The sequence below is a fragment of the Podarcis vaucheri genome (genome assembly GCF_965113315.1).
Source record: "Podarcis vaucheri genome assembly, chromosome: 3".
NCBI classification, from domain to species: domain Eukaryota; kingdom Metazoa; phylum Chordata; class Lepidosauria; order Squamata; family Lacertidae; genus Podarcis; species Podarcis vaucheri.
The window spans coordinates 119,278,703-119,422,881 of NC_138761.1; the positions used below are offsets into that span (position 1 = coordinate 119,278,703).

General features: G+C 46.4%; 3 long non-coding RNA genes and 1 pseudogene across 4 annotated transcripts; 1 reads left to right on the forward strand and 3 right to left on the reverse strand.

Moving 5' to 3' along the window:
• Positions 1-4,819: 4,819 nt before the first annotated feature.
• Positions 4,820-115,981, reverse strand: LOC309528870. Its single transcript, XR_014217943.1, has 3 exons — positions 115,900-115,981; positions 114,240-114,549; positions 4,820-5,273 (listed from the first exon to the last, which is right to left on the reverse strand). It is a non-coding gene; the product is annotated as an uncharacterized lncRNA (long non-coding RNA).
• LOC309528885 lies at positions 6,333-8,905 on the forward strand. Its single transcript, XR_014217958.1, has 3 exons — positions 6,333-6,617; positions 7,049-7,449; positions 8,736-8,905. It is a non-coding gene; the product is annotated as an uncharacterized lncRNA (long non-coding RNA).
• On the reverse strand, positions 81,584-85,615 carry LOC309528882. The gene is made up of 3 exons (XR_014217955.1): positions 85,523-85,615; positions 84,835-85,007; positions 81,584-81,851 (listed from the first exon to the last, which is right to left on the reverse strand). It is a non-coding gene; the product is annotated as an uncharacterized lncRNA (long non-coding RNA).
• LOC309528691 (signal transducer CD24 pseudogene) lies at positions 94,301-95,628 on the reverse strand (annotated as a pseudogene). Its single transcript has 2 exons — positions 95,499-95,628; positions 94,301-94,873 (listed from the first exon to the last, which is right to left on the reverse strand). The product of its transcript is annotated as a signal transducer CD24 pseudogene (transcript).
• Positions 115,982-144,179: the final 28,198 nt, after the last annotated feature.

Sequence of the window (144,179 nt, forward strand, 5' to 3'; positions counted from 1 at the left end):
CACAGTTCAAGAAGGACACTGACAAACTGGAACGTGTCCAGAGGAGGGCAACCAAAATGGTCAAAGGCCTGGAAACGATGCCTTATGAGGAACGGCTAAGAGAGCTGGGCATGTTTAGCCTGGAGAAGAGGAGGTTAAGGGGTGATATGATAAACATGTTCAAATATATAAAAGGATGTCACATAGAGGAGGGAGAAAGGTTGTTTTCTGCTGCTCCAGAGAAGCGGACACGGAGCAATGGATCCAAACTACAAGAAAGAAGATTCCACCTAAACATTAGGAAGAACTTCCTGACAGTAAGAGCTGTTCGACAGTGGAATTTGCTGCCAAGGAGTGTGGTGGAGTCTCCTACTTTGGAGGTCTTTAAGCAGAGGCTTGACAACCATATGTTAGGAGTGCTCTGATGGTGTTTCCTGCTTGGCAGGGGGTTGGACTCGATGGCCCTTGTGGTCTCTTCCAACTCTATGATTTTATGATTCTATGATTCTCAGAACAGGTGGTCTTTGATTCTATCTCCAACGGAAGCTAGTTGACATCTAATGTTGGTATCCATCAAGCTCTCTGTCATTTCTGTTGTTGTAGTTGGAACAGATGGCATGAAAGTACAGTGATACCTTGGTTCTCAAAATTAATGCGTTCCAGAAGTCTGTTCCAAAACCAAAGCATTCCAAAACCAAAGTTCGCTTTCCCATAGAAAGTAATGCAAAACGGATTAATCCGGTCCAGACTTTTAAAAACAACCCCTAAAACAGCAATTTTACTATCTAACAAAACCATTGACCCATAAAATGAAAGCAATTATTAATGTACTGTACTGTGAAATAAATAAAACAGTATTGTAGATGATAAAAATTAAAATTATTATTTTTTCTTACCTGCACTTATGATAGTCATTATTTGGATGGGGGGCTTTTATCCATTTCCACAGTCAATCAATCAATCAATCAATCAATCAATCAATCAATCAGTAGCTGAACTGGGATCCACACAGTCACAAAAACAAATTAACTGAAAAAGCCTCAAAATAAATAGCAAAAACAAAAGCACCAAATATAAGCTCCAAATACCATCTGAGAACACTGCAATCGGAAGGCTTGAATTACAATGTGGGGTGTGTGTGATGCAAATTAGCAGCGCAACAGGAAACACAGGGGGATTCAAAACAGAGCACGTTTGGCTTCCAAAAAAAAGTTTGAAAACCAGAATACCTACTTCCGGTTTTGCAGCTTTTGGGTTCTGGAAGGGGAAAAAAAATAACTTCCAAGGACTGATTTACGAAGACTGTCTATACAAATTTGACTAGCACTGTGCTTGTTTACTTGGACACCCCAAGGTATTCGATGGAGCTTACTCTGGTGTAAATTTGCGCAACATTGCAGCCTTAGCAGATTCTCTGGCATGCAGCCTGCACCCTTGAACACATTAAGGGCAGTGTAACCTCAGATTAGATTATTGCAATGCCTCTGAAGACAGTCTGGAAACTTCAACTAGTGCAGAATTCAGTGGTCAGGTTGCTCACTGGAGCAAGACAGTTTGAGCAAATAGCACCTATCCTGGTCCGACTGAACTGGCTATGAATTAGTTTCTGGGCTCAATTCAAGTGCTGGTTTTGACCTATAAAGCCTTAAATGGCTCAGGACCGCAATACTCAAGGATCACCTCTTTCCATATGAACCTACCTGGACCCTGAGATCATCTTCTGAGGTCCTTCTTCATGTGCCTCCTCTACTTGAGGTCCGAAGGGTGGCAACACGAGAAAGCCACTTCCGCCGTCAGAGGAGGTGGGATTGCGGGCTGCACACCCCCACCACGCATGCTGTGATGGCCTGGGAATCCGATTCAGAGGCCGAACCGGAGGAACTCCAGCCTGCACAGGAATCCCCGCCTCCAGGGCCAGCTGAGCTGGGGCAGGGCCTTGAATCCTCAGGAGCAGGCACCAGGTGTATCCACTCTGGCTCCGGAGGGGATTGAGGACACATTGCCTACAGGTGCGCCTCTCCCAGCCCTGTCAGGGGAAGGTGAGTCTCCCCCTGGGTCCAGTAACCCTCCAGCCTCTCCTGAGCTGCGGAGGCTCAGGGCAGAGAGGTGGAGGGAACTGGTTTTCCCCAGGAGGAGTGCTTGCCTTAAGGCCAGGAGAGGCGGGTCTCCTGGGGGCCGGGACAGCCCCTGGCCTCAGAGAAGATAAAGGCCAGTCAGCCCGGTCCCAGGTTGCGGGAGCAACGTCATTGGATACCTGCTTCTGCCCGGACCCAGACCTGTCCTTCCAGAGTTTCCCGTCCCCGCCCGGCTTCCTGCTTCGGACCCCGCTTCGCTCTTTGTGAACTGTTTCCAGACTCTTGACCCAGGACCGGACTTTGACCACGCCAACGGGAACCTTCCCCCCGGAACCAGCACTCCCGCGGTGGCTGGCTCTCAGCCTCCGCGCGATTGAGGGGATCCTTGGCTGCATCATCCCCTGGACAGCCAATCGGCTGGCTCGGGGTGTGTGGCCTGCCCAATTTAACGCAGGGGCGGCTGGGGATCTCCCTCTTTTGCCGCCTCCAGCTGCTCTGGTTTCCCACCCACCCATTCTTTAAGGTTTCGTCTTTGACCTTGCTATGGACCTCGGTTGGTCGCCGTTAAGGGTCCTAGTAGGAATTTTTTTCACTTGGCAAACTCGCACCAGCCACTTGGTTTTTCACCTACCTCGTAGCAAATCGTCACAACTTCCTTGGTGTTGGCGGTTAGGCATTGGTATTGGTATTGTTATGTAGATGGAAGAGGGGAGGTAGCGCCATCACCTGCCCTGCATATTGAAGGGTAGTCCAATAAAGGATTCCGGGGGGGGGGGTGGCCCTGTCCGAAGCCTAGGGAGGTGAGGGCCTAAGGCACGCCCCCGAGCAGTGACCCCGGGGGAGATCCTGGTTGTTGTGCATCAGCAGGACTCCCCCTACTGGCGGTTAACCCTTCCCGGACTTCACGCAGAAAGGCTGAAGCTGGCTAGTCGGTTAGGACCAATGCCTAAGCCAATACCGCTCATCACCTGTAACCCAAAAAAGCTGTGGCCATATTTAGCCCATTCACCTTAAATAATTGTGTCACGTGTCTTTATTTCCACTGGGGGCGGGGCGGGAACTCACCACGCAACTGGCCTCCTCCGCAGTGACTCCCTGTCTGAGAAATACTCTCCCCAGGGAAGTTCACCTGGTACCTTCATTACACACCTTTAGGCGCCAGGCAAAAGCTGTAGGAGCAGGTGTTGTTGCTAGAGAGGGAAGGGGGAGGAGCTCAGTGTGAGCAGCTCCATCATGGAGGAATGACCGGAATTCTTTGTCATTTACCGTGATGACTGAATAAATCATACGTATGAACTTTCTTGTTTCCTCCCTGCTTCTTGGTGCCATTGGGGGCTGGGAGAGGATTCCTCAAGCCAGACACCAGTTTTGTGAAAAAAATAAAGAACTGTGTGCACACTCTTTTGATGACAAAATACTTCTCTCAGAGTGGTGAGAAGTTCCAGGAGTCTTGGCATATACCATAGGTTTCGTTACCTTGGAATTAAGGTTACTGGAGGCTAATAGCATTTATGTGATATAAGGTTTATTTGCGATTACACTTGTCTATCTTTTTTTAAAAAAATGCTTTTTATTGAGATTTAAGAACACCAACACCAACCAACAAAAACATCAAGTCTTATTACATACATCCTACTTTATGCTCCATAGAGCCGTTGACTTCCATCCTTCCCTTCCACAAGTTTTCTTATTCCAATCTATAATTCACAGTTTCATTGGTTAAAAATTACACCGTGACATAAGATTTAATTCAATCCTGCCAACGCTTTCATATTTCTACAGTTCTCACTTATATAAACCATAAATTTACTCCATTCTTTTTGGTACTTCATCTCCTCCTGATTGCGAATTCTGTGTGTCAATTTTGCCATTCCAGCGTATTCGACCAGCTTTATCTGCCATTCCCTTACAGTTGGAATCTCCTGTAACTTCCACTTTTGGGCTATCAGAACTCTAGCTGCTGCTGTTACATACAGATATACTCTTTAGTCTGTCTTCTTAATATCTTCTCCCACCAAACCTAGCAAAAATTCTTCCAGCTTTTTTGGAAAAGTATATTTAAACATCTTTTTTAACTCATTATAGATCAATTCCCAAAACTCTTTTATTTTGTTACATGATCACCAAATGTGGTAAAAATCGCCATCCTTTTCCTTGCATTTCCAGCAAGTTTTGCTACTTGTCCTATGTCAGGGGATGATTAGCTGCTTGTGCTTAAAATAGTGCCCCTTCAGAGTTTGTGCGACCCCACAAACCTCTGTGTGTGACAGAGCTCCTCAGACATGTCTGCTCTAGTCACTTGTAGAGTCCGACAGTGGCTGTCTGCGGAAGCGCTTCCAGCAAAGAAGTTCCTTAACGGAAACGCGTCTCCTGGACTCACGACGTGACAGCTTCCGGCGAAGCATAGGTCTCCCTGCAGTTGCTTCTGACACCTCCCCGCTATTTTCGCTCGAAGTGTCTCTCACCCCTTTCTCTCCCCTTCTGCTTCCTGCCTGGGCTGCTGCGTCTCTCTCAGCATTGCTGAGATCCTCCTCCAGAGACCCCGCGCTCCCCCTGCTGGTCCCTGCTTTGGCTGTTGACTCTCTCCCAGTCTCTGGGAGCCCTACCACTTCCCTTTCCTCCGATGTCAGTTCCCTGACATCCTATATGTTTTTGCCAGTTTGGTGGGAGTGAGATACCAGCGATAGACCATTTTCATAACATTCTCTTTTAAAGCGGAGCATGCAGTGAATTTTAGACTCTCGTTCCAAACGATTACACTTGTCTATCAATCCATACATCCCATGCTTATTTAAAGGGCAGACGGTGGGAGGAAACAGTCCTTCTGGGGTCTAGCTGTGTGGGAAATATTCCGGCAAAGCAGAGACTACCTGCCTCTCCTTCCCACCTGGGATCAGGCATGGAGAAGAAGAGAAAAATAAGGCAAACCATAAGGAATTTTAAGAGCACATACAATGAACACCCATGATAGAATTGAGGCACTTTAGAATATTTTGGCTGATAGGAGTTAACAGTCAGAGACTGGCCATTGTGACTTCATGCTGATGCTGCTCACCTAAAGGAGAGGGACTGGCCCCTGTGACCACATGCTGATGTCACCTGCTTGAAGGAGATTGGCCATTGTGACCACATGCTGGTGCCAGGATACTGACTAATCCATGTGCCCCTATTTGGCTGTCCTTCCCAGGAAGAGAGAAACTGGCCAAGGTACCAACCCACCTGAAGGAGAGAGAGAGAGAGGCCATCCTTTTCAATACATTGTATATCATTTCCCAGTAAGCTTTAACCTTATACAAGACCACCACATATGATAAAAAGAACTTTCTTTCTCTTTACATTTCCAACACTTGTTTAGTTTAGAGTTATACATTTTTGCCAGTTCACTCGCTGTTAGTTACCAACAATATATCATTTTCATATCATTTTCTCTTAAACCATAACATGATATAAATTTTATGTCCATATGGATATAAAATTTACAGCAGCCATACAGTCCTGCTTCTACTTGCCTTCATGAGTAGCTCCATGTGTCCACTATTACCTGCTCCGATGAAGGTTGACCAATGTACTCCCCACATGATGATACCACTGGCCTCAAAGACAGAAACTGGCCAATGAGACCTCATGTTGATGCTGCTTGCTTGAAAAAGGCCCCACCCATTGTGACTTCATGCTGATGTTGCTCACCTGAAGGAGAGGGACTGGCCACTGTGACCACATGCTGATGTCACCTGCTTGAAGGAGATTGGCCATTGTGACCACATGCTGGTGCCAGGATATTGACTAATCCATGTGTCCCCATTCAGATGTCCTTCTCAGGAAGAGAGAAACTGGCCAATGTACCAACCCACCTGAAGGAGAGAGAGGCTAGGATGATACTGCCTGCCTGAGGGAGAGACACTGGCGTCTGTGACCGCATGATAATGCCCATTCCGAACTTAAGGAGGAGGGGGGTTGCGGGCTCACGACCCCGCCCACACTCACTCCCGCGAGGCTGGCGCCAGCCTCGCAGGAAGCAGGGATTCCCTTAATTTGCATCCCCTGCAGCGCCAGCCAATTGGCTGGCGGCAGGGGCGGGCCTTCCAGAGGCCACATAAGGTCGGGGCAGCCCTCAGCTCGCCCCTTTTCTTCCTAGCAGCTGACGCGGTTTGTGACCGCATGATAATGATGCTCACTTGAAGGAGAGAGAGGGACCAGCCTCTGTGCCCATGCAACAACTTTCACGATAAAGGCCCAAAGCCTTTGCACCACATAAAAATAGAAGTTGAGGTTTCTCAACTTCCTTTCTTACTCTGCCATTCTCTCAAAGGCAAGAGTCATCTTCTTTACAGCTGTCATCCAAGAGGTTGGGGGACTGTCCTTCTATCTTTTGTTGGCTGCCTGTGAGAGCATCTTCTGTTCTGAATCCGCCGGAGGCCTAGAACCGCTTCAGGGTTGTGCTGAGGATTATGGCCTTCAAAAGACGTTAATCTACTGAGGTGGACATTCTAAAGCCACTGCAGGAAGCCCTTTGGCCCATCTGCCTCATGTGTCAGGAGTCCAGGTTCCCGGCTTGATAACACAGTAGGCGTAGGTAATTAAAAGGAGGATTTATTGCAAAAACAAACAGATAGCTCCGGATGGCTCTAAGAAGAAGAAGAAGAGTTTGGATTTGATATCCCGCTTTATCACTACCCAAAGGAGTCTCAAAGCGGCTAACATTCTCCTTTCCCTTCCTCCCCCACAACAAGCACTCTGTGAGGTGAGTGAGGCTGAGAGACTTCAGAGAAGTGTGACTAGCCCAAGGTCACCCAGCAGCTGCATGTGGAGGAGCGGAGACGCAAATCCGGTTCACCAGATTACAAGTCCACCGCTCTTAACCACTGCACCACACTGGCTTTCTAACATAGCCACTGGCATTATCACTCAAGATGACCCTTCTAAAACTCCTTCCAGTGTCTACAGAATATATTGAACCAACGCCCCTTACATTTCTTGTTTTGCTTCCTGTCTAGCAGCCCTCCCATTCGCCGACTCCTTGGCCTTATTAGATCATCTCCAGCCTCTTCCTTTCCTGAGTGTCTCTCTCTGTGTCTGAGCTGCCTGAGAGCTTTGGCTGTGTTCCCGCCTGCTCTCAGCTGTTCCCTTGGCAACCAACATTCCAAGGGGCAGGGAAGCCGCCTGTGACCACTGTTCAGCCTGCATCAGATCTAACCCTCTCTGTTCTGCAGCTGACTGTAAAGTTCCACTAGGAGCTGGCTTATTCCTGACACTATGTTGGCTTCTGGACAGGGACATCCGTTGAGACCCCTTTAATGTCACACGCACACCTCCCATACCATGCGTTCATGTTGTGTGCGATGCTATGGGGTGTGCGCAAGTAACACGGGCATGCCACATGGGCTGCATGATTAAGGTGAGCATGTCATGCAGTGTGTGCACACGGTTGCTGAATTTTTGTGTGTGTGGCCTACCCCCCTGCTTGAAAATTTGGTGGGGAGCCTTGGTCACCCCGACTCCCCTAGATAGAACAATAAATAATGACAGTGCATTTTTCTGGGGGTGCGCAGGGGTACGAATACCCCTAAATATTTTGTGAATGTAACGTGAGACATAACTATTATTATTATTATTATTAAAAAATAGTTTCTTCTCTATCATGGTGAATCATTATTTCCATTGCTAACCTGATGGCGGCCTCATTTCCTGTCACAGTGTCTCCTGAGTCTCAGACGGAAGCGAGCGTTTAATGTGTGAAGTAGGAATTGGAATCTAGCACGCTGATTGGTCTGTTTTATTGTATTTACTGTATTTGTTTCCCCGGATTTGAACAATAAAATGTTGATTTTCATGCGTCATAATGAGAGTACCCCTAAACGATTTTTTAGAAAGAAAAAACACACACTGTATAATGATGTCCACCAACTTGGGGGGCTGTAAAAGACATATTGAGACAAATTTGTGGATGCTAAGGCTGTCGGCAGCCACAACCCACAATGAATGAGTTCTAACTCCCCTGGACGGAGGCAGTATGTCTCTGAATGCAAGTTTCTGGGAATCACAAGAGGGCAGAGGGACCTGTTTCGCTCAGCTTCTACTTGTGGGAGTACCATAGGCACCTGCTTCGCCACTGTGAGAACAGGATTCTGGCCTACATTGGCCTGTTTCTGTGGGCTCCTCCTAAGGCAAAGTGAGGTGGAACGGAGCCGACTGCTCCTCCAAACAGCCCCTCAGGTGGGGGGCAGGCAGAGACTGTGCAACCCTGCGGTGGAGGAGGCAATAAAGCGGATCAACTTCAGCAGAGCAATTCCACAGAGACTGGAGCTCCTCCTCCTACCCCGATGTCCCCCTTTCTCCTTCCATTATCACTATATTTCATTCTTGATGCTTTGCATCTCGCATCCTTGAGATGGTTTTATTCATGGTCTCATTAGTGTTGAGTTTCTCTTCAAAGAGAGCCGTGTTTATCATTTCATTCCCCCCCCCCGCGATTATTTCCTGCGTTATGACTTTCACCACAGGGTTTGATGCCCATTTACCTCTGACAACTGACAACCGCTTGCTTTTGCTGGAGGCATCTTATTATTCTATTTGCTCTTTTCCTCCTCTGCGTTTGCTTCCGTGTGGATTTCTAATGATCTGTTTTGCTGTATTCTTCCTGGCAACAATTCTTGGGGGATTTTTTTTTTTTTGTTCTCATAGGTTTGAATGGAACCGTGCTGGAATCGGTGCTGACACCTCTGGATTCTCGTCCCCATCTTGCCTGAGTTTGTGTGTTTTAAATATTTTCGGTGACATGCCTTGGCTCATTCAGCGAAGTCGCTCTTAGCCTTTGGAACGTGTCATTAAGGGATGAATGGATTTAACTTGCAGTCCTGTGCACACGTACCTGGAATCAAGTCCCATTGAAGCTTACTTCTGAGTAAACCTGCACAGGATTGCACTGTGATGGAGACATTAGCATTTTCACATCCAGTGCCAGTTCATTGGTTATTCAGTCAATCATAGTCTGCTCTTCTGTTCACATAGCACAACATAAAATTGCAAAAAAGTACACATCAGCGGGGGTCGAGGGGGGGGAGAGCAGGAATTTTAAAAGACAGATTGTCAGTCAGCAATAGCGTTAAGCATCAAATGCCTCTCAAAATGTATTAAATGTTTTTGTTGAAAGTTTTCAACATAGAATACAATAAAAGCCAAACTAATCTAAAGAAAAGAAAAATAAAGAAAAACAATTTTTTAAAAAATAGAGAGGCAGGAGAAAATGAGAAAAGTGAAAAATGAATTAAAAAAGCCCTCTATCAGAATGATGTCAAATCACCTTTTCTATATGCAGAAAAGTAGACCTTCCCAGCTCTCACCTGGGCCCCAGCCTCCTCCTACCCTGGGAGATGCTTTCTGCCCTGCCTCTCAGATAGATCCCTTCATCTTCGATCGCGCTGTGGGTTAAACCACAGAGCCTAGGACTTGCCGATCAGAAGGTTGGCGGTTCGAATCCCCACGATGGGGTGAGCTCCCGTTGCTCAGTCCCTGCTCCTGCCAACCTAGCAGTTCGAAAGCACGTCAAAGTGCAAGTAGATAAATAGGTACCGCTCCAGCAGGAAGGTAAACGGCGTTTCCGTGCGCTGCTCTGGTTCGCCAGAAGCGGCTTAATCATGCTGGCCACATGACCCAGAAGCTGAATGCCAGCTCCCTTGGCCAATAAAGTGAGATGAGCGCTGCAACCCCAGAGTCGTCTGCAACTGGACCTAATGGTCAGGGGTCCCTTTACCTATACCTTTAAGAGCTACAAAATAAAAGCAGCTAGACTAAATAAGAGAGACAGGAAAAGGAAAGAAAGAAAGAAACAAACAAACAGGGGCTTCTGATTCTCTGTCAATTGCATATGTATAACAATCTTTCAAAATATTCAAAGCATGCACTACAGCATAACATAAATCAGTTGCCTTATCCTTATAGTCACCATTCACTTCTCACTATGTTATTTACTGAGCTGAATCCTGCAACAATTCTAGAATTCTACAATAGGATCCAGAATGCAGCAGTCTAATTGTTCTGCAGGAGCCACCCAATCCAGCTCCAGGTGGAAGTGAATCAGTGACCTGATTGGCCTGCAGGAGCAGCCAATCAGGCTCCTGGATGAAGTGAATCAGCAACCTGATTGGCCTACAGGAGCAGCCTGGAATTAGCCAGTCACGCAGGGCCCATTGTTTAAATAATGTATATACAGTGGTACCTCGGGTTACGGACCCTTCATGTTAAAAACGCTTCAGGTTACAGACTCCGCTAACCCAGAAATAGTACCTTGGGTTAAGAACTTTGCTTCAGGCTGAGAACAGAAATCGTGCTCCGGCAGCACGGCAGCAGCAGGAGGCTCCATTAGCTAAAGTGGTGCTTCAGGTTGAGAACAGTTTCAGGTTAAGAACGGGCCTCCAGAACGAATTAAGTACGTAACCAGAGGTACCACTGTATAGCTAGACATTTTGGGGAAAGATTCATTCATTGCTACTATGAGCTGAATAAAGAGCATGAAATTCACACTCGACTCTGAGTATATTTCACACTATATTTCACAGAGCCCACCCCAGTGCCCCAACCCTCACCCACCATGGTTCTCACACAAAGAAGGGTTACCCTTGCTCTTGACCGAATCCAAAAGGGTACCCACAAAAAAACCACTGTTCCTGGATTTTTGTGTTCTCTCAGGTGGGCCTTGACATAGGAGCCAACTCCTAGGGGCGATGGGGGCTTCAGCCCCCACCATAAAACATTTGAGGGGGCCTGGCCCCCACAAAGTTGATGGGCATTCAAATGGTTTGTGCTCACTGCGTCACGTGATGCAGGGCAGGGCTTACCTAGGCCTCCACAATATTTCGTGTGATGGCCTGGGATTCGGACTCGGATGCTCAACCTGAGGGATTCCCCGCCTCCAGAACCAGCTGAGCCGGGACTGGGGCATGAGCCTGAAGGGTCCTCACCTGTGCTGGATCCTCAGGTGCAGGCATCAGCTCTGGCTCCTGAGGTGATGGAGGACCCATTACCTGCAGGTGCTCCTTTCCCAGCCCTGTCAGGGGAAGCTGAGGTTGCCTCTGGGTCCAGTAACCCTCCAGCCTCTCCTGAGCTGCAGAGGCTCAGGGCAGAGAGTCGGAGGGAACTAAGTTCCTGCAGGAGGAGTGCTCGCCTCCAGGCCAGGAGAGGTGAGACATCAGAGGATCGGGGCTGCCCTATGCCTCGGGGCAGATAAAAGCCAGTCAGCCCCAGTCCCAAGTTGTGGGAGCAACATTGTTGGTTGTTAGTTCCTGCCTGAACCCTGTCCTGCTTTCCTGCCTGAGCTCCTGACCCGCCCTGGCTCTCTGCTTGCAAGCCTGTTCCTGACTTCACCCGGCTCCCTGCCCAGCACCCAGCTTCAGCTACTACGGACTGCCTCCACGTTGCACCTTTGACCACGGACCGGACTTGGACCTTGCCTGTCGGGTAACCCACGGGACCAGCACATTTTGTTCAAGTTGGCACCCCTGGGCCTTTGGTGTTCTTGGGGTTCCTGATTTTCCCCCCACTTGCTCTTGCCGGTCCTCCACAGCAACACACTGACCTGAGGCTTATTGACGAAAAATACCACCCCCAGGCAACTGGTCCATGACTCATAATATAAATTTTCTGCTCTTCTGTTCTCTTGGCTGTTGCATCTCTGGAGTGGAAGTATTTACTAGCTGAGTAATCTGGGGGCAGCAGGTCAGAGCGTCCCTTCCTCTTTGTTCTCTAGTGCATCAGCCTTCATAAATAAATCCATGCACATGTGTGCATAATGCATCTACCGTATGTGCTTTTGCTTAGGCGTCTGTTAATGCAGGCATTCCCTCAATCACCCAACCAGCTCTCCTGTTTTAATGGTTGTGGTGCTTTAACGGTATTGTTTTATTGCACATTTTAGTGGTGGATATTTATATTATAATGTTTGTGTAACTGGTATCTATTACGGCTCCGCACAGCTCCCCTGGTTGAAGGATGGGGCTAAGGTTTAATCAGTGTTTTTAAAATCCTATTTGAACGTGTGGTCAGGAGGGGGAGGGAGAAGGAGACACTGCCTCTCCACTCACCCTGACTGCATTGCAAGAGCAGTCGGGTCAATCCTGCTGGGTGCTGTTACCTGGTGAAGCAGACCCCTGCAGCCAGCAGGATTGAAGCTTCCGCTTACCAGCTTATCATGCTGGGGTCTGCTTCCACATCCCCCTTTGAATCAAGCCAAATTTTGGTTCGGGATCTGAGCGTGGGCTAAATCCAGTTCACAACACTAGCTTTTATATTTGTAAACCACTTAGAACCCTACATTGGTATTAAGCGGCATATAAATTAATAATTATAGAAACACACATTGGCTAGTTCTGAACAAAAAAAGGATGGTCTTGCCTGTGGGCCTCCCACTGTGTAAGGCTTCAAGGAAGCGGATCCCTCCCCCGGTGGCAGTGATTAAATCAGGCATAGGCAAACTCCAGCCCTCCAGATGTTTGGGACTACAATTCCCATCATCCCTAACCACTGGTCTTGTTCGCTAGGTATGATGGGAATTGTAGTCCCAAACATCTGGAGGGCTGGAGTTTGCCTATACCTGGATTAATAAGATCAAACAAAAGTAGCGTTCTTACCAGAGGTTCTTTAATAATCACAGTGAGAGACAAAGGAATGCACAACCTTCTAAAAGTGATGTTGCTCCCAGTTAAGGTTCACCCCCTCCGTCCCCCTTAATCTACGTCACTCCTACATTGGGTAATCTGAGCTTGTTGCCTATGTGCTTTCTGTTCTATCACTCTCAGAACTCATCCAGTCCTAGGCAAGGAGGAGTCAGGAATGCTGTCCAAGGACACTGAATCTGCCAGCTGTCTCTCTCCTGGTATGCCCTCTTCTAGTTGTTCCTCACCCAGTATTTCCCAGCTCCTTCCCTCTGGACAAAGCCCCTCTGCAAACCACTGTTCTAAATCAAACCACTGCCCTTGGGAAGGTGCAGGAGAATAGGGGTGGCGGCTCCCACCATTCCTCCTCAGTCCAGCCTCTGGCACATTGGCAGGTGGATGGTGAGAACTGGTTGCCAGATTAGATGGGTTTATGTCAGATCCAGAAGGAGCCTTCTGACATTCTTCACTATCATTATTATTTATTATTTCATCTCCATTGTCACCCTTTCTTAACAAGGAGCTCATTTATGGTTCCTCCATCACAACCACCACATGAGGGAATTTACACTGAGAGATGGTGACCATGACTGAGTGGGAACTTCAGTTCAGGCGTCCCAGATTCTAGTCTGGTGCCTTAACCACTTACACCACAATATCACCTTCTTCTAGGAACTTCTTCCTCCTGAAGTAGCTCTGGCCAGCTCCATCCTGACTGGGCCACCAGTTCATTCTTGATGTGTTGGGGGTACCCCGAGTAACACGGTCCAGGTCCGGTCCCAAATCCAAGGGTTCCGCAAGGAGTCAGTCTGACAGGGCCAAGGCAGGACACGAGGCAGGAAACCAGGCAAGGTCAGACACAGGGTCTCAGGCAGGTTCTAGCAAACAGCAGTGTTGCTCCCACAACCTGGGGCAGGGTCCGACAGCCTTTTATCTCTGTCGGGGTAACCGGCCAGTCCAGATACCCTGGTGACTCACCTCCCTGTCTTGCCCGAAGGCTAGCACTCAGGTCTCTCCTTCTCTCAGACCTCAGTCTCTGCAGCTCAGGAGATGTCAGTGGATTACTAGACCCAGAGGCCTCCTCAGCCTCTCCTGACCCAACTGCTAGTGGAGCAGCTGTAAGTGATGGCCCAGCTGGAGGCAACGAGGTGATCCCCACATCTGGAGCCAGGTCAGGCCCAGGCCCCTGACCTGGCCCAGCTGGTGCTTGTTGCAGGGGAACCTGTGCAGACTGCTGCTGTGATGGCCTGGGATTCCGATTCGGAGGATGAAACAGAGGAATCCCAGCCTGCACAGGAGTCCCCGCCTCCAGGGCCGGCTGAACTGGGGCAAGGCCTAGAGGCTGAGGAGCCTGCACCTGTGGCAGTGCATCAGGAGCTGGCCCCAGGTGAAGCCCTTCTGGCCCCAGAGGGGCTTGATGACTCAGTGGCCACAGGTGAGCCTCCTCCAGGGCCCAGTAACCCTTCGGCCTCTCCTGATCTGCAGAGGCTTAGGGCAGAGAGGCGAAGGGAACTGGCTTCTCCCAGGAGGAGTGCTCGCCTTAAGGCCAGAGGAGGCGGGGCTCCTGGGGGTCGGGACCGCCCCTGACCTTAGAAGAGGATAAAAGCCCAGTCAGGCCGGCCCCAGGTTGCGGGAGCAATGTCGTTGTTGGCTACGGACCTTCCTGTGTTCTTGATCCCTGCTCGGCTTCCTGTTCCTGACTATCCAGTACTCCTGTTCCCTGCTCGGCCTCCTGTTCCCGACCATCCGGCGTTCCTGTTACCTGCTCAGCCTTCTGTTCCAGCGTTACTGTTCCCCGCCCGGCTCTCTGCATCGGACCTCGCCCCTCTTCTACACTTCTGGACTCTGCTACACTCACGGTACCTTACCCCCGGGACCAGCACAGTTTGCTCCCGCCCCACCCGCACTCCCCCTTCGTAGGGGTGCGTTCGGGAAGAGCCAGAGGCCATGGCTGACCAGGCGGCTGCACTGGTGACTTTGACCCAGGAGAACCAGGCCTTGACTCACACCGTGCAGCAGCTCAGTGACGCGGTTGTGGCACTTCAGCAATGCTTGGAAGCCCTACCGGCTCCTGGGGCCGACGCCCCAGCGCCTGGCAAGTACCCAGTGGCTTTACCTGAGAAATTTGATGGAGCCCCGGCCAGCTTTCCCATGTTCCTGGCCCACGCCAAGCTGTATATTCAGGGGCGAGCCCGGAACTTTCCTGACGACCGCACCAAGGTGCACTTTTTGATTAGTTTGTTAAAGGACCAGGCGGCCAAGTGGGTGTTGCCGCTACTCAGGCAAGACTCCCCCTTGCTGGCAGACTATACGGGGTTTTGCAATCGTTTGGAGGCCGCGTTCGGCAACCCCCAGAAAGGGAGTCAAGCCAACCGGGCGATTCGGCGTTTGAAACAGGGCAAGTCCACGGTGGCCGCATATACCACGGAGTTTCGGCTGTTGGCACAGGACTTGACCTGGAATGATTCGGCACTGCGGGACCAGTATCTCGAAGGGCTTTCGGACGAGGTACTGGATCAGTTGGCCACAATGGAACGCCCCACCACGCTAGACACTCTCATTCAACGGAGTCTACAAATAGACGACCGGTTGGAGGAACGTCGTCAGGCCCGGGGTCGCCGACACTTCCAGTTCACGGCACCAGCGTTTTCCGGCAGCCCCACGGTCACAACTGATTTAACGGAGGAGCCTATGCAGCTCGGGGCAGTGCGGCCACGCCTTTCCCCCACAGAGAAGGCGCGGCGTCGGGAGGGAAATCTCTGTCTTTACTGTGGCGGAAGTGGACACTTCGCTCGGTCTTGCCCTGAGAAACGCCAGCCGCAGGGAAACCGCCAACCCCAGTAGCTGATGGCCCTAGCTACCGGGGGTCCCAAACCGCGCAGAATGGGCCTGCACCAATGGACTTGCAACATCTTATGGTTTCGGTACGTTTATACCCTCCAGGTGGGCCCTGGATCCACACCCATGCTTTGGTAGATTCAGGGGCAACCCGCTCCTATATGGACGCTGCTTTTGCCGCCCATCATCAGGTGCCACTTCGGAACAAGCCAGTACCGGTCCAGGTGGAAGCGACTGACGGACGACTTCTGTGTTCAGGTGCCGTTACTCAGGAGACCCAGCCCCTGGTCCTGTGTTTCCAGCAGCACCGGGAGTTGCGAACTTTGGACATTGCCTCTATGCCCCGCTTCCCCCTGGTGCTCGGGATGGACTGGCTGGAAGCCCACAACGTTCAGATCGACTGGGTCAAACGGACCGTGCACTTCCCAGACCCATGTTCCCATGCTCAATCCGGGACGCTGGTGGCCGCGCCCTCAGAGGAGGCAGCACCCTCGCTCCCAGCCGTGTATCAGGACTACCAGGACGTGTTCGAGGAACGGGGGGCAGACCAGCTGCCGCCGCATCGGCCTTTTGACTGCGGCATAGACCTCCAACCCAGAGCGCCTTTACCAGTGAGTCGCTTATATTCTCTAACAGAGCCAGAGCGCGAGGCTTTGCAGGACTTCTTGCGCAAGAACCTGGAGCGTGGGTTCATTAGGCCTTCCACCTCGCCTACCGCGGCACCAGTGCTTTTCGTTAAGAAGAAATGTGGGGAACTCCGCCCTTGCCATGACTACCGAGCCCTGAACAAAATTACCGTCCCAGATCGGTACCCCTTGCCCCTTATCTCGGAGCTGCTGGAGCGGGTGCAAGGGGCACAGGTGTTCACCAAGCTGGACCTCCGGGGGGCCTACAACTTGATTCGGATCTGAGCCGGGGATGAGTGGAAGACAGCGTTTGGGACCCGGTACGGGCAGTTCGAATATTTGGTTATGCCGTTCGGTTTGTGCAACGCGCCTGCTGTGTTCCAACGCTACATCAACCACGTGTTTCAGGACTTGTTAGACAAGTACGTGGTGGTGTATTTGGATGACATACTGATTTACTCCCGTGACCCGGCTCGCCATGAGGGACATGTCTGGACCGTGCTGCAACGCTTGCGTGAGCACCGTTTGTACGCAAAGCTCAGCAAGTGCGAGTTCCATCAGCGGACTGTGGACTTCCTTGGTCACCGGCTCTCCCCGGATGGGGTGCAAATGGACCCGGGGAAGGTGACAGCGGTTCAAGAATGGGCGGCACCCCGGAACCGCAAGGACCTACAACGTTTCCTGGGGTTCGCCAATTACTACCGGACCTTCATGGCTGATTATGCTCATCGCACCACCCCGTTGACCCGGCTACTGCGCCCAAAGACGCCGTTTTCCTGGGACAAGGAGGCAGAGGAGGCGTTTCAGGGGTTGAAGGCCTGTTTCCAGAGGGCACCAATCTTACAACATCCTGACCCCTCTTGACCCTTTGTGGTGGAGACCGACGCCTCCAGTACGGCTCTCGGTGCCGTCTTGTCTCAACAGATTGGTCCTGAAGCGCCACTCTTACCCTGTGCCTTCTATTCCCGCCAGCTCCTACCAGCGGAGCGTAACTATACTGTGTGGGAGCGGGAACTACTGGCCATCAAGGTAGCCTTTGAGGTCTGGCGCCATCATCTTGAGGGGGCACGACATCCGGTGGAGGTGAGAACCGACCACCGGAACCTGGAGTACCTCCAGACCACCCGCAAGCTGAACCAAAGACAGATCCGGTGGGCATTGTTCTTTTCCCGGTTCCAGTTTCGGATCCGCTACATCCCTAGCTCTCAGAATCAGAAGGCGGATGCCCTGTCCCGGAAACCTGAAGACAACGCAGACACGGTACAGCAAGCAGCACCCACCACGATCCTACCTCCGGCTGCATTCCTGGCCACCCAGGAGGCGCAGCCACTGCAGGTTCGGGTGCGGGAACAGCAGCGGGTCGACGCTTGGGCCCAGGATCGTCTCCGGGAGCTGGCTGAAGGGTCCAGCCCACAGTATCCGGGGCTGGTCCTGCATCAGGGCCTTCTGCTGCACCACGGTCGGCTGTACGTCCCACCAGGGCCACTATGGCTGGAGGTTCTCCGGATGGCCCATGATGCCCCAGCAGCGGGGCACTTTGGACAGTATCGGACCACCCATCTGGTCAGTCGGGAATTTTGGTGGCCCCGCCTGAAGGCTGACGTGGCTCGCTACGTTGCTGGTTGTGATGTCTGTCGTCGCGCCAAGGGTCCTACCGGGCGACCTACTTCAGCCATTGCCAGTTCCACCGCGCCCTTGGCACACGGTTTCGTTGGACTTTGTAGTGGACTTACCCTCGTCTCGTGGCTGTACCTGCCTTCTGGTTTTCTCCGACCATTTCACCAAGATGGTACACTGCGCTCCCTGTCCATCTGTACCCACAGCCAAGGAAACTGCTCAGCTGTACCTTCAGCATGTCTTCCGCCTGCATGGACTACCTGAGCGCGTGGTGTCCGACCGGGGAGTTCAGTTCACATCCCGGTTCTGGCGAGCATTACACCAGACCCTCGGGACAGAGGTCTGCCTCTCGTCAGCCTACCACCCACAGACCGATGGCCAGACGGAACGGGCGAACGCGGTGCTGGAGCAGTACCTCCGGTGTTACTGCAGCTACCAGCAGGATGACTGGGTCGACCACCTGGCATTGGCGGAGTTCGCCTATAACAACGCGGTGAATGCGTCCACCCAGCAGACCCCGTTCCAGGCCAGTTATGGTTATCATCCACGGCTGTTTCCAGAGGTGCTGCCGGCATCTGCGGTCCCGGCAGTGACGGAGTGGCTTCAAGAGCTCCAGTCCCAGCAACAGCTTTTGGTGGAGCAACTGCACCAGGCCAAGGAAGCGTACAAAGCCCAGGCCGACCGTCACCGCCAGGTGGGGCCGGAACTTCGCGTCGGTGACCTGGTTTGGCTCTCCACTTGCCATCTCCACCCCTCTCAACCTTCGCGGAAGTTGGACGCCCGCTTCATCGGCCCGTTCCCTATCGTAGACCAAGTCTCTCCTGTGGCATTCCGTCTCCGGTTACCCGCAACCCTGAAGGTTCACCCGGTCTTCCACAGGTCCCTTTTGAGTCCGGTGGCCCCACCCGACGAGTTCCACCCGAACAGTCCCCGACCGCAGCCAGTGTTGGTTCGGGGAGAGCCTGAGTACGAGGTGGAACGCATCCTGGACTCCCGATACCGCAGGGGAAAGCTGCAGTATCTCATTGACTGGAAGGGGTACGGACCGGAGGACCGTTCCTGGGAACCAGCGGCCAACGTCCACGCACCTGCCTGCCTCCGAGAGTTCCATGCGACGTACCCCGGCAAGCCGGGTCCGGACCCTCGGTTGAGGGGGGGGCCTGGGAGGGGGGATGGTGTGATGGCCTGGGATTCCGATTCGGAGGATGAAACAGAGGAATCCCAGCCTGCACAGGAGTCCCCGCCTCCAGGGCCGGCTGAACTGGGGCAAGGCCTAGAGGCTGAGGAGCCTGCACCTGTGGCAGTGCATCAGGAGCTGGCCCCAGGTGAAGCCCTTCTGGCCCCAGAGGGGCTTGATGACTCAGTGGCCACAGGTGAGCCTCCTCCAGGGCCCAGTAACCCTTCGGCCTCTCCTGATCTGCAGAGGCTTAGGGCAGAGAGGCGAAGGGAACTGGTTGCCCCCAGGAGGAGTGCTCGCCTTAAGGCCAGAGGAGGCGGGGCTCCTGGGGGTCGGGACCGCCCCTGACCTTAGAAGAGGATAAAAGCCCAGTCAGGCCGGCCCCAGGTTGCGGGAACAACGTCGTTGTTGGCTACGGACCTTCCTGTGTTCTTGATCCCTGCTCGGCTTCCTGTTCCTGACTATCCAGTACTCCTGTTCCCTGCTCGGCCTCCTGTTCCCGACCATCCGGCGTTCCTGTTACCTGCTCAGCCTTCTGTTCCAGCGTTACTGTTCCCCGCCCGGCTCTCTGCATTGGACCTCGCCCCTCTTCGTTTGGACTCTGCTACACTCACGGTACCTTACCCCCGGGACCAGCACAGGTGCCCTTCAGAATCAGGCCCCAAATTTGGTTCAGATGCCGCCTGCGGCAAAGGATCCAGTGCGGACTGAGACTCCTCTGGCTCCGAGTCCAAGCCCAAGTCCCAGGCCATCAGACTCTTTCCATATGGGGCCCATCTGCCTTTGTAAGCAGCATGCCCTCTGCTCCTGTGGATCTGGGCAGTTCCAGGTGCATCCATCCTCAGATGATCCATAGCATCAGGAAATGAGCCTTCAAATAACCAAGGTAAGGCCACGATTGTTGAGAAATTTGTTTTTCAAGCTGCCAAGACACATTGTTTGCAACCAGCTCCATCACTCTGGACTGGGCTGTTCAGCACTTGCAGTCGTATCACTCAAGCTCCATACCCGCCTGCATTTCACTGATGAATATCCCATATAATCCCCCAATTCTTATACCAAGGATTACTGTCCAAGCCTCCCACCCGCCCATCTCTTGATGCGGACAGATGTGTTCTCTCTGCTCTCTGCTTCAGCAGTGTTTCATATACAGTGGTATCTCGGGTTACATACGCTTCAGGTTACAGACTCTGCTAACCCAGAAATATTACCTCAGGTTAAGAACTTTGCTTCAGGATGAGAACAGAAATCGTGCTCTGGCGGCATGGTGGCAGCAGGAGGCCCCATTAGCTAAAGTGGTGCTTCAGGTTAAGAACAGTTTCAGGTTAAGAACGGACCTCCGGAACGAATTAAGTACTTAACCCGAGGTACCACTGTACTGGCAAGAGGTGCTTGTTCTTTACATTAAATAAATGCATATTAGAAAAAATACAATTGTCCTCCAAGCTGTCATCAGCAGTTCAGAATGAGTCTCAGAAGCATACGAAGTGGCAAGTTGAGTATAGGATAGCATAATTCATCTGTTGCTAACACTTTATTGTATGTTTTTTTCTCTCTATCAATTTTTTTGTGCATTAATGTTTTAATTAGTTTTACAATTCAAATTTACATTCAAACATAAAATAAAATCATAAATTGTAGAATTCTCCGAATTCACGGCCTTCCATCCTCCCCTAACTCTGCCTTAATGTGAGAGTTATCAGGAAAACAAGCCACAAGGAAATAATTTTAAAGGTGACCTGGCAAAAGTATGAGTGTGTGAGCTCATGTCAAGCGTTTCAAAAATCCCTCTTTACCTTGAGCTCTTTCATCAGGTTCAGGGTACTGATGCCATCCATTTTGTGAAGCAAATTTTCATGTTGTGTGGAGAAGTGCATTTGTCTTGGCACTCCGAGGTTGGCTTTCCTACCCGCTACTGGCTATGGAGATTGGACCATTAGACACCATGGGTACCATGATACTAGAGGAGGAAAAGGAGATTGCAAAGAAACTGAATGAAATCCGTGTGGCTGCCCTCACTGTGGGTAGAGCTGATAGCTATGCCTGAACTGAATATCACAGGAAGGGAGTCTGAAAACTGAGCATGCTCAGTAGCCACAGAATGCTAGCTGGCTATTGGAGGAGGTGATGGTAATGGAAAGCCAAGAAGGTGGCAGGATGGGAGAGAATATCCTGAAAGATGATATGGTTCACTAGCTGGAATCCTGAGCAGTAACACTCCATACTGCAATGTTTGTTGCAGATCCCTCTTGTACACATATATTTTAAAGAAATGTAGAAAGAGAACAAATGGGAAAGAAGCAAGCAGAAATAGATATGAATGTCTCAGTCCATTACTGGTTTGTATTTTGCATGTGTTGAGTTTGTTCCATCCCATTTCATAATCTTTATTTTTTTTTAAACTGGCATGAAAATTCATATCTAAATTCACATTTAAATATGTATTTTGAAATACTTTTGAGTGGGGCACACATTTCTCATTTAAAAATGCATTTTACCTGGAAATCCACATTTGTGAGCACATTTTGGTATTTAATTTTTTTAAAAAGCCGATTACTCCATTGCAAAATTCAAAGAAAGGCAAAATCCTCTAGCGCAGGCGTAGGCAAACTCGGCCCTCCAGATGTTTTGGAACTACAACTCCCATCATCCCTAGGTAACAGGACCAGTGGTCAGGGATGATGGGAATTGTAGTCCCAAAACTTCCGGAGGGCCGAGTTTGCCTGTGCCTGCTCTAGACAGCCCTGGAGCTGTGGATCAGGTCAGTTCTTCTTGGAATTCGCAAAGAACAAATGCCTTGTTGTTGATGTTTAGTTGTTTAGTAGTGCCCGACTCTTTGTGACCCCATGGACCAGAGCACGCCAGGCACTCCTGTCTTCCACTGCCTCCCGCAGTTTGGTCAAACGCATGCCGGTAGCTTCGAGAACACTGTCCAACCATCTCGTCCTCTGTCGTCCCCTTCTCCTTGTGCCCTCCATCTTTCCCAACATCAGGGTCTTTTCCAGGGAGTCTTCTCTTCTCATGAGGTGGCCAAAGTACTGGAGCCTCAGCTTCACGATCTGTCCTTCCAGTGAGCACTCAGGGCTGATTTCCTTCAGAATGGAGAGGTTTGATCTTCTTGCAGTCCATGGGACTCTCAAGAGTCTCCTCCAGCACCATAATTGAAAAGCATCAATTCTTCAGCGATCAGTATTCTTTATGGTCCAGCTCTTACTTCCATACATCACAAATGCCTTAAGCAGCTCTAAATAAAATGCACCCCTTCCAGTGTAAATGACTAGTAACAGCGCTGTGCATTAGCCTTCCCAAAGCTTTGAAGAAGCCTCTTTGCCTGCAGAAACTCCCCTGGCTTTGCATGAAGCAGCTTGACCAAATGCTTTCCACATTTCCGAGCAAACACAAGACAGTGCACCTTGAGCTTCCTGCTAAGATGGCCAGGTCTGTTAAATCAACACATTAAAATTCCACCAGTGCCTGCCACTATAGGAGGGACTCTTAAAAAAAAAAAGAACACGGCTTTTATTTCATCTCTCGCCTGGATTGATTTCCCCATTACAGGCACCGACTCTTCCCGAAGGACTATAAAGAACACGGGGATTTTGGAGGGGCTGGCAGGAGTGACAATGAGGGAAGCATTTTTTGACACCCAAAGCAATTAATTGATCTCCGAGTGTCGATGTGTCCACGGAGCGTGTTGCCTGCCAGAGAGCTGAGGATTGTGTGTGTGCTGAGCAATGGGCTTGACATGCTTTTGATTCAAGGAACTGAAGGGAGATGACAGAGGGAATCTAAGGGCTTTGTGTTGACAATAGCTGGTGGAGCTCATTGGCAGCGTAGGCTGATGCTTTGGTACAGGACAATTCCCATATGGTCTGTGCTGTGTCAAGCGATACAAGGTTGCAGCTCCTTGTGAGAGCCAGTGTGGTGTAGTGGTTAAGAGCGGTGGACTCGTAATCTGGGGAACCGGGTTTGCGTCTCCGCTCCTCCACATGCAGCTGCTGGGTGACCTTGGGCCAGTAACACTTCTCTGAAGTCTCTCAGCCCCACTCACCTCACAGGGTGTTTGTTGTGGGGGAGGAAGGGAAAGGAGATTGTTAGCCGCTTTGAGACTCCTTAGGGTAGTGATAAAGCGGGATATCAAGTCCAAACTCTTCTTCTTCTTCTTCTTGTAGCAACATGCAGCACACCCGGATATGTGAGTGTCAAGAAGCTCCTCACACATAAACCCACCCCTGATAAGGAAACATGCCTGCCTGTCAATGCCCCTCAGCCTGAATTGGAATCTAGATCATAGAATCATAGACTTGCAAAGTTGGAAGGGACCATTATGGTCTTCTAATAGTCCAACCATCTGCAATGCAGGAATCTTTTGCCCAATGTGGATCTTGAACCCACAACCCTGAGATTAAGCATCTCATGCTCTACTGACTCAGCTATGATAACGATAACGATAACGATAACGATAACGATAACGATAACGATAACGATAACGATAACGATAACGATAACGATAACGATAATGATAATGATAATAATCTATTATTTATACCCCGCCCATCTGACTGGGTTTCCCCAGCCACTCTGGGCGGCTCCCAACAGAATATTAAAAATGCAATTAAACATCAAACATTAAAAACTTTTCTAAACAGGGCTGCCTTCAGATGTCTTCTAAAAGTCAGATAGTTGTTTATTTCCTTGACATCTGATGGGAGGGCGTTCCATAGGGCAGGCGCCACTACCAGGAAGGCCCTCTGCCTGGTTCCTCAGTAACCTCACTTCTTGCAGTGAGGAAACCGCTGTTATGCAAGTCAATTGAAAAATCATATTTTTGGGGGTGTCTTAGTAAAAACAAAAACAAAAAAACACAACTTTGGAGTGTCCATCAGAATAGCCATACTCACCAGCTCAATTAGCATCTGTTAAATATGTTCGACTTGCAGTCTGTTTATTCTTAAACACGTTGATAGAGAAATAGAAATATATACTGTCTGTAAATACAAATTTAAAAATATTAGAATATTTAACACACTACCAAATGCCATCTTGTTAAAAACACAATTCTAAGATACATTGCAGAACATAGATCTCGTGAGGGGGAAACCACATGGGATGTTTATACATAAAGGCGCTATACTAAATAAAAAGCTCTTTTCTTAGATTTGAAAGAAGGTTCTGCTGGTAAGTTCTCACATGCCACGCTCTGCTAACAGGCAGCTCCTTTCTTCATCACCAGCCCCTTGAAAGTCTACTCAGGAGGGTCAGGGCAGAAAGACAAGCAGTGCAAAGAGATGGGGCAACTGGTCAAAAATGCTGTTGGCCACAAATGGAAGCTCTTCCATTTGCAGAGGTTGCTAATTAGAACTCAAGCCATTAAATATTGTAGTTCCCAGAAGTTCAACTTGGTATTCACCTTTCCAAAGGTCGTATGAATTGAATTTGTCTTGAAGTCACTGGATTTGGTCTTTAAAAGATCTTTCTCCTTTCACACATCTTTCAGATATTTCAGGTAGCATCATGGGTTAGCTGACGAATTCAGCAATGGCTATGATTTACAGGATCCCTTCAAGTCCACCTGTCACAAGCAGTGCAATATTAATAATGACATTCTGCTCACAGGATGTAAATTTGCCCCACAAGGAAGTGGACGGACAGGATTATGCTGCCTGCAGTGGTCACAAGTCTGAGCCTCTTCTTCAGTTAGATTCCCTTTTGTACCAAGGTCTAGCCTGATTGCTTCTAGAACTACCATAATAAAAAGCAATATGAGATCAAGAGCGAAGAAATCATCTAGATAAGTGAAAACTTGAGTTTTGTAAACAATCATCAGCAGGGTTGCAAAAAAGCAAAATATACCGTATTTTTGGCTCTATATGACTCACTTTTTCCCACCTAAAAAGTAAGGGGAAATGTGTGTGCATCTTATGGAGTGAATGCACTCTGTGCAGCTATCCCAGAAGCCAGAACAGCAAGAGGGATTGCTGCTTTCGCTGCGCAGCGATCCCTCTTGCTGTTCTAGCTTCTGGAATTCAGAATATATTTTTTCTTGTTTTCCTCCTCCAAAAACTAGGTGTGTCTTATGGTCTGGTGCGAAAAATATAGAGCGAAAAATATGGTATAACAATTTCCATTTAAACAGAAAAGAATCTGTTGGAAGACAGAACAGACGATGGTCTTCCTGGCCTGATGGCCACCATTTTTTCACTCCAACCCATGCTGTGCAGCACACACAACACTGTCTTCCAGCAGAGGGGAATGGCCTGTGGTCCTTTAGAGCAACAGCCAGAGTGCTTCTGCCACCTCTGCCCAGTATCTGCCACCTGAGGCACTTGCTTCGGCTTACCTAATGGTAGGTCCAGCCTTGTTTCTGTCTACACTGAACAACTGGAAATGAAGGAGAAGGGGTCAGTGCTGCAAAACCTGCCAGCTACTTTCAGAGAACAAAGAACTTTGCTGCAGATGATTTACTAGATTGGCCTTGGACCGGGAAAGGAAAATGAACTCCGTTCTCCTGCAGCCCCCATTTGGCAGGCTGAATTTGAAAAGGACGGATGTTTTGCGGCCAAGGGAGAACAGGCCCGGGTGTTGTTGTTCGCCCGCAAGTTGCTACAGATGGATTCCTGCGTAACGAAGCATGTCATCCGAAGTTGGCTCTGTTTGCAAACAGGAGGATCTTCTGGCAAGAGCGACGCCATCCCTCTATGTCGTACAGTTTGTTCCCCTCTCGCATAGCCTAGGTGCTTCCATTTGTTGGCACCTAGGCGATGTTCGAAGCTGGCGTTGTACCCCAGTGGGCATGGTGCCACCTGAACAGATGGGCACAAGGACAGGCATATTCAAGAGAAGCTGTACACATCAGTTGCATGCCTGCCTCTTTTGTTCTGTTTTTAATGAGATGTGGATGTCGGCACAGGAGGCATGGTGTAACAGCAGCTCGGGTGATGCTTCAGCAAACGTCGCAGAGAATCGTTGATTCAAAATATATGGAACCAAAGTCCCTTGCGATTTGAAGGGGAAAAAAATTAGAATGTCACTACTATGGAAGGAAGACGTGGGTGGCGCTGTGGGTTAAACCACAGAGCCTAGGGCTTGCTGATCAGAAGGTCGGCGGTTCGAATCCCCGCAACGGGGTGAGCTCCCGTTGCTCGGTCCCTGCTCCTGCCAACCTAGCAGTTCGAAAGCACGTCAAAATGCAAGTAGATAAATAGGTACCACTCCAGTGGGAAGGTAAACAGTGTTTCCATGAGCAGCTCTGGTTAGGCAGAAGTGGCTTAGTCATGCTGACCACATGACCTGGAAGCTGTACACCGGCTCCCTTGGCCAATAAAGCAAGATGAGAGCCTCAACCCCGGAGTCGTCTGTGACTGGCCCTAATTGTCAGGGGTCCCTTTACCTTTACTATGGAAGGAAACCATTTCCTGTTTGAAGAAAGGAGAGGGGCATATCTCTTTGGCGTCAAATTAAAGGAAGGGGGCTATTGACACCCAGTTCTGTCTTCTCTGAAGCTCCATCACTGACCATGAAGAGCCACCAGATTCCTCTCTTCTGGGCCTCCACCTTTCCCTCCAGCCATGATCAATTCCTGCCTTCTTTGCCTTACTCACAACTAGGACCTCACTCCAGATGAAAGGTGATGTCTTGGGCTAGTCCAGCAGGGCTTCGCACTAGGAGGCTTGCTGCTTCCGCTAGGACCCACCCCTTCCCTTCCGAGAGCTGGCTGGTATCCATTAGAGCTGATGGGATGTAAAGCAGGCGGCCAACAGTAGATGGAGCCAGAGCCGATAACAGGCAGAGACAACTAATTCCAGCTTTGTCCCCCATTCACCTCCCTGCTAAGTTCTAAAAGGGGCAAGACTAAGGAGGAGGAAGGTGACGGCCGAGGCTGCTTCCTGGACTTGTTGTAAGGACGAAATCGGGCGGGCGGGGCCTGGCAGAGAGCAAAATGAGATTGGTGGGGCAGGGTCCCATTTGCCCTAATGGAAAGGAACGAGAGTCTTTTCCATTTTTCATGGACCCTCCTCCTGCATCTGGGGCACAGGAGTCAACTCCTAGGGGCCAAGGTCCCTTTGGCCTCCCCAATAAAATATTCGAGGAGACCCACCCCCAAGTTGATGAGGATTGGCATTCAAATGGCGTGTTTGTGCCATGTCATGTGATTGATTATGTGGGGCAGGGCTTTCCTGCCCCTCCCGCCAATATTTTATTCAAGTTGGCACCCCTAATCCTGGGGCTTTGGCATGGATGCCCACACACTGCATGAAGATCACCGCTGTCCTCTCTCATGAGCACAGAGTGAGTTGTACCTACATCCAGAATGCAAAGGTTGCCCCCCCACCAAAAGCATCAGAACCCATTTTTCATAATGTGCGAAGGCACTTGCAGACGGTCAACGCCAAGCACATAATTGATCTGTGAACTTGGAGCCAAGGTGGATATTTGTTTGGAAACATTTCAATCTCATTTTTTCCCCTGAGGCTCAAGGCAGCTAGCATAAAACACACTGAGGATGCCACCCTACCTTCTCACAGTCACTGCTGTATCTGTAGCCCAGACACAGGTGGTGAGGTAGGGGACCGGGCAGATTGGACCCAGTGCTGGCCAGTGCCACCTGTGAGATGGGGCTTAGGATCCAGCAGATGCTGCTCAGCTCTGCCCCCTCATCACCCTTGGAAGGTTCTATTTGGGGGCTTTCGGCTGGTGGTGATGAGCAGCCCTCCTACCTACCTGCAAGCTTGGCTTCTGTTTGACTTAACTGGCAGGAGAGAGCAGAGGGATGCCCCTATTCAGTCCACCAACATAAAGGGTGGTGAAGGAGTGAAGTCCAAGCCTGGATCCATTTACCTGGGAGTAAGGCCAACTGAAAGGGATGCGGGTGGTTCTGTGGTCTAAACCACAGAGCCTAGGGCTTGCCGATCAGAAGGTCGGCAGTTCGAATCCCTGCAATGGGGTGAGCGCCCATTGCTCGGTCCCTGCTCCTGCCCACCTAGCAGTTTGAAAGCACGTCACAGTGCAAGTAGATAAATAGGTACCACTCTGGTGGGAAGGTAAACGGCGTTTCTGTGCGCTGCTCTGGTTCGCCAGAAGCGGCTTAGTCATGCTGGCCAGATGACCTGGAAGCTGTACGCCGGCTCCCTTGGGCAATAAAGTGAGATGAGCGCCGCAACCCCAGAGTCGTCTGCGACTGGACCTAATAGTCAGGGGTACCTTTAACCTTTACCAAGGCCAACTGAACTCAGTGGGACTTAGGACTCAGCTACATTAGTAAAAAAAAACCCAGCGTTTTGAGTGCATTATAAACATGCAACTCTAGATGGCACTGGAGAGCATTTTTTGTTGTTGCAATTTTCCACAGTGTTTTTTCCTTTTGTTATAACGATTTAATGTCAGACTTATCTATAGCGTCGTCCCCCTGCCCTGTGTGTAGATCCACTCTTAGTTTCCAGTAGACAAGAACAGAACTTCATAGTAAGCAACATTAATAGAACAGTTTAAAAAAACCACAAACTTGTTCAGCTATAATAGAAACAACCAGCCATTGTTAAGTTAGTATCAACTCAAAAAGCCAAACCACATTGTTTTGGGCTAATATAATGACTTCAAGGAGCGGGAATCCACATTTCCGTGTTTTTCTGACTGTCTACTGGTTTGCTGTACTGTAGACTGAATTATGCCATCGCATGAGCACAGATCAATGATCACCTGATCCCACCTGGCTGTCCAGGCTTCAGCTCACACCTAGTTGTCTTTGGCATCTATCCGTCTTGGGAGATAATGGTGTACCATTGGGGGTAAAGTCAAACCATCAGAGAGCTACAGCGCCTGCTGTGGTTGTAGAGACTGATATGGAAGAGACATGTTTCATTGCAGCTGGGGCAGATGAAAGCTACTGGTGCACCCCAGCATTTCTTGTCTCCCCACTCCTCCCAGTGGCCATTCCTCCTCTGTTGAGTGTTATGGATACACAACCTACCTGTATCTCCAGGCACTGTGATTGCCTGCAATTATCCAGACATTGTGATTATCTGTTGTTATTTATACTTAATCCATTCCACAAAGGCTGGTTTCTACTGCACATCCAATGGTAGAGCAATAAAACTGCTGCTGTCATGTTGTCAGGCTTCAGGGAACCCCATCCTTCCCCCGTTGGCAGCCAAGGAACAGATAAACACGAGGAGTTTTTACCAAGTAATTAATTCCATAATTCACAGAGACACACAAGGGAATGCAGTCTAAGATAATGGTGTTGCTCTAAGTCCAACCCCCTCCGTCTCTCCTATTGTACATCACCCTTGCACCAGCTAATCTGAGCTTTCTGCCCCTGAGCCTTCTGTTCTTCTACCCTCTGGTCCTGGGAGAGGGGAGGTCAGGAATGCTTTCCAAGGACACTGAGTCTGTCAGCTGTCTCTCCCCTGGTGTTTCTTCTTCCTGCTGTTTCTCTCCCAATATCTCCTAGCTTCTCCCCTCTGCAGCCTCTGAACTATGCCCTTCTGCAAACCACTGTTCTAAATCTATACTGTCCTCATGTTCCCAGGAAGATTCAGGAGAAGGGGAGGGGGCACCATTCCTCCTCAGTCCAGCCACTGACACATGTTTGCTGTGCTGGTCCCGTGGGTTACCCAAGAGGCGAGGTCCAAGTCCGGTCCGTGGTCAAAGGTGCAACATGGAGGCAGTCCCTAGTAGCTGAAGCTGGGTGCAGGGCAGGGAGTCGGGTGAAGTCAGGAACAGGCTTGCAAGCAGGGAGCCATGGTGGGTCAGGAGCTCAGGCAGGAAAGCAGGACAGGGTTCAGGCAGGAACTAGCAACCAACAATGATGCTCCCGCAACTTGGGACTGGGGCTGGCCGGCTTTTATCTGCCCCGAGGCATAGGGCGGCCCCAATCCTCTGGTGACTCGCCTCTCCTGGCCTGGAGGCAAGCACTCCTCCTGGGGGAACTCAGTTCCCTCCGACTCTCTGCCCTGAGCCTCTGCAGCTCAGGAGAGGCTGGAGGGTCACCGGACCCAGAGGCAACCTCAGCTTCCTCTGACGGGGCTGAGAGTGGAGCACCTGCAGGGAAAGGGTCCTCAATCACCTCAGGAGCCAGAGCAGACTCAGCTGGTGCCTGCACCTGAGGATCCAGCGCAGGTGAGGACCCTTCAGGCTCATGCCCCAGCCCCGGCTCAGCTGGTTCTGGAGGCAGGGACTCCTGTGCAGGCTGGGATCCCTCAGGTTCAGCCTCCGAGTCCGAATCCCAGGCCATCACATTTGCAAAGCTAAGCAGGGTCCAGTATGGTTTCAAATTGGATGGGGGAAAGTGTGTTGAGATCCATGCATGCTGGGGGTTGGACTAGATGACCCTCGGGGTCCCTTCCAACTCTGTGATTCCCAGGATGCCCCCATTGCCCAGCTGTGCTTAGTTGCTGCTTCTGAAGGGGAAACTATTAACAGCAGACTAGAAGGTATTTGCAGAGGAGACTCAGCTGGTGTAAGAAGCCTTAAATACTACCGCACCTCCCTGCCAATTCTCCCCTACAACTGCATTTGCCCTACAAAGAAAACACATGTTATCCTGCTCACCTTTAACAAAGACTGGCCGGCTAGCTCCATAGAGAAAGCAGCCCCGGTCCGATCTCCTCCCCCCGTTTCTCCTCCCATCCATGGACATGGGTTTTGCAAAAAGCAGGTTTGACAGGCCTTACCCCGAGGGGCTCGCAATCTAAAACAGACAAGCAAATGTTTCTTGTTTAAATGCACTTGTTTCTCCAGAAACTTTGGTTTTCAAAATGCATGCCAGCATCACTTACGAACCCCTGTCTCTTTTGCTGAAGAGCTGTGTGTTCAGTCAACTGGCTGAGATGCACAAAATCCTTTGGTTGATCTTGTAGAGGAGAGCATTTCTATAAAATGAAACTGGAAACAGTTTTTAATTGGAAAGGCAGTGTTTTTAGAGAGCGGGGGAGAGAGAACAAAGAATGAGCAAACATGTCATAGCACTATTACTTTTTTGCTAGAGGTAGCAGAATACTCTGCTTTTAAGAAAAGTTGAAACAATCTGATATGCACTCTGGTGGAATGGATAGTAAAGGAGTTCTTTATTCCAGAGGTTATGTTAGAAAAGGATGCAAAAAAAAAAGTTTATTGTGGTAAATGTGAAGCTGTAGAGGGACCAGACAAATGTGCAAATAATGATTGCCTTTGCTTTGTGCATTAGCCAAATTGAATACAAATTATTTTAAAAATTGACTAGATGTAAAATGGTGAGGGGGAAAAAAACTTTAACCACTGTTACCTGGACTGCATTCAGACAGCAATTTACTGATGTGTCCCTAGCTGTTAATTTGCATATTATATTTTAGCACCAATTTCCATATAATTTGCATGCAGAAAAAAAAGCTGTTTGCAAGCCTGGAATCTGCTTGCAAGCCTATAAGTTTTGTATTGTTTTAGTGGGCATCTGCCTGACTCAAGAGACAATGGAGTGTGCCTCTAGGGGAAAAGCCAAACCTCTGTGTGAGCAGCACTAAAGCGACCTCCCTGGCGTACAAGCCTGGGAAGTATGTATGGAGGCCCTGGGCTGCCCAGATAACAAGACCCACCCCCTCTGTTACGATATTGAAGCAATGCAGCCGTGAGCTACTGCTAGCTTGAAAGCAAAACATAATGGGAATGTTGGGACTGTTCCGTGGGAAACAGAGGGACAGTCAATTCACAGTGCAGAGGGCACCGGAATTAGCTCAGAGTGTAATATGAGCTGTACAGGAAGTACAGGAGGAGTTACTCTCTTGGCTGTTGGAGTTTGAAGAGAGCAGTCATGTTTTCTGTAACGCTGCAAAGACAGAAATAAAGGCATGTAAATACGTTTCTGTATATCTCTTTCCCCTGCCTGGGGGGGGGCAGGAAAGAGTGGTGTGTTCTTCTCACGCTGAGAAGGATCGCCTATCGCGACCTCTGCCTGGATCTTGCCGGGAAAGCAGACAGGGAGGTCAACAGGAGACCAAGCCGGGTGACTGGGAGAGTTGCCAGTTTCTCCTGATAAAGGCTTGATTTCCGACACTCACTGATGTGGTTCAAAGGAAAGCAGGCTGTCAGATGCTGGTGGTGGTTGCTTGTGAGTAACCAGGCAGGACTCCGACCTGTCTTTTACAGGTTTTATTAGGGACGCGGGTGGTGCTGTGGGTTAAACCACAGAGCCTAGGACTTGCCGATCAGATTCCTGTAACCTGCCACACTTTATTATGGAGCATGTTCAGTTTATCATTAAGCAGTATGGCATCTCCCAGGGCAACAACTAATGGCCAGGATGATCATTTTTAAAACACGTACATGCACACTTCTAACATTGAATTCTAGGCATCTTTCCCAGAGTATCCGAATGCTTTTGGCTGATGCGCACAGACCGTTTGCAGCCATTTTGCATCAGTGGACTCCTCACCCCCAACCTTTCCCTTTTGTGGCTTTTTGGATTTCAGATGCAGCAGCAGCACCTGTGACCATTATGGAGTCATCCATTACCTGTATTTGCCTGGTGAAGGCTGTTGACACTGGTTCTGATATTTGTGCGTAAAGGCCCCATGACCCGCAGTTCCCTGGGGAGGAGGGCTCCCTGGCCCTCTGCGGTTAAAATTCCCGACAGCCACAACTCCCGCCGGTGCTGATTGGACAGTGGGGCCACCTCTGGGCAGGGCCCCACTCAGTGCCGGTAACATGGACCGGATGGCAATGAGGGGGGCATTAATTTTCACCCCCTGCTGAATCACTGCAGGGACCTGGATGCCTGGCTGAAACACTGCCGGCCAGAAAAAGTGAGCATATTTATATTTAGCATAGGATACGTCCCATAAAAAGGGATGTGGGTGGCACAGAGCCTAGGGCTTGCCGATCAGAAGGTCAGCAGTTCGAATCTCCACAACGGGGTGAGCTCCCGTTGCTCGGTCCCTGCTCCTGCCAACCTAGCAGTTCGAAAGCACGTCACAGTGCAAGTAGATAAATAGGTAGGTAGACAGCATTTCCGTGCGCTGCTCTGGTTCGCCAGAAGTGGCTTAGTCATGTTGGCCACATGACCCAGAAACTGTACGCCAGCTCCCTCGGCCAATAAAGCGAGATGAGCACCGCAACCCCAGAGTCGGTCACGACTGGACCTAATGTCCAGGGGTCCTTTACCTTATGTCCCATAAAAAGTTCAATTTCCAACTCCAGCACCCTTTCCGCAAGGTTGTCCGCCAATGAGACAATTCATCTCAGGGTCTTGTGTCACCATGGCAGAGAGATCCCAACGCTTCAGCTCTGCTGTGTTGTCCTCCTCCATGACTATTTTTATGATGAAAACAATGAAGAAGACATTGAAGCAAAACTCCCAAGCCGAAAATTCAGAGGTAATTTGAGGGCCTTTATATTCAACTTCCTGCCCAGAAAACCTACTGCCCAACCCAAGTCTCAGGGACAAAGACGCTGGTAATCCTACTCAAGAAGGTGTAAGAGTGAACCGTTAAAATAGATACTCAACAAGAAGCAATAGTGCTTCAGGGCCAACACAACTATCATTTTGAACAGCAGTCAACATATCTGTTGACTACCTCAGAATCAATCTTCCCTATACACTGTACTCATAGAAATATGGTCGTTCGGAGCCTGTTCTTGTATCCAACCACACTTGAGGGTTTTCACAAGTGGTCATGGGTGCTTCATTTACAGTAGCTTTCCTTCAGATCAGGAATGGGGAAGCAATGGCCCTCCAAATATTTTTGGACCCCAACTCCCATCAGCCCCAACTACTACGGCCAATTTTCAGGGCTGACGAAAGCTGTAGTTCAGCAACATTTTGGCCTCCTTATTTATGTTCTTCAAACCGGTGACCACGAGTGCTTGGGAATCTAAGTCAACTACATTGATTTATGAGGAGCAGGTGGGAGAATCTGACCCAGTGGTTGGGCCACACAAGTTATATCACTGGGTACAAAGTACCAGCAAATGATTTTCTTTCTTTTTCATTTTACTGCATCAGATTTGAATGACAAAGCACGTTATCATTTCTTAGGCCAGGTGCAGAATTATTATAAGGGTTATAAATAGGCGAGTCTTGGAGCATGGACTCAGAACAGCAGGAGTGTATACGCATGATAAGAGTGAAGCCTGAGAGCTTGTCAGTGAGTAAAATGTTATGAATAAGCAGATATTCTCCCCCCCTCTTTTTTTTGCTTTTTAATAAGTTGGATTATAATAATGTAGAGTGAATGTTTTCACCGGAGCTTGCATATTGCTGCATTGCAGAATAAATTATATTATTCCTTTCAAACTTCGGAACCTGCAACAGCCCTATATGATACAAGTTTTTATTGAGGTTTTATTAAAGTATAATTGGAATTCTGGAGATTCATGTTTTACGTTATTAAAAAGTATCTCCCCTCCCACACATTTTTGAAGCACTGACTATTTTAGTCCATGCACAGGGGGAAGCCGTTGAAATAGAGACTACCGATGAAGACTTCTCAAAGTTGAAATGCGTTTGGCAAGCTATTTAGGATGCAGCTTTTGTAACCATTGCTCTCACCTTAGATTTCCAGGCTATGGGCCACAACATCTTTACATTCTATTGCTGTGCAGTAACTAAGAGCTTAATGACATATTAAGCCAGCACAGCTAGAGCTCAGAACCAATTTATGTGAAATCACACGCTGTGTACTAAAATGCTGCAAAGCCGCATAAGACCGTTTAGCCATTGTGGTATATTCTATTGGCTGTAAGCAATAGATCTAATTTTGGTACAGTCTAAATGGTACAGCGTAGGTACATTAAAGAAATGCACTGTGCTCATCTAGACATTGGCTTCCTTCGTTTACCAGTCGCAGGTTATGAGTCAGGAAATAAATCCTCTCGTTTTGGTTCCTTTCCAATCTAAGACAGCTCATGCGTTGGCTGGGGGGCATGACTGGCAAGCATGTCATTGCTGAGTGGGTTGAGTCAACCCAGCACATTCTAGACAGCACAAACCTGAACGCTTGAATTATGGGATGTGAAACACAAGAGCAGTCAAGTACAACATTCCTAGAGTGAACATGTTTACACATGGGGAGGAATGTTTGTCCAGCCAGTGGGTAAACTTCCTGTTTCCTTTTGGGCTGGGACAGACTTCCTCTGCATGTGACTAGAAGTGGGTGTGGGCTCACCTGTGCAGGTAACGACAATGGCACAGGGCAGGGCAGTCATCTCTCTCTTTTGACTACATGCATTGAAGAAGCAACATCTGCTTAGCCAAAGATGCTCTCTTGGCTCCAGCCAAGAGAGGACAAAGGGACTGTCTTCTTATGAGATGGTTTCTAGGTGTATGTTACTTTTCTAAGCTAAGTCTGCCTTCTGGGATCCTATTGTGAACAGAATGATGTGTGAGAAAACCTTTTAATACTTTTATAGAAGACTGCCTCGTGTCTTATCTTTTATAAGGGAATAAGGGGAAAATACCAGAACAGTTATTAAAGAGGCTTTAGCGAGCCTGAGCAAACGCATCCGCTGCAAGTTTAAAAAGGGGAATGTTACTCTGCTAAATTGTGAACTTGTTAACACAAGTTGGAAAGGCTATTATCAGACAATATATCCTCTCCTACATCCCTGAACATTCCCACATGAATAGGACCACCACATTCACAGCATGCATTTAAAGCACTACTTTAAACAGTCATGACTTCCCTGCAAGGGAAAATCTATCCCTCTTCCCAAGGAACTCTGGGAATTGTAGTTCTGTGAGAATCCATGCTTCCCAACAACTCTCAGCACCCTTAAGAACTCGCGGCTCCCAGAATTCTTTGGGGAAAGCCATGACTGTTTAATGTGGCATCATAGCACTTCAAACACATGGGGCAAATGTGGCCTAGGAGTTCTGTTTTCCACTCACCCTTCTGTTCCTTTTCTTCTCAGAGTGAGAAACTCTTCCTCAACATTTTCTCCCCCAGGATTACTTCTGCATCTCAGTTGAACTGAATATGTGTTGTGCTTTGGTGAGGTTTAGCTCTTGCTCAGTTCTGAGGCAACTGAGCACCACACATTGCATCCCCCTGAAAGGTACACCTACAATGTTGTTATACTTAATGGTGAATCCAACATATGCTTTCCAACAAAATTCAACTATTTTTGGACTACAACATCCATCTTCCCTGGCCACTGGTTCTGCTAGCTAGGGCTGATGGGAGTTGTAGTCCAAAAGCGGCTGGAGACTCAAGTTTGGGAAACCCTGCTTTAGGGGGGGACAGCCATTCTAGCCTTTTGGGTGTTCTCTCCCACAATAGATGTTCAGTTTATAGGGAACTTGTTCTGTGTCAGACTATTGTTGCAAGTGGCTTTATTTTATATACAGCCAAACCTTGGTTGTCGAACGTAATCCGTTCCGAAAGCCCGTTTAGCTTCCGAAATGTTCGACAACCAAGGCACGGCTTCCGACTGGTTGCAGAAGCTTCTTGCACTCAAGCGGAAGCTGGACGTTTGAAAACCAGAGCATTTACTTCCAAGTTTTCGACGTTCGGGAGCCGAAATGTTCCGAAACGGAGGCGTTCGGGATCCGAGGTTTGACAGTACATATAACTTTGCTGTGCCAAAACTGGTCCTCCAATTCTCAAAAGATTTATTCCCTTGCAAAAGAGGCATTTGCTTCCCCCCTCATGATATAATTTTCTTCTAACCATAAGCTACTCACCACAGCAAAGCAAACCTACTAAAATTGTGTGGGGAAGAGGCCGGGTGGGGCAGGGGAATTGAAAAAGGAATGACGACAATTCCAGGCCATGATCTGTCGCTTTTCTAGGAGTGGCCGTTTCCAAGGAACAATTGCGAGGCTTTGAAATAAAGCCAAATAATATTAGTTGTTCCTCTACCAGCTTCACAATCAAAGCACCGACAACAGTACTTACGTATTGACAAGCTAAGTATTATGATCTGATTGCTACAATTGTCATCCTGTGTTCGGCATTTTTCTTCAGGTAATTGTATCAGGTTCACTATTGGCGGGGAAGGCAATATGAGGTAGGGCGGGCTAGGCCAGGGAAAGTAGAAAGAAAGAAAGAAAGAAAGAAAGAAAGAAAGAAAGAAAGAAAGAAAGAAAGAAAGAAGAATGCCTCACTTGGTCTAGTTGTTTCGCCAGCTCTTCAGGGCTCATCTTTGACATTCAAAGGATGGCGAAACAAGGCTAATATTCTGGAAATCCTTGTCTTAGAGTCTGTGAAAGGATTCTGTGGAACTGTAACAACCCATAATGTGGGTTATTGGACTCTATGAACAGACAGGCAGAATAGATACTGATGTCGGAAATCAAGCCTTTATCAGGAGAAACTGGCAACTCTCCCAGTCACCCGGCTTGGTCTCCTGTTGACCTCCCTGTCTGCTTTCCCGGCAAGATCCAGGCAGAGGTCGCGATAGGCGATCCTTCTCAGCGTGAGAAGAACACACCACTCTTTCCTGCCCCCCCCCCAGGCAGGGGAAAGAGATATACAGAAACGTATTTACATGCCTTTATTTCTGTCTTTGCAGCGTTACAGAAAACATGACTGCTCTCTTCAAACTCCAACAGCCAAGAGAGTAACTCCTCCTGTACTTCCTGTACAGCTCATATTACACTCTGAGCTAATTCCGGTGCCCTCTGCACTGTGAATTGACTGTCCCTCTGTTTCCCACGGAACAGTCCCAACATTCCCATTATGTTTTGCTTTCAAGCTACCAGCACGCGGCTGCATTGCTTCAATATCGTAACAACTTATACATGGATGGACCTTATGCATGAACTGACTAGAGAATGAACTGATACACTGGGTCTTCTGCTTTTATCGTTGAACTTCCGTTGAAATCTACAATTTGACACAATGAATATTATACCTTATTTATTCAAAAGTACAGCCGGTTACGTCTTGTGTGTTTATGGAGTATGCTTCACGTAACCATAGGTTTGTTGCTGTTGTTGTTTGGCTCTTCAGGGCTGGCAAAGAAGCTGCTCATCATTGACATTCAAAATGTCCCTCCCGTTTCCTGCGAGTAAGTCGTTTCTCAAGCACTCCCCCATAAAGATTGACTCCTGCCTGCTCTTTACGCTGACACCAAAAGCAAAAGATGGAGAGAGAGAGAGAGAGAGAGAGAGAGAGAGAGAGAGAGAGAGACTGGGAGGGTCATGTTACTAGGAAAGCTTCTAGCTTAGGCTTTTCCTGCACTAATTTGAGCAAATGAAGGCACCCTCAACAACACATGAGCGAATATGCCAGTTTCGAGACCACATAACACCGGTCTTGAAAGATCTACAATGGCTCCCAGTACGTTTCCGAGCACGATTCAAAGTGTTGGTGCTGACCTTTAAAGCCCTAAATGGCCTCGGTCCAGTATAACTGAAGGAGCATTTCCATCCCCATTGTTCTGCCCGGACACTGAGGTCCAGCACCGAGGGCCTTTTGGCGAAGTTACGGGGAACCAGGCAGAGGGCCTTCTTGGTAGTGGCACCCGCCCTGTGGAACTAAGAGAGTTTGTGTACTGGTCCAGTAAACGCTTCCGCTGCGCCACCAGCAACAGCTCTCTTTGCAGAGCATTAATTAAGTCCAGTGCAGAGATTCTTGTTGCAGTACAAGCTTCAAAGTCTTAGAAGGTGAAATACCTAGGGGTTTATTTGACATCTAAAAATTTGAACTTGTATAAGGACAACTATGAAAAATGCTGGTTAGAAATTAAAAAAGATCTAGAAATATGGTCAAATTTGAAACTGTCAATGTTAGGCCGAATTGCAGTGATCAAGATGAATGTATTGCCTAGAATGTTATTCTTGTTTCAAACTTTGCAGATTCTTGACAAGATGGACTGTTTCAAGAGGTGGCAGAAAGATATTTCGAAATTTGTCTGGCAGGGCAAAAAGCCCAGAATTAAATTTAAAATACTGACAGATGCTAAAGAAAGAGGGGGATTTGCCCTGCCAGACTTAAAATTGTACTATGAAGCAGCAGCATTTTGCTGGCTGAAAGAGTGGATGCTCCTCGAGAACACAGACATTTTGGACTTGGAAGATTTTAATAATGCATTTTGTTGGCATGCATATCTATGGTATGATAAAATCAAGGTGCATAGGGCCTTTAAAAACCATATTGTTAGAAAAGCATTGTTTAATGTCTGGATAAGATATAAGGATCTGTTGGAAAACAAAACCCCTAGATGGTTGTCACCCTTGGAGGCCAAGGCATTGAAGAAACTCAATATGGAGGCCGGATGGCCGAAGTATTGGGAAATCTTGGAACAGGAGGGAGATAAATTGAAATTACAAAGTCATGAGAAATTGAAACCTAAAGTACAAGACTGGCTTCAATATTACCAAATAATGGAGATTTATAAACAGGACAGGAAAATTGGCTTTCAGGTGGAAAAATCAAAATTAGAGACTGAATTGTTAGAACCCAATACTAAGAACTTGTCAAGAATGTATAATTTGTTGCTGAAATGGAATACACAAGATGAAACAGTTAAATCGGCTATGATTAAGTGGGCACAGGACATTGGTCATAACATTATGTTTGCTGACTGGGAATGGTTGTGGAACACCAGTATTAAATTCACGGCATGTAATGCCTTAAAGGAAAACATTATGAAAATGATTTACAGGTGGTACATGACCCCAGTCAAGCTAGCAAAAATCTACCATTTGCCTGATAATAAGTGTTGGAAATGTAAAGAAACTGAAGGTACTTTCTATCACCTTTGGTGGACATGCCCGAAGATTAAGGCTTTCTGGGAAATGATATATAATGAAATGAAAAAGATACTTAAATGTACTTTCCCTAAAAAACCAGAGGCCTTTCTCTTGGGCATTGTTAGCCAATTGGTGTCAAAGAAGGATAGAACTTTCTTTATGTATGCTACAACAGCAGCAAGAATACTCATCGCAAAGTATTGGAAGACACAAGATTTACCCACCCTGGAAGAATGGCAGATGAAAGTGATGGACTATATGACATTAGCCGAGATGACTGGCAGAATCCGCGATCAGGGAAAGGAGACGGCGGAAGAAGAATGGAAGAAATTTAAAATCTATCTTAAGGACTATTATAAACTTGCTGAATGTTAGAATGTCGAGGTTTGAGTAAGAAAGGGTTACAGCGATATAAGACTAGATTGAAGGAAAGATCAAGAGGACAGAGGTCTGACAGATTTATTTAGAGTTGCTAAAAACTTTTGGACATTGGGATGCAGAAAGGGGAGGTATGGGGAAGTCTGAGATACATGGTCTATGAAAAAAAGGTTATGAAATTATACATGTTTGTATGTCTTTTTATATGTCTGTATTGTCTTAAAATTTTTTGTAAAACCAATAAAAAATGTATTAAAAAAAACAAAAACAAAGTCTCAGCAGCAAAGAAATAACGACACAGGGAAGTCTGTCTTTCCAAAGACAGGTTTATTGCAGAAAGATAACAGAAACACCTCCGGAGCTTTCGGACATTTTTGCTTCACGCCCCACAGACTCAGCCACCGCAGAGAAAACAAACACTCTTTATATACTGAGCAACTTAACAACTTAACGAGCTTGACTACTTAAAGTTACATGACATTGCTAACTTGCCAGCGTCTTAGGTTTCACACCCTAACAGGAACGCCCTACCACCAGATGTCAAAGAGAAAAACAACTACCAGACTTTTAGAAGACATCTGAAGGCAGCCCTGTTTAGGGAAGCTTTTAATGTTTAACAGACTATTGTATTTTAATATTTTGTTGGTAGCCGCCCAGAGTGGCTGGAAAAACCCAGCCAGATGGGCGGGGTATAAATAAATTATTATTATTATTATTATTATTATTATTACTACTACTACTACTACTACTACTACTACTATTCACTTCCTCTGTTTTTCATTTTTCTCAAGATCACTTCTCAATGTTTCCACATCAGTTTGTGAATTTTGTTTTAAAGTCATCATGAAAACTCTTCAGCACTTAAGTGCCAACTTCTCCCCTCTATTCACATTTGTGCACAATTTTGTCTGATATGCATGATTTTGCAAGAAAACCCCCTAAAATAATGCAGTTTCATGTGTCGTTCTCAGCAATACCTGCATTGTATGCACATTTCCTCTAAGATGTGCATTCTTGTTGAAATTACTTGGGTGGAGAATTGCATTGCAAAATCTGGAGACACACACATTTTGAAGGGGGGCCATGTGTTGGTCTGCAAATTGTTTCAGAAAGTGCAAATTAAGTAGGTTTGCCTTGAAACACAAATGGAACCAAAGTTCTCTCTCATCCCTAGGACCTCCCAGACATGAAGAGGAAGGATTCTTTTGTGGGTGTGCTGAGTTCCAGCTTTGCCACCATTAACACTAGCTCACACATATAATTCAGAGACATTGTTGTTGTTGTTTAGTCGTTTAGTTGTGTCCGACTCTTCGTGACCCCATGGCCCAGAGCACGCCAGGCACTCCTGTCTCCCACTGCCTCCCGCAGTTTGGTCAAACTCATGCTGGTAGCTTCGAGAATACTGTCCAACCATCTCGTCCTCTGTCGTCCCCTTCTCCTTGTGCCCTCCATCTTTCCCAACATCAGGGTCTTTTCCAGGGATTCTTCTCTTCTCATGAGGTGGCCAAAGTATTGGAGCCTCAGCTTCACGATCTGTCCTTCCAGTGAGCACTCAGGGCTGATTTCCTTAAGAGTGGAGAGGTTTGATCTTCTTGCAGTCCATGGGACTCTCAAGAGTCTCCTCCAGCACCAGAATTCAAAAGCATCAATTCTTCGGCGATCAGCCTTTTTTATGGTCCAGCTTTCACTTCCATACATCACTACTGGGAAAACCATAGCTTTAACTATACGGACCTTTGCTGGCAAGGTGATGTCTCTACTTTTTAAGATGCTGTCCTGGTTTGTCATTCAGATACATAGGCTGCATAATTGCATAAATAAAAGCTTCTCCCCTTGAACTGGCATGGTGCACTGCAAGAAAGTATAGCGAGACCATCAGGTTTCCAGCTCTCTGCCATCTCCTGATTATGTTGTGGTTTTCATCCAAAATGCATTAGGGCGATTGGGATTCTCGGTACAAACGTTCTGTCTGGCCAAACTATTGAAGAGCATTCCCTGTGGGAGCGGGAAGCTCTGAGAGGGCGCAGCCATGGCAGACATGGTGACCTCTTTCAGAATGATTAACATCAGAACCATGTCCTGCCCTGGCCCCTGATTTTATAAAATGCCTCTGCTGCATTTCCAATCCATGTGTGCCTCATGATCTCATTTAGGTTTTCTTTTACAGAGGAAAAGCATTGAAAATAAAGGGAAAGAGCAACTTCACTTTAACAAGCCTTGGTGACTGGTGTCTGTTAGGACTTGTGGGGGTAGAAGCTAGGGAGTTCAGCAGCGACAAGTGGAGCCAACCAACTTGCCCCCCATCCACTTCCATGTTCCATTCTACAAGGGTGAGATTGAGACTAAAGACTCTCATCTCTCCCCAGGCCACACCTCTCATTGACTCTGCTCCACGCCCCCCTTGAGTGCTCTTGCCTGGCTGAAACGTGCTCTTGAGTGTCACGGACACAGAGGAATGGTGGAGGCACCAGCTTGGGAACCTCCTAAGGGAAGAAAGCTCAGAGCCCAAGGATTGCTGGTGGGATGATGCTGAGTGGTCAGAGGGAGGAGACTGGGGGGAGGTGATATCAGAAGCTGAAGAGGCAACAGGGTGTCACAGTCCGGGTTACAGGCAGTCAGAGTCCCAGCTTGGTATGTCGGGACCGGGGTAGAGGTCGGGAAGCAGGAATCAGCAGTCCAGGGTCAGCAGTCCAGGGATACGATAATCTTTATTGTCATTGTCCCATACAGAACAACGAAACTGAAAAAATCTACAGCAGACATTCAGGAACCAACAAGCCTGCTATCCCAGCTATCCCAACCTGGTTAGCCCCCTAAAAACTCTGATACCCCATTTTTAAATACAATATACTCCCACAGAGACTCCTTACACTGCATTTAAAACCAAAATTGAAATTCCTTTGTAGTAAAACATCTTGTATAGAATGTCCTGGGAGATTGAAGTGTTCTCTTACTGGTTTCTCTGTTTTGTGATTCTTGATGTCAGATTTATGTCCGTTTATTTAGAATGTCCAGGACATTCTATACAAGATCTCAAAGTAGCTGTTTTACTACAAAGGAATTTCAGAAATAGACTGGAAAGAGAAGCTGCTGAATTGCAACTCATTACCAAACTTAAAACCATGGAGAGACCTTGTCTGAACAAAGACATTGGATTCTTATCTCATTATACATGACTAAGCCATTTTTCACCCTCTCACCCCTTGCCTTTTCCTGTAAGACCCATTGCAGTCGTTAAGAGTCGTCAACAGGCTCATCTCACCTATCTGCCAATCTCCCATTCCCACCACCCTTCTGAGTAATACCCCTCCCCACCTTCTCACTATATAGAAGGATCTGGAAACTTCTGTTTCAGTGTATCTGAAGAAGTGTGCATGCACACGAAAGCTCATACCAAGAACTAACTTAGTTGGTCTTTAAGGTGCTACTGGAAGGAATTTTTTTATTTTGACTATGGCAGACCAACACGGCTACCTATCTGTAACTTGACCTACTCGGTTTGATTTACTGCTGGGCTTGCTCCTGGCATTGGCCTTTTGCTTGCCTGCAGTGGGGTCTGTGTGTGAGGGGGGTTCGCATGTAGAAACCTCTGGCTTTCGTGCTGCTGGAATGCAGCCTATTGCACACAGGTAAGAACCACATCTATTCCTCTGCCTGCTTTTTGCCTCTCACACCACTCACTACTGGCACTTGGTCCCAGACTCCCAGAGGGTTGTGCATAAGAGATTGCAGCCCTCAGGCCTGTAAAGGTTCTCCAGTCCTGCAGAATATGATCTCGGTTGTCTGTCAAAGAATTGCATTTCTTGTTCTCCACTGTGGGTGTTTTGGGGGATACACACACACCTCACAACATTTCATCCATCCTCTCAACACCTTGTGCTCTTTCCCTAAGGTCCCTAAAGGCTTGACCTGGAAAAGCAACTCAAAGACAACCTTTCAATTGCATTTTTGGTTAGGAAAAGTCTGGTGAATACATCTTTCGAGGGCATCAAGATCACCCACTTAGCACATCCTGGGATGTTAGTCAACAGTCAGTGTTGCATATCTTCTCCTGGGTGATATTAGCAAGGGCTTTAGTAGTTTGGTGGTTTGACAGCTGCAACTCAGCCACGCACAAATTGCTACTTCCCCAACCTCTTCCTCTCTTTTAGCTTGCAATCCCCATAGCTTTGCTCCGTCTAGATCTCGTGGTGGGGCTACATGCAACGGGAAGAGCAATTCCACTGTGGCCTGCCAGCTCTCAAAATGGATCAGTATCAAGTCATGCGGGAAAACAATCCGACAATTTATCATTTAAGACAAAGCAAAAATGGGGCAGGAGAGGAGAGGAACATGATTCTGTGAAGTAGAACAAAGGAAGGGTTTTCCTTCATAAGTATCTCTTTTGACACCCTTATTTATTTTTCAAAAGCTAGTTTCGTGCAATGGATTGAGGGGCGGGAGAGAGAGAGAGAGAGAGAGATTGCTTTTTAAGCACCCTGTCCCAACTACTCTCAAACAGGAGATCAGGAGTTCTTGTACATTTTTCACAAACACAGCTCTTCCCCTGCAACCTGATCAGGGATGGAGGAACCCATAGCTCTCCAGATGTCACTGCACTCCAACACACATCAGCCTCAGTCAGCATGACCAATGGTCAAGAATGATGGAAGTTGTAGTCCAGCAATATCTAGAGGGTCACAGGTCCCCCATCACTGAGTAAAACAGTCCAAAGGGGTCCTACTTCTTCCCCTTCCCCTTTACCAGAGTAAATAGAGTCCGATGCTTTCAGAGCATGTGTTTCTGGCCTTAAGGAGAAGGGAGAACCACCCTTTGTCATCATAGCCCTGGCTGTTGAATCACCTTGGCAGATGCTTTACTGCAGCCACTGAGAGTAGACTCTCAACACAAAGTGTTTACTGCCTGCAGTTTAGTGATAGGCAAATCTGTTGATTTGGGGTTTTCTCAGTTCCACATTTTTCAAGTTTTAAGTTCGCAATGCTGTATTCTTTCATGATTTCATTTCTTAAAAGCCAACACTTTTGCATTTATTTGGCAATATATGGCCTCCTTCATGGATCACTGCCTTGTCGTGGCGAAGAGGACTGAATAACTCAGAGAAGCTATGAGAGCTATGTCGTTCAGGGCCACCCAAGACAGACAGGTCATAGTGGAGAGTTTTGACGAAACGTGATCCACCTGGAGCAGAAACCGGCAAGCCACTCCAGTATCTCTGCCAAGAAAACTCCATGGACAAAAACAACAGGCACGACAAAGGTCCGTATAGTTAAAGCTATGGTTTTCCCAGTAGTGATGCATGGAAGTGAGAGCTGGACCATAAAGAAGGCTGATCGCCAAAGAATTGATGCTTTTGAATTATGGTGCTGGAGGAGACTCTTGAGAGTCCCATGGACTGCACGAAGATCAAACCTATCCATTCTGAAGGAAATCAGCCCTGAGTGCTCACTGGAAGGACAGATCCTGAAGCTGAGGCTCCAATACTTTGGCCACCTCATGAGAAGAGAAGACTCCCTGGAAAAGACCCTGATGTTGGGAAAGATGGAGGGCACAAGGAGAAGGGGACGACAGAGGACGAGATGGTTGGACAGTGTTCTCCAAGCTACCAGCATGAGTTTGACCAAACTGCGGGAGGCAGTGGAAGACAGGAGTGCCTGGTGTGCTCTGGTCCATGGGGTCTCAAAGATTCGGACACGACTAAATGACTAAACAACAACAACAACAACAACAAATGGCAAAAAGTGTATGCATTTCCAGGCACATTTCTCCCAACATTCACAGTTGATATGCAATTTTAGCTAATGCATATACATTTTTCGCAAGTGGTTCCCCCTAATAAAAATGCATTTTTTGTACATTATTTCCACTGACATCCACATTTGGGAGCCATGCACTTTCCCCTAATATATTCATGCTTAGTATGCCTTTGTTTGGCTGGAGAACTGATTTGGAGAAGTGCAAATTCCAAGGGATAAATGCATTTCAGTTCCTGGGTATTGGTCCAGGAATTCCAGATTAGGCAGGTCCAAGTTAAAATGCCAGCCAAAGAAATATCTCCCCGGTCCCTACTGCAGACAACAGCATTGTACTGATTGTGTGAGAATTTCTAATACATAAACACTTACCGCCATTTTTTTTAAACCCCCCTATTAGGTAGCAAGGGACGTGGGAGGCGCTGTGGTCTAAACCACTGAGCCTAGGGCTTGACGATCAGCAGGTCGGCGATTCGAATCCCCGCGACGGGGTGAGCTCCTGTTGCTCGGTCCCTGCTCCTGCCAACCCAGCAGTTTGAAAGCATGTCAAAGTGCAAGTTGATAAATAGGTACTGCTCCGGTGGGAAGGTAAACGGCGTTTCCGTGTGCTGCCCTGGTTCACCAGAAGCGGCTTAGTCATGCTAGCCACATGACCCGGAAAAACTGTCTGCGGACAAACGTCGGCTCCCTCGGCCTATAGAGCGAGATGAGCACCGCAACCCCAGAGTCGTTCGCGACTGGACCTAACGGTCAGGGGTCCCTTTACCTTTACCTTTTCATTAGGTAGCAGCAGTCATGAGCTTTACTGACCACCTTTAGTTCACATTGGGCTAAGGCAGTTTGTGACTGCCCCGGAACTTGGGGGTAGTGGTGATGGAAGAACTGCAGGAAACAGCTTGTAATGGGAGCAGAGCCGTAGCAAGAACAGCATCTGTCTGCAGCTGAAAGAGCAGAACAAAATTGCCACAGGAGTGAATGCAGCCCCAGGGAAATGGCAGACAGCCGCTTCTGCTAGGTTCTCAAAGACTGAGAACAGATTACTGCCATCTCCAGATGGCCCCTGTGGTCCTAAAAAGAGCTATTTGTGGCAAGCAATTGATTCCACTTCAGACTCCGCTTTCCTATTTACTGATTGTTCAGAAACAGGCTTTGACAACATTGGACCATTTAACGCAAAGACACTCCAGCCCTCACATGGCTTATGAACTGAGTTGTTGTGTGTCTAGTCTCCAGGGCAAGCGTTAGGCAGGCTTGATCTCCCACACTTTAACCATTAAGGACTTTTGTGTTAATAGCATAATCCAAAGGCCCACCATAGAGTCACGCCATGTCTGCCATTGTCCTGTGATTCAGAAGCCTTTATAGCAGGGCCTTCCCACCTTCTTAGGGCACAGAGGCAATTTGAAATTATAAGGCACACTATTGCAAACCCCAGATTTAGGGAACCCAAGCTTCATCGCAGTCTATTGATATCAATGGGATTTCTTGCAAGTCTGGATGGTCATCTAACAGAAACAGGAAAGACCCATAGAATAAGTGATACAATGTGCAATAAAATGCTATTATTGCTGAAGAAGGAAATGTCCCCAAAAGTTAAAAATTAGCAAAATAATGTTGTAAAGGAGAAATGCAAAGCCAAGACAAGTGCACTTCTCCAATTAAAATAGGTAAAGGTAAAGGGACCCCTGACCATTAGGTCCAGTCGTGGCCGACTCTGGGGTTGCAGTGCTCATCTTGCTTTACTGGCCAAGGGAGCCGGCGTACAGCTTCCAGGTCATGTGGCCAGCATGACTAAGCCGCTACTGGTGAACCAGAGCAGTGCAAGGAAATGCCATTTACCTTCCTGCCAGAGCAGTACCGATTTATTTACTAGCACTTTGATGTGCTTTTGAACTGCTAGGTTGGCAGGAGCAGGGACCGAGCATCAGGAGCTCAAACCACCGACCTTCTGGTCAGCACGTCCTAAGCTCTGTGATTTAACCCACAGTGCCACCCGTTTCCCTTCCAATTAAAATAGTGATGTCCTATTTCATAAGAATAATAATCATTTTATCATTTATATCCCACCGATCTGACTAGGTCACCCCAGCCACTCTGGGTGGCTTCCAGCATATATAAAACTTTTAAACATTTAAAAGAACTTCCCTATACAGGGCTGCCTTCAGATGTCTTCTAAAGATTGTATAGTTACTTATCTCCTTGGCTCGGGGGTTGCATAATTCCATACCCTCCCACATTTCTCCGATGAAAATAGGGACGTCCTTAGGAACAGCGGGAGATTCCGGGGTCATATCAGAAACTGGGATGGTTTCTATGAATCTGGGACTGTCTCTGGAAAATAGGGACACTTGGAAGGTCTGTGACAAGCTTATAAATGCTAAAATTTAAAAGTATGGTTCAGGAACACAAATGAGATAACAGAATAGCAAAACTAGAAAGTCACTCCTCAGCCCTGAAGAACAGATCTAAATGGGTCAAAAACATTAAAGGTCTGGGTGTTAGAAAACAGAGCTGAGTCACAGTACAAAATAGCTCTAAAGATAACTAATTCACTTAGCCCATGTAAAAAATATCTTATTCATGATGCACCAGAGCAGTTTGTACACCTGATCCCTATAACAATAGATGTTCCTGTTCTCACAAGAATACCCTCTCCAGTTAGCCAAATATAGCAGCAGACAGATCAGTTAAAATTCAACAATACATCTACATTAGAAAAGAAACCAAACACATTACTAATAAGGCCACCATTTAAATCTGATTAAACCATACAACAAGCCTTTCAAAAGTTCTTATGACATTAATATGAAAACAAGCTGCAGTGCTATTAGGTAAGAATTTGTAAGACCTAAATCTCTGTGACAATAACACTCCAACTTGTCAAATGTTGCTAGAGATTGCAATTTAACTGATGGAGAAGAGTTTCACATGCTTATATAACACGGGATGAAACTGGGCCACCCATCGGAGAACACTTGCTACAATCACGTGACATATGGAAGCTCACTTTGGACATAGTGGCAAACCACAGTTTACTTTAGCATATGAACATTCTATGGACAAAACAGTGCACATTGATGTCAATGTATGCTTCATATCTGCTCAAAGGAGACCCAAAACGATGTTGGAAGATGTTTATTCTTAACATTTTTTCAACTGATTGCATTCATATATAATAAGTGCAATGCATTTCTCTCCCTTGAGCCCAAGAGAGGGTTTAGTCCTTTTCCTTTCAAAACTCCTTTTTAGTAGTACTTAAGTAATTAGTCCATAACTTGCCTGTCCTCACAAGCGTCTCCGGACAGCAACTGCTTGAAATCTTCACACTCCCATGTTCCCAATCAGAATGAATCGATGGCAGGAAAAACCAACTCCTTTCCCCAATACCATTTATTCTTTGTGAAATACAATTACAATATAAATACCATTCAAATACTAACAGTAGCGAACCTGTCAGGTTTCCGGGTTCCCAGCTTGATAGCACAGTAAAAAGTAAAGGTAAAGGGACCCCTGACCATTAGGTCCAGTCGTGACCGATTCTGGGGTTGCGGCGCTCATCTCGCTTTATTGGCCGAGGGAGCCGGCGTACAGCTTCCAGGTCATGTGGCCAGCATGACAAAGCCACTTCTGGCGAACCAGAGCAGTGCACGGAAATGCCGTTTACCTTCCCTCCAGAGCAGTACCTATTGATCTACTTGCACTTTGACGTGCTTTCGAACTGCTAGGTTGGCAGGAGCAGGGACCGGGAGCTCACCCCATCACGGGGATTTGAACCACCGACCTTCTGATCGGCAAGTCCTAGGCTCTGTGGTTTAACCCACAGCGCCACCTGGCCCAAAAATAGCACAGTAAGCGTAGATAATTAAAAAGGAGGATTTATTGCAGAAACAAACAGATAGCCCCGGACTATCATATAATGCCTTTTTGTATGTTCTTTTCACTAACATATGCATTTCAATGTCTGTGATTCTGTTTTCACATGGTTTCGGAAAGTGTGAATTAGATAGCTTCTGCTTTAAATGAGAACTGAATCAAAGTCCTCCTGTATCCCTGCTTCCAACTTGTATGTCCTTCTTTTCCCAGTCTACCTTGAATTCCTGCCGCTCTTCTACAATGGACCTGCCAATGGGTGTGAAGGAACACAGGAAGGGAAAAGGGATGTTGAATCTGCACACAGCTGTGCCAATTAATTTTTCACCCTGGCTAATATACCGAGTGAAAACTGCAGCGGAAATGAGTAACCAGCTCTCCAGAAATACAAAATATTTGATTGATATTTGATGCACATTTTGATCCACCTCTCTGCCTTCCGGAAGTGTTGCTTCTTCATAGCTGGCTCATTGCTTTTCTTCTCTCTCCCCTTCCTGCTCCACTTACAGCCAAAAGACAACTTTCATGGCTTGGCAGCATTCTCTGCCTGGCAGCATCTATGGGAGGAAGCTGACCTCAGTCAGTACGACAGTTCAGAAAACCCAGAGCACTAAGCATTTGCCAAGGGCTCCTGTTTGTATCCCAGTGTGTGTAGAGAGCCAGTGTGGTGTAGTGGTTAAGAGCGGTAGACTCGTAATCTGGTGAACCGGGTTAGCGTCTCCACTCTTCCACATGCAGTTGCTGGGTGACCTTATTTGAAGTCTCTCAGCCCCACTCACCCCACAGAGTGTTTATTGTGGGGGAGGAGGGGAAAGGAGAATGTTAGCCTCTTTGAGACTCCTTAAAAGGTAAAGGTAAAGGTACTCCTGCCCGTATGGGCCAGTCTTGTCAGACTCTAGGGTTGTGTGCTCATCTCACTCTAGAGGCCGGGAGCCGGCGCCGTCCACAGACACTTCCGGGTCACGTGGCCAGTGTGACATCGCTGGTCTGGCGAGCCTGCACCAGCGCAGCACACGAAACGCCGTTTACATTTCCGCTATAAAGCGGTACCTATTTATCTACTTGCACTTTAAGGGTGCTTTCGAACTGCTAGGTGGGCAGGAGCTGGGACCGAAAGACGGGCGCTCACCCCGCCGCGGGGATTCAAACTGCCGACCATACGATCGGCAAGTCCTAGGCACTGTGGTTTTACCCACAGCGCCACCCGCGTCCCTTTAGGGTAGTGATAAAGCGGGATATCAAATCCAAACTCCTCCTCTTCTTCTTCTTCCCAGAGATACTAAAACACAAGTCACTGGTATTAGTGGGCCATGGAGTATGGCCCTTTCTCTAACCACCATGTAGTTCTCCTGACATCACATATATCAAGCCCAAACTACATGTGTTTCTCTGCCTTGAAAAAGTTTTGAATGAAGACCCTGAATGGGAAAAGCCACCTTCATGTAGTGGTGGCGATTGGGAGTGGGAAAGGGTTAAGCACACATGCTTGCCACCCTCTGTACAGTGGATGCTCGGGTTGCGAACGTGATCTGTGCAGGATGCACGTTCGCAACCCACAGCGTTCACAACCCATAGTGGCGCGTCTGCACACACGTGAGTTGTGATTCAATGCTTCTGCGCATGCGCAAAGTGTGATTTAGCGCTTCTGCGCATGTGTGACTGCCGAAACCTGGAAGTAAACCGTTCCTGTACTTCCGGGTTTTGGCGGTCCATAACCCCAAAAAAGCAACCTGAAGCGTCTGTAACCCGAGGTATGACTGTACTATCTATCAATCAATCACCCCTACCCCACAATGAGAAGCTACGTCCCAACATTTAATGGCACTGTGGTGTACAGCCAGTGTGGTATAGTGGTTAAGAGCGGTGGACTCGTAATCTGGTGAACTGGGTTCGCGTCTCCGCTCCTCCACATGCAGCTGCTGGGTGACCTTGGGCCAGTCACACTTCTCTGAAGTCTCTCAGCCCCACTCACCTCACAGAGTATTTGTTGTTGGGGAGGAAGGGAAAGGAGAATGTTAGCCGCTTTGAGACTCCTTCGGGTAGTGATAAAGCAGGATATCAAATCCAAACTCTTCTTCTTCTACTACTGTTGTTACACAAATTTGAGTGTAACATCATCATCATTTCATTTGTATGCCTCCTTTTCATAGTTGAAACTGTGCTCAAGGTGGCTTAAAACACGACAAGATTTACACAATCACAGGGATAGCAAAAGTCATAAACAATAAATAAAACACATCAAAAAGTGCGCAACCAAATGGAAACAACTCCCACGTAAATCATAAGATCTAAAACTAAAGATACAACGATAATATCGATAACAGCAACAACCTCTCCCAACCCCCCTGTAAAAAAAGAACTCCAGCCCAAGAATCTGTTCAACAGCCTGAGCTTTTGTAGCTGGAGTCAGTCCGCACTCCACTCTCCCAGGCCAGATGGGAAAAGGCCAGAGAGGCAGGGTGCAGGTCTTCCAGGGCTCACAGCCAAGATGGTCTCATTTAAAACAAGACAGATAAAAATTAAAGACAATTTAAAAGAGGGGCCCTCTCTGCTGAGCAGCAGCCACAGTCCTTGTGAAGCCTGTCAGGCCCCAAGCCAGGTGGACAGAGGCGAGAGCAGGGCCCTTCAGGATCTCAGCAGGCAGCAGCAGCAGCAGAAGTCCTTAAGATACACCTTGGGCCTTATTTCCTGGAGTAATGAAACTGGCAATCTATTAAGACAGTGTTTTTACCCCTCTGATTCTCCCCCTCCCCTCAAATTCCCAAATAGGTATCCTTTTCCAGCGAGAGATTGTGGAAAGGTCTGGAAGAGCAAGGCGGGAATTAAACCAAGCGGTAGGACCATGGACAGCAGCCTGTTCCTAGCAGAGTTTTTAGCTGGACCCAAAGATGGAATTTCACTAAGGGAGCAAAGCCCCCAGCTGACTCCAAGCATACATCAGGTTCAAATGTTGCTCCTACAAGGATCTAGAGTTCAGTGAAGGCTTATAAAGGCAGCTGCCCAGTCAAGATGCAGAACTTCTCCCTCACCTGCAGGCAGAATCTTGTAGCTTAAGGGGGCTGTGCCAGCGCTTGCCCACCTGTGGTTTGGGTAACTGACTGTAAAATAAGAGGAAAACAAGTCCCTTAACATAGAAAACTAACATATCAGGGGGGAAGTTTCTAGGTTAGAATTTTTCTCCCTGCAATCCACATACAGGAGTCATTTCTTTTCTTTCTTTCTTTCTTTCTTTCTTTCTTTCTTTCTTTCTTTCTTTCTCTAGAGGAAAACTCCATCTTGCTAGGCCCTACCTGTGGTATGAAGTACAGTCAAACCTTAGTTCCCAAACGCCTCTGTTTTGGAACGTTTCGGCTCCCAAACGCCAAAAAACCAGAAGTAACTGTTCCGGTTTTTGAATGATTTTTGAACATGCTACACAGCTTCCATTTTGAGTTTCCTTATTGTACTGAGGTTTCTGCTTTCAGTTTTTGGTTGTCGAACGTTTCAGAAGTTGAACGGATTACGTTCGACAACCAAGGTTTGACTGTAGTGCAACCCAAACACACCATGACCACCTCGATAAGAAAGAGGCCACAGTCCCAAAGAACTAAGCAACAAAAACCTGAAGGTGAAAACAAACCGAGTGTGATCCCTTGAAAGGGAGTGAGGGTGGGACGAAGAGAGCAGCCTGTACAAAACAATGAATCAGCCATTTCCCCAGCAATCTTTATCATTCTACTGAGCTTTCCAAAATTTCCAGCTACAAAAAACAAAACCTCCTTTGGCAAGCATGAGAGAGAGAGAGAGAGAGAGAGAGAGAGAGAGAGAGAGAGTGTCATTGCCCTTGAAAGCTAGAAAAAAACACTCACTAGGAAGCGGCTGGCACTGCAGTTTCCTGGTGCACGTACAATCTGAGGAACAGAGGCATGTGCTGATTGCTACGCCTTACACATGACAATCTGCAAGCTGTTCGCACGCCTGAAAGAGCCATCCATATTAAGGAAATTTACTGCCTTTCGAGTGACCTTGATGAAGGCTTAATTAGTAGGCCCCAAATGAATGGGACCAAAAATGGATATAGTGTAGTAAGCCATGAGAGAAGGAAGGAGCGCCACCCTGGTTTAGTGGTTGGATCAGGGAAGGGGCACCTGTGGCGCTTCCTCATGCTGTTGGATGACAGCTTCCAGAACACCTGAGCTTGGGCCAGGGTGGCTGGTCTGATGGAAGATGATACTGAACAACATCTGGAGGGGTACAGGTTGCCCATCTCTGGGCTAGGGCGCTGGAATAAAGGTAAAGGGACCCCTGACCATTAGGTCCAGTCATGACCGATTCTGGGGTTGCGGCGCTCATCTCGCTTTATTGGCCGAGGGAGTTTCCAGGTCATGTGGCCAGCAGGACTAAGCCACTTCTGGTGAACCAGAGCAGCGCACGGAAACGCCATTTACCTTCCCGCCGGAGCGGTACCTATTTATCTACTTGCACTTTGATGTGCTTTCGAACTGCTAGGTTGGCAGGAGCAGGGACCAAGCAATGGGAACTCACCCCATTGCGGAGATTTGAACCGCCGACCTTCTGATAGGCAAGTCCTAGGCTCTGTGGGTTAACCCACAGTGCCACCCATGTCCCAGGGTGCTGGAATAGGACAGAGGAAAACCAGGTTCAAAGCCCTACTCTATCATGAAGCTCACATAGAGGCCTTAAATCAGCCTAACCAACCTCAGAAGGTTGTTTTGAGGATCAAAGGGAAGAAGCATCGATGCTGCCTTGAACCCCCTGAAGCAAAGATGTCAGAAAGGAAGCATGGGAAATCCATGATCAGATCTTCTGAACCTTGCTTCTCAGTCCAATCAGAAAGCCTTTACAGCCCTTCCTGTCTGGGAGGTCCCAATAGGCAACCTCGGTAGGTGTGGCCCATCTATAGCCTTTACTGCCAGGGAGGAGGTTCCAAAAACTCATCTCATGGGTCAGCTGCATGTAACATCAAAGGTTTCCCAGTCAAGTGCTGGCAGCTCCAGACAGCCAATGATTTCTGTCCTGCTAGCCGGGGACAGAATGCTACTCAACCGGGAGAGGAGTCTATTGTTTCTGAAGCTGCTGGAACACCGAAGTAGCGTTGCAATGGTGTCAGTAGGGGTGGTGGCGGCAGTGGCGTAGCATTGGGAGTGCACCGGGGCGGTTGCCCTGGGTGCAAAATTGTTAGGGGCACAAAATTTCAACACCCAGTGCTGCCTTAATGCAGCTGCATGCTTCCATTGTTGGACTTCACTGAAAACTGCTTCTCCTTGTGAACCAGGAAATCATAGAATCATAGAATCATAGAATCATAGAGTTGGAAGAGACCACAAGGGCCATCGAGTCCAACCCCCTGCCAAGCAGGAAACACCATCAGAGCACTCCTGACATATGGTTGTCAAGCCTCTGCTTAAAGACCTCCAAAGAAGGAGACTCCACCACAAATGACCTTTCCAAACAATGGAACAACTCTTCTTTACTTATCTCTGTGGCTGTGAACTCCTGGGTGATGTGGACACCATTAGACAGTTGAATGTGCATGTGTGCTCCATCAGTTTCCTTCCTTCCCCCTCCCACCCCCCTTCCCAAGGCCCTGGGCACTGGCAACCCATGATACGCCACTGGCGGTTGGTTGGATTTATTGGGTCAGAGCTCTTCGATGAACATACCTGATCTGCAAACCTCCGACTGGCGTGATCAGAATGCAGCTCAGCTGAGGAACCTGTGAAGTCAACAAGGTGGTCTAAGGGATGCCGCTGACTTTTCTTCTGTTCTCAACAGTTTAGTTCGTGGGGCCCTTAAAGCAGCTCACAACAGCAGCTACAAGTGCACGCTTTGAAAACTGGCACCTCAAATGCCCCGGGGTCATCATGTGATACGGGTGATGAGTCTGACATTCCTTTCATTATCCATAGAAAAATATGGTTGCTGCCTTAGATCTATAGCACGACAGATCTAGCAGCAGGGACCCCTGGATCTAGCAGCTGAATATTCTACTTATCAGTTGCATCAAAGGAGTGCCCCAATCAACTGTCTTCGCTGCAGCCTTGCCTCTCCTTTAGCCCTGCTCCTCACACACAAACCAATGTCCTAGTTCATCACTCAGTTCTTAACTATAGTTTCAAATCCCACAAAGTGTCTGGGCACGCAATCCGAATGGAAAGCTTTGTGCAAATGAGGCTTTATTGTCGGCAGATGACATCACACATTCTTCTTTAGCTGAAGCCCAGTGATTAAATATGTATATGGCAGCCAAGATATAATTTATTTCTTTTGTGTTGTAAATTCTTCTTCTCCTTGGGTTTTTCTGAGCTGCTTATAATTAAGACTTTCTGACACATCTCAGCGTGGCTGGCTACCAGCAGCAATGCTATTATATCCAATTTGTTTAAAGTGGAATATTTGTATCTCTTTCCTTCCCTCCACTCTAATCAGCAAAGGGATTATTCTTTATTAATGCCAGTAATTATTTGATTTCCTTCTTTATTACCAAACAGAATAACACAGGCTTGAATTAGCAAGACGTATCTTGCTGTTTCCTTTTTTGTTTTCTGGAAAGATTTCAAAATATTTATAAACTGTGGGACGGGGGGGAGGAAGAAAGGTTTAAAAAGAAAGAAAATAAAGCTGCATTGTGATTGTTTGAATGCCATTTCCCCTGTTCTTCCTCATCAGCAAGAGCTGTAATTAATCCCATTGTGTACAGACTTTATGCTGAATTGACTATATGTTCTGCAGACTGAATTCTCACTCTCTAAAACCATCGATACAGCAAATCCATGCATCTGTCTGCAATGTGAACCCGTGTCAGATACACAAGCCAGTGCTTCATCCCTATCCTTCTGCTGTCTATCTAACAAATGTATAATTTGTTAGGCATCAGACACAACAGGCACACAGGTGACCTACAACGTTGCCTAATGCCATGGATGGGGGAACCCGTTGCCTTTCAGATGTTGTTGAGCAACAATTCCCGTCCATCACAGCTAGGATGACTAGGGATGATAGGAGTTGTAGTCCATCAACAACTGGAGGGCAACAGGTTCCTCATCCCCACTTTATATGGCTGCTATATGGAACTAGGGATTTATGCCGCTAGATCTGTGATGTTATAGAGCTAAGGCAAAAACCATATTTTCCTCCATGTATCTCTAGGAATATCAGACTCGTCAGCGCCACCACATGAAGTTGACTCATATTGAGTCAGTGCACTGGTCCATGCAGCTCTTTACTATCAACATCTACTGCATTTCAGACTGGAGTTGTCCCCAGCCCTACTTAAAAGTCAGGGACGCGGGTTGCGCTGTGGTCTAAACTACAGAGCCTAGGGCCTGCCAGTCAGAAGGTCAGCAGTTCGAATCCCCGCGATGGGGTGAGCTCCCATTGTTCGGTCCCAGCTCCTGCCAACCTAGCAGTTCGAAAGCACGTCAAAGTGCAAGTAGATAAATAGGTACCGCTCCGGCAGGAAGGTAAACCATGTTTCCGTGCGCTGCTCTTGTTTGCCAGAAGCGGCTTAGTGATGCTGGTCACATGACCCGGAAGCTGTCTGTGGACAAACGCTGGCTCCCTCAGCCTCTAGAGCGAGATGAGCGTGCGACTGGACCTAGTGGTCAGGGGTACCTTTACCTTTACCTTTTACTTAAAAGTCACACACTGCTCTGCACCTTTCTCCTCTGTTGCTGGCATCTGTCAAGACGGGAGTTGAAAGCCGGTCAGTAGTAACTCACAAGGTGTTGGTGAAGTTTACTCTTTATGCAAAGGAACAAAACAGCTCCAGCCTAGTGAGCACAGCAACTGTTCCCAGTTGGTCATCCCCAATGAAACAGTTGTGAGGACTGGAGGTCTACGGCTCTAAGTCTTCTCCTCCCACTGGTCCTTCCAAAGCAACCTGAGACTTTGTCACTTTGCCTGTCTTTGCTCCACCCTCTTCATACCTCTGTGGGTTCTGGGAGACTGGAGTGGGGGCTGGTCACAGCAGGAGGGGAAGACTCCCTGGATTCTTCAGCAGCCTGCCTCATCTCTGTCTCTTGGCCCCACTCCTTTCCAGCTTCCACTGCTGTCTCTGATTCTGGGCTGCTCTCTGCCACAGCCTCTTCCTGCTCAATAAACCCTGTTACCTCTTCAACTTCTGACATCTTCTCCTCCCAGTCTGCTTCCTCTTCTCCTTTTGACCACTCATCGTCGTTGCACCACCAATCCCCTGGCTCTGAACCTCCTTCCCTTGAGGGGTCTCCAGTTGATGCCTCCCAACACCCCACTATTCTGTGACAGCATCCATCTGCCTTGAGAGACAATGGAATGTGCTTCAGGGGGTAAAGTCAAACCACTGAAGAATCACAGCGCCTGCTGTGGCAGCAGAGGTCCGTAACTCATAACGGTTGCCTCCTGCATTGTTTTCGCTGTGTTAGCAGCCCCAAAGTGACCTCTCTGGGGCACAAGCCTGGGCAGTGTGTATGGAAGTCCTGCACTGCCCAGAAGACAAGACCCCCCTCTTGGTCTCACTAATGCGGTCCAAAAGAAAGCAGAGCGATACATTTGGCACCAGCTTAGCTGCAGGAGTTGCCGGAAGGAGGTGTACAAGACGCCATCCAACCATCTTAGGAACTCCACTCCACACTTGTGTAGGGTTCACTCATTGGCCTTTTCTTCTCCTGAAGATGTCCCACAAGGCAGTGGGTAATCTTGACTCATTTTTTAAACAGCAGAATCACAAAGAAATGAACTTGGTTGATGTTTTGCAGTCATCATAATGGTGATTTATTTATTTTTTTGGCAGATATATGTCTGCATATGTATGTGTGTGTGTATTTGTTAATATGTTCCACTAATTACAATGCCACCCACTGAAAGTCAGCATGGAAGTTTGAGAGCCTGAAGTTTCCTTCCCCTTGAGAAGGAACTGTGATTTATTCTCTGTCAAATGCCAAGCTTTCAATGTTCTGCCAAACACTTTCTCGCCCATCTCTGGTTGTTTGTCCTCTATAATTTGCGATGCTGCAACTTGTTATTTCTCTAAAAGCACTGAGCAGGCGGACATGCATTTTATGCTTCTGAATTACTAGATACCGGATGGCAAATAACAAACCGGGTGCCATCCTGAATGGCCTGAAACTGCAGTGTTAGGACTGACCCCCCCAAAGCAGTCCATAGAACCCTCCTCTTCTAGGCTGCCACTGTAAGCCCATTGCCCGCCCTCAATTGCAGCCTGGCCATTTCCCATAAGGTACAGCATTCCATCTCTTCTGTGATGGCCTGGGATTCGGACTCGAAGGCTGAACCTGAGGGATCCAAGCCTGCACAAGATTCCCCACCTCCAGAACCAGCTGAGCCACAGCTGGGGCATGAGGTCCAGCTGAGCCACGGCTGGGTCCTCACCTGCGCTGGATCCTCAGGTGCAGGCATCAGCTGAGTCTGCTCTGGCTCCTGAGGTGATGGAGGACCCATTGCCTGCAGGGGCTCCACTCTCAGCCCCGTCAGGAGAAGAGGAGGTTGCCTCTGGGTCCGGTAACCCTCCAGCCTCTCCTGAGCTGCAGAGGCTCAGGGCAGAGAGGCGGAGGGAACTAAGTTCCTGCAGGAGGAGTGCTTGCCTCCAGGTCAGGAGAAGCGAGTCACCTGTGGACCGGGGCCGCCCTATGCCTCGGGGCAGATAAAAACTGGCCAGCCCCAGTCCCAAGCTGCGGGAGCAACATTGTTGGTTGCTAGTTCCTGCCTGAACCCTGTCCTGCTTTCCTGCCTGAGCTCCTGACCTGCCCTGGCTCCCTGATTGCATGCCTGTTCCTGACTTCACCTGACTCCCTGCCCTGCACCCAGCTTCAGCTACTATGGACTGCCTCCATGTTGCACCTTTGACCACGGACCGGACTTGGACCTCACCTGTCGGGTAACCCACGGGACCAGCACACAAATCCAATAAATGGATGAATGAATGAATCTTTGGCCCCCAGTGAATTAATGGTTTGTTGCCCTCTTAAGTACAACCATAGGCTACAATCTCCCCCCAATCCTTTTCCTTTGACCTTGACCTGGGATGGAGGATCTGTGGTCCTCTGGATATTGTCACATACCCTCCAACATTCCTCAGATGAAAGTAAGTTCATTTCTCGCTTCCCCCCAACTGACCCACTTTAACCCCCCCGTTTTTGTCTCCCCCCCCCCACCGCATAGCATCTCCTGACAGAGGAAGAGCAAGTGCCACCACCATTGAACCAATGGGACACAGCACAAACACCCCTCCCTCCTCCCAAGAAAACCCCTTAATCCCATTTTTAAAAAATAAAAAAATATTTGGTAGGGTGGCCATATTTTGAAGAGAAAAAAGAGGACACAGAGGACTCTCATTTTAAACGCCCCTACCATATGTAAAAAGCAGACACATCACCTTGCCAACAAAGGTCCGTGTAGTTAAAGCTATGGTTTTCCCAGTAGTGATGTATGGAAGTGAGAGCTGGACCAGAAAGAAGGCTGATCGCCGAAGAATTGATGCTTTTGAATTATGGTGCTGGAGGAGACTCTTGAGAGTCCCATGGACTGCAAGATGATCAAACCTCTCCATTCTTAAGGAAATCAGCCCTGAGTGCTCACTGGAAGGACAGATCGTGAAGCTGAGGCTCAAAGACTTTGGCCACCTCATGAGAAGAGAAGACTCCCTTGAAAAGACCCTGATGTTGGGAAAGATGGAGGGCACAAGGAGAAGGGGATGACGAGATGGCTGGACAGTGTTCTCGAAGCTACCAGCATGAGTTTGACCAAACTGCGGGAGGCAGTGGAAGACAGGAGTGCCTGGCGTGTTCTGGTCCATGGGGTCACGAAGAGTTGGACATGACTAAACGACTAAGCAACACCAACCATATGTAGGCCATAGAAGCTGTGATATATTGCTGAGGGGGGCAGGAGAAGAGAAGAGGAAAGCAGGTCTTCAACCACCATCCAGAAAGTGGTCCCTTTACCTTTACATTATAATCAGGACTCCTTATGCTCTGCTCAGCTTCCCCTTTCTTTCTGCACAGAGCGGCTCTGTCCTCTGTCTGCCTTTCAGTGCCAGCACACCACACAGGGCTGGGCCGCAGTGGCCGCAGCCTCTCATTCTTGCCCGCTCTCCAGCAGCCGCTATGAGCTGCCCAAGAGAGGAGGCCAGCCATGGCAGCCATGGAGAGATAATGGAGAGGCAAGGGGATGCTCCTTCACAGCCACAGCTGCCGTTGTCACTTGGGACAAGCGCTGTCTCCTCCTCCCCCCTGATCACCTTAATGCCACCCAGAGGAAACTGCTTAGCAGTGAATTACACCACTGGTCCATCTAGGTCAGGATTGTCTACACCGCCTGACAGTGGTGCTCTGGGGTTTCACAAAGGGGACGTCCCCATCCTTTCCTGGTGCTGCTGCGGATTGGACCCGGGGCTTTCTGCATGCAAAACAAGTGCAGGGAAAGTTAGCCAGTCTAGATACAGTCCCAGGTAGAAAGATGGACAGGGAGGAAGGCAGGTGGCAGCAGAAGCACAAGAGGAAAGTGAAGCAGTAGAGGTTCTGGCTTTCAGAAGACACGTCTTGAATAAGTGGCTCGATGGGGGGAAGGCAGGGAGCCTGGGAGCCTGTTTCCAGCGCAGAGAGCACGGCAGATTGACGTTGATGAAAAGCACCAGGATTTAAGGAGTGGGGCGGCGTGATCCTAGGCGAGAGGAGCGAACGAGAAGTGTACCGAGGGCATTCTGCATTGATTGGCGAGATGAGGTACAGTGGGAAGGAAGGCCAGCCAGGGGAACTTTACAGTAATCCAGAGCAGACATGACTTGAGTGCCAATTAGGTACAAATGCAACGCCTGGTTTCCAGGATTCATCAACGAAAGAAAGAATTCTTGACTTTGATTATGGACGGGGGTGGGGGGGGGAGATGACTCTTTTGTTTCAGCTTTTAGATGATTGCAGGACCCATTTTCCCAGTCAAGGAGTGCAAAAAAGTATTTGGATTTCTCCTTTTGCTGCAGATTGAAGCTGAGCTGTGCCCCCCCACACCACCGCCCCCCAAATGTGCCCCATTTAGCATCCTTCTTCGCCTTCCATTTCGAGGGATGCACGCCGACCAATGACTCTGAATACCAATTCTTCAGCTGATCTCTAAAAGTTTCTTTTGACAAATATTGTCTACTTAAACCATCCCCGGCAACACACACACACACGGTCCAATTAATTGTGCCTTTGCTGAATCTAGATGGGGGTGCCTTCCTGCTGTGGTCGGCTGTGGCAAGAGAAACAATCCCCTCTCCAGATGGCTGTAAAGGTTAGCAAGGAATTTATTCGTGGCTATGTATAAAACAGATTGGCTCCCCCCTCCCCCCATATTAGAGGGAATAAAAGCAACCACATAACTTCTAAGCCCACACACAGAGTGCAGCGTTGCAATGTAGCTTGGGTGTTACAGAAAAAGCGGAGAATGCCAAGCTGTTACGCAGGAGTCTGATGCATCACACTATGTGGCCTCTAGCTCAGGCTGCTGCATTAGCCAGAATAAGAAGAAGAGTTTGGATTTGATATCCCGCCTTTCACTCCCTTTAAGGAGTCTCAACGCGGCTAACATTCTCCTTTCCCTTCCTCCCTCACAACAAACACTCTGTGAGGTGAGTGAGGCTGAGAGACTTCAAAGAAGTGTGACTGGCCCAAGGTCACCCAGCAGCTGCATGTGGAGGAGCGGAGACTCGAACCCGGTTCCCCAGATTACAAGACTACCGCTCTTAACCACTACCCCATACTGAATAAGGGGGTGCAGGACTAGCATTTTCCAAATGCAACCCCCGCTTTGCTTGTCACTCTATGCTCGGTTTCCCCTACACTCCCACAAACTAGGAACTGTGCTCAGCTTTAGGTAAAGCTACACACCATGCCCTCTTCTGGAGAGAATCAGAACCACTGCGCACTCTTGCCTATGATTTCTGATTGGTCGAGGAGCCAGAATCTAGTACTAAAAGGGTTTTAGAACTGATTCAAGAATTTGGTCAGGTTGCAGGATTTAAACTGAATAAGTTAAAAACCAAGGTTTTAGTGAAAATTTTAACACCGACTGAGAGAGAGAGGTTTCAGAATGAGACAGGATTGACAGTGGTTAAGAAAGTGAAATACCTGGAGATTAATATAACAGCAAAAAATGGGAGTTTATTTAAAGACAACTATGAAAAATGCTGGGCCAAAGTGAAAAAAGATTTAGAAATTTGGTCAAACTTGAAGCTTTCACTGCTGGGTCGTATTGCTGCGATAAAAATGAATGTTTTGCCTAGAATGTTGTTTTTGTTTCAAACATTGCAAATTGTGGACAAAATGGATTGCTTCAAGAAGTGGCAGAGAGATATTTCTAGATTTGTCTGGCAGGGCAAGAAGCCCAGAATAAAATTTAAGATATTAACTGATGCAAAGGAAAGGGGTGGATTTGCCCTGCCAGACTTTAAACTTTATTATGAATCAGTAACTTTTTGCTGGTTGAAAGAATGGCTGCTTCTTGAAAATACAGACATTTTGGATTTAGAAGGTTTTAACAACGTATTTGGATGGCATGCATATCTGTGGTATGATAAAGTCAAAGCACATACAGCATTCAAGAATCATATTGTTAGGAAAGCATTGTTTAATGTCTGGATAAGATATAAGGATTTACTGGAAAACAAAACCCCAAGGCGGTTGTCACCGATGAAAGCAAAAGCACAGAAAAAGCTCAATATGGAGGCCAAGTGGCCGAAATATTGGGAAATTCTGGAACAAGAGGGAGATAGACTGAAATTGCAGAGTTTTGAGAAACTAAAAAACAAAGTGCGAGATTGGCTTCATTATTATCAGATAACGGAGGCATATAATTTGGACAAGAAAATTGGTTTCCAGGTGGAAAAATCAAAATTAGAAACAGAATTGTTAGAACCCATGACAGGGTGAGCTCCCGTTCCTCGGTCCCTGCTCCTGCCAACCTAGCAGTTCGAAAGCACGAAGTGCAAGTAGATAAATCTGGTGGGAAGGTAAACAGCGTTTCCATGCGCTGCTCTGGTTCGCCAGAAGTGGCTTAGTCATGCTGGCCACATGACCCGGAAGCTGTACGCCGGCTCCCTCGACCAATAAAGTGAGATGAGCGCCGCAACCCCAGAGTCAGTCACGACTGGACCTAATAGTCAGGGGTCCCTTTACCTTTTTTAAAAACCAGCAAATAAACAAGGAAAAGGTCATATAGCGTCTCCACTTTCAATCCATAGTGTCTTTTCCACAGTTCGTTTACAATCGGTATGAGACACTATTGTCGTTGGGACGCGGGTGGCGCTGCCAATCAGAAGGTCAGTGGTTCAAATCCCAGTGACGGGGTGAGCTCCCGTTGCTCTGTCCCAGCACCAAAAAGGACAAACTGCAGAACAACTTGCAATCAAAGAATAGAGCAAGCACAGCTCTCGTGCAGCATATGGTAAGGTTACCAGATTTTTTCCAATGAATCCGGGGACACTTTTCAACTTCCTACTAAATAGATGGATTTTGTCAGGGGGCTGATTTGTAAATCCGGGGACTGTCTCTGGGAAACGGGGATGTCTGGTAACCTTAGCATATGGCATGTCTGAAAAAGAGTTTTCCCCTTTAAATGACAGAAGTTGAGGGATTTCTCTCCACTCCCAACCTAGATTTCTCCCTATAGCATTTGTGTGCAGCACAGAATCCTGAATCTGGCAAGGCTTTCTTTCTGAGCCTGTTCTGTTACTCAAATTGTTTTGGCTTAAAATGTTAGTTCCCCCAGGCATCCTCTTCCTGAGCATATATAGGAATGCCAACTGAATGATATCCAAGAAACAATGATGTCTCCCTCCCTCTCTCCCTCCCTCCCTCCCTCTCTCTCTCTCTCTCTGCGTTAGCATGATGGTTCTGAGATCAAGGAGCACGTTTAATAATTGGTTTCTAAACTGAACATTTTGTTGTTTCATTGGATTCCTGAGCATTGTCAGGTACAAGGCTATTAGTGTGTGTGTGTGTGATATGCTGAAGATATACATCTTTATCCTGGCCTTTGACACACACTCTCTCTCAATATATATTTGGACCCACCCTATTCTTGTACAGTGGTACCTCAGGTTACATACGCTTCAGGTTACATACGCTTCAGGTTACAGACTCCGCTAACCCAGAAATAGTACCTCGGGTTAAGAACTTTGCTTCAGGATGAGAACAGAAATCATGCTGCGGTGGCAGCGGGAGGCCCCATTAGCTAAAGTAGTGCTTCAGGTTAAGAACAGTTTCAGGATAAGAACGGACATCCGGAACGAATTAAGTATGTAACCCGAGCTACCACTGTAACCGTAATTTGTTTTAAACTGTTCTGATATTGTATTTAAATTCATTGCAACCTGCCCTGGACCTCATGGCGAAAGAATAACTACTAACTGAAAGAATAACGACTAATACAGTCATACCTCGGGATACAGACGCTTCAGGTTGCGTATTTTCGGGTTCTGGACTTGTCGAAATCTGGAAGTACTGGAACAGGTTACTTCTGCATTTCGGGGGTCGTGCATGCGCAGAAGTGCTAAATCACACTTTGCGCATGCGCAGAAGTGCCTAATCGCAACCCGTGCGTGCGCAGACATGCAGCTGAGGGTTGCAAACGCTGTGGGTTGCAAACGTGCATCCTGCACGAATCACATTCACAACCCGAGCATCCACTGTACTACAGAACCACCACCACCAAAGGAAGACTTGCTTCCCTTGTGAGCTGAGAGACTTCCAGCTCCCTTGCATCAGAGAACAAAGTCAAGGAGAGCCTAAGGTGAGGGAAGGAAATCCCACCTGAATCATCCTGACACCATAGGAACTTTTCTGCCTTGATTCAAAACTTGGATATGAACTTTATTGTGCTATGACAAAGGAACAGATTTGGGGAGAACTTCTCATCCTTAAAGGTAAAGGGACCCCTGAGCGTTAGGTCCAGTTGTGGCTGACTCTGGGGTTGCAGCGCTCATCTCGCTTTATTGACCGAGGGAGCCGGCGTACAGCTTCCGGGTCATGTGGCCAGCATGACTAAGCCGCTTCTGGTGAACCAGAGCAGCGCACGGAAACACCGTTTACCTTCCCGCTGGAGCGGTACCTATTTATCTACTTGCACTTTGATGTGCTTTCGAACTGCTAGATTGGCAGGAGCAGGGCCGAACAACGGGAGCTCACCCCGTTGCGGGGATTCGAACCACCGACCTTCTGATCGGCAAGCCCTAGTCTCTGTGGTTTAACTCACAGTGCCATCCGCGTCCCCTTCTCATCCTTACTGGAGGTAAAAACCAACCCGATCACCTCTGCAAAGGCCATTTCTCACTCTTGTCAAAGTGATGGGGGACAGATCTTACAGAAGCTGTGCATTGCAGCCAGTGGCGTAGCGTAGGGGGTGCAGGGGGGGCCGGCCGCACCGGGTGCAACATCTGGGGGGTAGGGTTAGGGGGCGCAAATCCACGGGTTAGGGGGCGCAAATTACTTGCCTTGCCCCGGGTGCTGACAACCCACGCTACGCCACTGCTTCCACTGTCTCCTGCAGCTTGGTCAAACTCATGTTGGTAGCTTTGAGAACACTGTCCAACCATCTCGTCCTCTGTCGTCCCCTTCTCCTTGTGCCCTCCATCTTTCCCAACATCAGGGTCTTTTCCAGGGAGTCTCCTCTTCTCATGAGGTGGCCAAAGTACTGGAGCCTCAGCTTCAGGATCTGTCCTTCCAGTGAGCACTCAGGGTTGATTTCCTTCAGAATGGATAGGTTTGATCTTCTTGCAGTCCATGGGACTCTCAAGAGTCTCCTCCAGCACCAGAATTCAAAAGCATCAATTCTTCAGCGATCAGCCTTCTTTATGGTCCAGCTCTCACTTCCATCAGTGGCGTAGCGTGGGGGGTGCAGGGGGGGGCCGGCCGCACTGGCCGCAATATCTGGGGGTTAGGGTTATGGGGCGCAAATCCACGGGTTAGGGGGCTTGCAAATCCACGGGTTACTTGCCTTGCCCCGGGTGCTGACAACCCACGCTACGCCACTGATTGCAGCAGCCCGCCTGAGCTCATGAGAAAGGGAAGGGGGAGCACTCCTTTGCAACCTAGGAGGCTGAGGTTGTGGGGGAACTTTCATCTGACTTTCTCCAAAGGGGTCTGTCCCAATTGGCATCTGGGGAAATGTGCCAGGGGAGCTTTAAATAACGTTGACTGGGAAGGCCGCTATTTTCTCCTTGGCCCGCAGCTGCTTTCTCATTCCTTGCACACATGCACAACAAATAACCGCCATCTGTATTCCAGATGGCACAACAGCAATGATCTCATCACACACATCAACCTTTAGTGCAATGCCAGTAATTTGGCAAACTAAAAGAGACCTACCCCGAGTCTTGCCTAGGCAGCCTGCTACATCTTTCCATGCTGAAGCAAATCACTTCGTTTCGCTCAAAGAGCACACAGACCACCCCACCTGCCTGCAATACAGAAGGGTATTTAAACAAGCCATGGAGACAGCCAGCAGCGGCTCTCTTGTCCTTTTTCTTCCTGTACAACTAAGTCTAAAAAAACCTATGGCTAAATAGTTATGCCCCGTAGGGAAAACTCTCTCTCACACACACACTGCTTCCCATCCAAGGTAAATGGAGGTGACTTTTTCACCATCACTTGTCATGGGAAGCCTAGTGTCCAGGTCAATAATAATAATAATTTATTATTTATACCCTGCCCATCTGGCTGGGTTTCCCCAGCCACTCTGGGCGGCTTCCAACAAAACACTAAAATACAATAACCTATTAAACATTAAAAGCTTCCCCAAACAGGGCTGCCTACAGATGTAAAAGTCTGGTAGTTGTTTTTCTCTTTGACATCGGGTGGGAGGGCGTTCCACAGGGCTGGTGCCACTACCAAGAAGGCCCTCTGCCTGGTTCCCTGTAACTTGGCTTCTCGCAGCAAGGGAACCGCCACAAGGCCCTCGGCGCTGGACCTCAGTGTCGGGGCAGAACAATGGAGGTGGAGACGCTCCTTCAGGTATACTGGACCGAGGCCGTTTAGGGATTTAAAGGTCAGCACCAACACTTTGAATTGTGCTCGGAAATGTACTGGGAGCCAGTGTAGGTCTTTCAAGACTGGTCAAGGGAAGTAATAGTACCTGTCTATTCTGCCTGGGTCAGACCACACCTGGAAAACTGTGTCCAGTTCTGGGAGCCACAATTTAAGAAGGATGTTGACAAGCTGGAACAACCAGCTGCACCAATATAAGATGGGGGGAAACCTGACTTGCGAGTAGTACTAAATTGACAAGGATCTAGGGGTCTTAGTGGACCACAAGCTTAACATGAGTCAACAGTGTGATGCAACAGTGGGGGGGGGGGGGAAGCAAATGCTATTCTAGGTTGAATCAACAGAAGTATAGTGTCCAGATCAAGGGAAGTAATAGTACCACTTTATTCTGCTTTAGCCAGACCACACCTGGAGTCCTGTGTCCAATTCTGGGAGCCACAATTTAAGAAGGATGTTGACAAGCTGGAACATGTGCAGAGGAGGGCAACCAAGTTGATCCAGGGTCTGGAAACTAAGCCTTATGAGGAATGGTTGAGGGAGTTGGGTATGTTTAGCCTGGAGAAAAGGAGACTGAAAGGAGATATGATAACCATTTTCAAATATCTCAAGGGCTATCACATGGAGGATGGAGCAAGCTTGTTTTCTCCTGCTCCGGAGGCTAGGGCTCGAACCAATGGCTTCATGTTACAAGAAAGGAGATAATAATAATAACAACCAGGAAGAACTTTCTGAAAGTCAGAGCTGTTTGACAGTGGAACGGACTCCATTGGAAGGTGGTGTTCCTTCCTTGGAGGTGTTTAAGCAGTGGTTGGGTGGCCATCTGTCATGGATGCTTTAGTTGAGATGCCTGCATTGCAGGGCGTTGGACTAGATAACTCTCAAGGTCCCTTCCAACTCTACAATTCTATGATTCCAAGTTTCATTCTAATAACCCCAAATCCCTCACATATGATTTCTATGGAGAGCCTCTACAAAAAGGGAGTGTACAGATGTTTCGGGTCCTGTAGCATCAACTGGGTTGGGCTGGGGATGGCAAGATCTCCTAGAGGAGGAACCTGAAGCTGGGCATGAGGAGAACTTGAGCAGTGACTTGGGAGAGGGCCCCGCCATATCGCTGCTGGATGACACAGACGGGAAAGGGGAGCCACCTAAGTTGGTCCCTACTCTGTCCCCTGACAATGAGGTTTCCATGGCAGCTGAGGAGGTGACCGGTAAACTGGCAGCGCCAGACAGATTGGAATATGTGGGAGAGTGGACTGAGGTTCCATCTCTAAGGACACACTGCCAACTGCGACAGCGTAAACAGACCTGGCCGCCACAGCCACCGCTCACAGGAGTGCATATTTGCAAGCTTGGTCTTCTCACTTGGATGGAAGAACTACATCAGGGGTCAGTCAACTTTTCCAGCAGGGGGCCAGTCCACTGTCCCTCAGACCTTGTGGTGAGCCGGACTATATTTTGAAAAAAATATATGAACGAATTCCTATGCCCCACAAATAACCCAGAGATGCATTTTAAATAAAAGAACACATTCTACTCATGTGATAACACCAGGCAGGCCCCACAAATAACCCAGAGATGCATTTTAAATAAAAGGGCACATTCTACTCATGTAAAAACACATGATTCCTGGACCGTCCGCAGGCCGGATTTAGAAGGTGATTGGTTCAGATCCAGCCCTCAGGCCTTAGTTTGCTTACCCATGAACTACGTGAATGATCAATCCAGCCCGCCCTTCAAAAGAGGGGCAGGAGACACATGTCTGGTGTTGGGGCAACCTATTGGTTGTGTGGCAAGTCCCCTCCCCCCATGTGAAATGAAGACACCGGACACATTATTTAAGGTTAATGGGCGTAAAAGGCCACAACTTTATTGATTACAGGAATTGGAAGGTATTGGCCTTAGGCATTGGCTCCTATCGACTACCCGGCATGGAGACCGGGAAGGGTTATCCACCAGCCGTGGGAGTCTTGTTGAAGTACGCCAACTAGGATCCCACAGGTGTCACCGCTTGGGGGCGTGCCGTAGGCCCTCACCTCCCTAGGTTTTGGACAGGGCAACGCCCCCCGGAGTCCTCTACCGGACTACCCTTTTCATTGGGGGAAGGTGATGGCACTTCCTTCCCCCCTTCATTTGCAATTACCCCTGCCAATGCCTAACCGCCAATACCGAGGAAGTTGTGATGTTTGCTACGAGGTAGGCGAAAAAACCAAATGGCTGGTGCCAATTCGCCAAGTGGAAAAAATCCTACCAGGCCCCTTGCGGCGACCAACCAGAGTCCATAGCAAGGTCAAAGCTAGCTAAGCCTAAGGCAGTGTTTCCTAACCCTGGGTCTCCAGCTGTTTTCGAACTACGATTCCCATCATCCCTGACCACTGGCCTTGCTAGCTGAGGATTATGGGAATTGTAGTCCAAAAACAGCTGGAGGCCCAAGGTTGGGAAATGCTGGCCTAAAGGGTGGGTGGGATGGGAAAACCAGGCAGCTGGAACGGGGCAAAGAGGGCAGTCCCTGGGCGTACTGGCCTTAAATGGGCTAGGCCACGCCTCCCCAGCCAACCGATTGGCGGGCCGGGTCGTAGGCATGCCCAGGGATTCCCTCGTTCTCGCGGGGGCTAAGAGCCAGCCCCCGCATGTGTGGGAGGGGTGGTGGACCCGCAACCCCACCTCCTCTCCAGCTCGGAAGTGGCTTTATCTCTTAGTCATGTATCTTAGAGCTCTCTCTTAGATTTATGAATTGTGTATTTTGTACTCTGGGCTAATGCTTAGATAGTGTGCTGACTTCTTGAATAAAATTTCTGGATTTCCTTCAGCAGAGAACTCAGAGTAGAATGATAGAACGACAGAATCTTAGAGCTGGAAGGGACTCACAGGTCATCTAGTCCAACCTCCCGCAACGCAGGAATTTTAGCTAAAGCATCTATGATAGATGGCCATCCGACCTCTGCTTAAAAACGTCCAAGGAAGGAGAGTCCACCACCTCTCGTGGGAGTCTGTTCCACTGTCAAACAGTCTTACTGCCAGAAAGCTTTTCTGAATGTTCAGTTGGAACCTCCTTTTCTGTAACTTGAAGCCACTGGTTCAAGTCCTATCCTCCAGAGCAGGAGAAAACAAGCATGTTCTGTGTCTGAGAGTGGGAGCCAGACCAATCAGTTCCAGCCAGCATAGCCAACGGTCAGCGATGATGGGAGTTGTAGTCAGCAGCAAATGGAGGGCAACAGGTTCCCCATTCCTGGCATTTTTGGAAAAAATCAAATCAGGAATCCACTCTCCCATATTTGCTGCCACTGCATCCAGTGATGACTGGTACCCAGCAGAACTGGTACGGCTGGAGGCAGGGAGGCAGAGTCAAGCAAAGCCAACCAATTCTAGTTTTGTTCCAATCCTCCTTTGTTGAGTGGCAAAGGCACTGCCATGCCCTGGACTGCAGCAGCCTCCACGAACCACATTACCTGGGACAAGCACACTCATTCACACTGGAATCCTATAGGACTCTAAATTATGGCAACTGAACAGATTATGTGGTGGTACAGATTGATCTAAGGGACGCGGGTGGCACTGTGGTCTAAACCACTGAGCCTCTTGGGCTTGCCGATCAGAATGTCTGCGGTTCAAATCCCCGCGATGGGGTGAGCTCCCATTGCTCGGTCCCTACTCCCGCCAACCTAGCAGTTCAAAAGCACGTCAAAGTGCAAGTAGATAAATAGGTACTGCTCCAGTGGGAAGGTAAATGGTGTTTCTGTGTGCTGCTCTGGTTTCAGTGTTCCGTTGCACCAGAAGCGGCTTAGTCATGCTGCCCACGTGACCCAGAAAAACTGTCTGCAGACAAACGCTGGCTCCCTTGGCCTGTAAAGCGAGATGAGCCCTGCAACCCCAGAGTCGTCTGCAACCGGACTTAACTGTCAGAGATACCTTTACCTTTTTAAGAATAGATTGATCTACCTTCCAGCTGGGGATGCAGGTGGCGCTGTGGGTTAAACCACAGAGCCTAGGGCTTGCCGATCAGAAGGTTGGCGATTCGAATCCCCGCGATGGGGTGAGCTCCCGTTGCTTGGTCCCTACTCCTGCCAACCTAGCAGTTCGAAAGCACATCAAAGTGCAAGTAGATAAATAGGTACTGCTCCAGCAGTAAGGTAAACGCTGTTTCTGTGCGCTGCTCTGATTCTCCAGAAGCGTCTTAGTTATGCTGCCCACATGACCCGGAAGCTGTACGCCGGCTCCCTCGGCCAATAAAGCGAGATGAGCGCCTCAACTCCAGAGTTGTCCGTGACTGGACCTAATGGTCAGGGGTCCCTTTACCTTTACTTTCCAGCTGAGGAACTGAAGCTCAGAGACCATGACACTGGAGGTTAGAAAAAACCTGAGCCGGGATTTGAATCTGGAACTCCCAAGTCCGATAAGTGGTACCTCGGGTTACATATGCTTCAAGTTACATGCGCTTCAGGTTACAGACTCCACTAACCCAGAAATAGTACCTCATGTTAAGAACTTTGCTTCAGGATGAGAACAGAAATCGTGCTCCGGCGACCCAGCGGCTGCAGGAGGCCCCATTAGCTAAAGTGGTGCTTCAGGTTAAGAACAGTTTCAGCTTAAGAACGGACCTCCGGAATGAATTAAGTACTTAACCCGAGGTACCACTGTAGATTATCTGATGGACTATGCTGGTTCTCAGCTGCTTGCTATTAAAAAACCGCTCCCACGACATCAATTGTACAAGTCATATCTGTTGAAAATTGTATTGAATACCATTTCAGCAGAAGGTGGGTTTAAAAAAATAGGTGATCAATAAACCACTTTCTGGTCTCACATGCAGAAGCGGAAGCACCTCACTTCCTAAGGGCTCCTTTGGGAGGCAGGATGAGATGAAAAAAAATGAAATAATAATAATAATAGCAGCATCAGCAGCTTGCCAGACCTCCAACAAAAATTTCTCTTTTTAAAAGGTTTTCCAGGTTTGATTACATTCCTTATGAGGTCAGAATTACCCTCAGCAAAGTGCTTGGTACTCAAAGGCATTCTTTCCTTTTCCCTCAGGTTGGTGGGGAGGGATTATAACTTTGTTTGCTGTTTGTGTGGCTGCAGCATATTGAGTTGACATTTCCAGAGCGGTATTTACAGAGACTCTGGGATCTTTCTTGAAGGGTAATAGTTAGAGACGAGCCAAACCCACGGGGCAAAATCTCACTGATGGTTTCTGACTGGTTCCAGACCACTGTTTGAACGGGTTATATTTACTTGTACAAGCCGGGCTGGGACTTCAGCTGAAGCAAACTGCAGAGCTGGTCCATGTCTTGAATTCTCAGGAGCAAGTTAAAAATCCAAAACAGGCCGTTGGAGTGGCATACAAAGGATGAACAAGTAAAATCGGTGATGATACATTGGGCAAGAGATGTCGGACATAACATAATGTTTGAAGACTGGGAAAGGTTGTGGAGGAAAGGGGTCAAGTTCACTGCATGTACGGTGATAAAGGAAAATATTATGAAAATGATGTATAGATGGTACTTAACTCCGGTAAAATTGGCAAAGGTATATCATAACAGTGACAATCCATGTTGGAAATGTAAAGAAAAAGAAGGTAACTTTTATCATATGTGGTGGACCTGCCCCAAGATGAAAGACTTCTGGGAGAAGATTTATAATGAACTGAAAAAAATGTTGAAATGTACATCTATTAAGAAACCCAGAGGCCCTTTTTCTTGGAATAACAGGTTTGGAATTGCCCAAGAAAGATGTTAAATGGTTTTTGTATGCCACAACTGCAGCAAGAATTTTGTTAGCGAAGAATTGGAAAACACAAGAAGTACCAACAGTGGAAGATTGGCAGATGAAGCTGATGGATTTTTCGGAGCTAGCCGACCTGACCGGAAGAGTCTGCGACCAGAAGGAGGAGGAGTACCAGGAAGATTGGATGAAATTTAAAGAGTACTTAGTGAAATATGTTAAGATAACTTAATTGGAAAAGCTTGCAAATATTAGATAGGCTTAGGATTTAAATATGTAAGGATATGAATTAAGATGTTTAAAGCTAAATTAGAAAGAATGAAAGATGTTAAGTGATCAAGTTAATTTTTTGAGAAAATTGATTTTTGAAAACTGTTACAATGATATACAATGAAATTCAACCAGGGGGATTTGAGGAAGTCACTTAACAATGTTATTAAGATTGGTTTAATTACAATGAGGATGTTTGTTTGTTTGTTTGTGTTAAAGTTTTTTGGAAAATTAATAAAAAAAATTGGGGGGGGGGGGGAATCCTCAGACTCAATGCATCGAGAAACTATCACAAAGACCAAAAAGGGAAATTTTACTAGATTATCTTTTTCTTGACGTTCCCAACACCTCTCCCCGCTCGGCGACTTATTATTAAAGTACAACCAAGGAAACCAGCGTGAAGATATTTTAGGTGATATTCCTAAGTGTGTGCTAACAGCGCAAGTGTTAAAATAAGGCCCAACAGCAAATTTAAGTATCAGTTTCGTTCCAAAGGAGGAGAACTGGGTTGCAAGGTGCTAATTAGAAAGCTTATTTGCACGCTTGACTTTGTGTGTGTGTATATATATCTGTCCTGAAAGTGCACTCCAGATCATTAACACATTTGGAAGTGGAAATCCTGCAAATATTTCCTCCCAGGAGATAACTATGTTACTTGCAAGTGTGTCTAATGACCGTGGTGCTGGCAAAAAGCTGGACTTTAAAAATACATTTATATAAAGGCCAAGGGGGAGCTAGAAAATAGTAATGAGTAAGTTGTTAAAAATATTTCAGCCAAGGAATAAAACAAGATTCTGTTCAAACCTAAACAAATAAGATTCTATAAAGTATACAAAACCCTTTAAAAGCCAGTATTCCTATTGACATTGTTCCATAATCCATCCTAGTGGGCTGCAAAGATATCTACATTTGCCAAAGACTTCCTTAAATTGAAAACATTCTTCCTTTTCTCATTATACTTTAGCAAATGGACTAACACTCATGATAACTATCTGCTACCTCCGGGATCAGATGCTCTATGGCTATGGCTATGAGTAACCAGTGGGAAACAGCAGCATGTAAGGGCATTTGGCTGAATATGCTCACAAGCATCCCTGTGGCTTCTGTGCCACAGTGGTTTTGTTGTAATATACAGTTACTGACTCACACTTGCGCTTTTTTAAAAAAAGTTTTTTTATTCAAAATTAAAACAAGACATATTATCCAAAAACATATAATCCTTGTCCCCCCCATTTTCCCTCCCTCCCCCCATTCTCCCACCCCCCCCCCCGACTTCCCTCAGTTCCAGTCTTTGGTTTCTCTGAGACTGCTGTTTTCTGCATGTTACAAAGTTGTATAGATCCTCAAACTATTTAGCTGATTCTTATCAATAAAAAGTTTGTGAATGTTTATTCAAAACCTGCCAAGGAGTCCAGTTCGCTTTGTTGCTTCTTCAGATACTTTGTGAAGGGTTCCCATTCATCCTTAAAGTCAGTTATCCTTGTCCCGTAGCTTATCTGTCAGTTTTGCCAGTTCTGCATAGTCCATCAATTTTTCTTGCCATGATTCTTTAGTTGGGGTTTCTTCAGTCTTCCATCCTTGTGCTACCAGAACTCTCGCAGCCGTTGTCGCATACATGAAGATGTTTTCCAGCTTTTTTGGCAGGTCTTTCCCTACAATCCCCAACAAAAATGCCTCAGGTTTTTTAACAAATGTTAAATGGAACATTTTCTTCAATTCATTGTATCTCATTTCTCAAATTTTTAAAATTACATTATAATCCCACCACACATGTTAAAATGTCCCTTCCTTTTCCTTACACTTCCAACATATATTTGAACTAGTTTTATACATTTCCCCTAACCGCACTGGTGTTGTGTACCATCTATACATCATCTTCATGTAATTCTCCTTCAACAGAGAACAATCTGTAAATTTGAAATCAGTTTTCCAATCTTCCATCATAATGTTGTGACATACATCTTGTGCCCATTTAATCATAACTGATTTTACCTCTTCATCTTTCGTCTCCCATTCTAATACTGACTCACACTTGCATGCAAGAAAGAGTTAACTGGAGCCCATAAGTGGCTTAACGGGCTCTGTGCTTGCCCTCCTCCACCCCCTGATTTTTTGGACATTGGGGGACCTCTGGATCCCATCCAAAAAATATTGGGTGGGAGGGACTAAAAGGACTCAGCCCCTCGGAGATGGTGCCCCGATCAGGAACCATGATAACACAGAATTCGCAGCCACAGTGATGCTTGTGAGCATATTCAGCCAAATGCCCTTACAAGCCCCCTCTAGCCTTTCCCACTCAAAGCAGGAAGTTTGGGGACAAAGCTGACATGCTCTATCCCTAGTATCCGGCCCCCACTTTCAAATGCAGGCATAAGACTGTCATTGGTCTTTCAAAATTATTGATATTCTGTAACCGGGGGATATTGGTTTAAAATTGGGAAAGGAGTACAACAAGGCTGTATATTGTCTCCCTGCTTATTTAACTTATATGCAGAATTCATTATGTGAAAGGTTGGACTGGATGAATCCCAAGCTGGAATTAAGATTGCCGGAAGAAATATCAACAACCTCAGATATGCAGATGACACAACCTTGATGGCAGAAAGTGAGGAGGAATTAAAGAACCTTTTAATGAGGCTGAAAGAGGAGAGCACAAAATATGGTCTGAAGCTCAACATCAAGAAAACGAAGATCATGGCCACTGGTCCCATCACCTCCTGGCAAATAGAAGGGGAAGAAATGGAGGCAGTGAGAGATTTTACTTTCTTGGGCTCCATGATCACTGCAGATGGTGACAGCAGTCACGAAATTAAAAGACGCCTGCTTCTTGGGAGAAAAGCAATGACAAACCTAGACAGCATCTTAAAAAGCAGAGACATCACCTTGCCGACAAAGGTCCATATTGTTAAAGCTACGGTTTTCCCAGTAGTGATGTATGGAAGTGAGATCAGGACCATAAAGAAGGCTGATCGCCAAAGAATTGATGCTTTTGAGTTATGGTGCTGGAGGAGACTCTTGAGAGTCCCATGGACTGCAAGAAGATCAAACCTCTCCATTCTGAAGGAAATCAGCCCTGAGTGCTCACTGGAAGGACAGATCCTGAAGCTGAGGCTCCAAGACTTTGGCCACCTCATGAGAAGAGAAGACTCCCTGGGAAAGACCCCGATGTTGGGAAAGATGGAGGGCACAAGGAGAAGGGGACCGCAGAGGACGAGATGGTTGGATAGTGTTCTTGAAGCTACCAGCATGAGTTTGACCAAACTCATGTTTGAAGCTACCAGCATGAGTTTGACCAAACTGCGGGAGGCAGTGGAAGACAGAAGTGCCTGGCGTGCTCTGGTCCATGGGGTCACAAAGAGTTGGACATGACTAAACGACTAAACAGCAACAACAACAACCAGGGGAAACCAGGAAAGGCTTCTAGAAAGCATGACAGAGCAGGGTGGTAGCTATTTATGCTCCGATTTTTGGGGGACACACACCATAAGGAGTCACATGCAGGAGGACAGAAGATCCCTCCATCCATCCCAAAGTGAACTGCAAGCATTGCTAACCCTACCTGCAACAGTGAATACAATCTACCTTTTTTATATAAAAAATCTTTGAGATATTTGTTGACAAACCCTTAAAAACCTTTTTAAAAGAGAGAGAGAGAGAGAGAGAGAGAGAGAGAGAGAGTGCTCCTGAACAGACTAATTGTCAATAACAATGTTTGGGCCTGATAAAGACGAGTGACTGAATAGAGAGTAAGGTAAAGGGATCCCTGACCATTAGGTCCAGTCGTGGCCGACTCTGGGGTTGCGGCACTCATCTTGCTTTATTGGCCGAGGGAGCCAGTGTACAGCTTCCGGGTCATGTGGCCAGCATGACTAAGCTGCTTCTGGCGAACCAGAGCAGCGCATGGAAACACTGTTTATCTTCCCACCGGAGCGGTACCTATTTATCTACTTTCACTGGTGTGCTTTCAAACTGCTAGGTTGGCAGGAGCAGGGACCGAGCAACGGGAGCTCACCCCATCGCGGGGATTCGAACCGCCAACCTTCTGATCGGCAAGTCCTAGTGGTTTAACCCACAGCGCCACCCGTGTCCCATGAATAGAGAGTAGAGTGTTGCATTTGGATATTTCACATCGTCTCATAAAAGAGCACCAAATACTGAGAAATGGATGCAGCACCCCTGCACTCCGAAAGTCCTCCGCTCCACCCCCATTATCCTCCAATTTGGTGAGTGTTAAGGAGGGGAGGTTCTTCTCCACAAGGAGAATGTCCATCAGCTTCTCTACCTCTGGTACACGGTTCTTCTTCTTTTAATAATGTTTCTGCTTAGCTTCCGAAAGGTGTTTTCCGTGAGTGAGAGAAACCTTCAAAAGCTTCTCAAAATACAGTCGCACGCTCCCCACTTCCCCAAGCAGCGAGAGATTCCCCAGGCGGCTTCGCTAGATTTATTTGCTTTTGAATGAGATAGAGCTGGAGACTTCAGGTGTCTTTGCTTGTATATTTGTAAATAAAGCTATTACAGGTGTAGAACTTGAGGCAAAGAGGGTCTCCTGCAAGGCGGAATATTCCCCCAGAGAGCAGCTGCGGTAGCCCGAGAGATGGGCAAATCAGTCAATGTCAGTTTAGCTCAGTGTTTCCTTTTTCCAGACGTAAGTTCAATTCTCCACTTTTCCACAGCATTTTGCAAATGTTTTTTTTTTTATTTAAAAAAGAGTCCCCTTGAAAATTCGTCATCATTATTGCAAAATTCTCCTAAATATACTCAAGTTTCGAGGCAATTTTGCCTAAAATACACATATCTGCAGAAACAACTTTCTCAAATATGTTGCATTTGGTATGTTATTTCAATAATATATGCATGTTTCTGCACACTTTACTTTGGAATAAACATTTGTGTATGTGTTATGTGGCCGGAGAACTGTGTTGCAAAATTTGGAGAAGCGTGAATTCCAAAATTGGTTGGCTATGTTTTGGTCCACATTTCATTTTGAAAGTGCAAATTAGAGAGGCTCACCTTTAAATGAAAATGAAACAATGATGGATTTTTCGGAGCTAGCCGACCTAACCGGAAGAGTCCGCGACCAGGAGGAGGAGGAGTATTAGGAAGAATGAATAAATTTAATGATTATTTAGTTAAATTTGCTAAGTTAAACTAACTGAAAATAGCTTGCAGATACTTAATGGGCTAAGGATTTTATTTATGTTAAGTGATGAAGTAATATGTTTAATTCCATAAGGTGAAGATCTAAGGATGTTAATGCTTAAGTTAAATTTTAAAAAAATTGGGATTTGGAAAACCGTTAAAAGGACATGCAATGAAATTCAACCAAAGGGAAGTGAGAAAGTCACTTAACAAAGTTAATAACTGTAATTTTCAATAAGGCTATGATTTATGTTTGTTTGTCTTGTGTGTTTGTTTGTTTGTTTGTTTGTTTATAATATTGTGAAAACTAATAAAAAATTTTTGGGGAAAAATGAAAATGAAACAAAACGTGAATTGAACTGAGTTTCCCATCCATCTCTTGGTAGCCCCAAAGGCTGCACCACCAATTTGGGCTGACACCAACTAGAAACACACAAATCACACCAACGCACACACTTGCCTACCCTCAGCTGAAGTCTTATTCCTTCCCGCAACCTCTGATGGGTTACCTCATTCAAAGGCCCCCCTTTCAGGATATGGATGACTGTACAGTGTGTACACATCCAATAATAATACGTTTAACACTTGCCCACTTTCATCATGTTATGTGTGGAGTTTTGTACAACATTTATGATGTCTCTGTCATTAGGCACTCTGCCTCAAACATCCATGTCAATGAAGGGGCAGCAAATTCTTAGTTATGGAATTGTTATAATTGGTTATTTGGCTATTTACTGCTGTAATTATTATTATTATTTGTACTGCCAGGGAGGGGAGAGAGGCTTTTGTGAGATTTCTGCTTCAGGTACTGAAATAACTAAACCAGACTTGGGCTCTGTACACCTTGATTTGGGCAGAAGAAATACAATGAGCTGTCCACTTCGGGCAGTAAAATGTTGTGGGCCAATTATCATAGAATCACTGAAATGTAGAGGCGGAAGAGATCGTGAGGGTCACCTTGCAATACAGGAATCTCAACTAGATCACACATGTTTATATTTGTATTTCCATAGGATACACACACACACACACACACACACACACACACCCTACCTATCATGAGACCATCTCCTTGCTATTAGCTCCCAGTGCAGAAACAGCAACCAAACGTCTTGGGACTATTAACCAGCAATCTGTCGAGCCAGAAAACGTCTGGCTAGCATCTGTAACAACACTCTGTGCAAACGATCAACACAATCATAGAAATGCCTGCTGACATTTTCAAAAAAAACTCTATCAGATGTGGGTGTGATAATTTTCTTTACACAGTCCCTGCTGACTTTTCCTTAAGATATGTTCATCCATGCATTTAACCTGCCTGTTTCTAGCGGTTTTTAAAGGTTGTCATTACATTAAGCTGCTTTCCAGCCCATTAGAACAGAAGCTGGTTTCAAGGGAAGGGTTACATACTGTGGGAGCAATCCACCTACTCACTGCGCTTTGAAAGTTCCCATTGGGGAGATGGGGGTTGGTCGCATCCGATGCAACAATTGAGCTCTTCGGAGCTTGGATTAATGTCACTGCGTCATGATGATGCGTTGCTGTTTCGCCCGCTAATTTGCACCAAACCTCCTCTACAAGCTGCTCTGCGTGTTAGTTAGTCTGACTTGAAACCCAGATCAATTATTACATATGAACGTCTCTCAGATAACCTCTCTGAAGCTGCCTGAGTCACTATGATTCAAGTGACTGTCCTTCCTTGAAGAAGAAAGACACGATCCCATCTGTTTTGCTCCCCATTGGCAGGGAAGTAGGGGAGATTGTGTCAGAAAACAGTCAGAGGGGCAATGACTAAGTCCGAGGGGCAATGACTAAGTTTCCCCGGTCATTCCTCTGTTCAAATGTGGCTGATTTTCCTTTCCAATGTAGCACCTCCTTTGTCCCCGTCCTTTCCCCGTAATTACAATGAATAAACTTCAAAATCAACATTGCATGAAGCACAAATTCATGTTGGGTAGGTCTGTTAATATCTACCAGCATTCTTATTAAGGGTGTGCTGGTCCCATGGGTTACCCGAGAGGCGAGGTCCAAGTCTGGTCCATGGTCAAAGGTGCATTGTAGAGGGCAGTCCGTAGTAGCTGAAGCTGGGTGCAGGGCAGGGAGTCGGGTGAAGTCAGGAACAGGCGTGCAAGCAGGGAGCCAGGGCAGGTCAGGCAGAAAAGCAGGACAGGGTTCAGGCAGGAACTAGCAACCAACAATGATACTCCTGCAACTTGGAACTGGGGCCGGCCAGCTTTTATCTGCCCCGAGGCATAGGGTGGCCCCAATCCTCTGGTGACTCGCCTCTCCTGGCCTGGAGGCGAGCACTCCTCCTGCGGGAACTTAGTTCCCTCCGCCTCTCTGCCCTGCGCCTCTGCAGCTCAGGAGAGGCTGGAGGGTTACCAGACCCAGAGGCAACCTCCGCTTCCTCTGACGGGGCTGACAGTGGAGCACCTGCAGGCAATGGGTCCTCCATCACCTCAGGAGCCAGAGCAGACTCAGCTGATGCCTGCACCTGAGGATCCAGCACAGGTGAGGACCCTTCAGGCTCAGGCCCCAGCCCCGGCTCAGCTGGTTCTGGAGGCGGGGACTCCTGTGCAGGCTGGGATCCCTCAAGTTCAGCCTCCGAGTCCGAATCCCAGGCCATCACAAAGGGTTTGTGTTGCACTATGAAGGGCTTCCATTCACTGCTTCAGACAGTTAGGCACACCCTCCTCTACAATATACCATTCCATTTTCCTCCACCTCATTTTCTGTCAGGAGCAGGTCTGGAAGAAACCACATGGCAGTAGTGATGTTAACTCTTCATTCAAGAAAACACGGTAGGCCCAGCAGGCAGGCCTAGTGAGCAATGCAACTCATCCTGTTGGATCTGGCCCCTATGAGGCAGCTGTGGGTACTGAAGGTCTTCCCACAATTCCCTACGTCTCCTCCACCCCTGAATTCTGGTCCAGAAGGCATATGTTTCTGAACAATGGAGACAACGGTTGCCATCTTGCCTTCTTTGTAGACTTCCTGGGGGCATCATGGCTGGTAACGATTAGGAACAGAATGTGGAAGAAATGAATCTTTTGTCTCATCCAGCAGAGCTGCTCCTTATTCTGCGTGTAAAAAAAAAGGGTATACATTAATTCATGCCACACATTTCAACCGCAGCTATGAGTCACAAGACCTAGATGGCACATCCGTACTCAAAGGTGGTATATCTTTTAATAAGAAAGAAAACATAAGGAAACCAAGACAAGGGCATCTTGGTGCTCAGAAGTTTACATCACTAAGCCTACCAAATTCAGATCTTGCTCAGGGGCACTCTTAAGAGCAGCCAATGGCTATCTTTGGTTTCCAGTAACTCTGCTGCAAAATAAATTGTTGCTTATGGGAATTCCAGGAGCATCTGGCTGATAAAGGTTAAGACTCACCATCCCCTCTGCCTCCTTGAGCCTGATCCAGCAGGGCTCTTCCTAGACCAGGTGAGGAACCCTTTTTGGCTTGAGGGCCATAGTACCTTGGTGGAAAGTTCTTTGCAGTGGCGACCCAGCAGTGGGCAGGGGCAGATCAACTCTTATCAAGAGATTAATTAGCCACTCTTCACCAGAAGGTCCCATGACAGGTCACAACATTTAGATAAGACTCTGACCCTTTGTTTGGCACACTAAATTGGTATTTCTGCAATGCATCTCCATTCTCCATCTCCTCTTCAAGTCTCTCCTATGCTCTGGCTGGACCCAGTTTACTAGAGTAAAGACTGAGTTTGCTTTTTATTGGTGTGCCTAAATAGGTCAACCGGCATTTGGCAATGCGGCCTCTTGCAGCCAGTTTTTGTATATTTGTTCTGTTAATCTTGCACAGAAACAGCTCTTAGGTTTGGAGTAGTACTGCTCATAGCTTTTTGTGGTTCCCAAGAGTGGTGCTGTTTTAAGCGTTCATCTCTACAACGCTGGAGTTTCCTTTCCACTCTACAAAGAGACTGAAGAATCCAAGAACGTTCAGGATTTTGCCTTGAGTTCACTGTTGCTAGACATGGGGAAATGCCCCATTCCTCCAGAGAGTTCTGGGAAGTGAAACACTGACCCACAGCAGTGGTCCAGCAGCATCAGTAGAGTCAATACCAAGTCAGAGGGCCAAGTTCTGAAGGACAGGGGAGCTGTCCAGCAGTATCAGCAACATGTCTGTGTTTGTGGATGGGTGGATGAATGGATGGTAAACACTAGTGGCCAAAACTGTGGAAACCTTTTGGGGAAAGTGTGTTTCCGAGGTTTGAAGGCTCTTAACATCACTTTTTTTTTTTTTAGTAATACCATAAAAAAGTATATCAATGGAAAGTTAATTTAATGAAGAATGTAATGCAACAAAATTTGTTCAATTATCTGTATTCTATCAAAAGTTATAGCCAAATAACCAGAAAAGGGAAGCACAACTTGCTTAGGTTGATATGCAGCATTCCTTCATCTGAATGCAGCCAATGAGCATGAGTGTTTAGAGAGCCAATCGGGTGTTATGAGCCATCAAACCTTGGAAATACACTTTCCCCAAAAGGTTTCCACAATTTTGGCCACTAGTGTACATGAGTGTCTGTCTTTTGATCAAGATTTGGCGACTCTCTTTCTTGGTTCCATAAAAGTGTTGCTAAAGACACGGAATCAGAAGTACACATTTGAAAACCAACCAACAATGGACTCTTGCAGAATTCAAGACAGACCTTCCTGGGTGTTAAGAGTAGCAGTGGGGACCCTCTTGGGAGTTTCACTAACTTCAGACGTTTGGGACTAGGGTGGCATTCTTTTTGACAGCCCCTAAGCCAGGGAGGGCCAACTGCATGTGGCCCTTGAGGCCTTTTTTTGGTGACCCTCGGCAACATTTGACACCCCCCCCCGACGTTTTGCTGCCTTCCCAAATCTGGGTGAGCAAAGTGCTGGGCTTTGGGGAGGAGGCACGAGGGCTCTGACAGGGTCCTAGAGTCCTCCTTCCTCCTTCCTCCTTCCCAAATCTTAGTTAGCACTTACCCAGCTTTGGGAGGGAGGCGGGAAGGCTCTGGAACCCTGTCAGTGTTAGTATATAGTTCCTTTCCACCTTAAAAGGCATGACTGTTGTGTGTCACATGCCTGTTTACTTCCAGCACTTGCCGGGAACCTCCGTTTGTATATAGCTTTTGTGTTACTGCTGTTTTGCAGGAGACGAAGGGAAGCAGACATGTTTTCCTCTGTTCCTGAACTATGCTGAATAAAATGCTGTACATTATGCTTACACGTTTCTCTGTCCGCCTCTTCTGCTGTGAGAAGATTTACACACTCTGCTAGCACAGCGTGCACGGGTCTCTAAACGTATCTGAGGCTCGTGTCACTGATTGATGCTGCTCCGTGACCTGGAGATCGCTCGGCTGCTGGCTGGTGGCTGGAGCCAGCTGGGGATCTGCCTGATGCCCCCGTCTCCCCAGCAGTATCCCAACAGTCAGAGCAGAGCCTCACTCCCCCTGCCTACTGCATGACAAGGCACTGTGTGGCCTGCAGGTTTCCAGTCAAAGTACTCTTGCAGTCCACATGGATTAAAAAGTTGGGCTGCTCTGTCCTGAACTATGTCCATTCCCTGTCCATTCCCTTTCCACAGAGGAGTGCCTGACACCTTTATAAGATAGCTTCCATCATTTTCTGAATAGGTATCTTAGCTTCCATCATTTTCTGAATAGGTACCCCTTTACACAGGGACACGGGTGGCGCTGTGGGTTAAACCACTGAGCCTAGGACTTGCCGATCAGAAGGTCGGCGGTTCAAATCCCCGCGACGGGGTGAGCTCCCATTGCTTGGTCCCTGCTCCTGCCAACCTAGCAGTTCAAAAGCACGTCAAAGTGCAAGTAGATAAATAGGTACCGCTCCGGTGGGAAGGTAAATGGCGTTTCCACGCGCTGCTTCGGTTCGCCAGAAGCAGCTTAGTCATACTGGCCACATGACCCAGAAGCTGTACGCTGGCTCCCTCAGCCAGTAAAGCGAGATGAGCGCCGCAACCCCAGAGTCGACCACGACTGGACCTAATGGTCAGGGGTCCCCTTACCTCTTTACACCTGAAATAGTGGAGTTGGGAATTGCTTACATGAGAAGCTGTTTATGGGGGTTTGCTGCCTCTACATTCTGAAGCCAAGTGATGAAAGGACTCAACGCAACTATGAGGCAGAGTGAGAACACCATTGGCCCATTTCCTGAAGCTGGATACATGTTGCCCTTAGAACATGTCCTCATTTCATCTTTTCCGTAGCTTCCTGCGATCTGCGTGACAAATGGATTCAGAAATTTATTAGCAAAAGAGGTGGGGTGTTTTGTTTGTTTTTTGACAGATGCCTGCATCCTGGATTGCTTCTGTTCTTTTCTATTCAGGGCGAGCCATCAAAGGAAAATGACAGAGAAACATAATTAGTTCGTTTTGGTATTTGAAACCCACATAGTAATAAGGTCTGTTTGTGCGTTTGTGTGTGCGTGTATTTCTGTCCCAGCCAAGAAGGCGTAAGGAAAACCAGAAACCCATTGCCTTTAAAATTCAGAATTGGGGTGAGTTGAGTTGCAGAGGCAGAATCCTGCCCTTGCCCTGATCATAAAAAATCCTAGGAAAAACATGGGGAAAGGCAAGCGGGGGAGGGGGGAGGCTTTAAAAATAAATGTGAAAGATATAAAGGTTCGTAATAAATAATAGAAGTCAGTTTTATTACTTTTTCACTTAGGTAGGAACAATTTTATGAAACTGCGGCTGTAGCAGAATGCTAATAGGTGAGTTTTAAGAAAATTACCTTATCATCCTTGACCCACAGAAAACTCGGCAAGGAACAGGCAAGGAGAGATATTGAGCTTATCCACACAGAAAGACCTTGTTTTCATAGGTTCTGGATTGAAAGCAATGTATAAATGTTTTGAAAAGCCGATTCATAAAATGTTAAACATTTACTGCAGATCTATCTAGCTTACTTTCCAGAAGCAGGCACAATTCAACACAGTGTATAGTTAACTTAGAGAATTCACAACCACAGGTTGCAATGAAAGCAACCAACCCTTCACTGACTGGGCTCATGAACAAGACCATCAATGGCCCCTTCACTGACTGGGCTCATGAACAAGACCATCAATGGCCCCTTCACTGACTGGGCTCATGAACAAGACCATCAATGGCCCCTTCACTGACTGGGCTCATGAACTACGCCAGCTTGGACCTAGCATTCCTCACCCACTGGTGTTTTACTTCCCTTATAAAATGGAAACATGCCAAAGCAAAAAAAACAAAAAAACAAACAAAACAAACATGCTTCATTATAGGAAACAACTCCTGTATCAGTCTCTACAGCCACAGCAGGTGCTGCAACCTCCCAACAGTTTGACTTCACCCCCCAAGAAAAAATTCTCCACTGTCTCCCAGTTCAAGCCAGCAGGGAAGCTAACCCTCCTCCACTTAGGACAGGGGTGCCAACTTGGAAAAATATTGTGGGGGCCCAGGTAAGCCCCGCCCTGCATAATTGATCACATGACGCAGTGCGCACACACCATTTAAATGGGAATGCCCATCAACTTTGTGGGGGCCCAACCCCCTCAGTTTTTTTATTGTGGGGGCCAAAGCTCCCTCAGCCCCTAGGAGTTGGCTCCTATGACTTAGGATAAGGGTAGGCAATCTAAGGCCCAATCGCCTTCTCAATCCGGCCCACAGCCGGTCTGTGAATCAGTGTGCTTTTACATGAGTAGAATGTGTCCTTTTATTTAAAATGCATCTCTGGGTTATTTGTGGGGCATAGGAATTTGTTCATTCCCCCCCCCCCCTTCAAAATATAGTCCGGCCCACTACATGATCTAAGGGACAGTAGACCAGCCCATGGCTGGAAAAGGTTGCTGACCCCTGACTTAGAATCACTCTGCGACACTGACCATCACAATGACACCAATTTCTGAAAAATAAGTCATGTGAGACTAACCTGATCTCGTTTTTTGACAGAATTATAAGCCTGGTAGATGAAGGGAACGCAGTGGATGTAGCCTACCTTGATTTCAGCAAGGCATTTGACAAGGGGCCCCATGATATTCTTGTAAAGAAGCTGGTCAAATGCGGTCTTGACTATGCTACCACTCAGTGGATTTGTAACTGGCTGACTGACCGAACCCAAAGGGTCTCATCAATGGTTCCTCTTCATCCTGGAAAAGAGTGACTAGTGGGGTGCCACAGGGTTCTGTCTTGGGCCCGGTCTTATTCAACATCTTTATCAACGACTTGGATGATGGACTCAAGGGCATCCTGATCAAATTTGCAGATGACACCAAACTGGGAGGGGTGGCTAACACCCCAGAGGACAGGATCACACTTCAAAACGACCTTGACAGATTAGAGAACTGGGCAAAAACAAACAAGATGAATTTTAACAGGGAGAAATGTAAAGTATTGCACTTGGGCAAAAAAAATGAGAGGCACAAATACAAGATGGGGGACACCTGGCTTGAGAGCAGTACATGTGAAAAGGATCTAGGAGTCTTGGTTGACCACAAACTTGACATGAGCCAACAGTGTGACACGGCAGCTAAAAAAGCCAATGCAATTCTGGGCTGCATCAATAGGAGTATAGCATCTAGATCAAGGGAAGTAATAGTGCCACTGTATTCTGCTCTGGTCAGACCTCACCTGGAGTACTGTGTCCAGTTCTGGGCACCACAGTTCAAGAAGGACACTGACAAACTGGAACGTGTCCAGAGGAGGGCAACCAAAATGGTCAAAGGCCTGGAAACGATGCCTTATGAGGAACGGCTAAGGGAGCTGGGCATGTTTAGCCTGGAGAAGAGGAGGTTAAGGGGTGATATGATAGCCATGTTCAAATATATAAAAGGATGTCACATAGAGGAGGGAGAAAGGTTGTTTTCTGTTGCTCCAGAGAAGCGGACACGGAGCAATGGATCCAAACTACAAGAAAGAAGATTCCACCTAAACATTAGGAAGAACTTCCTGACAGTAAGAGCTAACGGACAGTGGAATTTGCTGCCAAGGAGTGTGGTGGATTCTCCTACTTTGGAGGTCTTTAAGCAGAGGCTTGACAATCATATGTCAGGAGTGCTCTGATGGTGTTTCTGCTTGGCAGGGGGTTGGACTCGATGGCCCTTGTGGTCTCTTCCAACTCTATGATTCTATGATTCTATGACAGGATTCCTATCCATGCTGCCACAAGACCTTTACCAACCAAATTGGAAATCATTCTAAAACAAATTGCCTGGATCTCATTGGCTGCATCTTCTTGAGCAGCAGGCAACACCAATCCACAATAAACAGGATGAGGGATGTTTTTGCCACTGAGGTCTGTAAGAAATGGAAGAAAATCGTTCAGATTTCTAAGTGATCTTTCATTCAGCATTCCCATTTAGGAGTACAAAAGCGACAAAGCTTGGATTGGGAGCTCACGAGAAGCCTGATGAAAACATGTCCTGTCTTCCTTCTTTTCAGAGTTGTCCTCTTAGTGACTTCTATGCTATGACAACAAACTTCCCGGCATCCTGATATGGCTACATAGAATAGTGATATAATTATTTTTGGCAGACGGTTCTGTGTGTCTTGGGTGATTCTTCTTTCCTAATGTCTCTCTTATTGACTGAGCTCTTTTTGAGGGAGCAAAATGCAGCTTTTATACAAAGCAATTACTATAAGGAGAGCAACCTGCAGAACTGTTGGAGCAGGGAGAAGAAATCTCTGTGAGAGGCTCAGTTTCCCACCGGTCATCGTTTCGCTACAGTATGTGTCAAAGTCAAGGTCAATCAAGAAGGTCAAATACCACTCTCAGAGAGCTGTTTCTAAGAAATGCTTGATGTTTTCTGTGGCACTGCAGCTTGAAGACAACGAGAGGGAGAAGGTAAAAACCTCAGGAAAGATGCTGTCGTTGAGAGCATTGGGTGATGCCAGAAGGCAAATATTTCACAGGTCTGATAAACATGAGCAAGAGTTTAGACAACAATATAACACCACTCACATCAGATCTATGCATGCAAATGAATGCGAGATAGTAGAGTTCTGAGATGACAGAGTGAACTGCACCACTTTCCTCTGTTGTTGTTGTTGTACATGCATTAGTTAAAATTGCATATCATCTGCGAATATTGGGAGAAATGTGCCTGGAAATGCATACACTTTTTTGCCATATGTTGTTGTTTAGTCATTTAGTTGTGTCCGACTCTTCGTGACCCCATGGACCACAGCACGCCAGGCACTCCTGTCTTCCATTGCCTCATGCGGTTTGGTCAAACTCATGCTGGTAGCTTCGAGAACACTGTCCAGCCATTTCGTCCTCTGTTGTCCCCTTCTCTTTTCCAACATCAGGGTCTTTCCCAGGGAGTCCTCTCTTCTCACGAGGAGGCCAAAGTCTTGGAGCCTCAGCTTCAGGATCTGTCCTTCCAGTGAGCACTCAGGGCTGATTTCCTTCAGAATGGATAGGTTTGATCTTCTTGCAGTCCATGGGACTCTCAAGAGTCTCCTCCAGCACCATAAGGAGACTCTTGAGAGCCCCATGGGCTTCAAGAAGATCAAACCTATCCATTCTTGAGGAAATTCCTCTGTGTTTCCCTATAATTTTTTATAGTCACACAAAAGTGCAAACTGTAAGAAGAAAACTAGCATATATAACCTTCAACAACAAAAATGGCACATCAGAGAAAAGGTCTTCAAGAGTGATAGCTCAGTTGGTAAAACATGAGACTTTTAATCTCAGGTTTGAGCTGCATGCTGGGCATTCTTGCATGGCAAGGGATTGGACTGGACGAGCCTTGTGGTCCCTTCCAACTCAAACAATTCTATGATTAGCCATGCCTTTTCATTGTGTGTAAGTCTGCATTATGTAAGAAAGGATATCATAAATGTCACCCACTGTTTAGAGTCTAGAGAGTCTGCTCTGAAGGCAGATTCAGTCCCTAGCACCTTCAGTTAAAAAGGATTAGGTGGACTTCTGCCTAAGGACTTGGATAACCAGCAAAAACAATACAAGGCTAGCTGAACAAATACAGTGGTACCTCAGGTTACATACGCTTCAGGTTACATACGCTTCAGGTTACATACTCCGCTAACCCAGAAATAGTGCTTCAGGTTAAGAACTTTGCTTCAGGTTGAGAACAGAAATCGTGCTCCGGCGGCGCGGCAGCAGCGGGAGACCCCATTAGCTAAAGTGGTGTTTCAGGTTAAGAACAGTTTCAGGTTAAGTACGGACCTCCGGAACGAATTAAGTACTTAACCCGAGGTACCACTGTAGTGTGATACATATAAGCTCCTTGTGTCAATACAGTTTTTTGAAGGGGGGCATTTTGGACTGATGAGAGAAGGGGGTCATTTTGATACCACTGTACCCCCCTTACTGATATGAGCATCCGTATGCAGACACTTTGTATCTAACAACTATAGCTGCATCCTACTTTTTAAATTAAAACTACATTTGAAAACTGCTTCTGGCATTCAGGCAGACACAGCTGTGGGATACAGCTTTTTTTTTTAATTGCAAAGTAAATACATCAATACCAAACCAGACATAAAGAATAATATAAAGGGGGGGGGTTAAAGGAAAAAAATGCAAAGAAAAGCAGACAGTAAAAGAATAAAGAAAAATATAATATTTCAATACAATAAACACTATTTTACAAAATAATATTAATAATAGACTTCCATCACTCTCACAACACTTCCTTTCACATTTCATATTTTATCTGTATTTCAGTATTATTTTCATCTATATATATGTGTGTGTGTGTGTTTCCCCTTTCCATTCACGAGGTCATTCTAGACACACCCACATTTTTACATTAGAACCTTGTCTTTCTAAAAAATCATTCAAGCACTTCCTTCTTGACTTTGGCTATAGTCTTATTATATCCGCCAGTTTGGCCATTTCCAAATATTCACATAATTTACATAACCATTCCTCTTTGGTCGGTACCTGGTTACCCTTCCAGTACTTAGACACCAGGATTCTCACCGCTGATGTCACGTACAGAAAGAATTTAGTATTTTCTCTAGAAATATCACTATTCAATAGAGTGGTACCTCTGGTTGCGTACTTAATTCGTTCTGGAGGTCCGTTCTTAACCTGAAACTGTTCTTAACCTGAAGCACCACTTTAGCTAATGGGGCCTCCCGCTGCTGCTGCGCTGCTGGAGCACGATTTCTGTTCTCATCCTGAAGCAAAGTTCTTAACCCAAGGTACTATTTCCGGGTTAGTGGAGTCTGTAACCTGAAGCGTATGTAGGTACCACTGTCTTCCCAAAAGGTACGTTTCCAGTCTTTTGCTATCTGAAGTTCTTAGTAACTTTTTTATTTCTTCATGGATCATGCCCTAGAACTTTCTGATCTCTGGACATGTCCACCACATATGGTAGAAGGACAGTCACTCCTTCTGAGCACAGGGTCTTCAGAGTGGTGTACACTCTGTTTGGAATAAACTACTGGAGTTTCCTCTGAGATAATGTTTACACCAGTGATTGATTGACTGAAAATATTTCTGTCCTACTTTATATTAAATATAATAATCTCAAAACATCAAATAGTATATTACAGAATATCAAAATACAACATAAATATAAATGCAAAATGCAATAAAGATCCAGTTGTAAAGCTGGATAAATTATAGCAAAACAAAATTTTATCTCAAACATACCCCTCGCAACATTACAAATTCAAATCAAATGCAAAAGCACAATAAACATTCCTCATATAAAACATAATTAGCAAATAAACAAAGGCAGCCACATTTGCCTCAGTAACATTTCCCAAGGTCATCCTCAGCAAACTTCCACATACAACCCTCACTCTCAAACATTCCCACCAACCATGCCCAGATAACACAGGAAATAACCACAATAGCTTCAATCCAAATAAGTCTCCATTTAGATCTTCATCTCCCTTACAGTTCAACCCTATATTGTCCAGGGTCTTATTTCTGATCTTTTTGACCACTGGAGCAAAAAGGGCGACTTTGCGAGTCACTGAAAAATTTACATAGCTAAGAAGCCATAGGATCTTCTCTGCTGGGAAAGGACATCTTTCCTGTATGAATGGTAATGTGAGAAATCGCCCCCTGGGTCCAGTGTATAGTGGGCAATATAGTAAATAGTGCAATATGTCTTCTGCCCACATATGCAGAGTCTGTACGGTACATTGTTGTATTGTTTGTCCAGGATGGCAGAAATAAACATGTGTTACATGTGAAACAAAGAGGAGAGTCATTGCAGGCATATTGGGCCATGGTTCCTTTAGTGCAGAGGCTGGGAGTGGGTGGCGCTGTGGTCTAAACCACTGAGCCTCTTGGGCTTGCTGATCAGAAGGTCATCGGTTCAAATCTGCGCAACGGGGTAAGCTCTGTCCCAGCTCCTGCCAACCTAGCAGTTTGAAAGCACGCCAGTGCAAATAGATTAATAGGTACCGCTGCGGTGGGAAGGTAAACGGCATTTCCGTGCTCTCTGGTTTCCGTCACGGTGTTCCGTTGTGCCAGAAGCGGTTTAGTCATGCTGGTCACATGACCTGGAAAAGCTGTCTGTGGACAAACGCTGGCTCCCTCGACCTGAAAGCAAGATGAGCGCCGCACCCCATAGTCGACTTTGATTGGACTTAAGCATCCAAGTGTCAGCAACCTTTAAAAACAACAACAATCTAGTGCAGAGGCTTAAGGTAAAGGCAAAGGTCCAGTCGTGACCGACTCTGGGGTTGCGGCGCTCATCTTGCTTTATTGGCCGAGAGAGCCGGTGTACAGCTTCTGGGTCATATGGCCAGCATGACGAAGCCGCTTCTGGTGAACCAGAGCAGTGCACGGAAATGCTGTTTACCTTTCTGCCGGAGCGGTACCTATTTATCTACTTGCACTTTGACGTGCTTTTGAACTGCTAGGTTGGCAGGAGCAGGGACCGAGCAACCGGAGCTCACCCTGTCACGGGGATTCGAACCGCCAACCTTCTGATTGGCAAGTCCTAGGCTCTGTGGTTTAACCCACAGCGCCACCCGTGTCCCACAGTGCAGAGGCTTACCTTTGGGCTAATTTACCAATGCAAATGTGTCTGATGACAATGTTGCCGCGCACACACACTGTAGCATGGAAAATGTCTAAAAGCCTGGTGATATATATATATATTTAAGACTTAAGTGCACCAGAGGTAGCAGGAGAGGATACAAATGTCATCAACAAGCAGATGGCGTGGCGCGAAGGATGAGTTGAATGTGATGAGGTACAGTGCTCAGTCCTTATTCAGATTTGTGGATTGGACCATTAACGGATCTTGGGCAATGCCAAGGTGACCTTGAAGTTGATGGGCAACTGGGCTCTACTTAATCCTTCCTTATCTAATATGTTTATCTTATCACAATCCTTTTTCCCCCCTTCCACCAGGCTGCCAGTCTTGCCAGATGCAGATTGCTTACCCCAAGGTCATTTTCACAGAGGGTGCTTCAGTTATGTTTTGCATCTCTTACTACTGAATGACAAAGCTACATCGATGTACAGTCAATCTGATAATGTCGCCACCCCCATTTTGCAGCAGCATTCACAAGTGACAAAGTCTAGAAGAGGAGGTAGTGTTAGTGTGACTTATGAAGACAAGGTGGACATGCTACAAAAAATAGCATTTGAGGTTGTGCAGAAGCATGTCAACAGGAGATGAATGGTGGCAGAAAACCTTTCCTGAGCACTTTTTATTAAGAAACACTAACATTTCTCCTCAATAAAGGGTTTCTTCAAAACACATATCTACTTGATCGCCTGTCTTTTTCCACCTTGGGATTCATACCTGGCCACCCTGTAAAATGCTCTCTTGGTCTTTTGCAGACACTACAGGTGATGTCTTCAAAAGCATCTGCAGCACGAGACAGATGCATTAATTGGGGGTGGGGAACATCTGCGCATAAAACCAGTTGGCCTATTCCACCCTATGATGTTCTGACTAATTAGCCGAAGCAAGGGACACAACAGGAACAACATTCTTGTAGGTTGTATGTATCCCAAGAGCGTTTCCAGATGACCTGTTTATTGAGCATTCATCCTGATCTGTTTGTGGGTAATTACTGTATTTTTCGCTCTATAAGACACACCAGACCATAAGACGCACCTAGTTTTTGGAGGTGGAAAACAAGAAAAAAAAATCTGAATCTCAGAAGCCAGAACAGCAAGAGGGATCGCTGCGCAGCAAAAGCAGCGATCCCTCTTCCTGTTCTGGCTTCTGGGATAGCTGCACAGCCTGCATTCGCTCCATAAGATGCACACACATTTCCCCTTACTTTTTAGGAGGGAAAAAGTGAGTCTTATAGAACAAAAAATACGGTAGATGACGTTGGCTATTTAGCGAGCATCCATTCTGACTGTATGGTTAGATGGTGTTGCATCAAAGTGAGTGTTCTCAAACGAGAACTCGTGGTCCTCTAATGCTGGAAGATTCGGGACAGATAAAAGAAAGTAGTTATTCACACAATTAAACTCTAGAGCACGCTCCCACAGGAAGGCAGCATTGGCCACCAACCTGGATGGCTTTAAAAGCCAATTGGAGAAATTCATGGAGAAGAAGCCTATCAATGGCTACTACTCTGTTCTGCTGGATACATCCTTATATATGGAACTGAATGAACTGAACCTGCGCCATTTGTATTTTCTAGTGGTTTTTGAAGCTTCATTTTTATTCAAATTAAAGAGTCCTTATTTTGAGTATCTTCATGATCTCTCTCCTATGTGTTTCATGGTAGTCACTATCCACGGCCAGTCAAGTTGTACTTCTTTGTCTTGTATTTCCAATTCCAGCTGTTGAAGACTGGAGCCCACCCCTCAGCCTTCCAAATCTTGAATGGCCATAGGGTTGATTTTCAGGGGAAATGGCTTTGGATCATCAGGTGCTCTTATAAGACTCTCAGTCCAATTGGTACCAGTAACTGAACTGTAGCATAAACTGCACTGACTTGATGCAGGTATTCTGTGGTTCTTATTCATGCTGGGATAGGAAGGTCTAGCCATCTCAGATGGTTCAGGGCACTGGGTAGGGAATGGTGGAAGTTTCCCAGCAAGGGTTTCTTAAGAGAGATTGTGAGAATGAAGAAGCCAGTAGTTGATTGAAGAGAGCTTCCATGTCCCTTGGTGGTGGTATTGTTCAGTGTGCTAAGTGGTGCGGACGTTGGACTTCAATTGTTGTTTGCAGCCAATAGAGTTGTTCCATTACCGCCACTTGCGTGGCAAGTACCCCTCCCCCATGTGAAATGAAGACACTGGACACATTATTTAAGGTTAATGGGCATAAAAAGGCCACAACTTTATTGATTACAGAATTGAAAGGTATTGGCCTTAGGCATTGGCTCCTATCGACTACCCAGCATGGGGACCAGGAAGGGTTGCCCACAAGCCGTGGGAGTCCTGTTGGAGTACGCCAACTAGTATCCCACGGGTGTCACCGCTTGGGGGCGTGCCGGAGGCCGTTATCTCCCTAGGTTTCGGACAAGGCAGCGCCCCCCGGAGTCCTCTACCGGACTACCCTTTTCTTGGGGGAAGGTGATGGCGCTTCCTTCCCCCCCATTCATTTGCATAACAAAGAACCCCTGCCGATGCCTAACCGCCAATACCGCGGAAGTTGTGACGTTTGCTACGAGGTAGGCGAAAAAACCAAAAGGCTGACAGTGCGCCAAATTGGAAAAATTCCTACCAGGCCCCTTGCGGCGACCAAGCGGAGTCCATAGCAAGGTCATAGCTAGCTAAGCCTAAGGGTGGGTGGGATGGGAAAACCGCTCAGCTGGCAAGGGGGAAAGAGGGCGGTCCCCCACTTGTCTGAGTGGGTAAAAGCAGTGCCAGGAGCAAAAGCCCCAAGCTGAGCCACGTAGCAAGTGCCGTGCCCATGTCTAATCACGCTGCGAGCCCCCAACTTCCTCCGAAGCTGCTCCTGAGATGCAGACACAGAGTTCCGTCTATCAGTGGCTGCTAGTCATGACGGCTATGCTCTGCCTCCAAGATTGGAAGCAGTAATGCTTCTGCAGTCAAATGCTCTACCACTGAGCTATATCTTCAAGCAGTATACCTGAAGGAGGGTCCCCACCCCCATCATTCTGCCTGGACACTGAGGTCCAACTCCGAGGGTATTCTGCAGGTTCCCTCACTGTGAGAAGTGAGGTTACAGGGAACCAGGAAGAGGGCCTTCTTGGTAGTGGGGCCTGTTGGTGTTAAGTTGTGGGTGAACATATCAGACGACACAGCGATTCTTCAAACAGCTCTTGTTTATTCATAGGCCAGAACAGAACTGAACTGAAGGGTTCAGCCAGCCTGCTTATATAGAGCTCCACTACAATGCAACAGTAACAACTTTCTGTAACTATCCAATCACTGAACGTCACTTTTGATCCCTTATTTGCATATGTGGACTTGAACTATCTACAGTATCCCCCTGCTGGCCCAGGGTGAGAACTTCAGTACATAACAGTTGGGATACTGCCAGGGAGACAGAGGCATCAGGCAGGCCACCAGTCGTCTCTGGACGATCACCGGTCTCCCGTGGAACAGCATCAGTCAATTAGCGAAACGAGCCTCAGAGACATTCCAAGACTTGTGCACACCCTTTCAGCAGAGTCTCCACAATGAAAGATGCTGACAGGAGAGCATATTTACAGCTCTATTCAACATAGATCAGAACAAAGGAAAAACATGACTGCTTGCCTCCGTGTCCAGCAAAAGCAGCCGGAACAAAAGCTATATACAAAACGGAAGTTCCCATCGAGAAGCTGGAAGTGAACAGGCATGTGATACACAACAGCCTGTTCCCTTTTTAGGGTGGAACGGAACTATCCTAACATGGCCCACCCTGTGGAATGCCCTCCCATCAGATGTCAAGGAGATAAACAACAATCTGACTTTTAGAAGACACCTGGAGGCAGCCCTCTTGAGGGAAGTTTTTAATGTTTGATGTTTTATTGTGTTTTTAATATTCTGTTGGGAGCTGCCCAGAGTGGCTGGGGAAGCCCGGCCAGATGGGTGGGGTAGAAGGAAGGAAGGAAGGAAGGAAGGAAGGAAGGAAGGAAGGAAGGAAGGAACAAGCAAACAAACAATTCTGAATGCCAGTTGCTGGAAGCTGCAGCAGGGATGAAGAAGAGGAGGAGGAGGAGGAGGAGGAGGAGGAGGAGGAGGAGGAGGAAGAAGAAGAAGAAGAGTTTGGATTTGATATCCCTCTTTATCACTACCCTAAGGAGTCTCCAAGTGGCTAACATTCTCCTTTCCCTTCCTCTCCCACAACAAACACTCTGTGAGGTGAGTGGGGCTGAGAGACTTCAGAGAAGTGTGACTGGCCCAAGGTCACCCAGCAGCTGCATGTGGAGGAGCAGGGAAGCGAACCCAGTTCACCAGATTACGAGTCTACCGCTCTTACTGACTACACTACACTGGCTCTCTGGATGAGTGTTCTTTGTGCTCAAATCCTGCTTGCTAGTTTCCCACAGGCATCTGGTTGGCTACTGTGACCACAGGAAGCAGGATATCTCCCATCACAATGCAACCTGAATTTGAAAGTATGTGCCTGGATCCCACCTGGACAATAGCAGCTATGTGGAGATATCCCATGACTCAAAAGACTTGAAAGTCTGAATGAACATTAGCTGCAAGATGAAAAGCCCCTGTTTGCTTAAATTGTTCTTTAAAAAAAAGCTATCCTATTAGAAATATCTACCTCATTATCTTTTATTAATAAGCCAAGGGGCCATTATTCAGACTATGGGTAAGACGGTTCTTTGCTATATAACATTTTGTCGTTAGGGTTCAGAATGAAAAATGTTTGTGGTAGAAGATAAATGTGAGTAGGCACCGAACTAGCATTTTATTTTATTTTTCCACACTCACAAAAAAAAATCTGCATAAAAGGGAAATCTGGCTGCTTTCATTGAACAACAGCTCGGAACACAATCTGCTCCAATAAACCAGATCTGCTTTAAAGATTTTGCTCCCAGTTTCCCAGCTGGAACTGTTTGATTAATTGAAAGAGGAATAAAATGCTCACAGTTTTGACTGGTGAGTGGCAGGAATATATTTCTTTATGATGGACACAACCCCTCAGGATGAGGCTGCTGGGATCAGCCAAGCAAAGTAGCATCTGAATGTTAATGCAGTGTACTTTAATTGAAAGTGGGATCCAGCAAAGTATAAATGATAAACAATTTAAGCAGGGTTGACCAGAACGTCGGTCCAGCTTAGCCCAGGCTAGGTTTCAAAATAAGTAAATTTAGGAAGAAATCAATATCAATAAAAAATGAAGATAAAAAGACATCAAATTCTTTCAACTTTTATGGCTGGGGAACAAATTACAGCATGTGAGAAAATCCAGAAGCTCTTTTCAAAGTTTATGGCATATAGGCAGTAGCAAAGTTGGCAAGCCCAGGGAGTGCAGTGAGCCAAGAATGGGATTCTCCAGTGTGCTAAAGCTGTTAGAGTACAGTGGTACCTCGGGTTACGAACAGTCCTGCTTACGAACGCTTCGGGTTACGAACTCCACAAACCTGGAAGTAGGTGTCCCGGGTTGCGAACTTTGCTCCGGGATACGAACGCAATCCGCTTCTGGGGCCGCGGGAGGCCTATGTAGGGAATGCACACCTCGGGTTAAGAACACTTTGGGTTAAGAACGGACTTCCGGAACGAATTAAGTTCATAACCCAAGGTACCACTGTACTGGGCTAGGAATCGGGAGACCAGGGTTAGGTTTCTGTTTATTGCCACTGTGCAGTGCTTGGAGTCACAAGACTCTGTTTACATTCCAGACTGTTGGAAGTCTCATGGGAGACGGCTGTTGATATTATTGGTTTCCTGTTTTCTTTGTTCCAGTTGGTTCTCTGCTTTCACAGAGAGCAGATGTATTTTCTTTTCTGTCCTGCGTAGTTAGAAATAAATGTAGCAATGTAGTTCATACATTTCTCGTCTTCTTCTTCTGCTGTATACTCTGTGTAATGAGGGAACATGCCTGGAGCCTCATCAAAGGCTCAAGTCGTTAATCACCGTTGGAGGACTCGACCGGAGGAGTAGCTCGGTCGAACGCAAGTCTGACAGTCTTGAAGCCCGCCAGGTGACCTTGGGCCAGTCACAATTTCTCAGCCTAACCTTCAGGGTTCCTGCGAGAATAAAATAGAGAGGAGAGGTGTGTATGCCGCCATAAGAATATTTAATCATTTATTATTTATACCCCGCCCATCTGACTGGGTTTCCCCAGCCACTCTGGGCGGTTTCCAAACGAATATTAAAAACAATACAGCATCAGACATTAAAAGCTTCCCTAAACTGGGCTGCCTTCAGTTGTCTTTTAAAAGTAAAATAGTTGTTTGCATCTTGACATCTGTTGGGAGGGAGTTCCACAGGGCAGGCGCCACTACCAAGAAGGCCCTCTGCCTGGTTCCCTGTAACCTCACTTTTCGCAGCGAGGGAACTGCCAGAAGGCCCTCAGAGCTGGACTTCAGTGTCCAGGCTGAACGATGGGGGTGGAGACGCTCTTTCAGGTATACTGGGCTGAGGCCGTTTGGGGCTTTAAAGGTTAGCACCAACACTTTGAATTGTGCTCAGAAACGTACTGGGCTCCTCACAGAAAAGATGGGGTGTAAATGTAATATTACACTGATGAACAAGGGCAATTACAGTGATCTGAAAGAAATGTGTTGAGTGAATTGTCCCCCGTGATCCTTGTGCATGTGTTTTTTAGAAGTGCAAACAACAGCCACTTTGTTTCTAGAGGGGGGAATTATTACTGAGATCACAGCAGACAGGGATGGAGGGTTTAACTCCCCCCCCCAGATGAAAATTGCTCCTCTGTAGTTCCTAATTGAACTAGGAATAATATGAGTTTTCCTCCCAATGGTGGCTGCAATTTATGGGTTTTTTTAGTTTTTTTAAAAATGCATTTAACATCTCATTCGTTTTGACCCCAGATGAACAAGAATTACTGCATTATACCTTGAAAGTGCGGGTTGAAAAGAAGGTTTTTTCAAAAAATGCATTGGGCCTACAATAAAGTGCATCTGTGATGGACAAATCATGGGTTAGCCTCCAGGTGACCCAGAAACCAATCAGAGCTGGGCAGAGTGTCTTCTAATCAGGAGAGAGAGTGGAGAGTTGAATGTTAGAATTAGACAGTCTAACTGTCAGGTAGGGCTTGTCTGTCAGTGTTAGTTAGGGCATGGACAGTGCCTAGTTAGAGATCCATTTAGAGCCTGGCTAGAGCTGAATTATGGCCTAGCTAGGCAGGGCAACCCAGATTGTTTTCCTTGGGGGAAAGTAAAAATTCTAGATGGCGCTGGAAGTGTAGGACCAATAGCCATTCTAGAAGGAATCAGTCTATTTAAAGACAAGTTTAAAATGAGAATTTCAATAAAGTTCTTAGCTTCTTTTTGTGAAGAGTGTTTGTTCATAACAAAGTGTTCTGCCGAGAGTAGGTGGGTTATATGAGCGCTTTATGATGTGAGTGGGCATTATTATCCAGAAACATCATAGCCAGACACTGGAGAGACCTGTCAGGAGTAAGCATGGACCAGGCTTCCTCAACCTTGGCCCTCCAGATGTTTTGAGACTACAGTTCCTATCATCCCTGACCACTGGTCCTGCTAGCTAGGGATCATGGGAGTTGTAGGCCAAAAATATCTAGAGGGCCAGGTTGAGGAAGCCTGGCATGGATCAATGGTATCAAATAGTATGAGAAGCAGCCCTATTAGAAAAACTAAATAATAAACTGAAACTGACATGGGGGCAAATAGAAGACTCTGTCACCCCAGTATGGTTCCCCTTTATCACATACAGTGGTACCTCGGGTTAAGAACTTAATTCGTTCGGGAGGTCCGTTCTTAACCTGAAACCATTCTTAACCTGAGGCATGCTTTTGCTAACGGGGCGTCCCGCTGCTGCCGTGGCACTGGCGCATGATTTCCATTCTCATCCTGGAGCAAAGTTCTCAACCCGGAGCAACTACTTCCTGGTTAGCGGAGTTTGTAACCCAAAGCGTCTGTAACCTGAAGCGTCTGTAGCCCAAGGTACCACTGTACACAGCCCAACAAGTCAACAACAAGATTCCACCAACAGCATACGAATCAATCTGGCTAACCTGAGCCAAACACACATACACACCCCACTCACACACAAAAACAAATCTCACTACAGCCACCAAAGACAACGAGCCACACCCTAGGCCCACCCCAGCCTCTCTCACCACCAAGAAAAAACAACAAGCAAATAGTAAGAGAACCCACACAAGTAACGCTGACACAAAACCCCACACATACAATAAGTAGAATACAGTGGTACCTCAGGTTACATACGCTTCAGGTTACAGACTCCGCTAACCCAGAAATTTCCCCTCGGGTTAAGGGAATGCTTCAGGATGAGAACAGAAATTGGGTGGCGGTGGCGGTGCAGCCGCAGCAGGAGGCCCCATTAGCTAAAGTGGTGCTTCAGGTTAAGAACAGTTTCAGGTTAAGAACAGACCTCTAGAACGAATTAAGTACTTAACCTGAGGTACCACTGTACCCTACCCCACTCACCATTCTCCCTCCCTCTTTTCTTCCTAACCTAACACACTGTATGCAAAACTAATGTCTCACAGCAAATGAAACTGATCTGTAGGAAATGCAACTTGAAAGAAGAGACAATGCATGTATTTTTGTAAACTAAGAAATCTTTAATAAAATTTTATTTTTTAAAACAAAACAAAGTGTTCTGCCTTATTAGAGTACCTGTTAAGCTATGAACCTCATCACGTATAAATAAATGTTCTCGTTTTGTTCCCAGAGTGCCTCATCCATGTGGTCACAGGCTCTTCTTCCACATAATTGCAATGCCTTGCTGCTGGTTATTAAGAAACATCACCGCAGAGAGATAATAACAGACCTCTTAAGTGTTCTGACAGGAAGAGTCAGAAGTTTTGAAACCATCTCAAAACCCTGTCACATCACATCACTCCCATCTTTACTGAGGGATGTTGTCACAACATCTCTAAGCACCTGGAGTTTTCTTCCCCATCTCTCAAGGAATGATGCCTGTGAACCCAGTTAAATCCATCTGCCAGGGCTAATAACCATTGATAGACTTATTCACAAGTGTGAATTTTTCAAATCTCCTTTTGAAGAAATCCAAGGCTCCCGCGATTCCTATCCATGTAAGAGGGCTTTGTATGAGACTAACAGGATTCACCTGTTGTCTTTGTCTTTGTCAAAGCTATGGTTTCCCCAGTAGTGATGTATGGAAGTGAGAGCTGGACCATAAAGAAGGCTGATCGCCGAAGAATTGATGCTTTTGAATTATGGTGCTGGAGGAGACTCTTGAGAGTCCAAACCTCTCCATTCTGAAGGAAATCAGCCCTGAGTGCTCACTGGAAGGACAGATCCTGAAGCTGAGGCTCCAATACTTTGGCCACCTCATGAGAAGAGAAGACTCCCTGGAAAAGACCCTGATGTTGGGAAAGATGGAGAAGGGGGCGACAGAGAACGAGATGGTTGGACAGTGTTCTCAAAGCTAGCAGCATGAGTTTGACTAAACTGCGGGAGGCAGTGGAAGACAGGAGGGCCTGGCGTGCTCTGGTCCATGGGGTCACGAAGAGTCGGACACGACTAAACAACAAAACAACAACAGGATTCACAGATGCTCAAAGGTTTTGGGTGAGTGTGCTAAAGATATAATATGCATAAAATGCTATGCTTGAATGCACTGTATTTGAAACACTATCGATGTGGGAGATTTTGCAGATCTATGAGAGTTAGTAAATGAAGGAGTTAAGGACCACAGAGCTGTTATTTTCTAGAGAAGGCTCAACTAGGTCAAACCATCTCACCTTTGGAGAGGGAGGAAGCAAGGGCAATTTCCTTTTTTTAAAAAAATACATCTTTATTGGTTTAAAATACAATCTTACAATAAAGGTAAATACTACAAAGTTAAGCACAGAAAAGAAAAGAAGAAAAAAAAGAAGAAGAAAAGAATTCTCCACATTAAAAAATACAAAAAGTTTAAAAGTAACAACAAGAAGAAAAAAAACAACAATTTAAAATACCAGATATTTATACAACATCATATCTTATCCAATAAAGTCTTCTGTGAAAAGCTTCCAATCCTTCTCATTATGCTTTTTCTATTGTCTTGATTTTATCACACAGTTTATTTCTTTTTCCATATATACCTCTAAGATGTTTATTCCATTTACCATATTTTTTGCTCTATAAGACACACCTAGTTTTTGGAGGAGGAAAACAAGAAAAAAAATATTCTGAATCCCAGAAGCCAGAACAGCAAGAGGAATTGCCGCGCAGCAAAAGCAGCGATCCCTCTTGCTGTTCTGGCTTCTGGGATGGCTGAGCAGCCTGCATTCGTTCCATAAGACACACACACCTTTCCCCTTACCTTTTAGGAGAGGAAAAGTGAGTCTGATAGAGCAAAAAATACGGTATTTATTATACACAAATATCATTCAATTCTGCTAGGATGGTATCATTTTTACAATATAGTCTTATATATTCCTTAAATATTTTCCATTCTCCGTATACTTTTTGATTTAAGTTCCCCCTGACTTTTCCACTCAGCTTTGCTAATTGGAAATACTCTATCAGGGCAGTTTCCTGTTCCTTTCTGTCCCTTCTCTTTGAACCATGTAACTAAGCAGACATATGGGGATGGGATTCCAGACTTCAGTATTTTGTAACCAAGAATACTGCTCAGTGTATCTGAGAAAGATTTACCGAGCAATTTGGAACCCTTGGTCATGAATGTATTGATATCTGGAATAGTGTCTGGGCAAGGTATTGGGAGGGAAATGCTGGCCATCTATTGGTTCATGAATTGATTTTTTTAATCAATTAATTTTTCTAATAGAAAAATAGATGAAGAATCCTTCCCCAAATGGTGTCCACAGCTCCTATCAAACCTAGGAATTCCTGGAGGGCACGAAGTTGAGGAAGGCTGGAATAAGCTGGGATCAGCTTATGAAGAAATTCATAAAAAGAAGCAAGCCAGCAATGCAGAAGGCAAATGGACATGCTTTTACTGTTTATTAGAATATGCCCTGTGGCTTGGTAGAAGTCTATTTTTGTAACCCTGTTCTTTTCTCTAAGATAGCTCTGTTTAATTTGCTTGCTGCTTTTAAAAACAAAATTAAGTAAAATAATAATAGTAAAACAAAAAACATTCCCTCAGTTAAATTGGAATTCAGGAAAAAAAGAACAATAAAGGAATAGATCTTGTCTAGGGTTGGGATCATAGCAACATTGCTATCAGCTCTTTTTGTTCCCAAAGTCCTTTTCTTCACTTTCATCTCAGAGTTGACCTGGGGACTGTATTCAGATCCTAGGAATCTCCCACCACAAAGATCCTGACGTTTATCATCAAAAACCTGAAAACGGCAACACTCTGAAGGAACTGAAATAGCACTAATTCAGCCCTCACTATTTCTGTACATATATCAAGAATTTTCAAGAGAAAACTCTCACACAATGAGATCCACAAATTCAGACTGGTAGAATGAATACTTACAACATACTCAACAACTTTAACTGGTCATCCTCCATGCTCATCAACATTATATGCAAGTACAGTGGTACCGCAGGTTAAGTACTTAATTCGTTCCAGAGGTCCGTTCTTAACCTGAAACTGTTCTTAACCTGAAGCACCACTTTAGCTAATGGGGCCTCCTGCTGCCGCCACACCGCCGGAGCACAATTTCTGTTCTCATCCTGAAGCAAAGTTCCTAACCTGAAGCACTATTTCTGGGTTAGTGGAGTCTGTAACCTGAAGTGTATGTAACCCGAGGTACCACTGTAATGTTAATTACATGGTCTCCAAAAATTCACCTTGGCTCCTCGGGCTTATAATATCCTTGGTATTGAACAAACTGGCCTGCGATTTGAAAGATTGAAAAGCTGTATCAAAGGAAAAACACCAAAAGCTTGACTCCTCTTCTGGACAGAGAGATGTACACAGCACAGCATTTCCTCTCCATCCCCCCTCCAGCTCTGATCAGAGTCAGTCTCATCCTGTTAAAGTAATGTTTAATTAGCATGAGCCGTGGAAGGAAGGCCAATCAATATGGGGACCCCAAGATGTGTTCACAAGCAATTCTTTCAGCTGTCCTGATAGTGGAATATGCCATCCATCTTCACTCCGCTGTCAAGAGTAGGCGAAGAGGGCTTTGCTCATTTCACTTGCCTCATTTCAGCTCCTGCATGACATTCCCTACCCTTGACATACCCATCCTGCAAATCAATTATGACTGGCATTAGTTCCTTCTTCTTTTTTTTGCTTCACCCCTCTCAGATATCAGGTCCGTGAACATCAAGGATTCGCTTTTACGCTTTATGTCTGCTTCTTTCAAATCTACTTGTTTCACCTGCTTCTAAAGCGTAGCTGCTGCCTTTGAATGTCAGCCACATTCCCGTCTCCCATGCAGTTTTAAATTATTGCCGCTGCTGGTGGAAATAAATAAAAAAATAAATACATACATGGGGAAAGTTTCCCAGGAACCTCTTTTGATGCTTCGATCTGGTGCCCAGGGTCAAAATGAATGCACTGTCTTTTAATTCCCTATAAAATGGAGCAAGGCCCCAATTAATAACCTTTGGCTCTGACTAATTGCTTCCACCCATCCCCTAAAAAGATAAATTGATAGATTACTGTTGTGGGGGTTTTTTTGGGGACGCTGAGATCATTCTGGATATTTAAGAAGGTATCCCAGCCTAAGAGGCGAGGAACAGATGGAAGAAGTGTAGATTGCAGCAGAAGTAGCCGGAAGATAGATTGGGATCTACTGGTAAATCACTGGATCATACACATCATATGTATTCTGTGTTTTTATATTGTGATTTTATCTTGTGAACAGCCCTGAGACCTGTGCGGATAGGGAGGTATACAAATTTTCCTCCTCCTCCTCCTCCTCTGGTCAGCAATAATTTCTGGCTCCTAATTTGTTGTCAGTTGTTGTTGTTTAGTCGTGTCTGACTCTTCGTGACCCCATGGACCAGAGCAAGCCAGGCACTCCTGTCTTCCACTGCCTCCCGCAGTTTGGTCAAACTCATGCTGGTAGCTTCGAGAATACTGTCGAACCATCTCATCCTCCACCGTCCCCTTCTCCTTGTGCCCTCAATCTTTCCCAACATCAGGGTCTTTTCCAGGGAGTCTTCTCTTCTCATGAGGTAGCAAAAGTATTGGAGCCTCAGCTTCAGGATCTGATTCAAAAGCATCAATTCTTCGGCGATAAGCCTTCTATATGGTCCAGCTCTCACTTCCATACATCACTACTGGGAAAACCATAGTTTTAACTATATGGACCTTTGTCGGCAAGGTGATGTCTCTGCTTTTTAAGATGCTGTCATTGCTTTTCTCCCAAGAAGCAGGCGTCTTTTATTTTTGTGACTGCTGTCACCATCTGCAGTGATCATGGAGCCCAAGAAAGTAAAATCTCTCACTGCCTCCATTTCTTCCCCTTCTATTTGCCAGGAGGTGATGGGACCAGTGGCCATGATCTTCATTTTTTTGATGTTGAGCTTCAGACCATATTTTGCACTCTCCTCTTTCACCCTCATTAAAAGGTTCTTTGATTCCTCCTCACTGTCTGCCATCAAGGTTGTGTCATCTGTATATCTGAGGTTGTTGATATTTCTTCCGGCAATCTTAATTCCGGTTTGGGATTCATCCAGCCCAGCCTTTCGCTTGATGAATTCTGCATATAAGTTAAGTAAGCAGGGAGACAATATACAGCCTTGTCGTACTCCTTTCCCAATTTTGAACCAATCAGTTGTTCCATATCCATTGTTGTCAGTAGCAACAACCCAAGCTGATACCACTGCCAAATTAGGTTGCTGGAATCCTTGATCTGAAATCTCAGGTGTAGATTTAGACCCCATCCCTTGAGTCAACATTGTGTGTCTGCTCCTGCTTCTCAAGCCACAATTTCGCACCTTGCTCTGGTTGGTGGACACTGGGGTTCAAGTAAAAGACTTGAAGACTGTCTACTTCTGGATTAGAGCTCTCCAGCTGGGATGGAGAAAAAAAATTGATGCAGTATACACTGAAAGCTGAATCTATAAAATTTGCATTTTCTGAAAGGAGATGTGAATTGAAACATAGATATCTTTCGAAATTTGCACTTACCCAAATTTTGCAACGCCGTCTGCCAACCAATATCTACAAAAGTGCAAATAGCAGGAGGAAATGTGTAGAAAACCAAAGAGACAAGCAGAAATATACAAAAATGCATTCTATTGGAGGAAATGGCTTGCACAAAATGTTTACTTTCGTCAAAACTGTGTGGGAAAATGTGCTTATTGGGAGAAATTTGCGCTAAAATGCTATTGAATTTTCATGAGGATTTTGTAGAAACAAAAAACAAATCCCAAACAGCAGCAAAACATGGAGAACTGAATTTAAAATACGGTATGTCAAACATTTCTTGTGCACAGTTGGAATGGCCAAAGGGGCTGAAATATACTTGGAGTCGAGTGTGGATTTCATGCTTTTTATTTTATGCTCTTTAGTAGTGAGGAATGGAAGTTCCCCTGAAATGTCTGCTTTATACATTATTTACACAATGGGCCACACGTGATTGGCTAATTCTGGGATTCTCCTGTAGGCCAATCAGGTTGCGGATTCACTTCCACCTGGAGTTGGATTGGGTGGCTCCTGCGGACCAATCAGACTGCTGCATTCTGGATCCTATTGTTCTAGGACCAATCAGACTGCTGCATTCTGAATCCTATTGTTCTAGGACTAATCAGACTGCTGCATTTTGGATCCTATTCAACTCAGTACATAACAGGGGCCATAATGCAATGGAAGCGGGGAGGCTATCAGGAATGCAAGAGCCAAGTCTTCCTTCGACCACGGATGAGGAACACGTGACCCTTCCATTGTTCCTGTACTATATCTCCCAATCATTCCTGACCATGCTGTCTGGGGCTGATGGGAGTTGGAGTTCAACCAAGATGACACCTAAGCCCAGTTCTCTGGTGTGTGTGTGTGTGTGTGTGTGTGTGTGTGTAGGTAAAGGGACCCCTGACCATTAGGTCCAGTCGTGGCCGACTCTGGGGTTGCGGCGCTCATCTCTCTTTATTGGCCGAGGGAGTCGGCGTACAGCTTCTGGGTCATGTGGCCAGCATGACTAAGCCGCTTCTGGCAAACCAGAGCAGCGCACGGAAATGCCGTTTACCTTCCCACCTATTTATCTACTTGCACTTTGACGTGCTTTTGAACTGCTAGGTTGGCAGGAGCAGGGACCAAGCAATGGGAGCTCACCCCGTCGAAGGGATTCGAACCGCCAACCTTCCGATCAGCAAGTCCTAGGCTCTGTGGTTTAACCCACATTGCCACCCACGTCCCATATATATATATCTCCATTTCACTCTGCTGGGTATTTCTCCTCCCCCAAGGTTTGTCCAAGGACTCCAGTTCCAGCCAGCTGGCCACGGAGATGAAAGTTTTGGGCAGAGCCTTAAGTATAAATTTGGCTCTATGCATATGTCTAGTAGAGGTATAAAATATTACAAGAAATTCAGATTTATCAATCTGGGCAGCCTGACCTCTTTTACCACAACTATAAAAGCTATGAGTGATGCAATCCATCAATGGGCAGACACAATGTGCTTTGACAGAGGACCAGGCAATTTTGCACAAACGAGCCTCAGTGCCAATTCCTTAAGTAATCTACCAGTTTCATTAAAAAGACAGCCCAGAGTGAGGCCGTTTCTTCTGAGGTTTGTGTGTGTGTGTGTGTGTGTGTCTGTCAGCTGGAGGATATATTACAAATAATGTAGAATTGATGGTAGACTGCCCGTTTAAAATTAATTATGGCCATAATTAAGAGCATGCGAGGAAAGACAGTATTGCAGTGGGGGGGGGGGGAGAGATGGTCTATAGGAGGAGATTTTTCTACAGCAGTGTATTAGATGGAAGCAGAATTAAATGCAGCTGTTTCACTAATGTAAATGATCTGGTTATTGCTTTCCATTCCATATTTTATGACACTGTTTGGACTTGGGGAGAAACGCGGAGAAAAGAAAATTAAGCAGAAATTGAATCACTTGAGAAGAAAATGAGATTTCTCTCCCCCTGTCCCCCCCTCCCTCGCCTTCTCGGGATAATGTTATGGTCATCATATGAATGCAATCCTTAATTAATAAGGAAAACATTTAGGACAACTCTTTCCTATAATACAATCTCAAGGTGGGGGAGGGGGCTTGCCCAATCCAAATGTGATTTCCTTCAGGCGTAATAAAGGTTTTTCTCTTTATAAAGTATTTAACGTAATTCTTCCTGTGTCCCAACTCACTCAATAAGAATAGTTGGCATTTATGTAGGGTTGAACTCAATAAAGCTATCCTGTTCACACACGGAGCCTCTCCTGCCCACCCCTCTCCTCTCCTGCCCCTGCCCCAAATCTGGGGTGTTCCTCCCCATTCCTCCAGAACTGATGTGGGGGGGCAGGGAGAAGAGAGGGAGAGTCCCTGTTCAGGTGACTCTGTTGGCTGCAACCCATAACATGCCAAAGGGATCTACCAAATTTCCCTGTGTATAAGGTGCCCCAGTATAAGACGGCCAGTTAAAGCTATGCTTTTCCCAGTAGTGATGTATGGAGGTGAGAGCTGGACCATAAAGAAGGCTGATCGCCAAAGAATTGATGCTTTTGAATTATGGTGCTGGAGGAGACTCTTGAGAGTCCCATGGACTGCAAGATCAAACCTCTCCATTCTGAAGGAAATCAGCCCTGAGTGCTCACTGGAAGGACAGATCCTGAAGCTGAGGCTCCAATACTTTGGCCACCTCATGAGAAGAGAAGACTCCCTGGAAAAGACCCTGATGTTGGGAAAGATGGAGGGCACAAGGAGAAGGGGACGACAGAGGACGAGATGGTTGGGCAGTGTTCTTGAAGCTACCAGCATGAGTTTGACCAAACTGTGGGAGGCAGTGGAAGACAGGAGTGCCTGGCATGCTCTGGTCCATGGGGTCATGAAGAGTCGGACACGACTAAACGACTAAACAACAACAACAAGACGCTCCCGTGTATAAGACACCCCCTACTTTTGGGGACTCCAATTTCAGAAAGTGGGGGGAGACGGCCCAGAGTTGTTGAGTTTTTTAGAGGGAGGATTGCCAAAGTTGTTCAGCTTTTTTTGGAGGGGAGAGCCCTGAAAATTACTCACCCAACGATGACAATCGCAGCCGCAGCCAATCCATGGCAGCCATTGATGCAGCAGCAGCCAATCCTAAGCAGACCTTCCAACAGCCACCAATCACCCACCCAATCACTGCTGACAACCCCCTGCTCGCAGCTGCAACCAATCGCCCATCCCACATATGCACTATTCGTGTAAAAGACGCCACCCCAATTTTTAACATTCTTTCCCCCCCAATTTTTTTTATTAGTTTTCCACATTTATAACAATTATAACATATAAAACACACAAAACAAAACACATTACAATACTAAAAAAGGAAAAAAAACACATATTCCTTCTTATATTCATTTTAAATTCCATTGCTAAGTGACTTCCTCAAATCCCCCCTAACTGAATTTTGTTATATCACTTGTAACAGTTCTCCCAAACATCTTTCTAAATACAGTGGCACCTCAGGTTAAGTACTTAATTCGTTCCGGAGGTCCGTTCTTAACCTGAAACTGTTCTTAACCTGAGGTACCACTTTAGCTAATGGGGCCTCCTGCTGCTGCCGCCGTGCCACTGGAGCACGATTTCTGTTCTTATCCTGAAGCAAAGTTCTTAACCTGACGTCCTATTTCTGGCTTAGTGGAGTGTGTAACCGGAAGCGTATGTAACCTGAAGCGTATGTAACCTGTGGTACCACTGTAATTAGTTCCTTCAATTAACTATACTCAACTCTTTTCTTATTGTCTTAAATCCATATTACTGTACCACATTCTTATTGTTATCCTAGGCTTGTTTAGTACTTTCAAAAACCTTCTCAATTATCTTATATTACAATATTTAGCTAAATAATCTTTATATTTCATCCAGTCTTCTTGGTATTCCTCATTTTTCTGTTTACGCATTCTTCCAGTCAGGTCAGCCAGCTCCAAAAACTCCAACATCTTCATCTACCATTCTTCTATTGTTGGTGATTTTTAACATTCTTTTAGAGTAAAACAACCCTTGTCTTATACATGGAAAAGTCTGGTACATACAGGACCCCACAGTAATTCTTACAACAACCCTGTTAGGCTGTTCAAGTTTATTTATCTTAACAAGGAGTGATGAGGCTGCCTGAGGGTGCTTGTCTAAGGGCATCGAGTGAGTTCATGGCAGGCCTGAGATTCAAACCAGGGACAATCACCTCTCCAGCTCTTTGTCAAAGGCTCTGTGCTGCATCAGCTCACTTGGAAGTAAACATCTCTGGAGTCAATGGAACATACCTTTAGGTAAATGATGAGATGGTGCTAATGCTTTAATGGCCAGTCAGCACTCCCCCCTCCTTGTTTTAATCTTGCTAAGCATTGCCTCCCACTTTGTCAAAAAACGGACATAAATCTGACATCAAGAATCACAAAACAGAGAATCCAGTAGGAGAACACTTCAATCTCCCAGGACATTCTATACAAGATCTCAAAGTAGCTGTTTTACTACAAAGGAATTTCAGAAATAGACTGGAAAGAGAAGCTGCTGAATTGCAACTCATTACCAAACTTAAAACCATGGAGAGACCTGGTCTGAACAAAGACATTGGATTCTTATCTCATTATACATGACTAAGCCATTTTTCACCCTCTCACCCCTTGCCTTTTCCTGTAAGACCCATTGCAGTTGTTAAGAGTCGTCAACAGGCTCATCTCAGCTATCTGCCAATCTCCCATTCCCACCACCCTTCTGAGTAATACCCCTCCCCACCTTCTCACTATATAGAAGGATCTGGCAACTTCTGTTTCAGTGTATCTGAAGAAGTGTGCATGCACACGAAAGCTCATACCAAGAACTAACTTAGTTGGTCTTTAAGGTGCTACTGGAAGGAATTTTTTTATTTTGTCAAAAACGTGTTAGGGCAGCCTTTGAGAACTTGGTGCCCTCCAGCACACGCTGGCCAGAGCCGATGGGAGCGCCAGTCCATTGACATAGGGAAGGCAGCAACTTGGCAAAGGCTGCGTTACAAGAGCACTAGGTGTCAGGGCTGCTTCAGATACAGGTCGGCATTCAAGACACAGAAAAGTTAAAGCCTCTCCTCCTTCCGGAGGGGAGGGGTTGTTTCGCCCCCTGCTTCAACTCCAGGGCTGACGCGCCACGTCCCTCCCTGGTTAGGCACCCAATAGGGAGGCTCAGTGGGGGCATGGCTTGCCGCTCAAATGCGGCCGTGCCAGCCATCCCCGCCATTGCGCACACATTTTCTTTAGGCATTGGAATGTGTTGTTGGTGTTTCGGGGGGCAAGGTGTGGCCATCGCCTTCCCCGACAATTTTGGGTATTCCGCTAAGGGAATCCGGTGGTCGTGGATCCTGTCCGATGCCCGTGTGGCGGGCTGCCATGGAACGACCCTCGGTTACATCAAGAGAGAGCCCATAGTTGTATTAGCATCAACAGGCTACCCCTACTGGTGGTTAACCCCTCCTCAGACTCACCCCTCTCCGTGTGGGTGGAGTCTAATGTTCCGTAGTCCAATGCCTATGCCAATACCTTCTCACATGCTGTTATCAATAAAGTTGTGGCCTTTTCCTTACCCATTAACCTTACATACTGTGTCCACGTGTCTTTATTCCCCCAAGCGGGGATCGGGTCCTCGAATCACGACTCATTATTCAAGAAAACAGCATACAAGGCAGTAGTCCCTCAGAACAGGACTGGCCCCTAGGCTACAGTTGACAGGACTGGCAGTCCCTGCCTCCTATTTCCCCTTAAGTCTCCTTCTCCTTTGCAGGATGTTTCCCAAGCAGCCTTAAACCACGTCGGGGGAGAGGAACTGTGCTCTTTTTCTGCTACACACATAGCTCTCTGTGGCCTTGGAGATGGGGGGGGCGAGGGTGGGAAGGGAGCTTACTACAGCAGGACAGGCAAGCTCCCTGGATACTTCTGTAGCCTCTGGCCCCTCCTCCTCTGCTTCATCTGCTGAGTCTGAACTGCTTTCTGCACCTGGCTCTTCTTGCTCACTAAAATCAGTTGCCTCTGCACCATCCAATGATTCCCTCCCCATCCCCTTAGCCCTCTGACCTGCCCTCAGTGTCCCACCACCAATCCCCAGGCTCTGAAACTTTCTCCTCTGGGATTTCCATGGGGGCTCCTTGGATAGTGCCCCCCACCACTTCTCATCATCCAGCCAGTCTCTGACTGTTGGACTTGCGTTTGACCAAGCAACTCTTCCGGTCCAGTCCTCTGACGTGATTAACGACCTGAGCCTTTGATGAGGCTCCAAGCACGTTCCCCAGTACGCAGAGTATATAGCAGCATGCGGGAGGACGAGATAGCATGAGCTACATGGCTAAAGAGTTTTATTCCTAATTACGCAGACAGAAAGAAAATACATCCTCTCTCTGTGAGAGCTGAGAGTAACTGAAAACACAAAGGAACAGGAAACCAGTAAACATCACATCCGTCTCCTGTCTTCCGTGAGACTTCCAACAGTCTGGAATCCCTGGAATGTAAACAGAGTCCTGTGACTCCAAGCAACTGCACAGTGGCACAAACAGAAACTAACACTGACATCAGGTAGGCAATCCTTGTCCAGTCCCTGATGTAAAGGCAGACCTTTCTTTTTTCTTTTAAAAAAATTTTTATTTATACTTTTCAAGTTTATACATTTCATTAGTTTTACAATCAAGTTAACATTTCAAAGTTTGACTTCCTTCCCCATCTTTCTGTGGTTACTTATATTTATTTTTTAACATCTTCCGCATATCCAAATTCATTTAATCTGCTCATTTAATTATCTACTTTAAATATATACTCTTTTGAAACTGCAGGTTATTACAATAATCCTGCCAATGTTTTTAGCTGTTTGCAATTTATCCGTAAATATTCAACAAACCATTTCCATTCATTTATTAAAAAAAAAGTTTGTTACCTTGATTTCTTATTCTTCCAGTGAGTTTCGCCATTTCTGCATATTCCATAAGTTTTTGTATCCATTCTTCCTTTACTGGGACTTCTGCTTCTTTCCATTTTTGAGCAAGTAGCATTCTTGCTGCTCTAGTAGCATACATAAATTTCTATTTAGGTAGTTCTGTCCCTATAATTCCCCAAAGAAAAGATTCTGGGGTTGTTGTTTTTTTACAAAGGTTACTTGAACATCCTTTTCAATTCATTATATATCATTTCCCTGTAAGCTTATCCTTATACAAGACCACCACATATGATAAAAAGAACCTTCTTTCTCTTTACATTTCCAACACTTGTTTGGTTTAAATTTATACATTTTTGCCAGTTTACTTGGTGTTAGATACTAATGATATATCATTTTCATATCATTTTCTCTTAAACCATAACATGATATAAATTTTATATCCATATGGATATAAAATTTACAGCAGCCATACAGTCCTGCTTCTACTTGCCTTCATGAGTAGCGCCATGTGTCCACTATACCTGCTCCGATGAAGGTTGACCAATGTACTCCCCACATGATGATACCACTGACCTCAAAGACAGAAACTGGCCAGTGTGACCTCATACTGATGCTGCTTGCTTGAAAAAGGCACCAGCCATTGTGACTTCATGCTGATGCTGCTCACCTGAAGGAGAGGGACTGGCCCCTGTGAGCACATACTGATGTCACCTGATTGAAGGAGATTGGCCATTGTGACCACATGCTGGGGCCAGGATACTGACTAATCCACGTGTCCCCATTTGGCTGTCCTTCCCAGGACGAGAGAAACTGGCCAATGTACCAACCCACCTGAAGGAGAGAGAGGCCATCCTTTTAAATTCATTGTATATCATTTCCCAGTAAGCTTTAACCTGACTACAAAGAGATCTGGCAATTAAATTGGGAACAAGTTAAAACGACCCTGGAACTTCATATTTGCAACTGAAGCTTGGCAGGAGAACACTCTGTCGAATCTGGGGGGTAATCTCATGGAGGCAGTGTGCCTGGAATGACTGGAGTTAGATTTGAAAGGTGGAATTTCCATACTGACGTTTGATGAAGACCAGGGCACAGCATCTAGAATGCTCAATATTTGACCCTGCCACTCATTTGGGATTACAATAACAATATTTGGATTACAATTGCCATTTTTCTACGGTCGTTTCTGGATTACAAGATATATAAAAGTCGTTTGGAACATAATTGGAATATACCGTATTTTTCGCTCCATAAGACGCACCTAGTTTTTAGAGGAGAAAAACAAGGGAAAAAAATATTCTGAACGAAACAGTGGATGTATGATTTTTGTGGTTCATGCTGTGGCCAAAGACATGTGATTTGATAGTGATTTTGGGGTAGCCCAATGAAAAAGTCCTGAGGATCCATGTGGATCCATGTTTTGTAACCAAGTTTTTGCACCATTGCGGCCCCACACAACAGTGGGTGTATTATTTTTTTGGTGCAGGCTGTAGCCATGGGAATGCTATGTGATCTGATGGTGAATTTGGGGTGACCCAATGCAAAAATCCTGAGGATCCATGTGCTTTTACCTCTCCCTCCTAGGCAGCCTCCTTTATCTCTAGCATCCCTTATATCCCTCCCCTCAGCTGCTTCCTTTCAACACTGCCTTCCCTCTTGTTTGCCACAGTGTCTTTTTCTTAGCTGGAGCAGTTTTTTGCTCCTCCTTTTCTTCTAATTTCTTTCCTCATTGCTTTAGTCTTCTTGTCTCCTCTCCTTGCAAGATTGCTGTCTTTACCTCCCCCCTCCCAGGCAGCCTCCTTTATTGCTAGCGTCCCTTATCTCCCTCCCCAATCGCTTGCTGATTATCGGCTTTGTTTCAACACCCACTTCCCTCTTTCAAAAAAAAAAAAGCTTTTCTCCCCTGGGCAATTTGGCTCCAAGGACCACACATTTGCTCCATAAGATGCACAGACATTTCCCATTACTTTTTAGGAAGAAAACAGTGTGTCTTATGGAGCGGCAAATACGGTAATTCTATACAGAAAACTGGAACCCAAGGGAAAACTTTGTGTTTACCCACACTGAGAAAAGCTTCCCAACTGTCAACTTTAAGTAACTATACCTCCTTAAGTGACTTTAATACACTGTTTCTTTTTAATCTTTGCTGTTTCTTTTTTACTTTTTAAATCTTGTACTCACAAAGTTGTAGATTCACAAAGTTATGGATATAAAATTTACAGCAACCATACACTCTTGCTTCTGCCTGCCTTCACGAGTAGGGCCATGTGTCCACTATTACCTGCTCTGGTGAAGGTTGACCAGTGTATCCCTCACATGATGATACCACTGGCCTCAAAGACAGAAACTGGACAATGTGACCTCATGTTGATGCTGCTTGCTTGAAAAAGGCCCCACCCATTGTGACTTCATGCTGATGCTGCTCACCTGAAGGAGAGGGACTGGCCACTGTGACCACATGCTGATGTCACCTGCTTGAAGGAGATTGGCCATTGTGACCGCATGCTGGTGCCAGGATACTGACTAATCCATGTGCCCCTATTTGGCTGTCCTTCCCAGGAAGAGAGAAACTGGCCAATATACCAACCCACCTGAAGGAGAGAGAGGCCATCCTTTTCAATTCATTGTATATCATTTCCCAGTAAGCTTTAACCTTACTATAAATGCAGGCCTTTCTGGACAGACAGTCTTCCTCCTTCTATTGCCGAGACACCAATACAGCATCTGGCTGTGCTTTATTTTCAGAGCACCCTCTTTGCCACCGTAAACATTGGGCTGCTGTCCTCTGGCCACATAATCCACTGTTTGGTATGAGCTGAACCGGTGGAACCATGTTCAATGCAAAAGTGGACAACAGAGGCAATGGAGGCAACATCTGGACATCTTCTTGCAGGAACAAGAAAGAAAGGTGAAAGAGAAACTGAACTCTTCACAGCTCAGGAAGGCCACTCAGCTTCTTGGCCCTAATCCTCTAGAAGCTTTTTCCTCTTACTAAAGTGAGTATTAATTAATTAAAGACTGCTGCTTATTCCAGCAAGTGGTTTGGGTATTTTTCTCATTGCTTTCTAGCCATGATGTGAGGGGACTCCAGCTCAATGGTATGGCACATTTTTTCACGGAGAAGTTAACAGGCTGCTTTTGACCTATAAAACCTTAAACGGCCCAGGACCACAATACCTCAAGAACCGCCTCTTTCCATATGAACCTATCCAGACCCTGAGGTCATTTTCTGAGGCCCTCCTTCATGTGCCTCCTCCTTGAGAGGTCCAGAGGATGGCAACACGAGAACAGGGCCTTCTCTGCAGTGGCTCCCCGTCTGTGGAATGCTTTCTCCAGGGAAGTTCACCTGGTGCCTTCATTATACACCTTTAGGCGCCTTTTTAACCAGGCCTTTGGTTGACCTGCTTGACATCCTATGCCCTTTTAAAATGTGGCTCTTTTTGGGGGGTGGGGGTGTTGTTATTTAGGTTATTGTTTTTATTTTGGTTTTTTATATTGCGGTCTTTTCTGTGAACCACCCTGAGACCTCCAGGTATAGGGTGGTAAAGTGGTACCTCGGGTTGCATAGACTTCAGGTTACAAACGCTTCAGGTTACAGACTCAGCTAACCCAGAAATAGTGCTTCAGGTTAAGAACTTTGCTTCAGGATGAGAACAGGAATTGTGCTCTGGCGGCGCGGTAGCAGTGGGAGGCCCCATTAGCTAAAGTGGTGCTTCAGGTTAAGAACAGTTTCAGGTTAAGTACGGACCTCCGGAATGAATTAAGTACTTAACCTGAGGTACCACTGTATATAAATTCAATAAATAAATAAATAAATAAAAACTGGCTCGCTCCCTGGTGCCTCTAGGAAAAAAGAAAGAGTAAAAAAAGATCAAGGTGAAAGGTCACATCTTTCACTAATGTGAAAGATTCCTTGAGAGTACCTGCAAATCAGAATACGCAATACTGATCTAGATGGAAAAACATTCTGACCTGTTATACGTCAGGCAGTGTTCTTTGTTCCTTTTATCTTTACAGCTTGATCCATATTTCGAAATTGCCTCTTGACCCAAATCAGGGTCTTGAGCTGGAGAATAAGTCAGTGTGCTATCGAACATTCCCTGCCTCACTTTTCCATGCAAGACTGAATATATGCAGAGTACTCATCGTCCAGTCGGCTGCCTCCGTGGAATCCCCAAAGCACCGGGATTTTTAAACTTCTGCTATCCTAAAAACGTTCTCCGATAACTCTTGCTTGAAGAGACACTGTGTAAAACCAGACTCCTCTCTGCCGCTTTCCGGCGTAGAGAAATGGAGCAGAAAAAAATCACAATCCTCCTATAAATACCACAGATGGCACCGCATGTGCAAGTGTGTGTACGAGACCAGAGAACATAAACACTGAGGAAGGGAAAGCTAGTCTGATCCCTAATTGCCAAGGAGAGCTGGAAAGTGACACTCCGCTTCTTTTAACGTTTTCGTAGCGTAATTAAGTCAGATTGGTCCAAGAAATCCCTTCCCTGTTATCACACAGAAAATCTCAGCTGGCGAATTATTGGGAGGTGCTATTTTTGAAGGGAGAAATAATCCTACGAAGTTATCTGATGAGACTATTATCAGAGCAGAAAAATAGCTGGGGGGGGGGAGAATCTCAATTTTTTTATTCGAAAACCACATGCCGATAGTAACGTGGAGCCACGCAGGAACAACTACGTCGTGAAAGTGATAAGGGAGAACCAGGGAGGCCTAGAGGAAGTGTCGGGGGCAGCAAAAGGCTGCCTTGTCTCAGCCGCCCCCCCAGATTGGGTATTGTTTTAATAAGCAGTCATCCATCTCTCTGAGGGCAAACAAAACAGGCATTGCTACAAATATTCCACACATGAGCACGCAGACGAGAAGGGAGGAAGATGAATGAGGAGCCCCCTGTTTTTTAGAGATTGCCATCATTCATTTTGATGGCGGCCTATCAACACGAACACGGCGATCTGGTGCTTCGCTGCAGGCACAGGAGCTCTGATAATAAGTTCATAGCATCCCTGGGTGTGCGGGCAGAGCCAGCGCTTCAGGAGCTGGGAAGACCACGCAGCCTTTTGTGTGCATGGAGTTGCCCTCTCTCCTGAAACATACGATGGAGCCAACACATGTTTAGGAGCTCCATGTGCCCGTTGGAGCACATGTGAAGGATTAAGGCCTAGAATGCACTGCTCTGCTCTTGCCCCCATCTGGAGCTCCCCCAAATGACCTTCTCGTCCAGCGTTTCTCCTGATTTGATTGCACAAAGCTTACATGGAGGTTAGAGCAATGTCTAGCCTTTATTCGTTACGATTTGCTTGAGGGGTGTTATCACGCCTTTGCATTAATTATTAGTCTACCCCACACTTTTCAGCGAGTTTCTCTGCCACTTTTATAACCTCAGAAAAGTCCCTTTCTTTTTTAAAAGAGGGTTTATTGTGTTAGGACGCCAGAGTGTTTCAAACCGCTTGAATTGGGAAAGTTTCCCAGTATGCACCCAAATTCCTTGCACAAGATACTAAAGACTAGACATATGCCCACCTGGAGCAATGCCTCAAGGCCTTTCCCATGTGCTACATTGAGAAGATTTTGGGTATCACATGGCAGGACTGTTATGTACTGAATTTCTCACCCTGGGCTACTGTAGGGGGATACTGTAGATAGTTATGCAAATGAAGGATCGAAAGTGACGTTCAGTGATTGGATAGTTTTAGAAAGATGTTACAGTAACGTTGTACTGGAGCTCTATATAAGCAGGCTGACTGAACCCTTCAGTTCAGTTCTGTTCTGGCCTCTGAATAAACAAGAGCTGTTTGAAGAATCGCTGTGTCGTCTGATATGTTCACCCACAACTTAACATGGACAGAGTCTCAAACAAAAATGGGCTCTCCCAAGCTCACATTCTCAGCACGTTTGCATTCCTGTCTCAGCGACATCTACAGCGGCTTGGCCATGTACACAGAATGGAAGATGGCAGATCCATGGGGAGCTGGCTTAAGGAACCAGGTCCATTGGCAGGCCAACTCTGTGTTACAAAGTTGTCTGCAAACAACTTTGATAGGAAGGCCTGCAGCTTCAACCCTGCTGCATGGGAATCCATTGCGGACGATTCACCTTAGCAGTGTTCCCAGTGGATTTGAAAACACAGTCCTCTTGCTTCACACAAAATGGAGTCTCTCCTTCGCTAGAGACCTCCCATGTGACCAATGTTAGCCAATCGCATGAGAACTACTTGAAAACTCCTTTCTGGGAGATGATATATAATAAAATGAGGGGAAAAAAATATGTTTAAAATAACGTTTGTTTAAAAAGCTTTTTTATTAGGAATTATAGGTACCAAAAGGACCAGAAAAGACTTTTTATGTATGCGACAACAGCTGCACGGATGTTATTGGCCCAGACATAGAAAGAAGAAACAATCTCGACCAAGGAAGAATGGCAAAGCAAGTTGATTGACTATGTGGAAATGGCAAAACTAACTGGAAAGCTCAGGAACCAAAAGGACAAGAACTTTTAAAAAGTAAGAGGGAAATTTATACTCTACTTAGGAGACCATTGTAAGCAGATGAAAGCATTAGCAGGATTTTAACCACACTTGTAAAGTAACAAAAACTAGGGACAATTTAGATGGATAAAAAATTGTGGATAATGGACTGATAGGCAGCTGTAAATATTGACATTAGGGCTCAGGAAGGTGATGGGGGGAAGTCCTGAGATTCCGAGTAATCTCTGTATATGTTGTTTTTGAATTGACTTTGTTTTAAGTTTATAATTTCTAAAATCAAACAAAAATTATTTCAAAATAATTTCAAAAAGAGAGAACGACTAGAAAACTCTCTAGAATTCAGTTCCCAACCAATCAAATTTAAGCACGTAGTAATGCATAAAAGCATTTACAATGTCAATGAATTGAATTACTGAACTTAACACAGCTGTGGTGGGTTGCTTGGTGCTGCTTCTGGAAAAGGACAATACCGCCCCCCCTAATTTTACTCCCAGGAAGAAGAGAAGAAGAAGAGTTTGGATTTGATATCCCGCTTTATCACTAGCCTATGGAGTCTCAAAGCAGCTAACATTCTCCTTTCCCTTCCTCCCCCACAACAAACACTCTGTGAGGTGAGTGGGGCTGAGAGACTTCAGAGAAGTGTGACTGGCCCAAGGTCACCCAGCAGCTGCATGTGGAGGAGTGGAGATGCGAACCTGGTTCCCCAGATTACGAGTCTACCACTCTTAACCACTACACCACACTGGCTCTCAGTGGAAAAAAACAGAGGGCTTCCAAGCACTTGACAGGCCACAAGATGTGGCCGCATCTGACTTCACACACTTCTAGACCGGAAGCACCTACAACAGGGGTCAGCAAACGTTTTCAGCAGGGAGCCAGTCCACTGTCCCTCAGACGTTGTGGGGGGCTGGACTATATTTTGGAAAAAGAAATAAATGAACAAATTCCTATGCCCCACAAATAACCCAGAGATGCATTTTAAATAAAAGAACACATTCTACTCATGTAAAAACACACTGATTCCCAGACCGCCCATGGGCCAGATTTAGAAAGTGATTGGGCTGGATCCGGCCCCCAGGCCTTAGTTTGCCTACCCATGGCCACCACCACCCAATCACTGCACTTTTTACTGTAAGCTGCATGGTGAGCTACAACCGACCTTCCACACCTGGTGGCAGGGAGACGAGGGCAGAAATAGCACTTTTTGTTTATGTACATGCCACTATGTTCTGTTCTCCACACACTAGAGAGCATGACACGTAACCCCCACGGGCAAGAAAAGGCATTTTCAAACTACCTCTTTCTTTTCCTTTTCAAAAAGTTCCTCTTTATTTTAAGAAAATGCCACTTACATAACAAATATGCAGACAACATAGTGTCCCACAGTGAACAAAAGGGACATTTGCATGTAATAAGTTACCAAGCAACTAAAAACAAACAAAATGGGACAAAAGAGGTTTGGATGATAAAAAGAGCTAGACAGGCATCGGTGTTCATCTAAAGTGCCATTTTATTTAAAGGAGGAGGCTTTGGCATTAATTATAAGATTGGGAGGGAGGGAGGGAGGGATGCAATAGTAACATGGAACGAACTGGAAAGTCAGCAAGCTCAATCCAGATTTCACCTGAGCAGAGCAGAACTTGGGTGAGTGTGATTTTCCCCCACTAATCCCTTTCCTCTTCCTGCAGTCCTTTACCTACAGCAGTGGTTCCCAACCTTTTTTTGGTCATGCCCCACCTAAGCATCTCTAAAATCCTAATACCCCCCCCCAGCCCCCCGATATACAGTGGTGCCTCACAAGACGAAAAGAATCTGTTCTGTGATTCTCTTCATCTAGTGGCTTTTTCGTCTTGCGAAGCAAGCCCATTGAAGGATTAGCGGATTAGCGCTATTAGCGCTATTAGAGGCTTTTAGCAGCTTATCTGCTGATCGGATCAGCTGATAAGCGGCTTAGCGGCTTAGAAAAAGGGGGGGGGGAACCAGCAGGAATTCGCAAGACATTGTCGTTTTGCGAAGCAAGCCCATAGGAAATTCGTTTTGCGAAGCACCTCCAAAATGGAAAACTCTTTCGTCTAGCGAGTTTTCCATCTAGCGAGGCATTCGTCTTGTGGGGCACCACTGTAGAAATCTTATTACAGTGGTAGCTCGGGTTACAGACGCTTCAGGTTACAGATGCTTCAGGTTACAGACTCCGCTAACCCAGAAATAGTACCTCGGGTTAAGAACTTTGCTTCAGGATGAGAACAGAAATCGCGCGGCGGCAGTGGGAGGCCCCATTAGCTAAACTGGTACCTCAGGTTAAGAATGGACCTCCAGAACGAATTAAGTTCTTAACCCGAGGTACCACTGTATTCAAAAAGTGAACTCCTATTCACAGGGAGGAAGCCTAAAAGGCCACTAACTTGGTCTAACTTATTCTCAAATTGCCCCCCCCTAAAAATCAAATTGCCCCCCCCTGTGGGGCGTGTGCCCCACTTTGGGAACCACTGATCTACAGGTTCGGACAACCTTCCAGGTCAGCGTGGGAGATGTTGCGGGGGCTGTAGTGTGAATGGGGAATCATTGAAAATCGCTTCCCCTGTTTCCAGCAATGGGACCCTGTGCTGGATCTCAGTCCATTCTATGAATGGAAGCAGCCTCTCCATTTGGAGAAGAGATGTGATCTGACCCTGCATGCAGTTGTGCCAGGTAGGAAGAAATATGGTGATAGGGGGTGGTTCACAATGACTTTTTATTATTAAGGTGCCACTGAGCAATTAACGGCTTGCTGTCAGGCTTCGGGGAATCAGATCGCTCCCCCGGTGGCAGCAAAGAAGCAGCTAAAAAAATAAGAGTTCTTACCAATTAATTTATTCTGAGGTCCAGCGCTGAGGGCCTTTTGGGGGTTCCCTCATTGCGAGAAGCCAAGTTACAGGGAAACAGGCAGAGGGCCTTATCAGTAGTGGCACCCGTCCTGTGGAACGCCCTCCCACCAGATGTCAAAGAGAAAAATAACTACCAAACTTTTAGAAGACACCTGAAGGCACCCCTGTTTAGGGATGCTTTTAATGTTTAATAGGTTATTGTATTTTAGTGTTTTGTTGGAAGCCACTCAGAGTGGCTGGGGAAACCCCGCCAGATGGGCGGGGTATAAATATTATTATTATTATTATTATTATTATTATTATTATTATTATTATTATTATCATTATTATCATTATTATCATTATTATTATTCAATAATCACAGTGAAAGACAAAGGAATGTGGTCTCTTTCTAGAAATGGCTTTGCTCCAAGTAAAGTCCCCCCCCACCTTCATCTCCCCCAATCTACGTCAGTTCTGCGCCGGCTAATCTGAGCCTTCTGCCACTGACCTCTCTGTTCTACTACCTTCAATGCCCGTCTGGTCCTGGGAGAAGCAGGGTCAGGAATGCTTTCCAAGGACACTGAGTCTGTCAGCTTTCTCTCCCCTAGGGCTTCTTCTTTCTGCTGTTCCTCTTCCAATATTTCCCAGCTTCTCCCCTCTGAACTATGCCCTTCTGCAAACCACTGATTTAAATCTATACTGTCCTCCTGTTCTCGGGAAGGTTCAGGAGAAGGGGTGGCGGTCCCCCCCCCATTCCTCCTCAGTCCAGCCCCTGACTGTGATGGCCTGGGATTCAGACTCGGAGGCTGAACCTGAGGGATCCCAGCCTTCACAGGATTGCCCGCCTCCAGAACCAGCTGAGTCGGGGCTGGGGCATGGGCCTGAAGGGTCCTCACCTGCGCTGGGTCCCCAGGTGCCGGCATCAGCTGAGTCTGCTCTGGCTCCTGAGGTGGTGGAGGACCCATTGCCTGCAGGGGCTCCACTCTCAGCCCCGTCAGAGGAAGCAGAGGTTGCCTCTGGGTCCGGTAACCCTCCAGCCTCTCCTGAGCTGCAGAGGCTCAGGGCAGAGAGGCGGAGGGAACTAAGTTCCCGCAGGAGGAGTGCTTGCCTCCAGGTCAGGAGAAGCGAGTCACCAGAGGACCGGGGCCGCCCTATGCCTTGGGGCAGATAAAAGCCGGCCAGTCCCAGGCCCAAGTTGTGGGAGCAACATTTTTGGTTGCTAGTTCCTGCCTGAACCCTGTCCTGCTTTTCTGCCTGACCCGCCCTGGCTCTCTGCTTGCATGCCTGTTCCTGACTCCATCCGACTCCCTGCCCTGCACCCAGCTTCAGCTACTACGGACTGCCTCCATGTTGTACCTTTGACCACGGACCGGACTTGGACCTCACCTCTTGGGTAACCCACAGGACTAGCACACTGACACTTACTCCTTTCTTTTTGTTAAGGTAAGCTAAAACGCAGATCTCTGTAAGAACATAAGAAGACCCCTGCTGAATCAGACCAAGGGTCCATCTAGTCCACCGTCCTGCTCTCACAGTGGCCAACCAGATGCCCGTGGGAACCCACAAGAAGGACCTCAACTCGCTGCTCCCAGGGTTTCCAGCAACTGCCATTCAGAAGCATTACTGCCCCCAGATGTGGAGGTGTGCTATTTTTTTATATAACATATTTATTAAAGTTTCCAATTTTATACAAACAAAAAAGAAAAAAAAACATAAAAATATGAAAAAACACATAAATTTCACAGCCTATTTTCTTATAGCTTATTTCCCCGACCTCCTCGTACCTCCCCTTCTTGTATCCCCAGATTAAGTTGTTTATACAGCAAATCCTTATCTCAACATCTTAAATTATTATAACTTCAAATTCTTACTTAAAGAAAAAGAAAACCATTTTATCATAGTTACAGCTTGAAACCACTTAATTTCAATCCAGCATCATTCAACATTCCTTAATTTTGCAATATTTTTGTAAATAGTCCTTAAATTTTCTCCAGTCTTCTTCTGCCGACTCTTCTCCCTGGTCACGGATTCTGCCAGTCATTTCTGCCAATCCCATACAGTCAATCAGCTTCATCTGCCATTCTTCCAAAGTGGCTAGGTCTTGTGTCTTCCAGTACTTTGATGTGGAGGTGTGCTATGCCTCATGTGTGGGAATGTTCAGGGATGCAGGAGAGGATATATTGTCCAATTATATCCTTATCCAACTTGCGTTAACAAGTTCCCCAATTTCAGCAGAGTTAACATTCCCTTTTATTTTAAGTTTGCAACGGCTGCGTTTGCTCAGGCTCGCTAAAGCCTCTATAATAACTGTTCTGGTATTTTCCCATTATTCCCCCATAAAATAGAAGACACGACACAGACTTTTACAAAAGTATAAAAAGAGTTTACTCACATTCTGTTCACAATCAGATCCCAGAAGGCAGACTTAGCTTAATGAAGTAACATACACTTGGAATCTATCTCATAAGAAGACAGTCCCTTTGTCCTCTCTTGGCTAGAAGCCAAGATGGCATCTTTCGCTCAGTAGATGTTGTGTCTTCGATGCATGTGGTGAAAGAGAGAGAGATGGCTGCCCTGCCCTGTGCTTTTGTCATTACCTGCACAGGTGAGGCCACACCCACCTGTAGTCACATGCAGAGGAAGTCTGTCCCAGCCCAGAAGGAAGCAGGAAGTTTACCTGCTGGCTGGACAAACATCCCTCCCCATGTGTAAACATGTTCACTCTAGGAATGTTGTACTTGACTGCTCTTGTGTTTCACATCCCACACCATTCAGGGCTTTATGCTTCCTGTTGAGGCATAATACTTAAGCACAGCTAATATTTCTATCACCAAGTATACCCTCATAAAGCAGTTCTTAAAACCAAACTAAGACAATCCGGCAGCAAAGCTCCAACCTAGAACATGCTATCAGGCCATTAATGTGATTATATAACTGATTTTACATGCCTGGAAATGCCACTGGCATCAAGAGGCTTACTCTGTAATGGGACACCCCCCTTGAGCATTGAGACATCACAATGAAATGGAGCTATGTTCGTGAATGACATAATTATTTGCTTGATCCACCAGCTCAAACCTCAGACCTGTTTTCCTAGGGGAGGGGGAAGAAGGATGCAAAATACACTGAAATGCGATATCCAAAGGGAGAAACTTGAAGATCGTGATTTAATAGTATAATGAGGTTTAACAGTCCAGCCGATGCTATTCCCATATCAGGCTCATCGCTCGCACTGCCTTGTACTCATATATTATGATACCGCTGATAAAGGGAATGGCAGTTCATAACAACAAAAGGCTTTGCATGCCCTCGGCCTGCTAGACGCGAACATAATGATAGGACTTCCAGCACATTCAGCCAGGGGGAAGGGAGCCTGCTTTTCTTGAACCAGATAAAGGTAAAGGGACCCCTGACCGTTACGTCCAGTCGCGGACGACTCTGGGGTTGCGGCGCTCATCTCGCTTTATTGGCCGAGGGAGCCGGCATACAGCTTCCGGGTCATGTGGCCAGCATGACTAAGCCGCTTCTCGCAAACTAGAGCAGCGCACGGAAATGCCGTTTACCTTCCCGCTGGAGTGGTACCTATTTATCTACTTGCACTTTGACGTGCTTTTGAACTGCTAGGTTGGCAGGAGCAGGGACTGGATAGGACGTTCCTATTTTCATTGAAGAAATGTTGGCGGGTGTGCAAGGCTAGTTAACCACATTTTAAAGTAGAACCCATTGCCATCTAAAGAGCGCACACACTCACACTGTGTGTGGTGGTGCTTAGTCCAGGTGCTGCCTGGAAAACTACCGAACTTGAAAACACCACAGACAGGGTCTTCAGAAGCTACACATACAGAACTACATCTAGGGCTGCACACAAATGGCCTCTCAGAATTCTGCAGCCTATTTGTGGGCAAAGACATTGCGGAGCGCTCCTCTCTGAGGAAGGTGGGGAAGAAATTTTCCAAGTTCCTTGGAGTTGAGGCTCACCATTAACAGTGAAAGGAACACAACTTCTTTCTTGTTTTCCTCAGGATTTGTTGTTTTTAAAATTGCTTCACCATTGCTGCATGTGGTACAGTGGTACCTCGGGTTACATACGCTTCAGGTTGCATACGCTTCAGGTTACAGACTCCGCTAACCCAGAAATCGTGCTTCAGGTTAAGAACTTTGCTTTAGGATGAGAACAGAAATCGTGCTCCGGTGGCGCAGCGGTAGCAGGAGGCCCCATTAGCTAAAGTGGTGCTTCAGGTTAAGTACAGTTTCAGGTTAAGAACAGACCTCCGGAACGAATTAAGTACTTAACCCAAGGTACCACTGTAAAGGTAAAGGGTAAAGGGACCCCTGACCATTAGGTCCAGTCGTGGCCCACTCTGGGGTTGCGGTGCTCATCTCGCTTTAGTGGCCGAGGGAGCTGGCATACAGCTTCCCACCTATTTATCTACTTGCACTCTGACGTGCTTTTGAACTGCTAGGTTGGCAGGAACAGGGACTGAGCAGCAACTGTGTCAGCAGTTTAGCTGCCATTTTGCATCCTCCACCTTGGTGAGAGATGGGTGGCTCCTTCAAAAGAAATAAGGAGACAAGCCAGAGGGTATTCTGCGAAGTGTTTTTTGTTTGTTTTTTTCCTCTTGGAGAGGTTGTGGTGAAGAAGACAAATACAGTGGTGCCTCGCAAGACGAAAAGAATCCGTTCTGTGATTCTTTTCGTCTAGCGGTTTTTTTGTCTTGTGAAGCAAGCCCATTGACGGATTAGCGGATTAGCGCTATTAGCGGCTTTTAGCGTCTTATCGGCTTATCGGATCAGCTGATAAGCGGCTTAGCGGCTTAGAAAAAGGGGGGGAGGAAAAAAACCCCGCAGGAACTCGCAAGACATTTTCGTCTTGCGAAGCAAGCCCATAGGAGATTCGTTTTGCGAAGCACCTCCAAAACGGAAAACTCTTTCGTCTAGCGAGTTTTCCGTCTTGCGAGGCATTCGTCTTGCGGGGCACCACTGTAACTGATATTTTCTTAGAGGAATAAAGTGTCTTATGAGAAACGTCAGGTCTGGGATTACCAAGAGGGAGAGAGTGCATCCTGGAGATTCCTCTGAACCGAGTAGGGATGACTGTTGCAGTGCTACGATTCCCTCAAGTTCAGCTATTATATTGCATCAGATGACAATTGCACTCCCATTGCTCTCTCCTGCTTGGAGCAAAAGGTCATCTCTCCCCCACCACCTCCGGCTGAACTTTAGAATGGGTTACTTGCAGGCATTGCTGTGCCCTTTACGAAGCAAGATGTTGCGCAGACGCAAGCCCTGTTTTACTCTATTCCAGGGCTTGGTTTTGCCTAGAAAGGAAGTAAAAGAACACACTGGCTTCTTCAGTCTCTGGGGCCTGTAGCAACTGCTGCGGAGTAGAGAAGGTCCGTGTTATTCCCTGTGTAAGAGATGAAATTAATTCAAGCAATTACGCCCCTAACATGATATATTATATCTGGGATAATGGGATTTTCCCCCCTTTTGAACTCAGGGCCCTCAGGAAAAGGCCAAGAGCGTTACTTGGGGGATAGTACCTATCTAAATGGTAACCAGCATGCCTGTTTCCAATCTAATTGAGTGCAGCAGCAAAAGATCAGAATTGCCAAAGGCAGCTTCCCTCCCCCCCCCCACCGACTGTTTGAGAGCCCTGTACCTTGAACAGAATGAGAGAAGAAAGCATGTTATCAGGTGATTTCCCCTGCCTTAGCATGGCTGCAATGGTGAAAATGTCTTCTCTTTCCATTCTGTGCAACTACCCTGTTTCCCTGAAAATAAGACAGTGTCTTATACAGTGGTAACTCGGGTTAAGTACTTAATTCGTTCTGGAGGTCCGTACTTAACCTGAAACTGTTCTTAACCTGAAGCACCACTTAAGCTAATGGGGCCTCCTGCTGCCGCCGCCGCGCGATTTCTGTTCTCATCCTGAAGCAAAGTTCTTAACCTGAAGCACTCTTCCTGGGTTAGCGGAGTCTGTAACCTGAAGCATATGTAACCTGAGGTGCCACTGTGTTAATTTTTGCTCCCAAAGATGCGCTAGGTCTTATTTTCAGGGGATGCCTTATTTTTCCATGAAGAAGAAGAAGAATACAGTACACATGTATTGTCTAATTGTGAGTCAGCCAGACTCCGTCAGGGCAGAGCGAGTAGCAGGCGGCAGCTTCTCCTGGTGGCGGCGTGGGCTCTCTGATTTAAAGAGACCTTGCACTGCCGGAACAGCTCCCTCTGCGCTGCGGCCAATCAGTGAGCTGCACAGTGGTGGCGCCCGCCGCTATGGTCCAGAGGAGTCAGATGTCTTATGATAGCTTTGAGCAGCAAGAATACTCATAGCAAAGTATTGGAAGACACAAGATCTACCCACCTTGGAAGAGTGGCAGATGAAGGTGATTGACTACATGGGACTGGCTGAAATGACTGACAGAATCCGAGACCAGGGGAAAGAGACGGCGGAAGAAGATTGGAAGAAATTTAAAATTTATCTTAAGAAATATTTCAAAATTAATGAATGCTAAAATGTTGTGGTTATATAAAGTAAGGGATTACAGCTGTTAAAGATTAAGTAAAAGTAAAGAAAAGGAAAAAATCGGATAAAATTAAGGGGAAGGGTTTGCTGAAATAATTTTGGGAATTGGAATTCAGAAAGGGGAGGTATGGGGAAGTCGATGAAGTAAGTTTAAGAAAAAAAAGGAGTGGAAATTATACGTGTTTGTTTGTTATTGTATGTATATTTTTGTATTGTGTGTATTGTATGTCTTTTTAAAATTTGTGAAAGCTTAATAAATATTTCTAAAAAACAACAAGAGATGTCTTATGATAGCTTTGGGGGCCTTATATTCTGGGGAGGCCTTATGTTTGGGGGAGGCCTTATTATCGGGGAGGTTTTATTTTCAGGGGATGCCTTACATTACAGCGAGAGGCAAAACTGGATGTAGGTCTTATTTTCGGGGCATGTCTTACTTTCGGGGAAACAGGGTATTAGAGACATGGGGTATCTCCCTGGGTCTAAGCTTGACAACCCTTTAGAGCAGGAAGGGGCAACCTCTAGCCCAGGGCAGAAATTCAGCCCCCCAGCTATTTGGCCCTTGATACTCTCCCAGGTCACACACCCTTCCCAGCCAAAACCCCTCTCCCTAAGCCACAAGCCCTGCTCTGTACCCTCCTTGAGTATTCTTGCCTGGGTGGTGCGAGCCAGCAGCAAATCACACTGAGTAAAGTGTAGTTAACTCTTTATTGACAAAAACAGGATCTGTACAGGAGTGTCGGGCCTAATGAGCACAGGACTCATCTCCAGCAGGTCTTCCCCCATGAAGCGGTTGCTGAGACTGAAGGTCCTCACTTCTCCACAGCTGCCAAAGTCTCCTCTTCTCCAGTATTTTCCCCAAGCGATCTGAGACTGTGCCTGTATGAAGCTTCTCCTCTGCCCACGTCACCTCCCTCCTGGTTTTGGAAGACAAGCGGGTAGGGGAGCTCATTGCAGTAGGAGGGGGAGACACCCATTCCTCATCTCTACCTCTTGGCCTCCTCCTTTTTCTGCTTCACCTTCTGCCCTAATTCTGGACTTCTCTCTGCCACAGACTCTCCCAGCTCACTAAGCCCTGTTACCCATTCAGCTTCCGAAACCTCCTCTTCCCAGTCTTCTCTCTCTCCTCCCTCTGACCACTCATCATTGCCCCACCACCAATCCCCTGGCTCTGAGCCCTCTTCCCATGTGGGTTCGCCAACTGATTCCTCTGTGTCCCATCAGTCTGTGACACTGGAATGAGTCTTTGAACTCTGATAATGCTTCTTGCATCTGTGGAAGTTACAGGCCCTGCATAAGTATCTATAGAAACTAGCCTACTGCACAAAGCACTGGATTCAGACCCATTGCACTGACCCCACACTTGAACTTATTGTTGAGACTCAAGCCTGCCTTCGGGAGAAACTGGCCACTCTCCAGGCACCCGGCTTAAATCACCAGTTGACCTCCCTGTCTGCATTCCTGGCAAGGTCCAGGCAAGGTCACGATCGGCGATCCTCCTCATGCGCGAGAAGAACACACCACTCTTTCCTACCCCCCCCCCCAGGGGCAGGGGAAAGAGATAGACAGAAACGTATTTACATGCCTTTATTTCTGTCTTTGCAGCATTACAGAGAAACACGTCTGCTCTCTTCAAACTCCAACAGCAGAGAGACAAACTCCACCTACTGTACTTCCTGTACAGCTCATATTACACAGTGAGCTAATTCCGGTGCTTCGCACTGTGAAAAGACTGTCCCTTTGTTTCCCACGGAACAGTCCAACATTCCCATTATGTTTTGCTTCCAAGCTAGCAGCAGCTCGCTGCATTGCTTCTTTTCCATAACACTTGTCATCTCAACCAAAATGGCCAATGGATGGGGATGATGGGGATTTATAGTCTAACAACTTCTAGTAGGTCTCCAGTTCCCCTGCCGCTGCTCTACAGTGACTGGGTTGCCTATTTGTGTAGTTCATTTCTTCCATGTCACCCACCTGCATCAGCATCTCATTTGGGTGGCACCACCAGGGGCGGAAGAAGTGGTGTGTGGTGGGTGCAGATGAGCCCGGGTGTCACCACTGAGGGGGGTGACAAAATGGCGGGCGACACTCAACGTGGGGCCTGCAGTGCGCACGTGCCATGTGTGTCTCCTGGGAGAGACACGGTGGCTTGAGTGCACATAGGCTCCATGCTGCCCAAACAGTTCGCCCACTGCTTCCCCCCCCCCCCAGCTGTAGGACGGCTGGGTGGGAGGAGGCAGGCAGACTCTGGAGGCCCCACGATGCGCCCTGCCCCTATGGGTGGCTCACCTGCCCCTGGGTGCACTGCCCCAGGCGCCCAAGCGGCTTCCTCTACCGCTGGGCACCACACTGGCGAATCCCGCCTTACAGACCTGCATAGTCACCAAAAAAATGGGGTGGGTTGGATTAAATCACAAAACTTTAAAAAAAAGAACTCCTGGAAGAAATAATCTAAAAACTAAGTGTAATTTACAACACAAACATATGACCAATGTCTCAAAAGTAAAACCCAGTACTTTGAAATAAGCCGTAATGAGTTCAATGGGACTTACTTGCAGGTAAGTGTGTCTAGCGTTGCAGCCTAAGTTACTTGAATTGAGGCCTCACTGAAATCAGACAAGTTAACTCTGAAATATTGATTGGCGGGCTGGGGGTAATCTATTGAAAAATGAGATTGTATTCACAAATCGGCAAGTATAAAGATAATACAGTGGTACCTCGGGTTACATACGCTTCAGGTTACATACGCTTCAGGTTACAGACTCCGCTAACCCAGAAATAGTGCTTCAGGTTAAGAACTTTGCTTCAGGATGAGAACAAAAATCATGCTCCGGTGGTGCGGCAGCAGCAGGAGGCCCTATTAGCTACAGTGGTGCTTCAACTTAAGAACAGTTTCAGGTTAAGAACAGACCTCCGGAACAAATTAAGTACATAACCCGAGGTACCACTATAGTCCACTCACCAGTCACTTTGCAAGTTCCCCAGAGAACAGAAACAACAAACCATAATATTCCCTTGAATTGTACTGCTTAGCAACATTTGTTGTTGTACTATTATTATCATTTTTTATTTGAAGAGGCGGACAAATACAATTTTCTCCAGAGTGGCATGAAAACTTCTCATGTATGAAGACGTCCCTGGTCCTCCACATCCTAAGCAGATCCATAGCATATCCAACACACATTTAAAGCATGTGACTTCCCCCAAAGAATCCTGGGAACTGTAGTTTGTTAAGGGTACAGGGATTTTTAGTTCTGTGGGGGAACTACAGTTACCAGGATTCTTGGGTGAGAGGAGTCATGTGGATCTGTCAGGTCTCTCTGATCGCTATAGGGCACACGGTGGACTGCAACTGACATTTAAAATTGTGGGTTTTTTGTTATTGTATGTTGCTATATGAGGTGATTCATATCAAGGGAGGGGGAAATACAAGGTAGGATTACAGGTGAAGATGGCAATGGTGTTGCTGGACTCCAGCTCCCATCAGCCCCTGCCAGCATGGCCAATGGTCAGAGGGACTTGTATTCTAAAAACGTATGGCAAGCACTACGTTGGCCAACACTGCTTTCTTTCAGAATACTTTGGGTATTCAGTAAACTTCAGAACACAGAGTCAAATGGGGACCGTACAAATGTACATATCTAAGGCAGACTGAGGAAGTGAGAGATTATAAGCTCTGCAAGCAATGAGGATAATTTTGAGTGGTTCATGTCAATGCCTTTCCTTTCCGAAACATCCATTCTAGCCCCTTTGTAGGTGCTAATGATCAAAAGATAGCACAGTTTTCATACATCTTTAATAGCGTAACAAACTGGTATTTCTATAGGCATGCTTGGAGAAGGAAAACTCTGAGGAGAAGGAAAACTCTAATCCGAAACCTTCATGAGAAAGGCGTCAGGAGTAAAACCCTGAGAAATCCATACCCATTGCCTTGAGGGACATCTTCGGGAGGAGAAAAGGTTAAGGAGCAAACCCTACACAATTCTGGAGTGGAGTTCCTAAGATGGTTGGATAACGTCTTGTACGCCCCTTTCCAGCAACTCCTGCAGCCAAATGTATTGCTCTGCTTTCCTTTGGGCCACATCAGAGAGGCCAAGAGGGGAGTCTTGTCTTCTGGGCAGTGCAGGACCTCCATAAATACTACCTAGGCTTGTGCCCCGGGGAGGTCACTTCGGTGCTGCTAATTGTGGGATGTAAAACTGCAGTCAAGTACAACATTCCTACAGTGGACATGTTAGGGGATGTTTTGTACCACTCAGGAGAAAACTTCCTGTTTCCTCCTGAGCTGGGACAGACTTCCCCTACATACGACTTGATGAGGGTGTGGTCTGTTGTACTAGCATGGAGGAGCACACGGCCTCCATGTTCTGATCGGTATGTGTTCTCCATTTTGTATGTCGCTGTGTGTTTGGAGAAGCAACTGCTTAGTCGCAGTTACTTGGGAATAACTTCTTTATGGAATAGTTCTAGTTGTTATGTAACCTAAGCCTGCCTTCAGGGATACAGTGGTGCCCCGCAAGACGAATGCCTCGCAAGACGGAAAATCCGCTAGACGAAAGGGTTTTCCGTTTTTGAGCTGCTTCGCAAGACGATTTTTCCTATGGGCTTGCTTTGCAAGACGAAAACGTCTTGCGAGTGTTCCGATTTTCCGCCCGCTTTCCCCCCTTTTTCTAAGCCGCTAAGCTGCTAATAGCCTTTTAGCCGCTAATCCACTAAGCCTTTAATAGCCGCTAAACCGCTAATAGCGCTAATCCGCTAATAGGGTTGCTTTGCAAGACGAAAAAACCGCTAGACGAAGAGACTCGCCGAACGGATTAATTTCGTCTTGCGAGGCACCACTGTATGTTTGTGAACCCGAATGAATCTGTGAGTAAACTACTTTTATATTAACATTAATCAGATTCTTGTGTTTATTCTTTTTAAGGATTGGAAGGGATTTTTACCAGGAAGGAATCTGTCTTGCCAGAGTGGTGCATGCTCTAGTTATCTCTGGCTTGGACTACTGCAATGTGCTCTGTGTGGCGGTACCTTTGAAGGTGACCTGGAAACTACAACTAATCCAGAATGTGGCAGCTAGACTGGTGACTGGGAGCGGCCGCCGGGACCATATAACACTGGTCTTGAAAGACCTACACTGGCTCCCAGTATGTTTCCAAACACAATTCAAAGTGTTGGTGCTGACTTTTAAAGCCCTAAATGGCCTCGGTCCAGTATACCTGAAGGAGCGTCTCCACCTCCATCGTTCTGCCTGGACACTGAGGTCCAGCGCCGAGGGCCTTCTGGCGGTTCCCTCGCTACAAGAAGCCGAGTTACAGGGAACCAGGCAGAGGGCCTTCTCGGTAGTGGCGCCCGCCCTGTGGAACGCTCTCTCACCAGATGTCAAAGAGAAAAATAACTACCAAACTTTTAGAAGACATCTGAAGGCAGCCCTGTTTAGGGAAGCTTTTAATGTTTAATAGGTTATTGTATTTTAGTGTTCTGTTGGAAGCCGCCCAGAGTGGCTGGGGAAACCCAGCCAGATGGGCGGGGTATAAATAATAAATTATTATTATTATTAATAGTGAGACTCAGATGAGTCAGCAACAAGCTGATCGCTGCGTAATTTAAAAAGGGGGAAGTTTGGAACTCTGCTAGAATATGGAACTAGCTAACGCAAGTTAGGAAGGATATCATTTAATAATATTTCCTCCTGTCTCCCTAATCATCCCCACACTAATGGAGTAAAACAATGTGGAAGGCAGCAGTTACAAGTTGCAGATCTCTGCAGCCACAGCAGGCGCTGTGATCCTCTGGCGGTTTGACTTCATCCCCAGATGTCCACTCCCTTGTCTCTCGAGATGGATGGATACCAACAACTTGCGGTTAGTTATAGTAAACATTAAAGCCAAACGTCTGCCTGGTACCTTTCACCTGGTCCTCAATTCCACTTTTAAAAATGAAATTGTAGTACATTTTATCGTTTAATAGGGACAGGGAGAGCTTTTGTCCGACCCGTACAAGTCAGGCTGCTCACACTTCCGTGGATCCAAAATGCGTGCGCCATCATCATCATATCACAGAAGCCAGCTGGCTCCCGGCAGCCCCTAGCAATTACACAGGTAAGGGTACGATGCACTAGAATGGCTTGTGTTGATCAGCATGAGTCATCTGGGCACTGAGGAGGTTTGTCAAAGAGCCAGCTGGGTGAACAGCTCATACAAGAGCAGAGCGAGAAGTAATTTCAAGCAAGGAACACTTTATTGCGGCCTGCTTGTACAGTCCCCCTGCATCCATTGAAAAGAGGTTCACAGGGATGGATGAGACTATATTTTATTTTTAGAGCTGGGTCTTGGCGCTGGTTTTTTTAGGAGCTATCGAGTGAGCAAATTCCACTCGTGCCTCCATTCATGATTCATGTCCCCAAAAGAAAAGGGAAACCAATAACAACAACAACAACAACAACAACAACAACAACCCAGGATGCAACAATTCTCAATTCCTCCAAATTATTTTTTCCAGGGTGTGTGTTTTGTATAGACTATCCTCTTTCTTGGCACAAGAACATGGGTTCCTCCAATGAATCTGATGGCCAGTGAATTCAGGATAAGAACCTCCCCTCTCCCAGAAAAAAAGGAGGAGGAGGGAACAAATAAGAACGAAACTGGGGGCACATACAATTCAACCCTCCAAATATGATAAATAGACATTGATTCTATAGATCATATTTTGTTACATTGTGCGAAGTATGAGCAGGCCAGGGCTGAACTGATACTACCCTTGCTGGTGCCTTTGCCGGGAAAGTCAGAGGCTCACTATGTCAGGTTCCTACTGGAAGACTGGACAAAAGATAGAACGTTGGCAGTGGCAAAGTTTTTATTGGTGGTTGCAAGAACAAACGAGCCCTATATTCCAAACAAAGTGCTTGATTAACCTGGAGGTAGACTGTATGAACTCTGTATTAATTTGTAATGTTTTGTTGGGTCTCTGGACCGTAATAAAGATTGATGATGATGATAAACAATGCTTTTATTCCTTTAAAAAATGTTTAGGGGTGCTCTCATTTTCCTACTCATATTGAAACACTGCCCCTCAATGAGGCCAAACTTAGATTCACAAAATGTTTAGGGGTATGCATATCCTTGTGCCACCCCCCATAGAAAAAAAAGCACTGATGATAAATATATGCAAAAGAGAAGTACAATTTAGTATAATAAGAAAAAAACATTCATGGTGTGTTGACTTGACTTTTTTTGGGGGGGACAAACTATAGTTATAACAATCTACAATACAATCAATGGGCTACAAAAGACTGGGATAAAATGGCAAAGAGGCGGCCATTAGTGTAAGTTCATATTACTGTGCGGTCCTAGCAAAAACATGAATTGCCACACACAAAAGCATACACTATTCATTCAAAATATTTATAGCCCGCCTTGCCTGGACAAGCAATCCCAAGTCAGGATACAATAAACCAGTGTGTGTGTGTGTGTGTGTGTGTGGAATCTGTGTGGAATCTGTGTACTGCTTATTGTAAATTGTGAAAGCCTCTGAGTAGTTTGCAGAAAATATAACATGCATATTAAAACTATTTATTAACGTTATAAATTAAAAACAAGCTGACCTAAAAGACAAAAAGAAAAACAGCTGTTAAAAACATAGATTGGAAAATAAAATTACATATTAAAATACATGCCAGCTTTACATAGCTGGGAGGCTCACCTAAACAAAAAAACAGTTTTTAGCAGGTGCTGTAGGGAGCACAGCAAGGGCACTTACCTAAGGTCAATCGGCAGGGAATTTTGCCCACTGCCGCTACACTGAATGATTGGTTCATTACAAAACTAGCACAAATTATTCAATAAAAGGACAGCAAAAAATTTCCCAGCAGCAGCCACTGCAGCAAAAACAACAGATAGCCAGGTCTGAGCCCTAATATTCTGCAAATATTTGGGCTAGGAAATAGGCATTCAGCTGATAGCAAAAACTAACCAGACGAAGTGCCAACTGCATCTTCGAAGGAAGGGCATCTTACAGCCATGGTGCCACAACAGAGAAGGCCCTTTCCTGTCTCAGCACATAACAGATCTCAAGTGGTTTAAGCACAGACAAGAGGGTCAATGATATATCTCGCATTTGTGTACGCATACATACACCCCTACACACAAACATATCTGTCAGTAGAATAAGCAAGTTCTAAAATTTCTATAAAGCCAGTTCTGTATACATTTGCTGGAGAATAATTGCCATTGATCTCAGCGGGGCTTACTTTTAAGTCAGACATATGCAGGATGATGCGATCCTACACGTCCCTGGGAATAACCCCAAGGAACTCACTGGGGTTTACTTCCAAGTAACCATGCGTTGGATTGTGCCTCACATTCCAGACAAAAGATTAAAAGAGTGGCAAAATAATATTATTAGCATTTATATGGAATAACGAAACCCCCAGAGTGAAGTAAAAAATTCTGCATGAGAAGCGGGAAAAGAGAAGGGTAGGAGCACTAAATATTCAGCAACACTATCATGCATTTAAATTAAAGTTGGTGGTGGACTGGCTAGACGGGACATTTATAGAATCATAGAATTGCAGAGTTGGAAGTTGACCCCAGAGTCCTCTAGTCCAATCTCTGGCAAGGTAGAAATCTCAACTGAACAGAATCATAGAAGTTGGAAGAGACCCCGGGGGTCTGACTCTGCTTCAACAACTACATTGCCTTCTTCCACTGTATTACCAGTAATTGATTTGGAGCTTTGTAAGTGATAAAGAGCAACAAAAGCAACAACACGATATACTAATTAGATACGGTGTGAGAATTTCTTTGAGCTCAGCTTGGAATCAAACCCAGGGAGTTTGGAAGACCCAAGTCCAAATAGGTTGTGAGTACCTGGAAAAGGGACTCGGGTGGTGCTGTGGGTTAAACCACAGATCCTAGGACTTGCCAATCAGAAGTTTGGCAGTTTGAATCCCCGCAACGGGGTGAGCTCCTGTTGCTTGGTCCCTGCTCCTGCCAACCTAGCTGTTCGAAAGCATGAAGTGCAAGTAGATAAATAGGCACTGCTCCGGCAGGAAGGTAAATGGCGTTTCTGTGCACTGTTCTGGTTTGCCAGAAGCGGCTTAGTCATGCTGGCCACATGACCCAGAAGCTGTATGCTGCTCCCTCGGCCAATAAAGCGAGATGAGCGGCGCAACCCCAGAGTCGGCCACAGCTGGACCTAATGGTCAGGGGTCCCTTTACCTTTACCTGGAAAAGGAACTCTCCTGTCCATCTCTGTCACACAAACCAAAGCCCAACAGACACTCTGTCCCTTCCATTCTTCCTTGCCTTGCCTGATTATTGAGACTGGGAGTTGTGGCTGAAGCAGCAGCAATGAGAAAGAAAGGGGTCCTCCCCCTTTCCCCTCCCTCCTCTCTCCCTCCCTCCTCCACATTCAGAAATGCTTATCACAGAATCATGGAACTGTAGAGTTCCATCCCCTGCAAAGCAGGAATCTCAACGTGTGGCTCCCCATCCGACTTCATACCAGACTGTTCCCTGCTTAGCTTTGCAAAAGGGCTAGCAGTTTTACTGCTGCACCTGCAATCCCCTTGAGCATGGTCGATTCTGGAGGGCAGTTGCTGGACTCCTTTTATGAAGGATAGCTTCCCAGAAGTTGTTAGACTCCAACTCCCATCAGCCCTAGCTAACCTGCTCAGTGATCTGAGATTATTGGAGCAGTAGTCCCAACATCTTCTGAAGGGCCACAGGTTTCCTATCCCTGCTTTAAACAAATGACAACATCACATTCTTAGCCAGGGTGATGGTGGGTTGTGGGAGAGAGAGGCAGGGGCAGGGCTGAATTAACCATATCCGGCACTGTGGTGCAAAGCTCCCTCTGGCGCCCCCTCCCGTTTCCCAGAGTTTTTTTAGGGAGGACGGCACTGCCGTGGGAGGCGGGCAGCAGCTGGAGGGCAGCTCCTCCAGTGGGGAAGAGGCGGAGGCTGGATGTGGCGCCTCCCAGCTCAGCTGGACACTTCGTGCCGCAGTGGCCATGGCAGATGGAGTCTCCAGACGTGGCATTGCATGGCGGAGGCGGGCGAGGATGGTGAGCTGATGCTGGGAGGCGCTGCGTCCAGCCTCCCTTGGCACCCTCCAGAACTTGGTGCCCTGGTGCCCCGCGCCACTAGCCTCTATGGGTAAGACGCCCCTGGACAGAGGAACACCCCACTCTGGGTTTACCGGGTGACCAAGCACTGGGTTTCGTTTCAATTCCAGTCTCCTGCATCCCCTTGTGGGAGAGGCATTGATGCAAGCCAGCTGGGTCTTGGGAGTTTGCCCATCCCCGATATTAACAAGTAGTGGAAAAGGACTGGTGTTGCTCAGGAACTCTAAGAAACTGAAAAGATCAGTTCATTTCCAAAATCGGTGGTGAAAATCAGTACAGTTTTAAGAGGTTCAGTCCACCATCTTGATTCTTAATGGCGTCCAATCCAGTTGCATCAAACATCAACAAAAGCCCATTCCTTCAGCTAATGGAACTTTGTGGAGATTTTGCTTGTGTTGAGGTGTCTAAATGCAGAGACAACAGAGAAAGTGAAAAAGAACTTTCCAGAATACAGAGCTGAGCCACAGACTCTTATGAGAAGCCATGATTTTATAAAAAGGAGCTGTGGAAGCCAAACCCTTTAAGAAAGTCATACATTATCCCCCTTAAAAGTGAGAGGGGGGCGATTTACAAGAAACAATGAGCTGATTTATTAAAAGCACAGATATAATGCCACAGAGGATTAAGATGTGAAGTGTCTATGCTTATCTCCCATTTTAAAGAATACAATGTAAATAAGAATCTTGACTTCTCATCAGTCTAAAAGCCTAACCTCTCATCAAGATAAGCTCCAGTATTTTGCACTCTAGACCTAGTGAGTACACCACATGCATATATAACTATGTATATGTCATAAAAGGATTAGAAAAGGTCCCTTGAAATAAAAATAGAAGCAATTGTTTGGGAAAGTATGCTTTACATCATGCCAGCAGGGTGACGTGGATTACCATATATCCTGCTGAAAGATAAGGGTTTTATAATTTAAGATAGTTGCGTCATCGTTTTAAACATGTATTTATTTATAGTAAGGTTTGCATGGGACGTGGGTGGCGCTGTGCTGTAAATCACTGAGCCTTGGGCTTGCTGATCAGAAGGTCAGCGGTTCGAATCCCCACGACGGGGTGAGCTCCCGTTGCTCGGTCTCTGCTCCTGCCAACCTAGCAGTTCGAAAGCACATCAAAAGTGCAAGTAGATAAATAGGTACTGCTCCGGCGGCAAGGTAAATGGCATTTCCATGCGCTGCTCTGGTTTCGCCAGAAGCGGCTTAGTCATGCTGGCCACATGACCCGGAAAAACTGTCTGCGGACAAACACTGGCTCCCTCAGCCAGTAAAACGAGATGAGCGCTGCAACCCCAGAGTCGTTCGCGACTGGACTTAACTGTCAGGGGTCCTTTCCCGTTCCCTTTATGATATATAAAATGAACCATGGAAAGATAAGAAGGGAAGTCACTGATATCGTAAGAGTATAAAATGAGTATTTTAAATTGTAAAACAGAAAAATTTAATTAAAATTATCTAAATCTCTTTATCTATCTATCATCTATCTATCTATCTACCCATCTATCAGCCTCCTCATTACCGGGGCAATGAAAACACAGGGATAGGACCTCTGTCTTTTCCTTGTAACATGCAATTCCGCCCTGTATATTTTACTCAAAAGCCATTATCGAAACTCATGCTTCAAGCCTCTCTTTTCCCCACTTGGTGTTGTGCCTGACCTTTCCAGAGATTTCTCTTAGACATTTGCAAGTCATCTTGCTTTGAGCTATGTTGTCTTCACTGGGAACTGAAATGTTTGACATTAGCATCATTCCCCACCCTCCCCTTTATTACTGTGGAGCCCATCTGAGTCTTTTCCAAGAGCACATTTTATAGCAATACATAGCCAATAAGGCAAAGAGTATTGTGCTCTGAACGTCAAGTGTGCGGGCTGTTCCTTAGGTGAGAGGGAGAACATTACTCAGTGGGTTTTCCTTTTCAAAAGGCAAAAACAAATCAAACACCCTCTTCAAACGCATATATGAATTTCTTGCTGGATTATGGTGGTGGTTCTTCAGATATTTCACATAAACGTCCTTCATGTTTATGCCTTCAGAAAGCTATAGATTTTCCACCATGACAAAAGAACTGAAGTTTATTGCTCTGAATTTTAACATGCAATGCACTGGAAGGGGGAAAGAAGATGATAAAAATTCAGTTAGAAAACTGATTAAAATTGATGCCCGATTTTTGGTTTTAACTATGTGAAAAAAGCTGCCTGGTTGCTGTGTTGAATATACTACAAAAGAATATAGGGACCCAGTTTGGATAATGCTCTCCCTAAAAGCACATGCCTTTATGCCTTTTCTACCAGATGTGTTTGTTTCATCTCTGACCCCTACTCACGAGACATCTATATGTGGGTGCTGTCTTTGAATTGGGCGTACGCACTTAAAAATGCAAATCTTGCATGGTATATAGCTATAAAGGTAAAGGGACCCCTGACCATTAGATCCAGTCGTGACCGACTCTGGGCTTGCGGCGCTCATCTCACTTTATTGGCCAAGGGAGCCGGCGTACAGCCTCTGGGTCATGTGGCCAGCATGACTAAGCCGCTTCTGGTGAACCAGAGCAGCGCACAGAAACGCCGTTTACCTTCCCGCCAGAGCAGTACCTATTTATCTACTTGCACTTTGACGTGCTTTTGAACTGCTAGGTTGGCAGGAGCAGGGACCGAGCAACGGGAGCTCACCCCGTCGCAGGGATTTGAACCACCGACCTTCTGATTGGCAGTCCTAGGCTCTGTGGTTTAACCCACAGCGCCACCCGCGTCCCTGTATATATCTATACCACCAACCCAAATCCCGAAAACAACTACATAGTTGAAAGGGTGATGGTGTTGTTGGAGACAGAGCAAGCATGCCTAGTGGATGGGGAAGGAGGCAGGATCAAACCCTCTGCTGCATCTGAGAGAAGGTAAAGAAAAGTTTCAAAGAAAATGCAGATTGCCAACAACATCCATAATAACCCATACCTTGTCTAGCTTTGTAGAAAGGAGGGGATGAGAAAGAGGAGAGCAATGTAAGGTTGAGGCAAGGACTGTCTCTTGGGTGAGGTATATGTAAAAAAAAAATAAATCACTTCAGCTATTTTAAATTCCATATTTTAAAGTGCACATCCCAAAGAAAAACAGTAGGTGGGTGGGCAGATACAACAGACTGTACATCGCCCCAGATCCAAACATGCAAATCATCTTCGGCAAAACCCCAAATTAAGATATTCCATCTTCATGTGTACGAAGTGCACAGCATTAAAAATGCAAAAGTCACAATTACCAAGCTAAAAATATGAAACGTGCAGAAAAAATAAAGTTGGAAACTGTTAACTGTTTCTCCAGCAAACACTGCAAAAATTGGATATGCACATATACAAGCTGCAAGTTTGATGTGATCCTGGGCCAAAACGTACACCGCTGATTAGGTTAATTGCATTTGTTTTTATTTTAAATGGCTGTCATTGGGTGAGGTGAGGTGGAAGGGGAAGGAGAGGCTGAATATGGATATGAAGTCTGAGTGGGAAATGAAGTCAGACACACAAAAACCACTTCATGGCCTCCCTGTTGAAGGAGGCCAGGCTATCTCATATTCAAAGAAGGGTCTAGGACAGGGGTCTGCAACCTTTAAGACAAAAAGAGCCACTTGGACCCGTTTCCGAAGAAAAAAACCAATCTGGGAGCCGCAAAACCATTGTGACATTTAAAGCATGTGCGCCGCTGCCCTCTGATCTGACAGCGGGCGGGAAGGTGACGTTGGGACGGTGCGTGACTAACGCACGCACCGCCCCCATGCGACATCACAGCCAGTACAGCGCCTGCCACAGTGGGGAGTGTCGGGGCGCACAATGCGCCTCCTCCCCTCGCTAGTATCTGCCCCGGAGCTGCGGCAAAGGTGTAAAAGAGCCACGTGCGGCTCCGGAGCCGCAGGTTGCAGACCCCTGGTCTAGGATTTGCCCTGCATCACAAATCAGCAATCAGCAAAATCCCAAGTTAAGAGTTAGGAATGACCCAATGTTAACCCTTAAAAGGATACTTTGATTTCACAACTATTGCAGATTACTCTGGTTCTTTCCAGGCATTCCCTACCTGGAGGTTCCACGTGTGTTAATTGAAGATAAGTGGAAGCAGCAGTTTCCTCTCAGAAAAGTTCCCATGGTATCTGGAATGGTAACTGAAAAGCTGCCTGTTTGATGTTTGACAGTGTGCAGTGGGTAGGGCAAGGTATATTGTCATCCCAGGTTGCAGTGCATCCATCTCTGATGAATTTCTGGAATGGGCCTGCAACCCACCCTTGCAGAGGGTTCTGTTCTATGGGCAATTCTCTCTGCATTCCTGGACTGAATTCTGGATGCGACAGAGTCACAGTGGCAAAGAGGACTTTGGCTAAAGGGCAGCTTAATACTTGGTTCCTTTATTGCTCTAGTCACCCTAGGGGTGAGTCAGATGAAGCAAAGCTTGATAGTTGCTCTCCTGGATTTGTGATGCTTCAGATACCA